Below are 122,761 nucleotides of genomic sequence, written 5' to 3' on the forward strand. Positions count from 1 at the left end.
AGAAATGACTTAGCAGTGAAAACAAGGAATAATTGCAATAGAGGTTGAAGCAAGTTGTCTTATAACGATTGGCAGTTTAAAAAAATCAAATGCTTTTATTGTCATCGAAATGGACACATAATGAGACAGTGCAAGGAAAGACTCAGGCAGACTTTCAAACAAAAGATAAAACCCAGTGAAATCTACAATGTAGAAAGAGCTCGAAGCAACAAATTCAGATTTTTATTCATTATTTAACTTGAAGGTTGCAATGATAGAACTAATATACGTAACTATGAAAGTAAATGGCAGACCTGTTAGAATGGAAATGGACACAGGAGCTTCCACTACAGTAATTGGCGAACATACCTTCAGATATCTGAATAATGGAGAACATCAATTAAATTTAAAAGAAACTGATGCCAAGTTAAAAACATACACTGGAGAGGACATCCAAGTCAAGGGCATTAGCAGAGTTACTGTCTATTACAGAAGCCAATCAGCAAAGCTATCAGTGTTGGTATTAAGAGGCAGAACATCAAGCCTACTGGGACAAAATTGGCTGAGGGAAATCAACCTTGACTGGCCACTGAGATTCCAAAAGGAAGCTGGAAGCGTTCCTGTTTTGGAAAAGGAGTGTGTAACAACTCAACAGCCTGAAGAAATGCAGGATGTCTTAAGTCAAAACATGGTAGCACAGCAAAGGAATTTGTAGAGACCATTCTTGATGACAGAGTTCAAGTCGAGGTGAGCAACCTCCAAAAGGAGAAAGAAAACCTGCTGAAAGACCTTCACACACTACAAGATTCCCTCAGGCCTAAGTTTGTACCTCTAGAAAAGTATGAAAAGAAACAGAAAGAATTCAGCACTCTCTGAATAAACTGAAGGATGAGTTGGCAGAGAAGAGACAACAATGCTCAATTTTTCAGGAGGCAGCAAACAAACTCAAAAAAGAGATGGAAGAGCTGAAGAATCAGCGAAATGAAACCAAATTGACTTTGGAGGTAAAAGTCACAGAATTTTCTAAGGAACAGACAGAAGATGAAATTTTGGGAGACTCAACCATTGAGTTCACTCAAGTCGAGCTTACATCTGAGAGTAGTCTGGCCAATATGGAAGTTGAAAAGAAGACCGAGATTAATGTCAGTGCTAGAAAGAGGAGGACACGTAGAAAGAAGACACAGGAACACAAATAAGATTTTAATCCTGGCAGCAATACTTTTGTACATAGACTTGGAAATCAAATTGCAAACACCAATGCGCTTAGTCATTTGCCTTTACAAGAAAATGATGAGCAAGTTCTTGTGGGAAACCTTGTTTTATTGTTAAATTCCTTAGATTCCTTGCTGGCATGTGCTAGACAGATCAGAGATTGCACAAGTCGGGACCCAGTCTAATCTAAAGTACGAGAACAAGTGCTACGTGGTTGGTCACAAGAGCCTGTATCTGATTAAATGAAACTGTACTTCAACAGAAGACATGAAATAACCAGCCAGGATGGTGTCTTATTGTGGGGAGCATGAGCGATTGTTCCTCCAGAGGGAAGAAAGTTATTGTTAATTGAACTACACAGCGCACATCCAGGAGTTTCCTGAATGCAGCTATCTATGTGGCTGGGATGGATGGAGAAATAGAAAGCTTAGTGAAGAATTGTGTGTAGTGTCAGTAATTGCAAAAGCTACCTTCAACAGCTCCGTTACACCCTTGGGAGTGGCCAAGACAGCCATGGGTACGATTACACATTGACTATGTGGGACCTCTTATGGGAACAATGTTTCTGCTCATTGTTGATGCCCACTCAAAATGGATGGACACATATGAGGTGAAGTCACCAACGTCTTCTGCCATAATCGAGAAACTAAGTCAAAGTTTTGCAATTAATGGACTACCAGAAGTGGTCGTATCTGATAACGGCGCAGCCTTTACAAGTGCTGAGTTTCGATGTTTAACAGCCTCAATGGTATCACTCACGTAAAAACTTCACTGTACCACCCTTCCACAAATGGACTGGCCAAAAGGGTACTTCAAACATTCAAGGCAGGCATGAAAAAGTTAACTGGAGATTCCTTAGCAACCAAGCTAGCATGCTTTCTTTATCATTATAGGGCCACCCCTCACACAACAACAGGTGTAACACCTGTGGAGTTATTGATGAAACGCTGTCTCAGAATGAAATCGAGCTTAATAATGCCAAATTTAGGGAGGAAGGTGGAAAGGAGTCAGCTAGGCCAGTAAACTAAACATAACTGGCATAGTCACGAGAGGAAATTTACTGTGGGAGAGACAGTATACATGAAGAACTTTGGAGAAGGACCAACGTGGTTACCGGGTAAAATAAGTGCAGTGACTGGACCTCCATCTTACCACATGAAGGTGGAAGGCCGAATCACACAGGGACTTGTTGGTCATCTAAGGAAGAGAGAAACAAATCACCAAGAAATGATTCCACCAGTGTTCACAACCAGGTCAATGTTTCCTGTTGAGCGAACTCAACCTAGTATAGATGTGTCTGAAGTGTCTGTTGTATCTGTAAGAGTTGAGGAAACAGATTTGCAGGTACCCGCCGAAGAACCTGATGTTCAGACAACTCCAGGGAAGGAGGTTCCTGACAAAGCATCTGAAGTTGTAGAGCTGAGACGTTCTACACGCCTAAGGGAAGCCCCCAGAAAGACTGAATTTGTAAATTACTTACCTGTGTAAATAACTTTCTGGTCTAAATTTTCCCTTAGGCGGGCGGGCGGAGCTGAAGCTATCGCGGGCGGCCGCAGACCTGATCACTGCCGGCGATCGGGGTCGTGCTGCCATTTTGCGCGTGCAGGCCAATTAAGGCCCGCCCAGCGCATTTCCCACTCCCGTGGAGAGCGGGAGTCTTAAAATTGCGGAGGGCGTGTACAAACCGATGGGCCCAATGGGGACCCAGCAGTCTGTATAACAAAAGGCCAGGCAGCCTCCTTTAGGCTGTTCACAATGGCCAGCTACAGATGGCACTGCAGGGGGTCTGCACAGCAGGCAGATGTAGAGGGAAGGCCAGAGGAGGAGGGCAGGCTGCAGGGTAAGCCAGCGGGGGGGCCAATGTGCCCCTCGCTTTTCTGATGACTGCCTTGTTGCCCTTGTTGAGGAGATGGCAGCACAGCGGTGGGCGCTGTTTCCCCAGGATGGGAGGAGGAGGGGCCCCCCACATGATGACGCATGCCTGGGAGGAGGTGGCGGAGGTGGTGAGCTCCTGGGGCGTGGTGCGCCGAACCTGGATCCAGTGTCGTAAGTGGTTCAACAATTTGTTGCGCTCTGGAAAGGTGAGTGCCATGCTGGCATTGGGCATTTAACCCAGCAGGTAGCCTTAGCCTTTGAGCCCCACCCCCATGTCTTAGTGCCGTGACTGCATTGAATCATGTTGAGCATTTGTCGCACGCTGGGTGGTCAAGCAGATGGTCACCATGCTTACATCAGCCTTAGTAGTTAATGAGGAGATGGGTTCTCCCCGCACCATGTGTTGGCCTTAGTCATACATGACTCGTCTGGGGGCAACTTGCAGGAGAGGCAGCTCGGCGCATACTCATAACTCCAACACATGTGTTATTCACGGTGATGAGATGGTGGAAGGGGAGCCTCAAGGTGTAGTGGCCAAGAGCCATCTGGTGCCCTCGGCGCCGCACCTAGTTGCGCCTCCTCGCCATGAGAGCTAAGATTGTGTGTTTTTGAAAGTGATGGACAAATGTGTCCATGGTGGCCCTGTGGGGGATGGGGTTGGGAGCAGCCGTATTATATTTTTGTGACTGATCACCAGTAATGTGGACAGGAGGCACTGGAGGCCTCAGATGGGCCACTGTGTTTGGGATGTGGCGTGTACGTGCAGAGAACATGATCGATCAGCCCCAATAAATGGTCTTCTCTGTTCTGCAGGAGAAAAATGCGCACAATCCACATGAACGTTCGCGCACGTTCAACAAGGTGGCCAGGCCCAGCTCATCATCTTGAGCCGTTTCGAACATCAGGCCCTGGAGTTAGAAACCTGCCATGCGCCCAGGTTGACAGGTGTCGGCGAGGCTGGGGTGCAGCGGCCAGGTGTTTGAGTCCACAGTCCCATCCACTCTGTCTCCCCACCATCCAAAGCACTGATGGCTGCTGCAGTTGTTAATGCAGCAACACTGCTTATTCACAGACTGATACAATCAGACGTGTGGGTCATACACAAAGGTCCTTCGGCCCTTCAAAGATGGGCATCTGTAGCACCTTCCAAAGTCATCTTATCCCATTTCTGACCACTATCCCCATGGCCATACATGCCATGGCATCACTACTGCACATCCAAATACTTATTACATCTTAGGAGGGTTCGTGCCTCCACCACCCTTTCAGGCAGTGCATCCCACATTACTCTGTCCAAAAGTTCCTCATCACCTCACCTGTAAACCTCATGCCCCTTACCTTAAATAAATGCCACCAGGTTAGTCATCCATCCACCAAGGGAAAATGTTGCCTTCTGTCCACCCGATCTATGCCCCTCAAAATGGTGTAAAGCTCAATAATGTGACCTGTCAATCTCCTGTGCTCCACGGCAAATTTCACCAGTGTTTGCTATGTTTCCTCATAACTCCAACACTCCAGGCCAGCATGCATCCTGGTCACGAACCCCTGCACTCTCCCCACTCCAATCACATCCCTCCCATGAAGCGCAGGTCACAACTGAACACAGAAGTGTAGCTGTGGCCTCGACAGCGTTTTCTGCACTTTCAACATGACCTCCCCGTTCCTACTTTCTATTCCTCGGCTAATAAAGGCAAGTCTGGCTTTTACCTTCTTAAACGCCTTATGTACCTGTCCTGCTACCTTAACGGGCCTGTCAACATGCCCAGCAAGGTCCCCCTAATTGTCCTTACTTTCCACAGTCCTACCATTTCTTGTGTATTCCCGTACCTTGTTTGTCCTGCCCAAGTGCATCACCTCACACTTATCCACATAACATTCCATGTGGCATTCCTTAGGCCATCTGACCAGCCCATCTGTATCTGCCTCTAATGTTTGGGCCTCCTCCTGACTATTTGCTACCCCACCAATGTTTGTCTCCTTAGATTCTTGAAGGTTGACCGTATTATGAGCCTGGGGGGAAAAGGATGAATTGTGTTACTGTGTGCACGCTAACTGATCTACTGTCCTTGTTGTTAATTTCAGCATCATCAGAGCACGGCCAGGAGGAGGAAGTGCAGATGCCCCCTCTCGCACCTGAGGGGCCTGAACTGTCACCTGTGTCACGCCATTTTAGCGAGGCAGGCACCAGCGCAGAGACTACCACATCGGTGGGAATTGTTACATCGGCTAGTGTCCCGGGGCACAGTGGAGAGGGCACTTCACAATCGCTGGAGGAGATGGCAGAGACAGAGAGTGCTGATGGCGCCAGCAGCTGGAGGACTGCAGGGGACCAGGCATGTGCTGAGTCGGGGTGTGATGATGTGCCTCTGGAGTCGTCCGCCATGCAGCAGCTGCAGGACAAGCGGCCGGGTGCGCGGGAGCATCTGAGAGTGTTGCATGAGAGCGTACTTCACCTGGTCTTCGTGGTGGAGGAATCCAGGTGGAGCATCAGTGATGGCATGAGCCTCATGTCAGAGCGTCAGGCTTCCTCCATGGAGAGATTGGCAACTCTCATGGAGAGGGGCTTCTAGCAGAATAACCAGCTTCTGCTGGGGATATGTTCTGACCTGCAAGCCCTCACAGTGCTAGTGGCCACAGCTGGTCATTGGCAATGTGGGAGATGGTCTGGGCACCAAGTGTCCCAGCTCGGTGCCCATTCATCTACGGTGAGCAGGGCACAGCAGCTGCCTGTCGTCTCTGCGGGCTCCCCTCAGGGCGCTCCGGATGAGGGCAGCAGCTCCTTTGCCCCTCTGCCAGTGACCATTGCATCCGTTGAGGCTGCAACAACTGGGGAGATGCCAGTTCTGGAACTGGCCACTCCCTCCCAGGCGGGGCCAGCACAGGCTCCATGGGCCAGAGGACAGCCGCCAAGGTCATCGAGACCATCAGGACAGCAGAGCCAGCAGGCTGTCTCAGATGCCACTCCGAGCGATGGGGTGGCACCAAGATGTAGCACCCGCAAACATAAGCATAAGGCACCTTAGGCACACCACGGGTTTCTCACTGGTGCTTTTGTGTTGGCCCGAGATTAGGGAATTTACATTTTTTAACTTTTTATGAATTCATTTTGTTGCACCATATGTTGGATGAAAATAAAATCCACATGTGTTACCATGGCTGAGGGTGGCTCCTTTGTGCTGCATTTATCTGTTTCACAGACATATCATGAGTGTTTGAGTGGACATTGATGTTTCTGTCGTAAACCCTTAGTTGCAGCTGATGAGGTGGAAGATGTGGCACCTAAGTGCCACGTGTGGAAGTGCCAGACAATGCTGGTACTGCTGATCCATTTGTGTGGAGCTAGTTGAAGGTTCGTTGGATTAAAGTCTCCCGGGTGTCCCTGCCTCCTTGGTGTAGTAGCAGGTCGGCGTGCTGCCCCTCATCATCGCCCTGTGCTTCCTCATCCTCTGAGCCACTGCTGGATTCATCATGTGCAGCAGCATCCACTGCGTCACCGTCTTCATTGTCCACTGCGTCCCCCCTTTCCAGCGCAAGATTGTGCAGAGCGCAGCATGCTACCACTATCACTGACACACGATCTGGGGGGCACTGGAGTGCGTCCCCTGAACGGTCCAGGCAATGGAAGCACATCTTGAGAAGACCGATGGCTCTCTCTACCACAGCCCTTGTGGAGATGTGGCTCCTATTGCATCGCTGCTCAGCTTCTGTTCTTGGATGGTGGAGAGGCGTCATGAGCCACCTTCTGAGGGGATAGCCCTTGTCACTCAGCAGCCATCCATCCAGCCGGGCTGGAGCACTGAAGACCCTCGGCACCTGGAAGTGTCTCAGGATGTAGACATCATGGGAGCTGCCTGGGTACCTTGCACAGACTTGTAAAATCAGCATCCTGTGATAACACACTATCTGCACGTTCTTGGAGTGGAAGCCCTTCCTGTTGATGAAGGCACCGGGCTCACCTGCTGGTGCCTTGATGGCCACATGTGTATAGTCTATAGCACCCTGGACACGGGGGAAGCCAGCAATGGCCGTGAAGCCTCTGGCTCGCTGTGTCTGGCTTGCCTGGTCTCAACGGAAGTGGATGAAGGTCAATGCATGTCTGAACAGAGCGTCTGTGGTTTGCTTGACACAAGTGTGGACAGCTGATTGGGAGACACTGCAAAGATCACCCACCGAGCCCTGGAAGGAGCCAGAGGCATAGAAGTTGAGGGCAGCTGTGACCTTCAGAGCCGCTGGCATGGGGTGTCCACCCACACAGTTAGGAGAGATCTCAGGGCCAATCATCTGACAGATGTAGTTGACTGTCTCCCTTGAGAGTTGGAGCTTCCTTCTGCACTGCACCTCACCCATATTGAGGTGGCTGCTTTGCCGCCTGTATACCCTGGCAGCAGGATAGTGGCATCTTCTGCAGCCCCTTCCGCCTTGGACTACCTCTTGGCCTTGCGCCCCTTGGTGCCTGCGCCTGACCTCCCAAAGGTGGCTCCCCTGGAGGCTGATTGTGCACTCCTGGACTCCTCCTTATTCTATCCCTCCCTTCCTCCTCAGAGGTGCTGCCTCCAGTGGAGATGTCAGAACCCATACCCAGGCTAAATGGAGGCCTCTGGAAAGCTGCAGGCCCGGTAAAGATTCCTGTCTGCAGACTGCTGACCTGAAGCTTCAAAATACAGAGAAAGCTGCTGGAATTCGTTCTGAACTGTTACAGATCACACAGGTAAGTTTAAAACACTTTCTGCAATAAATACTTCATAGAACAGATTGACAACCCCACTGAGCCCTCATATCCCGCCCGTGGATGAGTTTTGTTAAAAGGTCGCTGACCCGCCTGCCCATTGCGCCCAGGCGCCGAGCCGAAGATCACATAGGCACCTGAAAATTGGCGTCGATTGCCGGGTTAAAGACCTTAACTAGCCCTCTAATTAATGTCAGGCGCGCGTCGCGCTTCGTGCTTCATCGCCCGCCCGACCAACCAAACATCGCGATGGCGCGCGGTGACGTTGGGACACTCGCCCGGCATCACCGTGCGCCATTTTATGCTCTGAGGTGCGGGACCCACTCCCTGCACATCCCCCTGAAAATTCTGCCCTCTATTTTGTTAAAATTGTAATTGTAAAATATAAAATGTACTCCCGAGTAAAGGGGAGGGTGTGGTAATTCTGGTTTTATCTAATGTGTAATATCCCGTTAAGAAGGATGTTATAAAGGAAGATCACATGATCTTTTGTAACCAATAGAAGAGTAGCGCGGGCTACCTCTGTAGTCTGGAGTCTGTAGTGGTAGTCAGTGGTAAGGAGTTAGGGTTTGATGTGAAAGCACACATGAGTAGCGTAACCAGCTTATATTTCACCCCTCTCCTATTTTTACTTAGTTCTGTTGAAGGGTCATGAGGACTCGAAACGTCAACTTTGTTCTTCTCCGCCGATGCTGCCAGACCTGCTGAGTTTTTCCAGGTATTTCTGTTTTTGTTTTGGATTTCCAGCATCCGCAGTTTTTTGTTTTTATTTATGAGTAGCGTAATGTTTTCCACCTAAGAAGTGTCTGCTGATCACCTCTATCTATAGTATCAACTCTGCCATTCCTCAACACGCGTGCAACTGGGATTCACAAGTCCCAACAATGTTATAAAGGTGTTGCTTTTGAGGTGAGTTTTAAGTCTTATATAACAAATGCCTCATTAAACAACGTGTAACAGTCTGAAGCAAAAAAACAAGAATGTACAGACAATAAGAAAATCACTGAACAAAAATAAAAATACCTGGAAAAACTCAGCAGGTCTGACAGCATCTGCGGAGAGGAACACAGTTAACGTTTCGAGTCCGAATAACTCTGATGAAGCGTCACTCAGACTCGAAGCGTTAACTGTGTTCCTCTCCATAGATGCTGTCAGACCTGCTGAGTTTTTCCGGGTATTTTTGTTTTTGTTTTAGATTTCCAGCATCCGCAGTTTTTTGCTTTTATCTTAGAAGAAAATCACTGTGTTTGACACATCCAATTTGGTGGGGGTAGAGTGGAGATTAAAAAAAAAATGTATGAAGACAAAAATTTAGAAAACAGTTATCATGTGACCTGAGAGGGTAACAGCCTTGTAAATAATATGGGATAATAAATTTCTTCAAAATGAGTCAGAAATGCAGTAAAGGCTTTTATTCTGAATGGGTCAGTGTCAGACTGACCAGTGCACAGTTACCCACTGAGTTACTGGGAGAGTTTGGGCAGTCTGCCTATTTAAAATAAACTATCCAACTGGAGTGACATTACCATTGCACTCTCCAACACAGTACAGCACCACTTTAAAATGTCTATTCCAAAGTAAAAGTTGGGATGCAGCCTACTTCTGAATCATTACTTGTTCATGGGGGAGGATTTGGAGTTTGGAGGGCTTGTGTTCTATGTCACTCAGCTTCACCCAATACATTTGTCCATGCAGATGACAGCCAGACAAATCTCACATTGCCAGTTAAGCGTAATGCAGATAGCAGAAAGAATCATAGTCATACCGTTGTGCTGATGAAGAGAGAACAGACTTGCATTTACATAGAGACTTTCTGGCCCAAAGTGTATAACAGACTTTGCTTCTCAGCTGTAATCACTGCTGTCATACTTTCAACAGCCAATTTGCACAGAACAATTTCCCACAAATCACAATGATCAGTTAATCTTCTTCTGGTGCCGTTGGTCAGGGCCCGTGTTCTCCCTCCAAACAATGTCATGGGGTCTCTTAAATCCGTCTTAGTTGTCACCATAAGTCCTGCGTGCGCAGGTGCAGCCTATGTGCGTCAATGTGGTACAGAGGAATCTTCTAGTTACAGTAACTCCCAAAACACGTCCCATTCTCAGCATTGTTGAAGGCTGATTGATTCAGGAATTTACGGCATTCTGATCCACAATCTGAAATTGGCATCAGCTGTTTACAAATAATGTCCGTGATAAAGCGTTGAAACATCTGTAAAATACCAAACTTTGCCAACAGCCAAGGTCCACTTTTTTTTCCTAAAGGGAAAGGCAAAAAAAAACAACTTTGGGCTATCTGGATGTTTTAGTCTCTACAGTCTTGAATTAAGGATGGGAGGCCAACTTTTCAACTGCGTGCTGAAGCAGGAGAGGTTCACGGTGGAGGGGTGCATTCAGGAAGTCGCCCCCAATGTCTTTGTAGCGAGTGCCATTTTAAACCTCAACACAATAATTTTATATAAATTGAGTTATTGGGTGAAGGGCTCCTGTGCTTCCCATGTACAGCAATGTTGGAATTGTAATTGTGGAGATCGCCTCTGCTTGGTGTTTCTCGCAAAAAATTCTAGACTGATTTTGAAAAGAACTTTTTTATGATTTAGTGGCAATACTGAACAAAGGACATCTTCACAAATGCATTTATAATATTCTCATTGGTAGTAAGTGGAGAAGTGAAAATCTGGAAGGCTTGTCTTGCAAAAAAATAGAAGTGCAACTAATAATCATTTTGAATTTTATTGAACCCTATATTTGTATTTTATATAGTGCCTCAGAAATGTGATAAAACATCCCAAAGTGCTTCACAGAGCATCCTAAGGATAGGTTTTACGACGGTGGGAAACGAGTTCGCGATCACCTGCTCAGCCTGCTGATGACAGGCCGTGTTTCCTGCCATCAGATACAGGAACCTCATTGTAATACATCAGCGTATCATTATCAGGCCAGCCCACCGGAATCGTCCCCCACCGCTGGATCATCCATCCACCAGCCCTCCGACATGTTTCACAACAGCATATAAAAGGCGCGCAATTGGCAGCCTGCACTTTGAGGGGAACGCGAAGGTGAGTACACAGTAACATTGTGCAGCGCTCGCCAGGGTCCCCATGTTGAACTTTAAGCTTCAGGGGCGGAGGGGTTAAGGGAAGCCTTGCTGCTGAGACGGCTGGTGGCGGGGTGGTTAAGGGCAGCCCTGCCGTTAAATATAGCGCACAAACATTCGGGATGGGAGGCAGTGTGGGCAAGGGAAGTGGCCACGCATTCTGGAAACCTGTATAAAGTGACTATTCCTCTGCAACTAAGACAGATGAGGCACAGCCACATTGATATGATTGCAGTCGGGCTCCTAGCTTATCTACCCACTCAAGAACACAGAAGCATCAAAGTGCCACCAAATGGTCCAGAACTTGCCCACCTGCCCTGCCCTGCACCCCCACCCCCCACTCCCAGCCCCCCCAGCACAGACTGCAAACTCATGAGCATTTTAGCGGACTGCAAAACAGTTGGACACATTGTACGATCTCCTCGCTAAAGCTAACCACGTAGCTGTCGCTGCTGGAGGTGCTCACATCCCCGTGCACTGTCAGCATCCCAATTTGGTGCTGGTGGAGGGTGTGGGTGAGCGCTGTGATGGGACTTCAGGGAGGGTGCCTTCAGATTCCTCTTCAGAGGTTTTTTTCAGATCACGATTGGAGGCCCTGGGTTGTGGACTCTGTCGGCTGTTAGGCAGATGTGCCTGCGAAAGCAAGGGGAGATAATTAGTGCCTGGCAGCGGCCTGTGAAACAGGACACATTACTTACAGCATGGTTGTCTGATGTTCCACTGCTGGACCCTCACTTGGTAGAGCATCGCCGACCTCACCCTCCACACAGAATTGGTCCAGATCCTCGCCAGCCAGCTGGATGGCTCTGTTTTCAAAGTCTGTAAGGATCTTGATTCCGCCACCAGTCTGCGACCTCTCCCTCTTGTTGTGTGCTGTCTTGTCCTACATGCATAGAGATGGAGAGAGTGTAAGCAGGAGACATGCCAGGCCAGATGATAAGTATGCCTGGCCTGTGTGGGTGATGAGTGGTCCCATGGATGGGGCGAGGACAATGACGGTGAGTATGAGAGAGTGAATGGTGATGTCCCTTGAACTAGCAGTGAGTGAGGGCCCTGTGGGTATGTGAGTTGAGAGTGATGAGAAGAGTGACTTACCCTGGCAGAATGGATCATTCATCCTCTTGTGGCACTGGGTGGCTGTCCTCTTCTGAAGGGCATTGACCACGGCTGCCACCGCCTCCCAAGCCGTGTTAGTGCTGTTGCTGCCTGTCCTGCGGCCAGAGCAGGGGTAGAGGTCATCCCGGCAGGCCTCCACGGCATCCAAAAGGCGTTTGAGTGACACGTCACTGAGCCTGGGGGCCACAGTCCTTTTCGGTTTCAGGGCCGTATCTTCCGTGCAGCGGTGGTGGTCTGGAAGCACTGAGATGTGTACTTGTGGCTGCCGTGATGGCGGGCGGGTGAATGAGTGCCGGACAGCCATGGAAATGCGTGTTTCCCGGGCGTGCATAAATAATGTGGTGGGTTTGGGATGATACGGCGTGAAAACTCATCATTGTGGCCAGCGGATAAAGCCTTGTTTTACCCGCTCGCTACCGCACTTAGTGGGGGCAGAATTGTACGAGTCGGCGAGCGGGGGCAGGGCCCGCCTGCCGACGCGTAAGATGACGCACGGTGACGTCGCGGGGAACTCCCGACATCACCACGCCTGATTTAAATTTTCAGGAAGGCGGGGGCGCAGCAAAATCAGCTGCAAACCCGCTGACCTGTCAATGGCCAATTGAGGCCATTGACTGGGTCAATTAAGTAATTAAAGGACCTGCCCGTCCAACCTTAAGGTTGGTGGACAGGCCGGGAGCCCTGGCGGGCATTAAAAAAAGCATCAAACCTCATCCAGCGGCGGGATGAGGTTTCATGTAGGCTTTTAAAAATTTTAATAAAAATTTTGTAAAAATTATGGACATGTCCCAACACATGTGACATTGTCACGTGAGGGGACATTTAAGGGAAATTTTATTTTTCTATTTTTAATATTTTTTCACGTAGAGCCGATCCCCCTGAGGCTGCATTTAGTCTCAGGGAGATGAGTGCACTCTTTCATGCGCATGCGCGAAAGAGCACACTCTTGGCTCAGGGGATCCTCCACCCCCTCCACCCACACAGGGAGCACATAGCCCACGTAAAATGGCGGCGCACCTCCGAACGGGGGCGCCGATCGGAGGCCCATCTCCGCATGCCCGCACTTCAACATCCCCCCCCCCACCCGACAGGGGGAAAATCCTACCCCTAAACTGCTGAGAAACTTTCAGAGCTACCGTCATGTGGTCAGCGACAGCCATTTTATCGGCCCAGCCATTTGTGCATTTTAAAAGAAAAATAATAATTTTATAAAGCAGCCAGGGGGTCGCAATACTTTTCGGATTTCTTCCCCTAATTGGCGTTGGATTTTTGATCTAGGTTTTCACCTCTCCCAGGAGACTACATGACACCTAGCAGGAGACTCTTGATGTAATATATAAGGCATCAAAATTTATGGTATAGGCTGGATGGACCTAGTCTTATCCTGTCTGATGTTTTTTGCCAGCATGTATGTCCGTGTATTAATATCTTACACTATAAATGTGGTCTAACATGCAAATAACACATCACAACACAAGATATGTTGCTTGCTTACTCAGCTACATAGGCTCCAAGTTCTGAAATCCACTCCCTAAAATTCTGTCTCTCTGCCTCTCTCATCATCATAGATGCTCCTTACAGCCCACCTCTTCGGCCAAGCTTCTGGTCACCTATCTTAATATTTCCTTATGAGATTCAGTTTCAAATTTATTTGATTATGCTTCCCTGAAGCACCTTGGGATATTTTGCTATGTTAAGGGAGCTTTATAAACACAAGTTGCTTTTGTTGTTATCAGTTCATATATTTGTGTTTATGTGTCTGCATGCACGAACCTGAACTGAGTTACCAACGACCTGCTGACAAGTTATGATTGGCGAGCGTCTCTCCAGTTCTACAGAAGCGAATTGCCACATAGATGTGTTTTTCAAATTGAAGAAAGGTTTGCAGTAAATGTTCACAAGTGAGGAGAATGGTTCTCAAATGTTTGTTACATAAAAAAATAAAATCGCGTATTCATCCTTGCAGCGCAAATTGTTCCCTGTTTGATATGAACAATCTAGTCCATTTGCCACTTGCTACAAATGAAATCTGAGCGTGGTGAAAACAGGAGCATTGATACCAATGTCATAAGAAAATTTTCAAGTAAGCTTTATGAGCAGAATCAAAAAGTATATTGCACAATGGGGATCAAAGTTGCATAGGGTATGTGATCTGCTTCACTCCACCACAGACCAGGTTGTGGAACATTCCTTTAAAGGAAGAAGAAATAAAGTTAGCAACTGATGCTAAGTCTGAAAATAGCAAGCAAATTCCAACCTGTCATTTCCCTTCCTAACAGGTGTACCTGCACCACATGGACTGCAGCGGTTCAAGAAGGTGGCTTGCCACCACCTTTTCAAATAAATTTAGGGTTGGCAACAAATGCCGACCTTGTCAGCGACACTCACATCCCATGAAAGAATAAAAATATTAACCTCACTGACTTCATTCTGTGTCTACTTAACAGCAGTTAGAGTTTACGGCCTTAAAAGGACATGGAGTTATCTTAGCAGCAGAATACATGTTGTGCATTGCATGGTACAATGAAAGGAGATAAATCTATATAATACAATATATATATGAAAACCTTGCATGTAGCATACACTTTTACCTACCTTAACAACTTAATCATGATGTGTAAATAATCAGATTTCCAAAAACAGACTTCAGCCTATCCGCCTACTCACCTTGAGCTACACCAAGAGCAAACTGCTGATAATGTATTTAAAATGCACATGTTTTCTCTTACGTTGTAATTTGGCTTCACACATCTTTAATTGACAACACTTCTACATCACACATTTTAATTCATTAAAAATTCATATTTATCAAGCAGCGTCAAATCAGAACCCAGTGGCTAACAAATATAGACATTAAAAGCAAGCAAGCCAACAATGTGTAGAAATGAGGCAAAACCAAAATCTACCAATAAAACAAAGCAGCTCCTACTTTTTTCAGCAATTTGAATTAAAGTCCCAAAAGAGATTCATAACATTCAAAAACACAAATAAACTATAATTTCACAAGAACATGATAGAACCTATCTAAAAACATTGTCCTTTGCATCTTTGAATACTTTCATCAGCACTTTTGTATTTTGAGGCCAAAGGCTCTGTTCAAAGCTTGAAGGTTTGGTTTATATTCTTTCCATTATATTTTCAGTCAACTAAACGTGTGCCTCCCATTCCCAGAATGACATAGCTTGATGCTATGCAGTATAATGCTTGTTCAAGCATGATTCTTTCCATTCAATTTCTTTCTCAATATTTACCCACTCATTTTTTCCAAGTTAGTTCACATTTTCTTGGCTAAGCAATTAAAAAAAAGGCAGAAATTTCATTTAAGGGCTCTAAAATACGAGGGCCACTATCTTATCAGAAATGAATAGTCACTTGGTCGTACAGAACTTGCGTATTGCTGGAAAAAAGAGATTTTTTGTCAAAGCTTTTCGTCTTGCACTCATCGGACAATTCGCAAGATAATACCAATGTCAAGGGAAATAGCAAATTTGTGGTGTATGAGAAGAGATTGGCAGAGTGCAAATGGACTCTGATTGGTAGAGGTGATGCCATGGAGAATGCACTAGTTAATGGTTACTGACAGTTAACTGCCAAGCATTGTTTGAAATTTAAACCAGGCAGCTTGACTCTGATTAGTCAAGACATTACCCTGGGGACTGTACTAGCAAATGGCTGTCATTTATTTTGTTTAGTTGAAACAGGCACAATTGTATACATGTTCTTTCTGTCTGCATAGAACAGGGCCATGTGTATTAATATATGTAGCTTCCAGTACACGTAAATGCACCACACTATGAGCCCAACTAGCAACCTTAAATCAGTTGTTAGCGTAATTCTTAGCACCCTGAGGGTTATTTAGCAAATGTTGTCCAATCGCGGAATCACATCTCTTGTTGGACACTGTGCTTTGAGTTTTATAAGAACGAGCTGGTTGGGTATGGTCTGCACTTTGCCCATTGCAGACAGCGGAAGAGGCATGTTGGTTGAAACGATCCACCTGTCTTTGGGATGTTTGGCCTACATACCTAGCATCACACCGGCACTGAAATTCATATATCACGTTACTCATTTGTGTAATAGGCAGAACGCCTTTTTGGCTTGACGGCAGTGTCTTGTTAGTGGCGAATACCACTTGTGTTACTCCTGCATAGTGGCAGTGTGAAACAGCTAGTTTCACCTGTTGCTCAAATTTTTGAGATACCTTGCCTTTCCAGGGTAATCTGAGGTAGACTGGGCACTTTTCAGGGCCGAAAACGATAGCTTTGGGCCCATTCATGAGTTTGCGCGATATGCAGCGTGAAGTTATCTGATCAGGGTAGCCATTATCCTGCAGGGTGTCTTTGATGCACCCTACTTCAGCATCAAGCTTGCATTGTGAGCAAATGGCTCGGGCCCTTATAATCTTATAGCATGTGGAACTGTAAGAATCCCAACGTGTGTATTGACCAGTGAAAGTGAGCTTGTGATAGACTGTGGTTGAGAGTCCCCTGGCAGGTTTCTCAACTAGTATGTTAAGGAAAGAGAGTTCATTTGACTGCTCCATTTCAAAGATGAATTTGAGCACAGTATGGAGTCCATTAAAACATGCAAGGAAATTATTACATGCAGCTGCAGATTTAAACTGATATTAATACACAGGGCCCTGTTCTTTGCAGACAGAAAGAACAGGTACACATATAGCGTCTGTTTCTGCTAAACAAAATAAGTGACAGCCGTTCACTGGTTCATTTCCCAGGGCAATGTCTTGACTAATCAGATCAAGCAGCCTGGTTTAAATTTCAAACAATGCTTGACAGTTAACTGTCAATTACCATCAAGCGGTGCCATCTCCATGACAACGCCTCTACCAGCCAGAGTCCACTTGCCAACCAATCAGCACTCTCTTCTCATACAGTCTAAATTTGTTGTTTCCCCTGACATTGACATTTTCTTATGAATTGTCCTGACGAGTGCAAGATAAAAAGTTTAACAAAAAATACTCATTTTTTCAGTAATACGTAGAAGATATGCCTGGCAGTGACCTCAGGTGCTGACTCCATGAGGTTATGTGGGTTCTATGCGATGACATCTAATTTGTGTGGGACCACAAAGCCCCCATACCTCTATTGTTCCATTTCTATGCTAACCCTTTGCTGCTGGAGACACAGGTGCCCAATTGATATCAAGTGGTTGCTCATGCTCGTTTTAGGTAGAGACCTTCTTTGTTCCATTTCCCTTACCTGGGGGCTCAATAAAATCTTTGTTTCAAAAAATATTTGCCTCATCTTTAGAGCTGCAGACCATTTCCTTTGCCTGGACAATCTCTGGTGGGGTCGCTTACACATTCTGGAGACCACTTTGTCTCAATTTTAGTATGGCAGTATGTTGTCTATACTCAGGGACAATTGTCATATGTGCAAAGCCTGTGAGTGGGCTCTGTACATCTGTTTTCAATGGGCTTCTAATGAGGTGGCCCACACAACCCACTTATTCCCCACTTGGGAGTTCAAGTTCTCCCTTGTGCCTCATTGTGTTATGGGAATGATTAGAACAGACGCAAATGGTGAACAAACATATAAATTTGCTGCCAATTTTGTAAACATATTCTGCGGCCTTGGAAGTTGATGTTTCTTGCATTACCACACTCACTTTTTCAAAACATCTGCAAATCGTCTATTGCACTAACATGCTATTCGGTCATAATGTCCGAAAGCTTATAGTAAACAGTCATTTCATTCAACACTAGTTGTGTAATAGCATAAAAAGCTAATTTTTATTAAGCATACATCTGCTTATATATACACACATCATACATACAAAAGCAGTGATGTGCTGCTGAGGCTTTATAAGGCTCTGGTCAGACCACATTTAGAATATTGTGAGCAATTTTGGGCCCCGTATCTCAGGAAGGATGTGCTGGCCCTGGAGAGGGTCCAGAGGAGGTTCACGAGAACAATCCCAGGAATGAAAGGCTTAACATATGAGGATCGTTTGAGGACTCTGGGTCTATACTTGATGGAGTTTAGAAGGATGAGGGGGGATATGGCTGAAACTTACAGAATACTGAAAGGCCTGGATAGAGTGGACGTGGGGAAGATGTTTCCATTAGTAGGAGAGACTAGGACCCAAGGGCACAGCCTCAGAGTAAAGGGAAGACCTTTTAGAACAGAGATGAGGAGAAACTTCTTTAGCCAGAGAGTGGTGAATCTATGGAATTCATTGCCACAGAAGGCTGTGGAGGCCAGGTCATTGAGTGTATTTAAGACGGAGATAGATAGGTTCTTGATTGGTAAGGGGATCAAAGGTTACGGAGAGAAGGCGGGAGAATGGGGTTGAGAAACTTATCAGCCATGATTGAATGGCGGAGCAGACTCGATGGGCCGAATGGCCTAATTTCTGCTCCTATGTCTTATGGTCTTATGGTCTTATAATTATTGCATGATTTCTTTATCCATTGGTGCCAAAGCCTGACCACTGGGCGGAATTTTCCATGACCACTGCCGTCGGGTGTCATGGCGGACGTGAGCGGACAATATGGCAGGAAGGCCAGAAATCGGTTTCACGACGTGATGAAGCCAGTTTGCAATTGTCCACTCCGCCCTTCAATAGCGGGGCCGTGTATCCCGCTACCACATGCCGGGAACTTAATTTTAATACATCTGCTCGCCAGAATCATGCCCGCACTAATCATACTATTTTATTGCCCATGTCGGTGGGAAAGCACACCGGTGCAGAACACATCTTGACAAGTGTGACGTGCAGAAGTCAGGACTTACCACCAGAGTCTTGCTCACATCGCAGACAACCGGGGAGCAGAAGGTGCTGGAAACCTATAGCAACGGCACCCTGGAGGAACCAGGGGTGCACCAGATGCTGCTGGGTGAATTCTCATGGACACGCCTCTGCCACGAAGCAGCTCACAGAAGTTGGAAGGTCACCGTTGAGTGTCTACTTTGGGACATCAGTGTCTTGGCCATGGTCTGCTACGGGTGATCACCGAGGGGGGTGGAGAGGAAGGCATATGTTTGACTGGGACGAGAAGGTGTATCGGGGGAGGGGGAGGTTGTGGGGGGAATGATGGTGTTGGGGGGGTGGTGATATTGGGAGGGGGTAGGGAGTACAGGGGAGGAGGGTGTGACAGGAAGAATATGGCAACTAGGGAGGTAGGCATAAGGAGGGAGAAAGATGTAAGGGAAGGAGTTTGGAAGGGGGAAGAACTTCGGTGGGAGGAAGAAGTTCTGAGGAGGGAGGAGACCAGGGGGAGGAAGGAATCCAAAGGGGCAAAGGAGTCCAGACTGGGGAAGGAGTCCGCAGAGGGGAAGGAGTCCATGGGGAGGAAGGAGTCCGGGGGGAGGAAGGAGTAAGGGGGAGGAAGGATTAATGGGGGGACATACAGATGAAAGTGCAAGGGAGGGCTCTGTGGAGTCGATGACAGCCTCCTTGGGAGTGACATGAGGATGGGCGTGGTAGGGTGGAATGGTGAGAATGAGAGAGCGCAGAGTGAGCCAGTAGGGTGGGAGGGTGAGGGTGTGATGAGACTGATGAGATGAAAGGACGGCGAGGGTGGTTGGTAGGGACTCGGAGGCAGACGCTGTCCTTGGGGTTGAGAAGGAGCAGTCGGGGAGGTCATTGTGGATGGGGAGGGGATTCTCAGGAAGGTAGGGAACGTGCACGTTTACCTGGACATCCCCAAAAGTAAAGGGCTATGGCTGGTAGATGACAGTGGGGAGGTGGACGATGATGCTACGGGCGTCGACAGTGATGGGGGAAAGGACATAGGTGACTGAGGAGGGGAAAGGACAGGGGGGCTGAAGTCAAATTTTACCAGCACCCAGCTTCTAAAACTGAAAGTGAAAGGAGACAGGGTTTGGGTGGGAACAGGTGCTGCATGGGGGTGCGATCAGTGGGTGGGTGGAGATGCAGGTCAGCTCAGATGGACATATGAAAGTGAACTCCTGCAGGCAGGACTAAAAATGCTCAGGACATTGAGATAAGTGTGATGCGGGAAGGATCCGCATGCGTGGGAGAGAGCTTGCACGAGGCTCCGAAAGGCCCTGCCACACACACACTTCTCCCTTCAAAATCACTTGTCGGCTGGCTGAACTGCTCGTGACAGGAGTGATGCGGTGGGAGGACTTGCAAAGCTTATTCATGAAGCTGAAAGACACCATTACACAATGGGCCATAACCTCCGAGCTCCGTTGACAGAGGACGAGGTTGAGGGGGGATCACAGGCAAAGAGTATTCTGAGGTTCCTGAGTGGTCTGCGCGCATCTCCGTGTTCTGCTGGACCAGGGTCTCCATGGCATACGCCATCCTTCCCATGGAGACCTCCATGCGCGCACATGTGGGCAAAACTTCATCAGAGAGCAGGTGGATGCACTCCTCTGACTTCCATGTCACTCTGCTGAGGGCTTCCAACAGCTCTGCGTGATGTTCCCCCGCCTTCTGCTGACTCTCCACGATGAGTTGGAAGGCCAAATGCAGACGCTCGTCTTCCGAGTCGATCCTCACAGATGCCTCTTCCTCAGCAGTCCTCCAAGTGCCGGGGGCTTGGCTGAAGCTGCCTTCTCCTGCTGCGGACATATATCCGTGTGGTGACCACCAGAATGTGAACCCGAGCCTGCTAGGTCCCATCGAGGTGTGTGTCTCTGCGCTGGTGGGGGGTGGGGGTAAGCACTGTGGCGGGTCTTCCAGGCTGCTTATTTTCAGCTCTTCAATGGAGGAGATGTCTTCCTGGCTGGTGGTGAAGATATGGATGGAGCTGGGGGATTGGTTGGCTGAGGTTTCAGTCCCTTGGTAGAGTTCCCAGTGAACCAAAGTGGAGATAATTAGTGCATGGCAGCCAAGTCAAAAGCAGGAGAGAGAGCTCTCACATTTTCAATGAGAGAGGATTTATGGGGTGCAGGATCCTCACGTAGATGTTCGCTGATGACCTCACTGTCACCGCAGGCATGGTCCATGTCCTCACCAGTAAGCATGATGGCACAGTCCTCAAAGTGAGTGAGAGGCTGATGTGGGCCACTCTACTCAAGGTCTGGGACCTCTCCCTGCTGTTGTGAGCCAGCTTCTCCTGCATGAAAACAGATGGAGAGAGTGTGAGCAGGACACATGGCACTGCATGGAATGTTTGTGCGGTGACTGGAGCCATGGACGGGATGAGGACTTGAGCTCAAGATGATATGAGCCTGATGGAGATGTGAGGGTGTGTGTGAGAGTTAGTGGTGTTGTCCCTTGGGCTGTGAGATGTGTGGGATGTGTGGGAAATCTGGTGGTCCCTGTGGATGTGTGATGGGTTTGTGAGGGTGTGTGAGTTGAGAGTGATGAGAAGAGTAAGTTACCCTGGCAGAATGGATGGGACCATTCATCCCTTTTTGGCACTGAGTGGCTGTCCTCTTTTGCAGGGCATTGACACTGACCACCGCTGCCACCGCCTCCCATGCTGGATTGGTGACCTTGCTTGCTGGTCTTTGGCCAGAGCGGGCATAGAAAGCTTTGCAGCAGGCCTCCACTGCATCAGTAGGCACTCAAGGGAAGTGTCACTGGATCTGGGGGCAGCATGTTTTCCCCGCTTTGGCAGCCACGGCTTTGCAACAGTTTCCTATCCCCTGAAGAGTGCTAGCTCTTTGCAGGGGCCCGGTTTACTGACGGCCTGAGGTGACAGCGGGGCGGACGAATGAGAGGATGCCCCACCAGTGACCCGACGTGTTTCCCAGGAATGTACGATTAATGAGGCGGGATTGGGACGACAAGCTGCTGACATTATTTTCTTCCCTAAGGAGGTCAGTGAGCGCCGAGTTTCAAAGTATGAATGCAATGTGACAGCTTCTAGCATATCACATTTCCACAGCCCCAGGCAAAACCTGTACAAAGCTACTGCTGCTGAGGAAGTTGAGGGGGTTTACCATTGGAGCTCACAAATCCCTCGGTGTCTCATAATCAGAAGCAACTCCAGATTGGTGACAAGGTTTATTCCCAGCTGGAGTAATTACTATTGAAACTCCGCACCCTTTGTGCCTCACACTGCTGCCTGTGCCAGCTGTGATTGTGAAGCCTGCTGTGCCTCGTGATTCTCATTCTAACTTACCCTGAGTGTATTGCACGAGTAAAATCAAGAAACTTGGAGCTGCAGCCCCACTTTCTCTTATCACGATACTGTGTAAACGGGCTTAATCGGGACTTGGCGGGTGAATCGAGAGAAGAACCAGAAAGCACAAGGGGACCTGGGAAGGCTGATTTTGGAGGGGGACATCACCCCAGGTTTACTGCCAAAAAGAAGTCACTAGCCTCAATCGATGTCGCCAAAAATGGCATGTGGTTCCTGGACTAATTGTTGAATACTCTGTACGTATTGTGTACACAGCATGATTGTTTTTCCAGACGCAATTTTGTTCTAAGCTTTTGAAGAGGCTGGATTGTCCAATATGTGCAACTCATTAACCAGGCCATCCTGTATTACAGGGTTTGGCCATCCCATCATCTGCTCACGTATCTCCACTCACCCTCATCAACACCTACACTTGGGGGCCAAATCTTCTCACACGATAAATGTAACAACAACCAGCACTTATATAATGACTTTAATATTGCAAAAGGCCATTTTGAAAACAGAAAAAAATAGCACCAGCCAATTCCCCAGCAATGAAGTGCTCTTTCTGTCCACAAAAGTGAACAGAAAAATTATACTTTGCATTGAGTGCATTTTCTCATTTTTAAATTCAAACTAGCTGTGCTTACAAATGCTCAGTGTGGAGCATGTGATAGAAGAGCAAAGGACTGCAGATGCTGGAAATCTGACTTTTAAACAGAAAATGTCAAAAATACTCAGGCAGCATCTGTGGAGAAAGAGACAGAGGGTGGGATTTTCTGCCCCTGCTCAACCTCCTGGATCATCCGGCTGGTCCTGGTCCCGCCTGGGTCCTGCCCGGGATTTTCACAACCTCACAAAAGTGCTTCTCTCAGCCGCTGTGAAGCACTTTTCTAGCCAATATTGTTGTGCAGAGAATTCTGACGCACAATTTGCACTTGGCAAGATTCACAAACAGAAAGGACCAGATGCTGGGATTGGGGGAGAAATTGGATTTGGGTGCTACCAGGCCCCTTAAAGTTCCAAAGTGGAGTTTGCGGCACACGCACGCACTTCTGATGCAAAGTGTGCCACTAGTATGCAGAGTGAGTGAGTGAGTGTGAGAGTGAGTGAGCGAGTGAGTGAGCGAGCGTGAGTGGGCAAGGAAATCCTGAGCAGAGTTAATGTTTCAGGTCTATGATCTGCATTAGTTCTGATGAAGGATCGCTGACCTCTGTTCCCAGGCGTGCTGAGCATTTCCAACTCTTCCTATTTCTACTGGAGCAAAAATAACCCCTTTTGCCAGCCTTCAGAAAAAGCAATCAGACTCTAGTGAGCCTCTCATTCCCCTTCAGCATGAAGCACAGCAACAGCTGCCTGCGATCTGGTTTGAAACAACATTAACTATGAATTTTTTTAAATGCTAACGTATGAAGAAACATAAACAACTTGCTGAGTAAAGGAAGTCAATGTCAAAGCAATAAATTGATCATTTATAAAAATGAATAATTAATAAAAATGACCATTAAGAAATGTCAAAGCAGCAGAGCAAACTAATAAAACCTTTTTTTTCCCCTTTTTGCTTAAGGAGCAGAACTAGAAAGAGAGACAGACTAGGCCCCCAAGTCCTTGTCACCCAGGAAGAGGGAGGGGTCTGGGGTTGATCTAAGGAGTTGGGTTAAACAAACACCGACCTTGTGTTCACCTCTGGTGGTGCACAATCCGAGCTGATCTCAGCGGAGTTCATATGAAAGTGGGGATCGGAAGCGGGTTGCCTTTCAGCCTGGGTTTTCCTCCTCTCCTGGCCCAGTGTGTGGATAAGCTTTTGGGGAGGCAGGAGGGTGTGTTTGCGTGTGTGTGTGTGTGTGTGTCTGGCTAACACCCATTTTCACGGTGTTCTCTCTCTGTCTCACTCTCGCATTAACTCACTTTCAGACACACTCACACTCACTCACTCACACCCACTCTCACGCTCACTCTGCGTATTAACGGAAACATTGGGCAGAATTTAGCCCTTGATGGGCAGGCGGGCAGCCAAACTCCGCTGCCAAAACGGGCCCTGCCGCCATTTTGAGTGGGTGGGCCAATTAAGGCCCACCCAGCGGGCTGCCCGATGGGAAGCCCTATGCGCTTCCTGTGCGGGGGGAGGGAAGGATTCCCTGAAAGAGCGCTGCTCCCTGAGACTAAGTGCTGTCTCAGGGAGATTGGTGACAGTTTAAAAAACCTCAATAATAGAAAGATAAAAAAATTATTAACATGTCCCCCTCATGTGACAGTGTCACACGAGATGGGGCTTGTTAATAAATATGACATAAAGTTTAATAAAGATTTTTAAAACGGACATGAAACCTCATCCCGCTGGTGGATGACGTTTCATGTCTTTTCTAGTGCCCGCCGGGGCTCCTGGCCTGCCCGCCAACCTTAAGGTTGGATGGGCAGGGCCTTTAATTGGGTTAATTATCCTGTCAATGGCTCCAATTGGCCATTAACAGGTCAGCGGGCAGACAGCTGATTTCTTTGTCCGCCCGCCTTCCTGAATATTTAAATGGGGCAGGATGACATCGGGGGTTCCTCCTGACAGCATCCCGCGTCATTTTCCCGTCGGCGAGCGGGCCCCGCCCCCAACTCGCCGACAGGAAAGTTCTGGCCATTATGTTTGTGCCATTAACCCTTCACCAATATGGCACACTTTGCATCAGAAGTATGTGCGTGTGCTGCAAACTCCATTTTAGAACTTTAAGGGGCCTGGTAGCACCCAATAAACCAATTTCTCCCCCAATCCCAGCATCTGGTCCTTTCTGTTTGTGAATCTTGCCAAGTGCAAATTGGGTGTCAGAATTCCCTGCATAACAATATTGTCTACAAAAGTACTTCACAGTAGCTGAGATAAGCACTTTTGCGAGATTGTGAAAGGCTCTCTATAAATAATTTGGTAGGCAAAATGGAACCAGGACCACACCATCAACTCGAGGGAGGAGAGGTCAGCACCAACCCAGCCATAGATGGTGGGGTAGTTTATAGAATCCTTTACTGCTGAGCACTTCCTTGCACTATCATTTTGTCTCGCACAATTCAGATTGTTTCTTCTAGCCACCAGCTCAGGAATTCATAAAATAATCTGTATTCCTGTGACAAAACCCTTCAATATATTGAGTCAATCTTGGCAAAGTGACATAAATAAGTTTGTGTAAAGTAACTTGGAACAACACTGAAGCCATCAGTAATATTTCTGTTGAAGATTATTGTGCTTTCTCCTTTTACTGATGAGAGCAACTATCTTGGATAAAGTGTTACTCAGAAGTAAAAAGGGTCATCATGCGCTTGTCTAAAGTATAAAGATTCACAGCTTAACATTAAGTATTTGAAAGTGTAATATTTATAAATGATAATTTTAACTCATTTTATTACATCTAAAAACTGATCTCATCTACAGATGCAATATGATGTCAGACTAGAATCATGTCCATAATATGTCTAAAGACAACTGCATGTTGGAGTTCCAAATGGCTATTCTTTATATTTGTGTGAAACCAATCAAATTCTTCAGCCTGATTCTTGACCGGGGTGGGCTGGAAGGGCCAGGGTCACAGCAGCTTTGAAGGAGGAGAAGTCGGGACATCATCAGCTCAAGGGAGGACTCGGAGGAGAGGTTGGGAAGGGAGGGGAGGGGCCAGAGGCACATCATCATTGAAGGAAGGGAGGTTGGGAAACCAAAGGCCTTGTCAGGGTAAACTAAACAAAATGGCACTGGGCGCTTTCCCTGACATTGTGCTCAAACAGCCTCCAGCCAGGCCTGAAGAAGAGTGAAGAAAGCACGCCCAACAGAAACAGAACAGTGCACGATGTAAGCAAGAAAGGAGGGACTAGGGAGCCTGGCGCATCCTACTCAGCCAATGACTGTTGTTGAGAACAACAGCAATCATTGGCCGAGCAGGCTGTCAATTGGGGTGGTCTACATTCCAGATTGGCTGCTTTGGAAACTGCAGTGTCCAAAGTAGCCAATCTGGCACGTAGACCATCCCAAGTGACAGGCTACTCAGCCAATGAGCCCGGGCGAATCAGGCAAAATGGAGGGATCCAGGGAGGGGGTGGTGGAACTGAGCAGAGTTCCATTAGCATAAATGTGGAACCTGACCTTGTGTTTTCGGATGATGTTGCCGAGGGGTAGCATGTAGATGGGGCGTAGAAGAGAGACAATGAGAGATTCTTGGCAGGCTCCAGAGGTAATGCTGCAGGACTGGGGATAGAAGCCATTGTAAGTGATTCTCTGCCTATGATTCAACAGATAAGAATGGAATCAAGCATGGGCAGTTACATCCACTTGGTTAACAGAGGGGAGCTATTGGAGGAGCACAGTGTAGTCATCTCTGTGGAAGGCTGCAGATACATTGAGAAGGACAAGGAGGGATAGTTTAGTACAGTCATTATCACAAAGAATTTGATAATGGCTGTTTCAGTGCTATGCCAGGGTAGGAAACCTGTCATAGAGTCATAGAGTTATACAGCAGAGAAACAGGCCCTTTGGCCCATTGTGTGCATGCGGCCATCACCTGATTGGAGGGATTCAAACGTGGGATTGTAGGAAAGATGGGCACAAGTTTGAGAGCTGACAGTACATTCACCATAGGACGTTGGACAACCCTATTGTAGAACAAGATGTGACTTTAGGGACTCCACTGGTTTTTGGCATAATCTTTGAGCTGTGGGTTTTATCCTGGAACCAACACAATGCGATTCACTGCTAGATGACTATCTTGATTCCAGTGAAGGCAGTGGAGATGAAGCAAAATGAGACTTGGCATCTCCATACTCTGATTCTTGTGCCCTTTCATGTACAACCCAAAATAACAGTTAATTCAGTATTCAAAGGGTTTCTGTACTGTATTAATTAATAAAATCTCTTTTTAGCAAAACTCTAATACATTTTGAAAGATCTATTAAGAACATATTGAATTTTTCTTTGAAGTACAGCACTAATCAACAGTCAAATGGTACTTGGCTTAAAGCAAATATATACCCCAGTTAAAACCAGATGCTAATTATATATATTATTCAAAAACAGAAGAGCAGATGCAGATTCTGGACTGCAGAATTCTTACAGAAGGCCCAATTTTTGCTCCCCAGTTCCAATTCCCTGACTCCACAAACCAGACTCAGGAGAAAATGCTCTGAATGGTTGGGTTTTTGTGCTAGGGGTCAGGGGTTGGGGAGGTCAGGGGTTGGGGGGTGGGGGAGGTGGTGGTGGCGTGCAGTGCTTATTGGAGTTGGGCCCACTAGGCCCGCAAACAGTGTGGTGGCAGCCACAGAGGCTGTCAGGTGCCGAGGCCAGCCATTTAAAAGGCCCACCTCAGTGCTCTGGGACTTCATCCCAGGTGAAATAAAATAATAAAATAAAAAACAGCCCTCTAGCACTCATGCCTCAGCCCCTCATCACCCACCAAACACTGCCCATGTCCTATCCATGCCAACTCATGCCACCTCATCCACCCCCATGGCCCCATGCCAACCTATGCTCCTCAACCCACCCCATGGCCCCTCCTATCTCCATGCCAACTCATGCCAACCCATTCACCCACAGCTACCACCCTTTGCTCTTACACCCTCCATGCCAACTCACCTAGTATCCACCATCGGCAGACTTCAGGAGCCATGCTGAAATGAAATAAACTAAAGTTCTAATATCTATTATGGACTTCACTTTATTAAAAAAAAACTCATTGATAAAAGTCCATTAAATGCATTTAAATTCATTCAAGTACTTAATCCCAAAAAAAGCATTTCCTTCTAGTACTTAATCCCTTATAAAAACAAATATTTGTATTCATAGCCCCACATCAAAAACAGCTAATCCCTGTGTAACCACTTGGAGCTGTCAATCAAACTGTGAATATATGGACCCTCCCCCTCTCCCACAGTGATAATGATAGGTTGTGGAAGCAGTCAAGCAGAACTAATCCTATAGCATCCTCAGGCCTGTGTCAAGAAACATCTATTGAAATTGCAAGCACAAGTATTGTTTTTCAATTGAAAGTCGCAGTAGGCTGCTATGATTCAGAAATTTTAAGATAGTGGATTTAAATGACTTGACAGTTCCACAGAGCTTATCCTCCCTTTGCGTACATTAACGTCTACTGTTAACCATCTACTGGGCCTCTCCAAAAGAGCACCTGACCTCTCCAAAAAAAACTCCAGTGGGTTTAGAACTTTTCCTCAAATGTTTAAAGGCCACGAGTCATGTTTCAGAAAACTGGGCGACAAAAATTGCTTCTGAGTCAAGGCAGCTGCACTTTTAAATGTGCTGCTGCCTCTGTGAACAGCGGGTGTGTGAATTATCTCTTGCCCCGGTTTCCACCCCTTGTGGGTGCCAGGCTCAGCGGCAGAATGCCCAGAATCGGGACTCCATCACGATTTTGGCTATGTCGCAGAGCCCTTCTGACTGGTGAAAATTCGCGCCTGATTTTTGTCAATCAGGGATTTGGAGAAATTAAAACACAGCTTTTAACATTTTGGAATTTCCATTACATCTGGTTAAAGAAAAAAGTATTACTTATTTTCAGCTCTCCTCTCCCATTAAACAGAAGTAAAATGTTCAATCGCAATTGATGTAAGACCATAAGAAATAGGAGCAGGAGACGACCATTCAGCCCATCAAGCCTCAGCTTGAGCTCCACCATTCAATACGATTGTGGCTGATATTTGGCTTTAACTCCACTTTCCTGCCTGCTCCCCCATATCCCTTGATTCCCTTCGAGACCAGAAAATCACTCCATCTCAGCCTCAAATACGTTAAATGATGGCACATCCACACCTTCCCGGGTGGAGAATTCCAAAGATTCATAACCGTTCAAGTGAAGAAATTTCTCCTCATCTCAGTCCTGAATGATGGGCCCCTTATCCTGAAACAGAAACTAGTTCCCCTTGTTGGAGATTTCCCCAGCCAGTGTGGGAACAGTGGGCAGAATCATCCCAGATTTGCACTAAGTGCGGTAGCGGGTGTGAAAGAAGACATTTTACACACCGGCCGCATCGGTGGATTTTCGGGTCATATCACCCCCTTCCCGCCTCATAAATTACACAGTCACAGGAAACATGACAGACCTCTGGTGGCTGGCCTCCGATTTTGCCCACCTTGCTGCTTCCTCCTGCAGGGCGCCATATTTAAACTGCAGCCATGCGCACACTTCTCAATGCTCGCAGCCCAGGACTGCTCCGGTGAAGACATGGCGCCAAAATCCAAGAAGAGTGCAGCCACCCACCCACCGGCCCCGCCCCCCACCCCCAATTCAGTGACACATCCCTGGGACACCTTTTCGATGCCCTGGAGGCCTTCGCGATTTCCTCTAACCCCGCTCTGGCCTGCAGGAGGCCCATCAGTCTCACCACTCCAGCTTGGGAGGTGGTGGTAGAAGTGGTCAGTGCCAACACTGCACACAAGAGGTCGGCCATCCAGTGCAGAAAATGGATGAATGACCTCACCTGTGCCGCCAGGGTAAGTCAACCAGCTCATCACTCTCAACACACTCATAATCCCACCACGCATTCACTGGCATCTCACTCACTGCCAGCTCAAGGGACATCACCACCCACACACACCCTCACATCTCTATCTGGCCTAATTTCCTCTGTAGACTGCCTCCTCATCCCGTCCCTGGCTCCACCCCACACACACATGCCTACCGTCCCTCTCATTTGGCCTGGCATGCACCTTGCTCACACTCTCTCCGTCTGTCTTTATGCAGGACAAGGTCATACACAATCAATGGGAGAGGTCCCTGACCGGGGGTGAAGTGTCAGACATCAAGGTCCTCACCCTGTTCAAGAGTTGCATATTTGAGCTGGCCGGAGAGGACGTGGACCATTCCTGCTGCGATGGTGAGGTTGGCGGCAAGCATCAACATGATGATCCTGCACTGAATCATTCCTCTGTCAACGCTACTCTGAGTCCACTGTCCTGTGTGTAATGCCGCTGCCAAGCACTAATAATCTCCACTTTCTCCCCTAGGCACATCTGCCATGTCGCCCTCAGGCAACCTTGACCCCAACTCCAGCGCCAAGAGGACCTCAGATGAGGACCCTGAGGACAGCACCATTGAAGACCCATCACAGCGCCTACCCATACCCTCCACCAGCGCAGCGACATGCACCTTGTTGGGGCCTAGATGTAGAGTAGCCTCGGTATCGCAATCTGGTGAGCACAGCACACAATCTGCTCCACAGCTGGAGGAGGCAGGGATATCCGTGGTCGCCAGCACTAGGGAGATAGCTGGAGGCAAGAAATCTGCTGAGTCCGAGGCAGATGATGAGCCTCTGGACTTGGTCCTCAATCAGTTGGTGGAGCTGCAAAGACAATTACAGGAACATCAGGAAGGGATGTCTGGTACGCTGCTCAGATTGAATGGGATAATGGAAGAGTTTGTCCACCTTCAGTCTGAGGTGATAGCGCCAGCATGCCAACGCATCGAGGTCAACACTGGCAGAATGGCGGCTGCCATGGAAACCTTGGTCCAGGACATCGGCCCTGCACTGCTGCGCGGGCTGAACTCAATCGCTGATGCCATAGTTGGCCTCCAACAGTGTTGAGAGGGGTGCGGGGCAGCTCGATCTCACTCCAACTTCCCCTTCTCCTCAAAGAGTAAGCCAGGGGCCGTTGGTCACCCATAAAGAGGAGGACCAGCAGCTCGACATCCCAGGGCCATCCAGTCAGGTGATTCCGGAAATGTCCGGCTGATCCCAATCCCCTCTTCCTGTGATGCAATCATCTTCAGCTCCACAGGCCAAGGAGGGTGCACCTCACCCACAGCAGGACACAGAAAGCAGGCCAGGGCGCTTCTGGTCTCAGCTCCCCAGAGGACGCCTGCTAAGGTCATTACAGACAGGGTGTAGCAGTCAGCAGGCTGCCTCCAACTCCGCCGTAGATATCGGGAGAGCACCAAGACGTAGCGGCAGGGTCAGGAAGGTTAAGAAGATGTAGTTGCACAATGTGGGCACTGGTGTTAATCACCTGTACATAATGTTCATGATTGTAAATAAACTCCCAAGAATGACTCCTTGTTGTGATGAGCAGTGTTCGTGTCACTCAAGTGTGAAACCTTGGTTCCTGCACAAAATAAAGGCAAATATCTCAGTCCAGGGCCTCTTCCCTGCAGAGTGTGTAACCTTCAGACCAAAGTGCTGGTCCAGCTTCACCCTTGTTGGACACATCAGTGATGCCTGCACCTCGATGGTGCTTGCCATTGCTGCCAGAATGTCAGGGCAGTGGTCACAAAGCTCCATCATTCCTTCTGTTTGCCCCCAGCACCTTTGAGGTGGGGCTGGAGCCCCCATGTCTTCAGCATCTGTGACCAGTGATGGTGTGCTCCTGAAGGGTACAGATGCTGAAGGCTAACAAAGGATTAGCTGCACTTCACAGTTGTGCCTCCATGACATGACCCTGATCACAGAGCACAAATGAGCTGCCCTCAGCCAGAAAGAGTCAGATATTCATAGAGGCTATGTGAAGATCTATAGAGCGTCCTCGCTGTATACTGTCATCATCCTCCTGGAACTTTGTCACTATTGGGGCCTCCACTGTGTCTCCATGACATGAGCCTCAGCACCGAGGGTATGTGCACTGCCATCAGTCACGCAGGAGTCAAATGTTCACAGATGCAAGGTGAGGATATCAGCACTGTCCTCACTACGTCTCCTCATCATCCTCCATGAATCATGTAGCTATGAGGGCCTTCCGGGCATGCCTGCCTCGTCTGGCCAGTACGATGGCCTCATCGCCGGCATCCTCGCCTTCGAGGACATCATCATTGTTATTCCCTTCGACATCCTCCACATTGGAGGAGACGTGCAGCTCTGCCATCTCTCCCTCAGCCAGGTCCTCTCTCGGTTGCAGCGCTGGGTTGTGTTGCGCACAGCAAGCTACAATGATGCACGACACCCTCTGGGGACTGTATTGCGGTACTCCACCGAACCTGCCAAGGCACTGGAACCTCATTTTCAATGTGCCAATCGTTTGCTCCAGTAAAGTCCGGATCACGGCATGACCCTTGTTATACCGTCGCTCTGCTGCAGTCTGAGGCCACCGCACGGGTGTCATCAGCCACGTCCTCTGTGGGCTGCCCTTGTCCCCAGGGAGCCAACCCCACAGCCTCTGTGGACCCTGGAAGATGTCAGGGATCTGAGGCCTGCTGAAGATGTGGGAGTCGTAGACGCTCCCTGGGAATCGTGCGCAGACCTGCAGGATGCGTTTGTGGTGGTCACAGACCAGCTGAACATTCAGCGAGTGGAAGGCTTTGTGGTTGACTTAGTTCACTGTTTGTTGCCATGGAGATCTAAGCGCCATGTGAGTGCTGTCGATGGCGCCCTGCACCTGTGGAAAACCAGAGATCTGTGCAAATCCCTGTACTCTTGCTTTCTGGGCTGCCTGGTCCTGGGCGAGATGCACAAAGTTCTGTGCATTCATGAAGATGGTGTCCGTGACCTCTTGGATACACCTGTGGGTGGAGATTTGCATGATCCCGCACAGGTCACCTGTGGAGCCCTGAAAGGAGCCACTGGTGTAGAAATTCAGCGCCGCGGTCACTTTCATGGCCACTGGCAGTGGATGCCCTCCATATCCCTGTGACGCCAAATCCTGCAGCAGATGGCATATGTGACAACCAGTTCCCGTAGACATGCACAGTCTTCACCAACACTGGTTCTCAATCATCTGCTGGAATGACAAACACCATCTATAGGCCATGGGTCTAGCGAGGTGCGTACGAGTGACGGCTCTCTGTGGATCTTCAGCTGCGTGCGCAGCAGACCCTGCCACCCATTCGTCTTGAGGGTGGTGCTTCTCCCTTTGCCGAGCCAGGTGCCTCTGCCACTCTCTTCTTCCTCTTCTCTGCTCCCTGTAAGCCATGAAGCATACCGCTAAATCACCAGTCTCTATGATCTTGATGTTCTCTTCCTGCAGGATCAAAGAGAGAGGTGCGTGGGTTAACCTATATGTTCAAAGGACTTCTCTTGGCTAAGTCTCAAGACCACTTCATGCATGCCGGAGAGTGCTGGCCACCACTTGGATGGCCAGTCTGTGGTGCACTTCATGACTGCCCGGAACCCTACCCACCTCCGCCCCACTCCACCTGACCGATTGGCTGGAGCTTTGCCCATTAGACTGCAGGCTGTGCTCCCAGCTCAGGCACAGGCATTCTCCTAAACCATACTGCAAGGCTGCACTGTTAGCTTTAACCATAATGGATACTGGTTCAAATTGTAATAAAGACAATGCAAGGGGTTCTGAGCACCTCCACCAGTGACTGCACCATGGCCCCTTTCGCAAGGGGATTCTACAACCTGTCCAGTCGTCCAATTGCTCTGCTGCTCCCTGAAACACACGTTAATTTGCAGCCTGCGCCCGAGGGGTGAAAAGTTCTGGAGCATTTGGTGGCACTCTCATGCTTTTGCATTGCCTGAGTGGGTAGAAAAGCTTCAGAGGCCCGACTCCAAGCGTGTCAATGGGGGAGCTGCTGCTGAACAGTCTCAGCTGCAGAAGAATATTCACTTTTGACAAGTTTTTCTAAGTCCGTAGCCGCTTCCCTCACCCTCCAAACCCCCTCCCCCAACCCCCACCCCAGCATGTTCTTTTGTTCTGTCCGTGCTTCTTTGTTCCCCCCAACCCCCGGCCCCACCTGCACTGAAGCCCTTGCCCTGGCGCCGCACTGAAAACCAGCTGGGAAAATGTGACTTGCCTCTGCATTCCCCCCACCCCCCCACCCGAATGCATGGCGCCTCTTCCATGATGTCCTACAGGCGATCCTCGTGAGCGTTGCGCAAGGTTGTGTGCAATCACCTCCGAGTTCCCCTCGAAATTCAACTCACCAGGTGCACGCCTGTTAAAGGCAGTCGTGAATCACGCTGTTCTGAAGTCACGCCGATGTGGGCAGTAAAGTTGACATGGGGGGATGTCTCCGGCATGAGGGCACAATAATGAGATGCAAATGCATTAAACTTAGTCCCTAACATTGGACGGTGGGAAATGCAACCCACCGTTGACAGGCGGAGCAGACGATCGCAAGCTGGTTTCACAACAGAGTAAAACCGATTTTAGGCCTTCTCGCCATATTGTCCGCTCCTGCCCACCATGATGCCCACTACCAACGGGAGCAGAAAATTCTAGCCAATGTCTCAGTGTCCACCTGGCCAAGACCCTTCATAATCTTGAATGTTTCAACGAGATCGCTTCTCAATCTTCTAAACTCCACAGAATATAGGCCAAATTTAATCAGCTTCTCATCTTAGGGCAACTATTTCATCCCAGTGACCAATCTAGAACATCTTTCTTGCACTGCTTCCAATGTAAATATATCCTTCCTTAAATATGGAGACCAAAATTGCACACAGTATTTCAACTGTGGTCTCACCAAGCCCCATACAACTGTAGCAAGACTTCTGTATTCTTGTACTCCACTCCCCTTGCACTAAAGGCCTACATGCCATTTGCTTTCCTAATTGTTTATTGTATCTGCTTGCTAACTTTTTTACGTTCCTTAACAAAGTGTCTCTGAACAGTAACATTTATAAGTTTCACGCCTTTTAAAAAATATTCTGCTTTTCTATTCTTATGACCAAAGGGAAGAGTCTAACACTACCCCACATTATACTCCATCTGCCATATTGTTGACCACTCGTTTAACCTGTCTACATCACTTTGCAGCCGATAATGAGAGAATGGAAATGCAGATTATAAGATTCCACTCAATCGACTAAAACTACTCCAGCATTTGGATAAAAATAGTTGCGCTCTGAGTGAAATATAAACAATGTATTAGGCAATAAGCTCTTTCCATTGCTGTATTTGGTTACTGTACAAAATATTTTTAGTGGAGCAGCAAGAATGTTTTTCTATGAATCTTCTACCCACAAAGCGTTATAAAAAAAACACCTGTCATATCAGAAGTAACAGAATCTTTCACTGGCGTATAGCTATAATGTGTCTTAAAGGTGTCTTATAATGTCTCATAAATACCTCATTTTTAGGTTTTGATGTATAACAAACTCTAGGGATTAAAAAGAATCAAATTACAATAAGGAACCATATAACTATTTGAAATAGCACGTTTTATAATTATGGAGAGAGCACAGAATGAGATTAAACAGATAACTCTTTCAGAGACCTGGCACAGTGAAACCTCTTCTATGTTATAACATCCCATGATTATAGTAAAACGACATGAAAAGGAGTAGTATTTTATATTGTTCACAAAAAACAGAGGGAAATATTTTCCTCCATGTGCTACTTTGAACAAGAAAGGACTGGGCGTAAATAGGCTAGTGAGATCCATTGAAACGTCTCAGAGTTGTTTTTTCACCTAAAATGTCTAAATGGAAATTAACATAAAAGATTGGCAGTGAAAGAATTGCATTTCTTTATTGGAAGCCTCATCACTTTTTTTTTTGTAATGTTGACTGAGGAATTGGCCAGGACACTAGGGATAACTCCCCTGCAGTTCTTTGAAATAGCGCCATGGGATCTTTTACATCTCCCCAAGCAGCCAGAGGTGTTAATAGTGTGTTAATTATATTGTTAGTTGAAGAACATTGTTTAATGAAGTACTTGGAGCACATATAAATGTGGGATAGCTGGCACGCTGGAAGTGTGGAAGGAGAGCTGTAAAACTGAACAAAGTCAATAAATTCTCGCTATAAAGAAAAACTCCAGGTCTTGGTTTCAACTTCATCAAATGGCTTGGATCGTATTAACAAGATGGAGCAAAGGGAAGCAGAGTGCCAGCATCTCACACACACTGCTGACCACAATTCACATTGGTGCAGAGAGAAAATGATGAGGGGGGTCATTGCGGAGCATCCAGGGCTCTGGCAGAAAGCAGCAGGGAGACTGGCAAGAATGAGCACTAGACATTGTGAGTGCCAGGGCAGTTTCATTGTGCTCAAGCCTTGGAGCGCGATCTAAATCTTGTGGCTTAGAGGCGAAAGTGCTACCCGCTGAGCCACAGCTGACAGGCAGTAGACAACGGGCAGCACCAGCAGCCCCCTGACCCACCCCGCCTTTAGCAACCCACTCGGGGACCAGAAAATTGGCTGACCTCGCGTGACCTGATGATAGATTGGGGAATCATCTTCTTAAAACTTAAGGTTAAGTTTAATTAAGAGCTCGGGTGACCTGTCGCACTGCTATTAACTTTCAGAGGGGGCAGTTTTATGAATTTATGCCTTGTGAATATGGGCAGCATGTCCCATGGGATTTTCTCTCATTGGAGGGAATGTCTTTCAGGGACACTGACCTCCTTGGCTGAATTCCCAATGTGTGAATTCATAAATTTGCCACTTCAAAAGCTTAAATGTGAGCGTGTGCGCACTTGTATGAATATGAAACAAGGTGCTCAACACGTATGAATGCCTCTTGGTGGCCACTCTTCTAGATGCTGGAGATAGCATTAACATTACTATCATAGCCTTGGAGATCTGGGGCAGGAGTTTCAGGTTGGTGTGCGGGCACTCGTCCAACCCGCTCGGCCATAAAATAGCACACGGTAATGTCAGGCGGATGTCCCGTCGTCACCCCGCGTTCACGCGATATTTTGGTCGGCGGACATGCGCAAAAGTCGGAAGCATGCCCGCCAACAATTAAGAGGGCAATTAAGCCTATTAGCGTTGTGATTGTCCCCAGGTTTTTCGTGGCCCGTCGCAGTTGGTGGACGGGCAAATCGGCCAGGCGGCCTTTGCATTTCTCATGAAACCTCACCCAGGGGTGGGATGAGGTTTCCGTTGTTAAGTTAAAAAAATAAAAATCTATTTTTATAACATATGTGCTCAGGTGACTGTTTGTGATGCTTGGACATTTTTGTTCCGATTTTAAAATCTTTTTTTAATACTTTTGAAGTCTCCCGTTCCCTGAGGCAGCTCAGCGGAGCTTTCATTCCGCGCCCCCGCTTACATCAGAGCTCACCCTCCCCCCTCGCCTCCCCAGCCCTCCCCCTGCACCCCCCATCCCACCCACCCTGGCAGCGCTGAGCATTTCAGCGCGCGCTTCAGGCCAGCCAGGGTGAAATTGCGGTCAGGGGCCGATCGCGGTCAGCGGTCCGTTCCTCAGCCGCTCCCGCACCCACCGATCACGCCTGCCTGCCCGCCGACCTGAAAATTTGGCCCCTGGTCGCACAGAATAGGGGACTGGTACTGACATGACACAGTTTTCGACTTTGAAAGCCCAAGCTTGGCATTGCCTGTCACACATTCTGCTTTACCTTGTTGACGCTGCCTTCTCCTTCACTCTTATTAATCTTGTACTATAAATTTTGATCCTTCCCCCTTGTTTTCGGATTATAAAAATACGTTATTTGAAGGCATCTGTCAGCAACGTTACTAAATCAAATTGTTGCACATATAGTACAGATTGAATCAGACGTGCTCTTAAAATGGAGCCTTTCAACAAACAACCTTTCGAGCATTAAAAATGAAAAATCAGAGATATTCACCATATTGTGTTTCTCTCGCCCTTCTACTAACTTTAAACCAAACATCACTGCAGGTTTAAGCTGACAGCCTCCATAAAATTTTCATCAAGGAATGTGTTGAATGTGTTATGACGGCAATTATTTTGGATATGAAATTGAAAGACCAGCAATAATAAAAGATTGGCTCCACTACAAGGAAGGAAATGGTGCAACTGCTGTCTACTAATGAAAAGAATTTTTTTCTTGGGAGTGTTTCCATTTAATATTTGGAATGGTTAAATAGGCACAGGCTGCAGTTTAAAAAATACAAGGAGTCCAAGAAGTTGGCAAAATCTTCAGCGAGCTGTACCATTGGAACTGCACGACTGTTAAGATGCTTTGCAAATTAATCAATCATGAAAAAAAAAATGGATATCTGGAAATCGAAGTCTTTCTTTCTGTGAAAATAGGATATGTTTCTCAAAAAAGGAGATGTTTGTCAACACCCAAAATCTGCAAGATTGGATTAATTGGAGGTCTTAATGTGTTTTGCGAATTAAGGAGTTAATAAGCGTTTATTTTTTTAATTCGGTTTCATTACATCGTCACAAACTGTGATGTGTTAACTCAGGAACGGCAATTTTCACTTACTCTCAATACTCCTCTTCGTTCCTTTTCTTTCCCCAAATAATATGATTGGGCGGAATCAACACGGATTTGTAATAGAAAAATCATGTTTGACAAATCTGTTATAATTTTTGCAGTCGAGAGCCTAAGAAGTAGGTGGAGAAGTAGACCATACTTCTATTTGGAACAGGAGCGGCGGCATTGAAAAGCTTTATCTGGCTTTAAGAACTGGAAGATTTGACAAAAATCTATTGCGCAACAATTATATTTTTATCACACTAACATTTCCCTATCTTCTCCCTGGATCCGGCTCTCCATCTGCCCTGAATAATTTTTTTAAAAAAAGGCTCTTTCCTTTTTTAAAAAAAAAAATCATTCACTAACAGCAGCCACAGTGTGGCTGCCAAGCCAGTCCTGCCTGGCCTGCTTCCCTGCTGTGCCACCTCCATTCCCTCCCCCGCTCTCCCCACCAGCCACTAATTGGTTGGCAGACCCCCCCCCCCCCCCCCCACCCACCCCCGGTCCCTTCTATTTAGGCTTCAGCCTCGATGCAACTGTTGACCAATTCCCGGTACATGTCGGGAGGATTGGTTCACAACCTGGAAATTAACCCGCCCTCTGATTCACACCTCTTCAGCAAAAATCCAACCCAAAATATTTGTTCAGCATCTTCTGCCATTTCCTCGTTCCCCATGATAATTTCTCCTGCCTCTGCCTCTAGGGGACCAACTCACTTTAACCACTCTCCTCCCTCTTATATATGTGTGAAAGATCTTGAAATCTGGTTTGATATTCCTGGCTAGCTTACACTCATTCTATTTCTTACATGGCAGGTGGAATATAATGTGGAGAGGTGAGAAATTGTCCACCTTGGTAGGAAAATATGGGAAAAGGGTGAGTAGCTGGGAAATATTGGTTTTCAGAGGGAATTGAGTAAGCAAAGAAAGCCTGATCCCTGAGATGAGGGGATTGTCCAATGAGGAGAGATTGAATAGATAAAGCCTATATTTCCTAGAACCTGAAAGAATAAGAGGTGATCTCATTAAAATATATACAATTTTTTTTAAAGGGCTTGATAGGGTTGGTGTTGGAAAGATATTTTACTTGACAGGGGCATTTGAAACTAGGGGTCACAGTCTCAGAATAAGGGGTTAGCCACTTAGGACTTAGGTGGGGAGAAATTTTTTCATTCATAGTGTGTGACTCTTCAGAATTGTCTATCCCAGGGAGTTGTGGATGGTTAGTTGTTGAGTATATCAAAACAGAGATTAATAGGTTTTCAGGTACTAAGGGAATCAAGGATATGGGGATAGTGTGGGCAGGGGAATTTGAAGTAGAGAATCATCCATAATCATATGAATACAAGAACCCAAGGAATATGAGCAGGAGTAGACCACAGTGGAGGAGCAGGCTTAATGGGCCTCTACTTCTGCTCCCTTTCTTATGTTCTTATGTAGTAACAATGCAATAGTGGGTGCTAAATGTAGGCTGAGGGTGGTGTGTTGGGCATTATAAATAATTTTTAACCCTACATATGGCTGTGCTGTACCTGACCTACCAGTGCTTGAGGCTGACACGAAAGGCAGAATTTTCCCCGCTAGGCCTGAGGATCCTGTTGTCGGGCTCAAATAGGGGTCTGTGTAGAGAACAGGCCCTCACCTGTGAATTTCCTTGAATTGACCAGTGTTATGGCACAGACAATGGTAAATGCTGAGCTGCTCAAATCCCAAAGGGAAACTTGAAACAACTGCCACAACTGTTTTGCAATTTGCACATAAGTTTTGAGATGCGTGTCTTGAATTCAGTAGTAATAAGTCCACTGAGTCTTAGCGGGTTTTTACAAAGTTAAATTAAACATTTATTAATAAAAGAAAAAGATTTTAAGCATATTACTACTATGATAACTCCTAGCTCCCTTGATTAATCTAACTCCCAGTTATACCTCCGTTAAGGTAATGGTAAAAACACATAGATTTAAACAGACCCAGGCAAAGCACACACCCTGGACAGTTGAATACAAAGTGAGTTTTTCTCAGCTTCGGTTCCTTGCAGACAGCAGCTTGAGGCTTAGATGCTGGAAGCTTTTCACACTTGTGTTAGATCTTAAAATGCCTGCCCTTACACACAGCCTTCCCTCCTTTATACATATTTTCCCCTTTGAACACAAATTCCCATTGTTTCACTATGTCTTTGGACTTTACCTCTCTAATAATAAAAATCTATCATGGTACTAATTTTACCAGTAATTTTTGGGAAAAATAAGCACACTGGGCAGAATTTTGCCCTTGGCGGGGGCAGGCGGAGTGGTCAGGAAGCCGGCCGCCACCTGCGATCGGGAACGGACCACGATTTCACGCTGGTGGGCCGATTAAGGGAGGTCGGTGGGGCAGTCGGCCCCGCATTTCTCCGATGAGTGCATCGCAGCCCTCTTGGAGGAGGTGGCAGCCAGAAGCACACCCTTGCCTCCATAGACGGGAGGAGGAGGCCCCCGCATGTCACCAAGAAGGCCTGGGAGGAGGTGGCATCCAGGGTGATCAGCTACAACATGGTGAGGTGCACATGGGTGCAGTGCCGGAAGCGCTTCAACAATTTGCTGTGATCAGGAAGGGTGAGTACCGTGTTGGCATGGGTCAGTGTGCAGAATAGTTAAGGGCTGAACACCCCCCCCCCCACCCCCTGGAGCTGGCCAAGGGGGTGAGCCCTGGCTGCTTGCACCGAGTGCCTTGCGGCTCGAGGGCCACGAATCGGCTGAGCCCTGTGAGATGTTCCTCAGGTGGGGTTGGCCAGGCTGCAATGGCGATGCAGGTACAGAGTGGACCAATCAATGCTCCTCTGCCCTTTCAGGAGAAAACATCCCTTAAAAATATTGGGAGGTTTCGGACTGGCGGGAGACCCCCACAGCTCCTCATCCTCACCCAACATGAGCAGGAGGCCCTGGAGTGCGAGAGGTGGCATGCAGTTCGATCGGTGAAGCTGGGGTGCCAGATGAAGGTAAGAGTGCAGGGCACAGAGGTGAGAATGTTGGTTATTGTAACTATTCTAGTGTAGTCTCTATATGGATGTAAGCCTCGAACCTGGAGTCCCCATTGATAATCGGAAGACGAGGGCACCATGATGCAGATATCTGTTGTCTCACCAGGGTGCCTGGCATGCACTGTGACAGTGTCATGACTTTAACTAATGACATGTCCTTCGCTTTTTAGGCTGACCAGCAGGCGCTCACCATGGGGACCCTGAAGTGCCACCCCTGACCCCAGAGGACCACCATGCTCAGCACGCACCTGTGTCACACCCTCTCTATCAAGCAGGAACCAGCGCAGATACCAGCACCTCAGTGGGCATAAGATCGCCGCCTAGTATCTCGGTGCACATTGGTGAGGGCATTTCACATTCGCTTGAGGAGCAGGTAGAGGCAGAGAGTGCTCAGGGTGCCAGCAGTGGGGCGACTGCTGGGGACCAGAGCAATGCTCAGTCGATGGCTGATGATGGGCCTCTGGAGTCGTCCATTCAGCAGCAGATGCTGGAAGTCCCGCTGGGTGTGCGGGAGGAGGTACGTGAGGGAATGCATGCCATGGTCTCCATTTGGGAGGAGTCCCTGCAGAGCATGCCCACTGCGTTTACCCTCATGGCTGAGCGCAATGCCTCCTCCATGCAGAGAGTGGCGGCTCTCATGGAGAGGTACACAATCAGGGGTCCCTGGGGATGCACTTGGACTTGCAAGCCCACACACCGGCACTGACCTCAGGTGGTCACTGTCAGTGTGGGCGATGGATTGGGCACCCAGTATCCCAGCTCGGTGCCCGTCCATCAATGGTGAGCAGGGAGCTCCAATGTACGAGCTGCTTGTTGTCTCTGCGGGCTCCTCTCAGGGCACTCTGGAAGGTGGCAGCAGCTCCTCCACCCCTCTGCCAGTGACCGTGGCATCTAATGAGGCTGTGATGACTGGGGAGATGCCAGCCGTGGCACTGGCCGCTCCCTCCCAGGCGCAGCCTTCACAGGCTGTCTCCAATGCCTGTGCCAGCGATGGGGGAGCACCTCGCAGCTGCGAAAACATCTTCTTCCTCCACTGGGTCCCCCCTTGCCAGTGCCAGGTTGTGCAGAGCGCAGCATGCAACCAGTTTCAGTGCCTGGCATGCACTGTGACAGTGTCATGACTTTAACTAACGACATGTCCTTCGTCTTTTTAGGCTCACCAGCAGGCGCTCACCATGGGGACCCTGAAGGTCCTCCCCTAACCCAGGAGGACCACCATGCTCAGCACGCACCCGCTCTGGGGAGTATTGCAGTGCGCCCTCTGAACAGTCCAGGCATCAGAAACGCATCTCCCTATCACCGCCCTTGTGGAGGCGTGGCTCTTGTTGCACCGCTATTCTGCCTCTGTTCTTGGTTGGCGGAGAGGCGTCATGAGCTACCTTTTCAGGTGTTTTCCCTTGCCACCCGGCAGCCATCCATCCAGCCGGGCTGGAGCACTGAAGAGCCTCGGCACCTGAGAGTGTCTCAGGATGTAAGCATAATGGGAGCTGCCTGTGTACCTTGCACAGATTTGCAGAATCTGCATCCTGTGGTCACAAACTACCTGCATGTTCATGGAATGGAATCCATTCCTGTTGATGAAGGCACTGGGCTCATCCGCTGGTGCCTTGATGGCCACATGTGTACAGTCGATGGCACCCTGGACACGGGGGAACCCAGCAATTGCTGCAAAGCCTCTGGCTCACTCAGCCTGGCTGGCCTCGTCTGTATGATAATGAATGAAAGTCAATACCTGCCTGAACAGAGCTTCTGTCACCAGCCTGACACAACTGTGGACAACTGATTGGGAGACTCCACACAGATTCCTCACTGACCCCTGGAAAGAGCTGGAGGCATAGAAGTTGATGGCCACTGTGACCTTCAGAGCCACTGGCATGGAGTGTCCAGTCGGAGCTGATCTCAGGCCCAGTCATCTGACAAATGGAGGTCACTGTCTCTTTGGAGAGGCAGAGCTTCCTTCGACATTGCACCTCGGACATATTGAGGCAGCTGCATCGCCGCCTGTAAATCCTGGCAGTGAAATAGTGCTGTCTTCTGTGGCCCCTTCTGCCTTGGACTACCTGTTGGCCCTGCACCCCTTGTGCCTGCGCCTCTCCTCCCACAGGTCGCTCCCCTGGAAGCTGCATTGGGACACCTGGCTTCCTCTCCCTTCTGCCCTTCTCTTCCTCCTCAGAGGTAGTGCCACCAGCAGAGACCACAATCCCCATTAGCAAGGTTGCGGGAGGCTGTCTGAATACCTGGAAAGGTCCACATGGTCTGAATCTTCTGGGGGCCTGGAAGACACCAATGAGTCTTGAAATGTAGTCTAGAAATGCTCAGGATGCAGCTCTGAAGTGAGATGAAGCTGCCCAGTTCATATAAGCAACCAGCAACACACGATCTCCAAAACCCCTCACTACTCACATTGACAATGCTGCTGACCCTTCTTATCCCACCCGTGGATGAGCTTTTGCAAATTGTGGTCTGCCCGCCTGCCCGGGCGACGGCCAAAAATTTGCATGGGGTATGTAAACTCGGAGACAATTGGTGTGTCAAGGGCCTTAACTGGCCTCTTAATTAATGGCGGGCACGCCTTCAACTCCCTTACCCACCCACCAAGATAAACATTGCGAGAGTGCACGTTAAGGTCAGCACGCTCGGCCGACGTCAACACGCATTATGTCACACTCGAGCGAGTCGGGCGCGTGCCCGCCTGCCAAGCGAAAAATTCTGCCCGCTGTTTCTTAACTTCTTTTGGCTATGAGTAACATTTCATCCCCTCTTTTGAATTCAAGCTACTCTGGGTTATTTCAAAATGCAAATATTCCCTTTACACCTCACATTCTAAAACTTCACCCATATTTACCTATTTATCATTTCAAACCTAGCTTCCCTTCTTACATCAAAGCCCTCAGACCAGCTGTCTTTAATTCAGTTAAGTCCCAGACACAGAGACACACACACATACATTGACACAGACCCCACTATTACTCTACTTTACAACAAATTCCAATGACATTAAGAAAATTATTATATCTTCCTGACATCCCCCTCCTTATTAAAAAATGAACCGTCATAATTTAAAAAGACAGCTTCATTTTCTGAACCTATCTTACATTACCTCCTATACTTGTTACACTATTACATTACCAGATGCATACATTAACATAATATATATACAAATCCTTGGTGTCAACAGGAAGCATTCCAGTCCAGTGTCTAGGTTTTAAATGTCTAATTTCCCTTTAAGTTTCAAACTCTTGACAATGCATCTGCAGTCAGATTTTCTCATCCAGGCACATATATAATCTGTAGATTAAATGATTGCAGTAATAAACTCAATTTGAATAGCCTTGCATTTTTATCTCAAAATTTGTCCAGAAACTCTAAGGATTTTGGTCTGTATAAACAATTGTTTCTGACAAATTGTTCACAATGTAAATTTCAAAATGCTGCAATGCTAACACCAGACCCAAAGTTTCCTTTTCAATCATTGAATATCTTCTCTGTTGTGCATTCAGCTTTTGTGAAAAATGCCCTATTGGTTTTTCAGTTCCAGTTTCATCTTTTTGTAACAGTACAGCCCCAATGCCTATACTGCTTGTGTCAATGGCCAACTTAAATTGCTTGGCATAATTGGGTACTGCCAAAACTGGTGTCGTAATCAATACAGTTTTCAAATTGCTAAATGCCTCCTGACTCTCCTGTGTCCATTGAAACTTCTTGTTCTTTTTTAATAGTTAGGTCAATGGAGCAACCACTTGGCTAAAATTTGGTACAAATTTCTGATAAAACCCATTCATGCCCAGAAATCTCAAAACTTCTCATTTTGTAATAGGCACCGGGGAAATCCATGATAGCCTTGACTTTCACATCTCTCGGAGCCACCTTCCCTTGTCCAGTGGTATAGCCTAGATATGTAACGTGCACTTTTGCAAATTCACTTTTAGCCAAGCTCACCGCCAAATTAGCTTCTTGTAATCAATTAAATAATTCTTCCAGATGTTGTAAGTGCTCTTCCCACGTCTGACTGAAAACTATCATGTCGTCAATGTAAACAGCACAATTGCTCAGAACTGCAATTACTTTGTTTGTCATCTTTGAAATGTTGCAGGTGCATTTTTCATACCAAATGGCGTGCCTTTAAACTGATATAGTCCATCTGGCAACACAAAAGCTGATACCTCCGTTCATCTCTCCAATGACAGTACCTGCCAATATCTTCTTAGTAAGTCAATCTTTATGATAAACTTTGATTGTCCCACTTTCTCAATACAATCTTCCAACCTTGGTATAGGTTATGAATCCACTTTTGTCATCACATTCACCTTTCAATAGTCCACACACAGTCTTTGTGTTCCACCCAGTTTAGGTGTCAGCACAACAGGTGAACTCCAACCACTACAACCAGGCTCAATGATATCATTTTGCAGCATGAATTTTATTTCTTTCTGTACTCATGATAACTTTGCCAATTTAATTTATAAGGATGTTGCCTTATCGAAGATGAAACTTCTACATATACAACATGTATCGCTAAATTTATCCTCCCCAGCTTATTTCTACAAATAGCTTTATGTGACTGCAATAGCTTCTCCAAATCACTTTGACACTTGTCTGGAAGGTAGCTCAATATTACATTTAAATTTTCAAGTACCCCCTCATTATCCAATTTGATTAGAGAAAAATCAATTTCAGAATCCTGCATTTCTACGTCTTTCTCTTTATCTACCACCACTAACACTTCCATCTGGTCATCTTCCCTGTCAAAGTGCTTTTTAAACATATTTCCATGACACACCCTTGGCTTATTTATTCTATCTGGAGTATTTATTAAATAATTTACTTCACTCAGTTTCTTTTCAATCCTGTAAGGCCCACTAAACATTGCCATTAATGAGTCATTTTACTGTCGAGAGGCCATCTCCAGGCAGCTGTTCTGTTTTTCTCTCACCTCCAGAGACCTGGAGGCAAACTAAAAACTTCCAATTGGCCTCCAACAATAGCCCTGAATAGGCTATTGATTCATTGAATCAACTACTGGTTGCCTGTGGGTGGGTGGAACTGTTGGCCCTCATCTTGCCTTAGGGATAAGGGCCTGGGGTGGACTGGAGTTGGGGAACTGGCATGCAGGCCAAAGGCTTGAATTTTTACACCCATCTGCCTCTGTACCACACCCACCAGGGGCTAAAAATCCTCCCCTAAATTCCTGATATGTGAAAAATTCCATTCCTCAACACTAATCTCCCTCATCTTGATGAACTTAACAAAAAAAAAGAGGTTAAGGGAATGTTGTACGAATGCGTTCAACTAAAATGTGGTCATTTCTAGGATTAAAGCTTCTAATCAATGATGTATGAGAAAAATAGTCAAAAAAAGCTTTCAAACCTTGAGCTATTTGGTGCAATGACTATCAGAAGTTATTTAAAACTTTTTGACAAATAGTAGTGTGTGTTGTTTCAGTTTTGTTGTGGTGTGCATGCTCTGAGTTCTTAGACCTTCATTGTTTCCTGTGATTCCAAAAATGTTGAAGTAGTTTATAGGCGCTGCTGGTTGACCTATAACAGTTTATGGCATTTGTGTTCCTTGTTGATTCGTGAAACATTCCATTATAAAACTGACATCTGCCTTCAGTTATAAGTGTGACAGTCATGCTGAGATATGAGCTTGGGGCTGTTACGTTATTCCTGTACATTGGGTAGCTTAAAAAGATTTTCCTTGCAAAACACTGAAAAACAAAGTTCTAGCAATTATTGTGGTATGTGTGACGGCTGTATCATCCATGGTCAACAATAGGCACAGCAATTGATGTTGTAAATGAGCTACAGATGGAACAGGCTAACCTGATGAAGTTCATTAGATTATATGGTTTTAGTTCAGGAGTAAGTGATGGATTTTCACTGCAGTCTATTTTCTATTCAATTAATCTGCTACCATTTTTTTGCTGGTCATCTTTTACATTTGCTTGTCCCATTGTAGAATTAATTTACCAAATTTGCCTGCCAGAATGAGGAATTGGGATTTTTAATGGGCAAAATGTTCTGCATGACCAACTAGATTCTTTGCCCAAATTCTCAATATGCACTCTCAGGACTCAGGTACTGTCAAAAGGCAACATATGACATGAGCTGGAAATATGAACACTCAGCAAACTGGGCAATATCTGTGTGGAGAATGGGTTCCAATCCAAAGTCATTGATTATAAACACTAACCTACCTTCTTCTCTGCACAGATACTTCCTGACCCACTGAAAGTTTCCAGCAGTTTTGATATGTTTGTTACGAACCCTAAGAGTACAGTGTTTTTAGTACAATGTCTTTATTAGAATTCAATGTAACATGATTGTCCCCAGCCTGAGTCTCATGGCAGAGGTCACATGATTACAGCAAACCAGGTAGGACCTTTAGTACAGGATTGCATTTCAATCCCAAACACCCCTTATTCAAAATGAAAAAATATAAATTTCCAAGCACTATCATGTGTAACTGTGAGTAATCCAAGTTACCCACTATATACCCACTGCTCTCATGCATTAAGAAACTGTTCCTTATTCTTGTCAGTCTCTGCACATGCATTGCATATTCATTAAATTGTGCAGGTGTGCATGTTGTCATTGGCTGTTCATCTGGTTTAAAAAAGGTTTACCTGACAAATACCTGGAATGGGTGGGTTATCTGATGAGGAAAGGTAGGCAGACTAGGCTTGTATCTGCTGGAGTTTAGAAGAGTAAGAGGTGACTTGATTGAAACAAATAAGATCCTGAGGGGCCTTGACAGGGTGGATGTGGAAAGGATGTTTCTTCTTGTGGGAGAGTCTAGAACTAGGGGTCACTGTTTAAAAATAAGGGGTCACCCATTTAAAACAGAGGTGAGGTGAAATTTTTTTACTCAGAAGGTTGTGAATCTTTGGAACTCCCTTCCTGAAAAGATGATGGAAGCAGTGTCTTTGAATATTTTTAAGGCAGAGGTGGATAGATTCTTGGCAAGCATAGGTTATCAGCGGTAGGTGGGATGCAGATTTGAGGTCACCATCAGATCAGCCATGATCTTATTAAATGGTGGAGCAGGCTCGAGGGGCTGAATGACCTATTCCTGCCCCTTGTTCGTATGTTTGTCTGGGTGATGATCCCTCTCCAGGAGTGTCATTCCCGTGGTACTTGTTGTTGCCTTGGTAACATTTTGTTGTTGTTCCATTTCTGTTGTTGGGCATTGGTGGACCTCTGGCAGTGATAGTCGTTCTGTGCTCTGCGCAGCTGGTGAGATCCCATTTTCCTGATTGGCTGCCTGCAGTGAGGAACAGTGTTATAGAGTTGACTTTCCAGGCAACTTTTCTTAGTCAACACAGTTAACTTTATTTATAAGACAGCAGCAGCAGCTACAAGTGCGCATCAAACTCTATAACTAATGAAGAAGAACTCTCCCCTAGAGGTTCCCCCCTGCTGTAAAGCCATTGGTTTACACAAATCATGTGATCTTACTGCACAGGATTATTCTTAAAGCTACAGTCCAACGTTTCCCAAAACCATAATTACTACATTCCTCCCCCTTTAATATTTCTGTACATTTTATATTTACAAGGATATTTATCTCATGACATTACAATATTTACACAGGTCATGAAATTACAAGTTCAGTCTTTCAGGTGGTTTCCTGACCCATGTGGAATGTCGTAGCTCCACGACTTCAGGTTCTTTTGCAGGAACCGCATTCTCTGGAACCGCATTAACATCAGGTACCTCATTGGGCACAGGCAGTTCAGTGTCGTCCACTCTGACAGAGACATCGGGCATATCTGTCCTTGGTTGAGCAACTTCAACAGGAAACACAGGTTCAGCAATGGTTACAGGTGGAACATAACTTTGTTGGGGTATCGCCCTTCTTCTTAAATGATCCACATGCCCCAAATGCCAAAATGCCCCCTCTCACATCTGAGGGTCCTGAAGTCTCTGACCCACCAGCATCACACCACCTCTGCCAGGCAGGCACCAGTGCAGATAGTAGCATCTTGGTGGGAATTCGAACATTAGCTAGTGTCCTGGAACACAGCGGTGAGGGCACTTCACAGTCGCTTGAGGTGTGGGCGGAGACAGAGAGTGCCCACGGCGCCAGCAGTTGGAGGACTACAGGGGACCAGACACATGCTCAGTCGATGCTGATGATATGTCCCTGGAGTTGTCCATGAGGCAGCAAGTGCAGGAGATGCAGCCGGGTGTGCGGGAGCACCCGGGAGAGATACATGAGGCTATGCTTGGTTTGGTCTCCGTGGTGGAGGAGTCCACATGGACTGTCGCCAATGCAATGAGCCTAATGTCCGAGTGCTATGCTTCCTCCATGGAGAGAGTGGCAACTCTCGTGGAAAGGCTCCTCCAGGAGACCAATCAGGGTTTCCTGGGGATGCGCTCGGACCAGCAAGCCCTCATATCAGCATTGACCTCAGCTGGTCAGTGCCAATGTGGGAGATGGTCTGGGCACCAAGTGTCCCAGCTCGGTGCCCATCCATCCACGGTGAGCAGGGAGGTCCGAAACAACCTCACATCAGCGCAGCAGCTGCCTGTTGTCTCTCCGGGCTCCTCTCAGGGCGCTCCGGATGAGGGCGGCAGCTCCTCCGCCCCTCTGCCAGTGGCTGTTGCACCTGGTGAGGCTGCGATGACTGGGGAGATGCCAGCTGTGGAACTGGCAGCTCCCTCCTAGGTGGGGCCAGCACAGTCTCCACGGGCCAGAGGACGACTGCCAAGGTCATCGAGGCCAACAGGACAGCAGAGTCAGCAGAGTCTCAGATGCCAGTGCCAGCGAGGGGACAGCACCGAGACGTAGGACCCGAAAGCGTAAATTTAAGGCACCTTAGGCTCACCACGGGTTTCTCACTGGTGCTTTTTTGTTGCCCCACAATGAGGTCTTTATGAGTTGGTGTGATGTTTAACACCTTTGTCATTTTGTTTCATTAAGTTCAATTTGTTATAATATTAAATTCAGACATGTGACCATGGCTGAGGGTGACTCTTTTCCTCTGCAGTTGGATGGTTACCCATGATGTTATGATTGGGTTGTGTCACACTAAGCTTTATGACAAGGCCCTTAGTTAATGTTCCTACTCAGGCAGACTTAGCACTTAGGTATCGAATATGGAGCCTGCAGCACAGGGTTTTGTTGGAGGCCCATCTGTGGTGTTCTAGCTGAAGGTTCATTAGATTAAAGTCTCCCGGGTGTCTCTGCCTCCCTGGAGTATGCCCGGGTCAGCATCAACCCCCTCAGCATTTCCCTGTGCGTGCTCATCCTCAGACTCACTGCTTGACTCATCGTGTGCGGCTGCAGCAACTGCGTCTACATTTTCTTTGTCCAAGCGTTGCCCCTTTCCAGTGCAAGATTGTGGAGAGTGCAGCATGCAACCACTATCACCGACAAACGATCTCGGGGGTACTGGAGTGCGCCCCCTGAACGGTCCAGGCATCAAAAGCGCATCTTGAGAAGACCGATGGCTCTCTCCATCACAGCCCTTGTGGTGCCGTGGCTCCTATTATAACGCTGCTCAGCTTCTGTTCTTGGATGGCGGAGAGGCTTCATGAGCCACCTTCTGAGGGAATAGCCCTTGTCACCCAGCAGCCATCCATCCAGCCGGGCTGGAGCACTGAAGAACCCCAGCACCTGGGAGTGTCTGAGGATGTAGGCGTCGTGGGAGCTGCCTGGGTACCTTGCACAGACTTGTAGAATCAGCATCATGTGGTCACACACTATCTGCACGTTCATGGAGTGGAAGCCCTTCCTGTTGACGAAGGCACCCGGGCTTACCTGCTGGCGCCTTGATGGCCACATGTGTACAGTCTATAGCACCCTGGACACGGGAGAAGCCAGCAATGGCCGCGAAGCCTCTGGCTCGCTGTGTCTGGCTTGCCTGGTCCCAGCGGAAGTGAATGAAGGTCAATGCCCGTCTGAACAGTGCGTCTGTAACCTGCTTGACACAAGTGTGGACAGCTGATTGGGAGACACCGCAAAGATCACCCACCGAGCCCTGGAAGGAGCCAGAGGCATAGAAGTTGAGAGCAGCTGTGAGCTTCAGAGCCGCTGGCATTGGGTGTCCACCCACACAGTTAGCAGACATCTCAGGGCCTATCATCTGACAGATAGAATTGACTGTCTCCCTTGAGAGACAGAGCCTCCTTCGGCACTGCACCTCTGACATATTGAGGTAGCTGCTTCGCTGCCGGTAAACCCTGGCAGCAGGATAGTGGCATTTTCTGTGGCCCCTTCCACCTTGGACAACCTCTCGCCCCTTGTGGCTGCGCCTCTCCTCCCAAAGGTGGCTCCCATGGAGGCTGAATGTGCACTCCTGGCCTCCTCCCCCTTCTGGCCCTCCCTTCCTCCTCAGAGCAGGTGCCTCCAGTGGAGAGCACAGCTCCCATTCCCAGGCTAAGGGAAGACTTCCTGAAACTGCAGGACCCAAAAAGGATCTCCACTGTAGAGTGCTGACCTGAAGGTTGTGAGTCCTGTCCAAGCAGCTGGTATGAGTTTTGAAGTATTTCTGTTCACACAGGCAAGTATCAGTAACTTTCCAAATTAAATATCTGACTGAGCACATTCACAACCTCACTGACCCCTCTTATCCCACCCGTGGATGAGGTTTATACATATGTGTCCTACTTGCCTGCCCGTTGTGCCCGTGCGATGACCTGAAGATCGCACGGGCCCCGAAAAATTGCCATCAATTGGTGCCTCAAGGTCCTTAAATGGCCCGTTAATTAATGGTGGGCACGCATCGGAGATCGTGGCATGCCCGCCCACCGAAGTATCGCAATGGCGCACTGTGACATTGGGACGCTCGCCCGAGTCACCGTGCGTCATTTTACACATCAGCACGCAGGACCCGTCCCCGCACACCAATGGGAAAATTCTGCCCAGTGCTTCTAGTACAATGTCTTTATTAGAACTCATTGTAACATGGCTTCCCCAGCCTGTGCCTCATGGCAGAGGTCAAATGACTACAGTAAGCCAGGTCGGACCTTTAGTGCAGGATTGCATTTCAATCCCAAACAATAACTGTTCTTTAATGACTGGCGTGATCAGCAAAGATGTCTGCTTTTCAGCTATTAGAAAAATGGTACGATTAGAGTATTTCCTTGATTGATTGAAGTAGATTTGTTGAGGTAGATTTTTGTCTTTGCTTCCTGGGTGTTATGTATCACCTGGATGGAACAGAGAAAGGAAATTCAGGTGCGGAAAATCACATGCCCTTGACATGTATGATCTAAGTTAGACTTTGGTTGATACCCTCAGCCTTCAACCCTCAGTCTTGTCCCCAAAAACAGTTTGCATTTATATAGCGCCTTCAACATTAAACGTTCCAAGGCCTTCACAGTGTTGTAATCAAGCAAAAGTTTGACTGGTGATCCGAATGTTTGGTCAAAGAGGTAGGTTTTTAAAAAATGTCTTAAAGGAGGAAGGAGATGTAAGGAGGCAGAGAGGACCCAGATGGTCTAGGCAATTGAAATCACAGCTGCCAGTTGTGGGTTGGCGGGAGGTGGGGGGAGGGTGCAGGTCAATGGAAATCAGGGATGCGCAAGAAGCCAGAATGGGAGGAGCACAAAGATCTAGGGGATTCTCTATAGGAGATTCGCTGGCTGCAACTGGTCAGAAAGGAATGGAACCAGTTGTGGGCAGTCCCACAACATTAGAGAAAAAGGATATTGTGGTCAATTGAGTCAAGGGTTGCAGATGGGTCAAAAAGGATGAAGGGGGGATAGTGCACAGGGGACTATCAGCATTAACTATGCTATTTCACAGTTCTCCTTGTTCCATAACTAACTAGGTGGGAAAGACTCTATTGTGCTGTAGGGTAAAGAATATACTCCTCACAGCAATGATGAAAACTAATCCATGTCCCTTCAAAGGAATTCAGATTTCACAGTCTTCATTCCTCTTCCTGCAGAGAATCAGGTCCAGGGATGCACGTGCATCACACTGGGGATCTCAGTACAGCCTGTTCAGCATGTAGCCAGCTGCTGACCACATCATGTGTCCGTCTAGACCTTTTTTCCGGAAAAAAAATAATGGGAAATATGATTTTTTTCTCATTCAGGAAGAAAGTCAATGAATTTGACAGTAAAAATTGGTAAGAATTGATTTTAAAGATCACTTATGCACACAAAATCTTTCTAACATGGTAATTCCCCCAAAGTAATGATAACTGGGTAAATTAAACAAACCTGGATAACAAGTCAAAATGTGGTATGTAAAAGATGGTACCAAAGTATCAAACGACCATTGGTTGTTTATGGCAAACTAAGACACCAGTGAATTACACTTCAAACACACCAGCTCAAGCACTTCAAACAAATTAGTTTGGCCAGTAATGGATTAGCTAGTACTGTAATGGAGCAATTTTATTGAAAACATAAAGTCTTGTCATGTGTTCTTTATATAGGGGACAGGCTTCTAAAAGACTTAAGACACAAAAGGTACAGTATCTCTTTGAACATTCCATAGTATAATATTTCATAGTGTATCAATGCAATTATTTGACTTAAACAATATAATAAAAACAGAAAATGCTAGAAAAACTCAGCAGGTCTGACAGCATCTGGGAAGAGAGAAAAAGAGCTAATGTTTTGAGGGAGTATGACTCTTCCTTAGAGCTAACGAGAAGTAGAAAGGTGATGGAATTTATACTGTTTAAGGGGGTGGTGGAGCAGGTAAAGCAGGATAGAAGGTGAGTGATACATGGGGGCCAAGGAGAGATTGACAAAAATGTCCTGGGCACAACACAAAGGGAGTGTTAATGGTAGAGGTAAGGGCTGAAGAAAGTGCTGATAGTGGCATAAAGATAAGAAAGCAGAATGTGTGAACAGCAGAAGGGTCAGCACTTGTGATAGAACAACATAGACCAAGTGACAGGTGACCCTTTTGGGGGTGGGGTGGTGGGAGGGGGCAGTGGTTGGGGAAGAAAGGATAGAAAAGAAAAGAGATAATACAATGAATAAATGAATTAAAATAAAATAATTATTTGATAATTATATAACTTGCCCATTACAAAGCGATACATGGAAGAATGCATCTTGAAATTCATACAACCAGATTAGAGTGTTTGCAATTTTATTTTGGATTGTGCCCTATAGTATTTGTACAGTACCTTACACTGCATAATCAATTAGTCCCAATTAAGAAGCATTTGTGGTTATATATATTTTTATGCAGAGAGAAACCCTGAAAGATGGTCTACATTTTTAAAAGTCTACTGTTGGAAATATTTGATATGTTTTGAATATGGTGGGTCAGATGGTGGCAGAAAATGAGCACTATTAGGTTGGCCATCTGTTATACACAGCATTAGATACTTAATTCTGGCTTATATTTCACCCCTTTCCTATTTCTACTTCGTTCTGTTGAAGAGTCATGAGGACTCGAAACGTCAACTTTGCTCTTCTCCGCCGATGCTGCCAGACCTGCTGAGTTTTTCCAGGTATTTCTGTTTTTGCTTTAGATATTTAATTCCTTGACTGCAATAGAGCAGGATATCAGGTGCTGTGTATAATGGGCGGCTGATCTGAAACCACGTATTTCGCTCCACCACCCGAGGTGGATTTCTCACTCCTTTAACAAGCTTCTGTATTTTTCAGCTTGTTATTTATCTGTTTTATTTACTGTGGGCTTTAATTTTTAAGGTAATCAGTGTTTTAAGATTCACATATCCTACTTATTTTACCTTCATAGAACAGTGACTTTATTGGGTGTTCAAATAATTATTGCAAAACTAGGAGAAACAAGTTATGATTTCAACCAGTAGTCAAAAGTTCTTATGAGTTTATTTAATCCTACAGAATGGCAATCTAGATAGAGCCAGGAATTTTGGGATTGAGCAAAACATATGTTGCAAGTAACAATACATACATACAGGGCCCAATTTTAATTCAGTGCAAGTGAATGGGTTTTGGGTGAGTTAAAATTTTGCATATTGTATTTGCACATTACAAAATAATATCTCTCTCCCAACAGTAACAGGTCCTATTTTTAATGCTGCAAGCCTAAAGGATTCTGGTCCCTTACTTAAACGAGCACCACTCCATGTTTAAATGTTTTCTAATATGACACTACTGCTAATCACAATTTCTGACAACCGTGAAGAAATTACTTTTTGCGTCTCCGATGGTTCTGTACCATGGTAAAGTATCCAGTCTCTGCTCTGCTATTCTAACCATGGTGTTTATATGGCTTGTCCTGTGAAGTTTCTGGTTGAGATTAACCCATGATTTTACAATCTTAAGATGGTGGGAGACTTGGGGATGTTGATGCCATTGAGGGTTATAGAGAAATGGGAGTTTCCCTTGTTTGAGGTAGTCATTGCCTGGAATGAATGTTAGCTGCTACTTGTCAGCTCAAGCCTGGATGTTCCCCATATCCTGCCGTAAACTGGTATGGATTGCTCCATTATCAGACAAATTATAAATGGAGCTTAATATCGTGATTTTTAATGAACAGCCCACTCATAGCTTTATAATGGCGAGAAGGTCATTTACGAAGATGCCTTGGCTGAGATTGCTTTTCTGAGGAACTTCAGTAGTGATATCCTCAGGGTGTGATAACTGGCTTCCAACAGCCCGAACCATTTTGGTTTGTGTCAGCCTCTGGATAGTTTCCCTTTGACCTCAGTTTTGGCAGAACACATTGGTGTCATATTGTCAGGTGCTGTTTTGTTGCTGAGGACATCTGCTCCGATCTTTCTTTTGACATTCAGCTCTTTCATCCATGTCTGGATCAAGGCTGTTAGAAGCCCAATGGTTCTGACTTAAACAAAATTTAGCTTCATTAAGTAATTACCAATTAATGAATCCTTCCATCACTTCATCAATGATTGGACAGAGATGAGTGGGGTGTCAACTGGCCAGATTTAAATTTATCCTGCACTTTTTTGTGAATGGGACATACCTGGGAAGTCTTCCATGTTGTAATGATGATGCCACTATCATAACTTGGCTAGCAAGGCAGCACACTCTGATACACATGTTTTTAACACAACTACTAGGAATGTTGTCAGGGCTCAAAGTCTTTTCTGTGACCAGTGTACAGTAATTTCATGGGGTGTGGAGTGAATTAGCGGGATGCTGATGGGAACCTTCCTCTTCCATGAGAGTGGCCATTAAAAACAGTGCATTTTTTGACTCTATGCTCCCAGTGGGCAAGCTTTCCTGTTAGATCAATGCATTTGGAAAGCTTTTTAAAAGTTAGTATCTTACAGGGTATAGGAAGGACCAAGGGTTTAGAGAGTTTCACAATGACAACAGCAGTACAGAATGTATTTATTTGTGATGATCAAAAATAATACATGGTAGGAAGCATCCATTCTCCTCAGATAGTTTCATAAACAGAGATCTATTCCATATGATAATACTTTGCATTCATTATGACCTACAATATCCATTATTAATTTCTTTGAAAAAATATTGTTAAGCATAAATCCTCATTGGTCAGAATTCAAAGTCCAACAAAGGGGTAAGAAGGTACAATTGAAAACCTAGATTATACTCTTCCTTGTGACAAGCTTTACATCCTAATAGATATAAAGTTGCATCTACAATTGTGAGAATCTTCGTTAAAAAGCTATGCTTCATTTTATGAAATAATTTATGTACTTGGACCTTCATTTTGATGATGTGAGGGCAATTCTCCCATTATGATATTAGTGCATTTACATTTTTGCAGAAAAATCTCTTTCCAATATTTTAGTGGAAGCATTAGGATGTCATTTTGCACAGACTAATAATACTTAACAAATTAGTGATCAAAGGAATTTTGTGATCACACAGCATGATTTCATTCCAATGTTTGCCCTGTAGCAATAAATTTTAAACAGCAATTCTCACAAACCAAAACCTGATCTTTTATAAAACAAAGATAAAATAAGCATGTTAAAATATAAAATTCATTGTAACAGCAAATATTTAAGTTGATTTGGAAATGGCTACTTTAAGTGGATTAATAATGCACTGTGCGTTATGAGCAACAAAGTCATTTATGTGAAAGCCTTATGCTCGCTATTTTAATGATCACATTGATCAGTTATTGAGACAATTTTCATATCAACCTTTCGTTGCTAATACCACACAATGCAATTTCAATTCCCAAGTGTTTATTAGTATATACATCTTTCACCTTACATGACTGATAATATATTCCAGATGTAGCTAGTTGTAGGGTTGAAGAATGTTGTGATAAAATACGAAATACATCTATTTTTACAGTTGGAAGTGTGTCTGAAAAGTAGCAAACTTTGTGAAAAATAATTATAATTACATCAGATGGATATGACAAACAATAATAAGGTATAAATAAAATGGAGTATTTTCTTCATTGTTTTTCTTACAATAAATATATGGTATGAGTATGTACAATATAAACACAACAGGGTTGAAATTCCTCTTAGTATACTGAGAATGTGTTAAGTAAGAGTTAAGTCCTCTATTTGTTACCATGGATTCATAGGAGAACACAATCTTAGTCAATCAGGGTTATGAAAGAATGGACTACTGTTAATGCACAATGGAAAGGCCCATCAGAGGAAATTTGCAGTAATGATGCTGAGGCATTTGTGAATCATCTAAATAGGCACTTAAGGGGCTTAAATAGCACACAGTGGCAATCCAACTGTGCAGTACATGATTTGCAGCATTCATCCAGAGAAGATGAGGTCTTAAAGTCCTGTTCACTTAAGATGCCCTGGAGGTTATTACAGATTGTTAGAGGGTACAGCAAAGCACCATCTCCTGGCCAGAACAATAACTTACAAATAAACAGTGCATAGCAGGCATGGAAGGCAATCACACAGGGCTAGATTTTCACAGAATCAAGCCGACTCCGTAGACCATTGGAAATCGCATACAGGGCCCAGATGTGGACCTCCCACCCCCATTTTCAATGGATCCCATTTTTGCCGATAGGGGTAAGGGGGTGGGGCATGAATCACATAGGTGGGATACCCAAACTCAGCAGGGCCGTGTGAAATTAGCGCTGAGTTCAAACATATCCCGTTTTCCCTGTTCCAAGTGCCTTAATCCACAGTGTGAGAGTCACAAATTTATGGAGATGTAAACACTTTAAGGGTGGGTAGGGTCTATTTAAGTGTCATGGCCTGAAGTTATTAAAATCACCAGAGCTTTAAAAATAAAAAAAGATTGAAGCTGTCAGTTAATTAAAAAAAGCTTTGATTGACAGACTATCTGGTGTAGGTTAGAAAAAAAATACCATCTGCTCCTGCAGTTTCAATAATTGTTGATACTTGCTGAGAGCTATTATTACAGCTGAGGTCATTAAAAATGCTTGCTTATCTCAACCGGGGGACAGTTGCGGGGGAGGGGGAGTAGGGGGGGGGGGTGTTGGGCAGGAGAGAGGAGATGGAGGGAGGCACTGAGTTCACATATTGATTAACAGTTTAAAAGAGGCTATTAAAGGATTAGATGACTTGATGTGGTTAATGAATAGAAGTTGGTTTTTGTAACAGATTGAAAACTTGAGGCGATTTAAAATCTTTGAATGGGTTTTGTGAATGAGAGTTTTTTCCCCACATCAAGTGTGAGTGGGTGAGGGTTCTATTAGATTCTTAGAAGTTTAATTTTTATTCATCCACCACATGGTGGCTGAAGTCTCTGGATATGGGCTGGGTGGCTATGGAGGTGGCATGGGAGCAAGCAGTGACATGGAGGGTGGGTGGGAGCATGAGTTAGTATGGAGGGTGCATAGGGATATGAGTTGGCATGGGGGTATGAGTTGGCATGGGGGTATGAGTTGGCATGGAGTGGGCATGGGGAGTTTGAGGGATGAGGGCTGGAGAGCTTAACTGCTTCTAGAACAACTTGGATGAATTCCCAGAGAACCAAGGCGGGCCTTCTAACCAGCCTGCCTCGGCACTCGTCCACCCCCGTAGCTAACTACGATCTGCTTCTGGGTTGGTGGGTCCAACTATATCCCATCCTTGCCTCTCCAGTGAAAAAATTGCATGTAACTGGGCCCTTTAAACCAAGGTGGATCTGCTGAGTCGTCTGCCTTGGTAGTGAAGTTCTGGCCCACAGGGTCTATCGACCCCCAGCCCACCGCACATGGAAGGATAAATGCAAGATATGCAAACAACTCTTAATGTGAATTACCCAATTCAGGCTCAATGGATATGAAATGGCTTTGCAACTGTATGCTAAATTAGTTTTGCAAAGAGTACTGCAAACCAACATTTATCAATTAATGCCATGAAATTAGAAAGCTAATAAAACCAACAACCACTAGTATTACAACAGGCAATATGAAGGAAATGTTTGAAATTGCACCTCAGAAAAAAAATGATAATGACTAGAATTTGTTTTTGTGATTCTGGTTGAGGGATAAATCGAGGGTTATGGGGAAGATATTTGTGAGAACTCCCCTGCTCTTCTTCCCTAGGATCTTTTAGGTCCACCTGAGAGGGCAGACATTGGTTTAACATCTTATCTGAAAGATGGCAACTCCAACAGCGTAGCAATCCTCAAGCACAGCGCTAGAGTGTCAGAACAAAAACAAAAATACCTGGAAAAACTCAGCAGGTCTGGCAGCATCTGCGGAGAGGAACACAGTTAACGTTTCGAGTCCGAATGACCCTTCAACAGAACTAAGTAAAAATAGAAGAGAGGTGAAATATAAGCTGGTTTAAGGGGGGGTGGGACAAGTAGAGCTGGATAGAGGGCCAGTGATAGGTGGAGATAACCAAAAGATGTCACAGACAAAAGGACAAAGAGGTGTTGAAGGTGGTGATATTATCTAAGGAATGTGCTAATTAAGGGTAGAAAGCAGGACAAGCAAGGTACAGATAGCCCTAGTGGGGGTGGGGTGGGGGGAAGGAATCGAAAAAGGCTAAAAGGTAGAGATAAAACAATGGATGGAAATACATTTAAAAATAATGGAAATAGGTGGGAAAATAAAAATCTATATAAATTATTGGAAAAAAAGGGGTGGGGATCGGAAAGGGGGTGGGGATATATATTATTATATTTCACCTCTCTTCTATTTTCTATATATCTTCAACAGAACTAAGGTTCTGTTGAAGGGTCATTCAGACTCGAAACGTTAACTGTGCTCCTCTCCGCAGATGCTGCCAGACCTGCTGAGTTTTTCCAGGTATTTTTATTTTTGTTTTGGATTTCCAGCATCTGCAGTTTTTTGCTTTTATAGTAGAGTGTCAGCTTGGACAATGCGCTCAAGTTTCTGGAGCGGGACTGGAACCCATAGAGGCAAGAGCACCATATGCTGTGCCACAAATGAGAATGACTGATACCACTATGTACACTAAGAACTGACAGCACAAATACAGTTAGCTATGCCATCTAGGTAACAACCTGTATAATGCTATGTGCGGTATCCAGACTGTGGTGTAGTGCACCTTTTGATTACACAAGGACCTAGCATTCAATAAATACAGTGATTCTCCTTGCAAAAGAAAACAGGTCAATGAGTACCAGGGCCTGCAGATTGGTTACTCCACTTTAAGGAAACCATCATGGGGATTGCAGGCTGGAAGACCACTGATGATCTGAACAATGTACAAACTAAAGGAAGCAATTTCAGTTTATACAATTATGTTTGATAACTTAAACTCCAGCAATAAATTTGACATTTAGCTGTTAAAAACAATAGAAGTTCCACTGTGAAACATAGCACCTACTAACATTGCCCAATGGGGTGCTATGCAAGAATATAGGGTTTGAGATAAAGCTGAAAAATTAATTCTGTGAAGCACATTCCTTTGAAGTGTGGTATCCCACTGGGTGTTCAGGACTTGTGCATTTACCCTTATGTCACCACTTTACAGAGAAATACCAATCCCTAGAGGACAAACCTCTACAAACTTCCCTATTGAACTCTCCATCACCAACAAAACTAGGAACAGTGAACTTCAGCATGGGGCAGGGTTAATCATGAGTGTATGTTGATGGCTCCAAAAGCAAGGTTGTTTGTTACTGGGTGGAGGTCCAACAGGACAAATGGTACTACAGTGTTGCTTTGGGATTCTGATCTCATGGAGCTAGCTATGAAATAAAGGATGCTGCATGAGTAGGGATGTGTATCCTTGACTCTTGCCTCTTCGCAAAACACCATGGAAGCTGGTCAGGGTATAATTGGTAAGTCTACCCTGTGAAATGTAAAGAGTGCCATCAACAGCAAGCAACATTAATGGCATCTGCTGGGAAACCGCCAAGCACTGTAAGATCACCCCTCCATGAATGCTGTTGTTGAGATGTGTGTCCACAAGGTTGCCTTCAATACACTTACGGCCACAATCAGCACAACCATACTGAAGGGATTCTGAGATCTTGCACAAATTCAATGGTGTATTCTCACACAGACCCATGGATACCTTGAGGACTTGGTCCCCAAACAGTGACACACACCCAGTAGCACAGATTTAGATGGATGATTTTCAAGTTGTTGTTGGTCGTTTAGCATCATGTGCCCATAGACCAGTGGTGGAAATCCCTGAAAACATATAACAGGACATTGCTGGAACAAATGTAAGTCTTTGGGTCACTTTCGCAGAGGTAGCAGAAGATTTACTGTGAGGTCTCCTATGGGCAGTTATCCTTCCTTACTTCCATTAGGCCATGAGGCAGGTCACAGTGCACATGAAATACAAAATCGTAGCAAATTGGCACAGCATCATTTTGACATATGCATTGTAACATATTTAAACCAAAATATTTTAAGAATCGCAGCCAGCTTGGACAAGACTGACTTCAAACGAAGGCATCACGAGTACTCCCTAGATTGATTGCCTGTGATCACATTTTTACCTCTTTCTGCTTATTAGCCCAATATTATTGGATACAGGTGCACAAATGGAGATATGAGTATAACCGATAGAACCTTGTGGTAGGAGATGCCCCATGTTTGTTAAGAATAGGTTAGCTGCTGATGCTGCATCCTGCTGAATGCATTTACACGGTGAAACAGGCTACCTTGGACCTCTTTAATTCACTGGTGAACTGCAAAACTGGCTAATCTAGTGGGTAACTGAAAGAAATCTGTAATATAGACGATTAGGGCTGTGTAACTTTCATTGGTATTGAACTGTGGATCTTGTTCCATGATTGGAGGCCTAATTCTATGAGTTGGCACAGGCTATATAGTGTATCTGTTGAACTTAACCACTAGTAATCTTCAACAGGTGCAGGTAACTGGCTTGTTTGCAGTACTGACACTGCAATACAAAGTTGTGGTGCCCTGCACCCCATGCCCTCTAACCTCCAAGGGCATTCTCTCCTGATCGTCCTCCAACATGCCTATCAATGTCACACTGGATGCTGCATTGTGCACAGAAACACTCCTCCTTCACTAGTTCTTTATGATACCTCTTGCTCTGTATCCTGCTGAAAATCTACCGGCACTCTGCTGTTCTAACACCAGCTTTTACTGGGTATAATTAAAAGGTTGTGCACATGATGTCCAACCTGAACAAGCCCCTTTAATTATGCCTTAATGAGCCCTTGGAAGTGAAAGATTTTGAGCCCCAGATCTGTGCATTAACACATGACAACAAATCAGACATGAGTAAGAGGAAGAAGTGAATGGATGTTTTGTTAGCACTAAAGCATCAAATGGCTATGCATTAGCGCTCACATGGCAAAGGCACTATAATGCCCAGAGGAATTTTTGCCCCAATGTCTTGTTCTTCTCTGCTTATAACTTCATTATTCATTATAAACTACCATCCGAGGAGAAGTTTCGAAAACACTGTATTATCTTGATTGTCTCCTTTTTGTTTGGCACCTTCTTCTGAAGCTGCAAACAAAAGCATAAAAATATTTCAATGCTGAATTGCATAGATAAAAATAAATGAACACAAAGCTATCAAAGTTTCTTAAACACAATACCACATAACATGGAAGAGTACAGCCATGAGTTAATATGGAGTGCAGTTCACTGTAGGTATTCAGGCAGAAGGTAAAACGAAGGAGGGGCAATTTTGACATTAGAATAAATCAGCCAATATTGATCAGCTGTCCTTTATACATCTCGATTTTCATATCCATTAAATACATCATGAAAGATCTATAATCTGCACTACATATCATTTGCACTTTCAATATACCATTGATAGCAACCAGAGCAATTCTTTTCCGTAAGCACAAGAACTGTAAGAACGGATAAAAATTCGCCAACCTGAAACATGAACCCTGGTTTTCTCTTCACCGATTCTGCTAGACCTGCTGAGTATTTTCAGCATTTTCTGTTTTTATTCTTTTCCATTAATGATTGCTGCACTATAGTATCTTAAAATATCAAATATGGATTTGGGAATACTTAAGTCAAAGTTTCTTTATTTTCATTGGTATCTATCTGCAAGAGATAGTTTTCTCTAAGCTAAGGAACATTTAAGCATTCCATGGGGATAGAAATTAGCTGAAATTTTTAAATCTTTGATGCCTGCCTCTCTCATGAGGTGTCCACTTTGACCAAGGGGTTTGAGATGATTAAAAATATGCACGATGAATTTTGGCTGTGGGTGCAATGGCTTCATAGATTAGGTAGAGGCCAGCCTACTGCTAAAAGAATCTGCTTTGTACCCATTTCACATCCGACAAATGGGAGCACAGCACACCGGCTGCTATACCACGATATCTCCAGATACATATGAAATGTCAAATTTTTCATGTACAAAACTGCAGCACAATTTTCAAATTTATGCTTATAAGCCAAGACAATTACTAAATATGTTTAACTTACAGTTGCATCTACCATAGTGGGCAACACCAATGGATTTTCCCAATAAACACGTAGCACGTCTCAAGTGGCACACACTATGATAGGTAATACCATTGTTTCCACAAAGTGCTTGCTCAGATGACAACGGTTCTGGACATGGCATCACTCTACACATCACGCAGTGTGCACTGTGAGTTTGGTCTATTACGCACATGGAGGTACCAGGGCATAAAACCTGCGTGCAAGACTCTGGAAGACATATGTAATATGTGATGGTAAGTACTGCAAGCAAAAGACTAACAAAAATGCTACAATTCTGCTTCAATGAATTAGAACTTATAATGGATACAGCTCAGAATAAGGTGTATCTTGGTAAATTATAATTTGCATTGCTCACTGAATATCAATATTACCATAAAAGGCTGATAATGCCTTAAAGTGTTTTTTTTTTTCCAATTGTGTTAACAGTAGCATAAAAATAAGAATCTGAAAGCCAACTTCAGGGCTAGCAAGCTGGATCCTAATATATGGGAAAAAAAACCAACATCCTTGGACAGCCACAAATGGAGACATCTCTGTCATGAAGCGATTTTAACATTTGAAGACAACAGAGTCAAGTGCCTTCAGGACAAGAAAGTATGGCGCAAAACCAATGCCTCCATCTATCCCTCCAACATTGCAAATGCTGCATATGAAGTCAATTGGTTATGCAAATTGAAACTTGGCCTAACGTCACACATGAGCTGACACCAACCTAGGCTGTAAACTGATCTTTTTTCTTTTTTTTTTAAACTTGCAGAACACTTACTTATCTGTCGAAACGACAAGAGAATCCATAACAGTAACATCATAAAATGTATGTACTATTAACAAAAAGAATTGGCATCACTTCAGAATTCATTCTATATGGGAAAGGTCAGTTCACTTCTATGAATTTCTGATATAGATTATGACATGTTACAGCAACAGCTTTTCATTACATTAGCAGCTGGGGGAGAGATGTTAAAATGACAGTGACATAAATTTATGAACAATTTTTATTGTTTTGTATTTCATTCATTTTTAATTGATTTATTAACCAACTTACTAAAAATATGCTTTCCATTCGCAGTGCTATAGATAAACCGATCCAAATGTTACTCATCAATAAAGAACTCAGTCAATGATTTACTCTGCATTTGCAAAAGTTTCATATTACAATGACATTTATATTTATTTCGCTTTTACAGCAAAAAAACTGCTTTTTTTAATGCTTGACTGGCTAGTCTATTTCACTACAAATCTGTATCATAAACTAGACGACCCAGCCAACACCTGATAACTCAGCGTCATTTTTATGTTGCAAAATAGTATTATCTAGTCGCACAAATTAATTAACTTAAATAACTAATTATTAAGTTATTAATTAACTTAATAGGAAAATCATAAATTAGTGTAAAAAAAAATCAAGTTTAGGTTATCAAATTAAGTGACTTTCAGTTAATTGTTATTCTATTTATTACTAAAAATAATTCCATCACTCATTTGCAAAAAGTGGCAGCATGGTCGTAATGAAGTCGAGGGTACAAAAATCACATTAGATGCGCATGTTGCAGCGTGACCCCAAATCTCATACACCCAGCAATATTACTTTATTCAACTATTATGTCAGAAACCTGTGCATATGAGCACATTGTTTTTGAGCTGAATTGAACTGTAAACAAAAGTTTATATTACACTCGAAGCTCTGCTTGGAACCAAGTCATTTCTAAATTTCAGAATTTTCTGGATTATAGAATGACATTGGAATGCCTAACCAAAGTGCAAGAAGCAGAAAACACCATAGATATAAATATTTACCTGAAACATAGAACAATGATAAAACATTATAAAGTAGTAATAAAAATTGTTTTACTGATGCAAATAATGTATCTTCCGTGTTACTGCTCCCAAAGTACTACACTAAAATTATGCTATATGTTCTTGGGACTGCTCGAAAAATTTACAGACAACTTTTGTTTCCAAACAATATATTTTCAGACTGAAGAGATCACAGTGATATATATATTTGTACCACATTGCATTTTAAAATGCTCCTGTTTGACAGACCATCGGATGTCACCACTGCAAAAAGCATGTTATTTTTCAAATAATAAAACTATAACCATTTTATTGCCATTAATGAACAATATCCAGAGCCTTAAGTTAACAGTTCAGAAAAAGAATAAATACCCAGAATTTAGATGCACTGCAGGAATTCACCAAGGCTCCTTAGACAGCACCTTCCAAACCCACGATCACTATCATCTAGAAGGACAAGGGCAGCAGATAGGTGGGAACAGCATCACAAGTTCCCCTCCAAGTCACTCACCATCCTGACTTGAAAACATATTGCGGTTCCTTCATTGTTGCTGGGTCAAAATCCTGGAACTCCCTCCCTAACAGCACTATGGGTGTACCTACACCACATGGACTGCAGCGGTTCAAGAAGGCAGCTCACCACCACCTTCTTAAGGGCTACTAGGGCTGGGCAATAAATGCTGGCCCAGCCAGCGCAGCCCACGTCCCGTGAATTAATTTTAAAAACTGGTATTTTGATAGGAGTTATTTTTATCTGTAGATATATGCCCATAATATTAATGATTACAACAATTCATGTGTCTGTGTCTGATATGTTGTGTTGCTTGATAAGAGGTGATCTTCTGACAAAAAAATGTAGGGCTCTGTGTGCCAGCCTTATGCCCAGTTATTGCAAGGACATAAATCGAAAAAAAAAGATATCTCAGAGGACACAATCACTCTGCTGCTGCCACAGTTTTCCTCTTATCATTTGATACAGCTCTTTTCTTAAACAACATAGCAAAGCTTTCCTCTGTGCACTAAATGCAAAAAAAAAAATCATGTCATTATACCTAGATGATTAGGGATTACCATCAACAGAAACAGGGCAGGAGCTGAGGAAATGACCTAAAATAGTGAGAGAAAACAGCTAAAATTTGGAGAAAAAATGAAATAAAAACCTACTTTTGCATTCTCCTTGATACTGTACTTCTAACTCTGGCAGTCCTCTGCACTTTGCCAAAAGGAGACCACATTCATCTTTGTAGACTTTACCATCAGTTCCACACACAGGTACCTTCTTTGTAACATTTGAACAGTCAGGCGCACAGATGCACATTGGTTTATTTTGCTTATTCATTTTGCAAATCTTCCCAGGTCCACAGTCCACACCCTCACAAGTTTCTGAAGTGACAGACAAAAAAAAAAGTAATAATACGGGTGTGTCAACTTAACAATGGTGTAGAATATTGAACAGCAACACTGTGCCCATTTTCAACTACCTGTAATTTCATGAACAAAAATAGCCCAATGGTGTTTCTTCTTCCGGAGATCCAAGTTGATAAATATGGATTATATATTTTTTTCTTGCATAAAACTGGCCAATCATGATATTATTCTCAGCTTTCATAATGCATCCATATATCAGGTAGGTCTCATGCATGGTATTTTGAAAACATTGCCAGTTTTATCAGGTGATAGCGTCTGTGCATGAATGGCTGGTTGATTACCTGCACATGTATGCAATAGTTATGGGCCCCGGGGCAGTATGATATAATTGGTATAGTAAGACTGATCTTTTTATAGAACTGTTTTCAACAAGATATCTGAGAGGGCACAATCACTCTGCTGCTGCCACAGTTTTCTCTTCAGATTTCAGAAAAGCACAAAAATAAATGAAAGTTCTGCATTTTATTATGTAATCATGTATTTAATGGTATATACACTTAACGAAAGGTGACTGTTACCCCAGTCAGTATGATGCCATATAATTCTAATACCACAAGCCATTTTTGCACAATTGCTCACAAATTTATGTCTTGAAAAATTAATATAATTCAACATGTACATTCCTTTATAAGGAAGCAGCCTTAGCTTCATCACAAATGCACACTGTTGTTCGGAGTAACTTGTGTTGACATTGGCAGAACCTTTGGAAGCAATTATTGGTGAAATTGAAATAAAAGTGCTTATGCTACAACTGGACTTTGAAGCTGTGAATTCTGAAACAAAATATTACCTTGAAGTTACTGCCAATACTGGCAGCCTGAACATAATGACATAACTTTGTTCCCAGTGTAGCTCATTTTCCGATACAGTTTGTTCTGGCAATTGAGAACACTACAAATGTCACTCATTTTCTGTACTATAATACAGCAATAGCTGAAAGGATTTTATGTTTATTCCAATGCTCTCTTGGCTGGCCTCCCACATTCCACCCTCTGTAAACTTGAGCTCATCCAAATCTCTGCTGCCTTTATCCTAACTCATACAAACATTCACCATCATCCCTGTGCTCACTGACCTACACTGGTTCCTGGTTTGCTAAGATCCCAATTTAAAATTTCTCATCCTAGTGCTCAACTCCCTCTGTGGCCATGCCCCTCCCTATCTCTGCAAACTCCTCCAGCCCTACAAACACCCCCAAGATCACTGTGCTCCTCCAATTCTAGGCTCTTGAGCACCCCTAATTTTCATCACTCCACCATTGCCAGTCATGTCTTCAATTACCTGGGACCTAGATTCTGGAATTCCCTCCCTAAACCTTTCCTCCTTTAAGTCACTCCTTAAAAACTACTTGTTTGACCAAGCTTTTGGTCACTTTTCCTAATATCTCTTTATGTCGCTCCTTGTCAAATTTTGCCTGTTAATTTTACTCATTCATGTCTGCATTTATTCCTAATTGCCTTGCTCAGAGGGCACTTAAGAGTCAACCACATTGCTGTGGGTCTGGAGGCACATGTAGGCCAGGCCAGGTAAGGGCAGCAGATCTCCTTCCCTATAGGGCATTAGTGAACCAGATGGGTTTTTATGGTTTCGTGGTCATCAGACTTTTAATTTCAGATTTTTATTGAATTCAAATTTCATCATCTGAGTGGGCATTTCACCCAGGTCCCCACAGGATTACCTGGGTCTTCTGGAATACTAGTCCAGTGACAATACCACTATGCCACGGCCTCCCCCAGTGCATCTGTGAAGAACTTTGGATTGCTTTTCCTATGTTAAAAGTCCTACATAAGTGTGAGTTGTTGTTTAAGATATGTAATGCACTACCAAAGCTAAAATGCACTTTGACAGAAGTGAATGTGCCACTGCACTCAGCAATCAGAAAAACACATGGGAGCCACTATTCAACAAAGGTGGGTGCAACTCACGAAAGTTTTCAGTATGACCTATCTATTCACATCAATTAATATAATTAATAATAAATCACCATACTGATCCAACTCTTTACAAAAATATGCATCAGGAAGTTATCACCGCATCTTAAATAATAAGGCGAAAATGTTTGTAAGATACTGCTATTGAAACTGTAGCAGGTGTCGTTTGTATTAAAACAACAGAGCGAGAAATGAATCAAGGACTATAACTATTTGCTCAGTCCAAAACTGGAGGGAGTTTGGGGCTTATACCTGATGCCAGCTACAAATGGATAGAGGCATGAATGGGACTGCTCATGTTCAAGGAGAGCATTTTCAAAATGCAGCATCTGAAAATCAAACTTTTGCTGTCAGGGTTTCAGAAATAAAAAAATTAAAAGAAAAAAAAAATCAGAGGCACCCACCTCCTGAACTAGACTGTTCAAAACCAGATGGGTGACCATCGTACAAAGAGCTGAGCATTATAAATGGGTTCGTTTAACAAAGATGACTCAAAGAGATGTTCTGGGCTGGTATTAATATACACCTGAAGAATTTGTAAGTAATCAATATGGGGTATTCATGAACTTACTGAGGAAATTAACTATATTATACAGTAGAGCAAGCCTTTTGGTTGTAATTTGCTTGGAATTTCAAAAAGAAATCTATAAAACTTAATGTTTGGTTCTTTGAAGAAAATTAAAGTTCATAGAATTAATTAGTTGAACTGAAAGCTGATTTGACAATAGAAAACATGGTGATGCATGGAAAAAGATCTGTATGTGGGTCATTAACTGGTAAAGTTTCAGGGGAACTCATGAAGGTATAATCATTACTGATTCACTGGAAGTATCTAATCATCGTGAAGCTATTCTTTAAAAGAGTAATTAATCACCTGGTATGGAGCCCAAGGTCATTGAACTATAAATTAACAGTACACTTTTTGGGCAGTCTAGAGCCGAAATGTTTTCACAGCGCAAAATACTCATTAGACTTGAGTACAGATGGGACAGAGGATTAACATGGCCCTGATTCTCTGATCTGCACTTGTTGCCAGTGATGGTCCAAGATAGGAGGGGAACCTTTGCAATTTCAGCTCTGCTACCTTCAAAGAGCATTGATGCATTGACTGGGATTCAGAGATAAGTAAGGAGGATAATTCAAAAAGTCAGAAGTTTTGAGGAAAGACTTTTAAGATAGTTATCTTTGTTGTCAAGTTTGATGGAACATTTTAAAAATGCCGAGTCATGAGCTTTAAGCAAGAGTAAGCAAGCTGTAAATAAGGATTATCAGCAGCGAATGAAAAGATACGAGTACAAAATTAGCATTTTCAACATAAAAATGATTTCCCCTTCCACCAGCATATGGAGCTAATATACTGATCAGATCTCTTTTTAAAAAAAAACGAGATATATACTTGTTTAAGGACAAGACTAAAGCTTTTATAAGAAAATAAGAGATCACTAAATGGTCTATGAATCCTAATGGTTCCTGAGCAGCTGGGACTGCAGAACTGTAATATTATGGAAAACAATCTATTGAAGATGAGTTATGCAGGTTGTAAGGTAGTGAGCTACTCTCGAAATCTGCACAAGTACCTCTAGAGGAATTCAAAACCTTGGGAGAACCTTCCCTTTGGAGATCAAATACGTTCAGTGAACTACATGATAGGGAAAATTGTATAGAATTTACAAGAAAAGGTTTTGAGGGGGGCCCAAAATAATCTTTTTTTCCATCTGTGTTTCCTTATTTGTTATGCATACTTGGAATTTATCTGAGGAGTAACAGATTTTATTCTGTTTCCAGCAGTATTGTGGTACAGGGGATCTAATTTCTCATCTTTTATAATACATCAAAGTAACCAATAAAGATTACATATCCCTGAAAAACCTAAGGTATAGGAACATCACTTGTGTCAAGATTCCTACAGTAAATGTGAACCTAGGGTATTACTGCTTCTTTGAAGACATTGGGTTGTAATTGTATAAACCATTTTGCGTCGTCTTATATTAAGCCAGTGGTTCTCATTATTTGAAACAACAGTAAATTGCGAAAGCTTCAGATGTCTTTCATATTCTATTCTTCTTTTCATTGGCTAAGGCAACCCACTTCTTCCATTACTTTTTACAGCCAGCAGATTGTGTTCTGGGCTGCTTACGTAATGAAGGGCCCTTTATATGTAGCTAGGCCATTAGCCTGACCAGTTGGGATCAGCTAGATTTGATGTGGTTGGGGACAGTGTGGGGGGTGGGGTGGGGGGAAAGGTCACAACTCCACTCCCAAGTACTGTACTGGGTGTTAGGTCAGTAATCACAGGTCGGATCACTAGTATGGTACTTGTTGGGGGTAAATGAGGGCCTTTCATGTTACTACAATATAACTTATGTTATGATATAGTGTACTTGCCTACTCCTTTGGGTAAGTGTTATTTAAGCTCACAGAGAGTTTATTAAACTTTGCCTTTGAAATTAATTGTTAAAAATGTGTGGGAAAATTCTCTGGTGGCCTAGTGGTTTGATGCTGGTACTTTTAAAAGGATGAAATCTTCTCAATAAAACCCCTATTACTATATTTTACAAGAACCATATGACAATAGCAGTGTGCACAGAACTTAACTCACTACAGATGCAGCCTCCAAGCAACCCTTAGATCAAACAACTTGCCCTGGAGTTCTGATCAAACAGTATTTGGTTCTAATATTTACTCAACTTCACTGCGCTTTAAGAAAAACAACTTCACTAAAGTAAAAATATTGTAACTCCTGATGACATACCCATTGAGGCAAATACACCATTTGCACACCTCACTATAAAAACAAACTATAGTCTCATTTTGTCAGCAGGCAGTTCTTGAAGTGATAAAAATAGTAAATGGTTAGTGATGTGCCAAGGTAAGCAGTGTGCTGATGAAGTTATTTGCAAAGAATTTTGTAAAGGATGGGAAATGCCCTCAGTATCCTAAGGCAAATTTCTAGGAAAATAAAGTTTACACAGAGAAAATTGTAGAAATGAGGGATCTGTCAAGGTTTCAGGAGATTCTGGCCCCTGCAGCGCAATACAGAGATGAGGCAATTTCATCTGTGGAATCTGTGAATCGGCTCCAAGGGCAGCATTTTTATGATTAATATTCCACCCAAAAATGATTCCAAAAGGACAAAATAAATTAGTGCTACATTAGAAGACAAAAATGAAGACTTTTGATAGATGATTTATTGTCATGAAACGTGATATACTACTGTACCATGTTTTAAAATTTGGCAAAAAAAAATTCTTACTCCTGCCGCTTTATCTCATGTTATTACACCCAGTTCTACTTAAGTAATACACTGGAATGAAAGTGTCTTTTTAACTTTTAGAATGCTGATAACATTGTAAATGTATCTTATAGTTTGGCTATTCGCAGAAGCTTCTCCCAAATCTCATGCCACTAACTCAAAAACATGTATTCTTATGTATACTTTTCTTCATTAAATAGTGATTCAGACCCAGGCAAGAACTTGGAACTAGACTCCAATACCTTCTGAGACAATTTTCTACACTTGCTGTCAATTAGAGGAAAACCATTTTCAAAATCAAATTAGCTGCTAGTATAACTTGGTTATTTTAATAAAATAATATTTATCTGCATGTTTGTCTCTCAAGTTGGAGGCCTGCTCTTCACCACATTTTTTTAAAGTGCGTCCTTGTGGTTCTTCGCATTTTTTGATGGTTGATGGAGAGCACACCTGCCCTTTTTTGGAGGAGAACATAATAGTGTGATGCTAATTTAGAAAATAGGTCCTCAAATGTATTTTCAACCTTTTGTAACTGTTAATACTGGTTAGGCCAAGTATCCAGCAGTCTCTTATGGGAGTAAGGACCCTGTTTTTTATCTGGCAATTGGAGTCAACATAAGAAATCACACCCTTGAATAGCCTGAGAAGGCAGCAGTATTTAAGCAAAAAGACATTTCCAGCCAAAGGCTGCCCGCAACACCATGCTGTGGCAGATCTCTGAGGCTTTCTGCATCTAAATTTCAGCCCCAGGCATGGGTCACCCTCTATAACTGACCTCAAGTCAGCAAGGGTGCCCAGAACCAGATGTACCTCCAAGGTTTCCTCTAAGGTGCATGCATACACAGTCACTCGGAAGGTACTGTACAAGCAGCTCACAAGTTAACCAACTTAAAAGGTAACGTGCATGCATGGCTGTGAAAAAAAAAGTGTACAGGCCACACACAACAAAAGGAAATTAGAGGGAATGTCGTATGTCTCCATGGCCAATGGCCATTGCAGTCAGGTACGTCCCAATAAACATGGGTGGGATTAAGGTGCCATTATAAATTGATAGTCATATTAGGTTTTAATATCAATACATTTCTAGATATTGTACCCCAACATGCTATTACAGCTGTCCCTGATCTATCACAGGTGCTACTACTCATCCTTGTTTTCAAATCCCTCCATGGCATCACCTTTCCTACATCTCATTTCCTATGGCCCTGCAACCCTTCAAGGTATCTGGAGTTGTCCAATTCTGGCCTCTTGTGCATCCCTGTTTATAATTACTCCTCCATTGGTGGCTTTGCCTGCAGTTGTCTTGGCCCCAGGCTCTGGAATAACCTTCCTACACCACTCCACCTCGCTACCTCCCACTCCTCCGTTAAGACACTCCTTAAAATCTACAGATTTGATCAAGCTTTTGGTCATCTGACCCAATATCTCCTAATGTGGCTTGGTGTCATGCTTTGTTTTATAATGCTCCTGTGCAGCACCTTGGGCTGTTTTATTGTATCTATATATCACCTTTAATGTAAGTTGTTGTTGTTATTCTATACTTACTGTGGCATGGGTAGCAATTGATTCCGCCAAGAATTATAAGTTTTAAAATGTCACTCTCTGGTATATCCTGACTTGTCCATGCAGCTTGAGCACTTCCACTACTGCAACACTCCTCTCGATCAATCCGGGTCATGGATAAAGCCTGGCATTTGCCACTTTTTCCTTGCTGTAGCCAACACACCCCAGCTGAAGGAATCATAAATGGAGAGGATATGGATAAGCAACATCAAAAACATCTGCTTTCACTGATGCTTTTTTTTTTACATATAATTATATTTCTTACAATTTGTAAAATTGCATCGTGCCTCTGCCATTACATTGAAGCTCTCTCCTCCTTAATTAACAATTCTAAAAATCAACAACAGCAGTTATGAATCTGCACCACAACACTTCTTTACATTGCATACTGGAGCACCAATGTGCTGTGCTGCTGTGTAGCCTGTTTACAGAAATATTTTAGTGATAGAAAATATTACAAGTCCTTTTTCATTCTGTAATATTTCAAGTTGAGTAGCATATTATGAATATGTAATTAATCATGATAGAAAAATTGAGCTTCTACATTTTTCAAAGTTTTTGAATTTTTATGTATTCATTCATGGGATCTCAGCATCGCTGAAAAGGTCAGCATTTATTGTTCATTCCTAATTCCCCTGAGAAGCTGGTGGTGCAGCTGCCTTTTTGAACCATGGCAGTCCATCTAGTGTATGCACACCCACAGTGCTGTTGGGAAGGGAGTTCCAAGATTTTCACCCAGTGACATTGAAGTCATAACAAAATGGTTCCAGGTCAGAATGGTTTGTGACTTGGAGGGGAGCTTGCAGATGGCGGTGTTCCCATACACCTGCTGCCATTGTGCTTCTAGGTGGTAGTGGTTGCGGGTTTGGAAAGTCGAAGGAGCCTTGGCGAGTTGCTGCAGTGCATCTTGTAAATAATACACACTCCAGTCACTGTGCATTAATGGGGGAGGGAGTAAGTATTTAAAGTGGTGGACAGGGTGCCGATCAAGCGGGTTGCTTTGTCCTAGATGGTTTTGAATTTCGTGAATGTTGTTGGTGCTGGACTTATTCAGGCAAATGGAGAGTATTCCATCACACTCCTGACTTGTGCCTTGTAGATAGTGAACAGGCTTTGGGGAGTCAGTAGATAAGCTACTTGACACAGAGTTCCCAGGCTCTGAACTGCTTTTATAGCTACAGTATTTATATGGCTGGTCCAGTTCAGTTTCCAGGTTGTTGATGGTGGTGGACTTGGTGATGCTGTTGAATGTCAATAGGAGATGGTTAGATTCTTCCTCTTTTGAAGGTGGTCATTGCCTGGCATTTGTGTGGTGTAAATGTTACTTTCCACCTATCAACCCAAGTCCAAATGTTGTCCAGGTCTTGTTGCATGTGGGCATGGACTGCTTCAATATCTGAGGTGTTGCGAGTGGTACTGAACATGTTTGTCCATGTTTGGACCAAGGCTGCAATGAGGTCTGGAGCTGACTGACCCTGGCAGAATCTGCTGCTGCTGCTGAAGTGTAACTCATCTCTTAATGTGTAAAAATTGCAGCAAATAAGTGACCCAGCACTTCTAATCTTCTTAATTTGTGATTTTCTGAGACAATGAAACCATTATTAGCACAATTCCTGAATGCACAACAATCTTCTGAAGAAAAATGCAGATTGTACATGACTGTAGTAAGAGAGCTTTTGATAAAGGTTCTCAGCTGGATTTCATTAAAAAAAGGTGACTGATACAGGGAAAGCATTACAGTTTGATATGTTTTTTTTTAAATACCAACTTAAGATTTAAATGCATCTTTAACTCCTTTACCTATGAAATTCATTCTTGCTCCCAAACTAAACAGAAAATTATCTCTCTTTGAAAATATTCCTATTATATATGTCACTAGCTTACTCCTAAAAAGAATGTATTTTATTCATCTCCCTTAAATAAAATTCTATAACTGAATAGGTCACACTTTTCAAACCATATGTATTGTAAGGTGCTGTGCCTTTACTTCAATTTTTAAATATATTTTAGTTAAAATGCAGAAAATGTTTTCTCTCACCAAGATTGCAAATGGAAGTTGAGAAATGATATGGCTATGGAATAGTAGCAAATGTCTGGATTCAGAAATGAATGAAATAAAAATACCTTTAATGGCTGGGACCACATTCTCAGAGCAATTAACTTTTGTGGATTAATGGATAGAGGCAGGGATGACTTTATTGAACCATTATATTGGGAAGGTGTGTCTATCACTGAGATGACACTTGTTACCTGAATCATTATACTGGGAAGGCTTGATTGCCCCATGGATAGTAACTTCAGGACCATTAACAAGTGGTTTGCTGGCATAGGACTCTTTCACTAAAAAAAATGTATTAAGACCCATAGGCATTTTCTGAGCCGTCAGTTTCCTACTTTGCCATAACAAATGAGTTAATGGGGTGTTGTGAGCATTCACCTGCCACATAACCAACTATCAGAGACTGTTGCTCAAAAATTACTAGAAACAACAACTGGATTTCAGATGTTTCTTTTGTTTTGCAACAGTTTATAGTATGTTGTCTAAGTTTGGTAATGGTATCTTCCAGTACATTTCTGCTTCTCTGTATTATTCCAACTTTAAATAAATGTTACCAAGTAGTTTTAGTCTATATGCACTTGTTTGGAAATAGATTATTTTTCACCTTTGGAAAAAATGGAGAATGCAGAGGCATACCGTGTATCCCTTAATAATGTACAATGATTGTGACTTATATGTTAAAACTGGACATGCCAGCTCATACGCACCATGATTAAAAAAGCAGGGTTTTTAGTGTAAAAGAGAATTGGGCTGCTTATGAAAAGTGCTACCCAGCCATGAACACAGATAAAAAAAAGTGTTGGAAGAAAGAATAACCAGTGAAATCCCCTTCATCAGCTGCACATGGATGAAAATCAGTGAAGGTGATAAATGCAAATAATGTTCTAACTGCACTGATGAAAACATTCTGTTTAGGCAAATACTTCCATGGAGAACGGAAAGCTATCCTGTCCCCTTCAACTCGATCTCTAAATCAAATATGAACTTAGAATCCTACAACATGAGATGGAAGAGAGGTCAGCTGCAGAAAACAGCCTTTCATTGACACAGATTATTTATTGGGTGCTGCATTAATTCATTTTTTGAACAGCTAGGAGCTACTATAAGCACTGCAAATTCCTCCCAGTCTCCTACTTCCTTCTAACATTCTAAGACCTGATAGTCATTTTAACTAACTTTGCAAGGGTTGCAAAAGACTGAGTTCTGATCCCACGCCTGGTCCTTAACTAAAAAATAGAACCTATTCTTGTAGCCGGTGACTTGACACTGAATGAATCAGAAAGGACACAGTGCTTCAAAGTGAAGCTTCAACACTTGAAGATTCTTTAGAAAATTGCACTGATGGCATTGTAAAGTAATTGGTACTGCAATTGCCCCAACTGTTACTTTAAAGATCACAGGGTTGGTAACAAATTATTTGCATTTTCTTTGAATTGGTTCATGGATTTTTTGATGTGGCTCTTCTAGTGACTGTGTCAAAAAATATCAAATATTTAAATAGTACATTTTTATTTGCTAGAAAAAAATAATATGTGAAACAAAACACACAGGAGATTTAACTTTATTTCATTTTTTCATTTCTTTTTTCTATAAAAAAAACTAAGAAAAATGGCACGTTACAACTTCAACATGATTGCAATTCCAAACACTTTACCTACTGATCATCTCATCCAATTTTGGTCAAATACTCCTACCCATTGCTCATTGGTCAGTGTAGGATGATGTCGCTTCAGCCTATACATTATTACTTCCAGCTGATACTGAGTCATTGAACTACAGAACATTCCCTTCAAAAGTGAATGCATTTGAATTAAACATAGTGGTGCTCAACATCACTGAACGCCACTGCGACAAAGGTGATTAGAAATAAAACTCTCTCGGCCTTTCAGTGTCAGCAGTTATTCTGAAACAAATGCTTCCAACTTCTAAGATTATGCAGTTTTTTACTTTAATATGTTGAAGGTAGGACCTGTGCTCAATTTGTAATACCAATACCTACACTGAGAACAGTGTGAAGAGCCTGGACCCAGTTATACTGCCCCAATAATACTGCTCCCTGGCCAGGTTCTGTGCAGGAGCATTTAAGCATATACACTAAATTCTGTTCATTGACTGTGACATTTTTGTCTAATCAATCGGCAGCGAACCATGACTGCAACGTAGCCACAAAATGCACTGCAGTAACTCGACAAGGCTTCTTCGGCAGCACTTTCCAAACTCTACTGCCTTAGAAGAGCAAAGTGGGGAGCTGCTTGGGAACATGACCGTCTGCAAGTTCCCCTCCAAGTCACACATCATAACTTGGGAAAAAAAAATCCGTTACTTCATTGTCGCCGGGTCAAAATCCTGGAACTCCCTGCCTAACAGCACAGTGGGGGTACCTTCACCACATGGACTGCAGCAATTCAAGATGGTGGACACCCATCACCTTCCCAAGGGCAATAAATGCAGACCTTACCAGCGACATCCACAACCAATGAACAAGGTGACCAACCATCCCTTCTTTTATGCGGTCGTCCTGTTTCTGAGTCCTGGGTTGCATTCTGCCGGGACGCTGTTTGTCCTGTAATTTGGACCTTTAAATTTCTCCCATGCGCAGTACCTGCTTCCCCCCCACCCACCCCCCTTTTGTGCTGTAAAATACCAAGCTGGACACCCCTCCAACCCCGTTCTTACAGCTCTGGCAGCACACGCCCCACCACCCCCCCACCCCGCACATCGCAGGCTGTCCCTTAATTTTCTGCGCAAGAGTTGGTCGCCCATGAATGAACATAAGTAAGTCAGTGTCAAATTTAAACATATTCAATTTCCTCCTTTTTAGACTGTACCAAAAAGCAAACGCCAAAAAAAAAACTTAAAAAAAAATTCTTTCAGGGGATGTGGGCAGTTCTGCCAAGGCCAGCATTTATCGACCATCCCTAATCACCCTGAGCGGTGGTAGCCACCGCCTTGAACCGCTGCAGTCCATGTGGTGTAGGTACACCCACAGTGCTGTTGGAGGGGGAGTTCCAATATTTTGATCCAAGGATGTGGATGAACGGCGATATCGTTCCAAGTCAGGATGGCGAGCTTGGAGGGAAGTTTGCAGGTGATGCTGTCCCCCATGTGTCTGCTGCCCTTACTATTTCAGGTGCACTTGTAAATACATTTGTGAGGTGACCATTTCTCTTAGCACAGCCATGTTTTTATCCTCCCTGCTATTGAAATCGCCCAGAGTATTGGCATTTAGAACTGGTGCTTCTAAATGCACAACTCCGTAGGAGTGGAATTGTAGAGCACAAAAGATTAAATTGTACGTTCCATCTGTGGGAGGATGATCCACAAAATGTTTTACATCGGGGGTAGTGGGTACAATCAAAGAATGCTTTTGTGCGTTTGCGGGAAATGCTCGCTTTGCATTCGGTGCTGCCAACTTGCATTTTGAGGATTTTTCTGGTGGAATAATTGTAGGAGGGGATTCACGTTGCGCTTGGTGTCACTGACTTGCTTTTCCACCTCCGGGCAATGCCGCCCCTCATTCACACCAAAACCCCTGACTCTATCTGGTCCCAGCGTCAGACCCCCTAAACCAGCTAAAAATACGTGCATCCTTGCTGAAATCAAACGGACGGGATTGACGCAGCCGGAAACTTTAGTGTGAAACCGAGTCCAAGGAGTCCAAATGTGTTGTAAAACCGCATCTTATTTCATACCCCATTGCCTCGACACCCAGTTTGCGGAGAGTGTCGGACTCAACTTATGTCCTTTCCTCTCCGTGTGTTTATTTAATTAAAAAAAACACAAATGTGTATCCTTTAAAATTACTAGGAAATTTCAGTTACTCCGCTTTCCTGATAGCGGTTTCTCCTCTCTAGGGGAGGAATACCCCTGAGTGTCTAATTCCTATTTCCTGCCTTCTTCGCCTAAGGCTGCTTATTGAGGTCCCGGAGACTCGTGACCCGAAGAGTCAGCAGTCGGAGGCTGTACGCTTGCTGTGACCCGCCCTGTCTGTACGGCACCTTTCATGTCACGTCAACATTGTTAACAGAGCTTGGAGGGTGCCTAGGGTTCACACAGACTGTCACCCACCCCCCAGCCACAAGCCTTTACCATCTCTTCCAGTACAAGCCCCTGTATTTTCTCAAATATTACTGGCTCCTTTTTAAGAGTCAGTCGCTGCGTTTTAAAGAGACGAATGTGAAGAGGTGTGAGAAACCTGCAGGTCTGTCCCAGTTCTGTCCTTTGATTTTACTTTTGCCATCTAACTCTCAGCTTTCACTATCTTCAGTAGCACAAAGCTTTATTTCGCCCAGAAATAAACTCGCTTTTAAAAAGAAAATATATTATATATCCCCGTATCCTTGTAAAATCTCTCCCGGTTCTTCCAAGGATTCCTATCACTTTTACACCCTGGGCTTCATCTGCACTTTCATCCAACCTCATAACAGAGGAAACAAAACCAGCTCGCTCGCCTGGTTCCATTAAATCATCACTTCCTAAACCATTAATCAATAGCCTTCAACCCCCCACCGTCACCACCCCCTCCAAAAACACACATAACAACGGTCTGGACTTTCCTCAGACGCCCATCAACGTGCACTTTCCTCCATGAGTTGGGTAATGTACGAAGTTTTTTTTTGTTCTTTTTAACAGTTCTATAACCCTGCTTTAGCGTTTGATTGATGAGTATTATTGGGGATTAAAAAAACAATACTACCAATATGATAAGTTTTAAAACTCAGATACTGAAGCAGTCCATGTCCAAATGCAGCAAGACCTGGACAATATCCAGGCTTGGGCTGACAAGTGGCAAGAAACATTCACGCCACACAAGTGCCAGACAATGACCATCTCCAACAAGAGAGAATCTAACCATCGTCCCTTAACATTCAATGGCATTACCATCGTTGAATCCACCACTATCAACATCCTGTGGGTCACCATCGACCAGAAACTGAACTGGACTAGCCATATAAATACTGTGGCTACCAAGAGCAGGTCAGAGGCTAGGAATCCTGCAATGAGTAACTCACCTCCTGACTCCCCAAAGCCTGTCCGCAATCTACAAGGCACAAGCCAGGAGTGTGATGAAATACTCTCCACTTGCCTGGATGAGTGCAGCTCCCACAACACTCATGAAACTTGACACCATCCAGGACAAAGCAGCCGCTAGATTGGCATCCCATCCGCAAACATTCACTCCCTCCACCACCGACACACAGCAGCAAAGTGTGTACCATCTACAAGATGTACTACAGAAACTCACCAAGGCTCCTTTGACAGCACCTTCCAAACCCACGATCATCTAGAAGGACAAGGGCAGCAGATAGATGGGAACACAACCACCTGGAAGTTCCCCTCCAAGTCACTCACCATCCTGACTTGGAAATATATCATCGTTCCTTCACTGTCACTGGGTCAAAGTCCTGGAACTCCCTCCCTAACAACACGGTGGGTGTATTTGCAGCACAGGGGCTGCAGCGGTTCAAGAAGGTGGCTCACCTCCACCTTCTCAAGGGCAATTAGGGATGGGCAATAAATGCTGGCCCAGCCAGCGACGCCCACATCCTGTAAGTGAATTTTTAAAAATCACCCTAGAAATACACAGCAGATCAGACAGCATCTGAAAATGGGGCAGGTTTAACCGAGGCGGGGTTGCTTAATGAGCATGGAGAGAGCCCATCATAACATTTCCCCTTAGATGCTGCACAGCCTGCTGGCCTTTTGTGGGTTCCATGTAACAATTTATTATTCATTTCATTGAAAAATGTTTTTACACTTGTGCAGCTGCTGGTTAATGTAGATTTAATCACTCCGTAGCACAAGTTGTCACTGGACGCTTTGAAATACACCGTGAACTTATTTTAACCCGTCAACTTGATCGAACTTTTGTTAACAATTTTGCACTTTCTGTTGCATCTGACATTATCATTGCCCATGTCACCTACCGCCCACCGCGACCCCAACTCTATTTCCAACAAGCTTTGCCTATTTCGGAAAGCGATAAGTTAACTTTGCGCGACCGTTTAAGAATTAAAACGTGTTTATATGATCAACCTGCAGTTGAACGAGCTCTGAAGGAAACGATTTATTGAAGTAAACAATTTCGCTTCTTACCATAAGAGGGATTGCCGCCGATGAAATGACACAGGATTGCAAATATGAATGGTGTGGTGAACACGTTCTTAGTTAACAAACGCATGGTGACAGAGAGAGCGAAAAAGCAAAACAAAAAAAAATCAAATCGCAAGCCTGGAACTTTTTTGTACAGGATTGGATCTCACTTCACACAATGAATGTGGGCTGCGATTTCACAACTGGTCCTTAAATAATTCGACTTGGTGGGCGGATAGAGCAGACGCGTCTTCGGGTAGGCGGGTTAACAGCAGCCAGTGAGGTGAGAGGCAAAGCAATGTTTTTTTTCCCCCTCTGTCTGTAAACTTTCATCTTATCTCAAACCGCGCCCAGCAACTGATCCTGCCTTGGATTTCAACCAAAACAAGCCTAGTCTCCTGCCAGCATCCAAGTAACGAGGCCACTTTTACTATGCTCTGACTATTAGTCATTATTCCCTATAAATCAAACTCCGAGGGACAAATGTTGACTGCTACTCACTCATGCCTGCCCCTATTATTTTCGGAGGCTTATACATGATTTCCCGATTCTCTCTTGGGCTGTTTTTGAGGAATCTACAAAAGCACATTTCGCTCTTCGTGTGGCTCTGTATAGTGAGAGGATGTCTTTAAAATTTACGTATTGACATTTCAAGCAGCGGACAAGGTTAGGAGCCCCGATAATAAGTTGCAGATCTTGCGCTCAGACAGGAAGCTCCGACTGTTTTGGCTTCATGGTTAACTGTGACAAGGATTCTGTAGGTTACGGGGATGAGGCAGGGGAGTGGGGCTAGGTAGAATGCTCTTTCGGAGAGCCAGTGCAGACTCGATAGGCCGAATGGCCCCCTGTAAAGATTCTTTGACTCTGTAGAATTTAATCTTACAGTTGCTTTAACGTGGTTCCCCAGCTTTGCTCCCCTCCCGGCAAATTTTCAGATGCAGTCCCACCCAAATAAGTAATTGAGATTCTCAGCCGCTGACTGCGTTCAGATAAAGTACCTATAGTAATCTAACTGATAACTTATATTCCACATTTGTCCAAGGTCATGATAAAAACAAATCAGAACTTAACTTTTTTTTTAGCTTCTAAACAAAGTTGGAAAGATTACATGCCAGTTATCTGCTGGAACAATGAAAAAAAAACATTGAAAACCACGGAATATATCAATCAGCTGCGTTGTATTAATCTCGAGGGAAATTGTAAAAATAGCAAACTGCCTTAAATTTACTTGTTGCAGTTACTGTATCTGGATAATGAGGTCAGACCTCCGAAATGATTACTGTCGTGCTGAATGCACTGCTAGTCATCTTGGACCAGGAATGTCCGAATTCACACAGTAAAAAGCTTTAAAATAGGTCAAAAATTGAGCGTCCTTAGCTACCATCCCGGGAACAGTCCAGGCGATATATGGATACTTCAAATACACGTGTTTTCAAACATATGTAGTTAATGTAAATGTCGAAGATTAACCATAAAATAGTCTAGGAAGAACACGGCCGCGCACACATCTGCAAAGGTTTATAGTCATAAGTGTTCAATTTTAGAATCTTTATAACGTAGTCAACTGTATCTCCGTGTACTTATTTAAGAACAATGCTCATAAATGCATATATTTTACCAGTTCTTCCTAAATTTAATGGCACTTCAACTGTATGAATTTGGAACAGTTCTAAGCAATCCCAATACAAAAAAAGCAAAAGTTATTTCTCTGCAATGCCCGTTATTCATGCCTTTCACGGCGTTGTGTTAACAGGCAAATTCACGGTTAGTGAATATGTTGTATATTCATCATACTTCACAACCTGATATCTTATGAACATCTCTTTACCTAATGAATACTCTACCAAGCCCCTACTTATCCTTACCATATACAATGAGCTTCCCTCATTAACTTGGTATTATGGACCCTCCTCATTAAACTGATATTCTGGCAATTGCTTGCACCCAGTTGAATCATCTGAACACCATCTGTAAAATTGGATTTTCAGTGAGTCGCCGCTGCGTCATGATATTTTGGACTAATTTTTTTCCATAGATCAGTGGCAATATCAGAAAAGAAAAAAACAGCCCCAGGAGTTATAAAAATATCCATGTAATATTATACAGAGAAAATATTGTGAATGAATCAGAAATAATCATTCAATATGGGCATTCAGATCACTAACTGCGTGGACTTCAACAGTTCACAACTTCATCTGAACCTTGCCATTAAATTTCTGTGTTGGAGCTCATTTGGTTTCCTCTGGCTATTTCACTTATATAATTCATGCACAATTGCTATAACTTTGTGGGGTCAGTAAATGGACATGGTTACTGTGTAACAGACAGTGTATGTTGGCACTCAGTCATTTTTCTCATTATGTAACTTGTGTCAATAAAGATGTTAAGTAAATTTGTTGGAACAGATGCTGTTTGTGAAAGAAAATTGAACAAAACAAGTTCATTCTTAGAATGGTCAGTGAGGCACAAAATTCTCCCGGAATCATTCGCAGCTTTACATTGTAAGCAACTGTGTACACCAGAGAAGGTCTGCTATTCAACCTGTTATTTTAGGTTAAGGTCAAGTTTATGCAGTTTGTTCTGAAACAAATTACCACATATGAAAGCAATTACAGGAGAAGGAAAATGAATTGGCAAGTATTCTGTTTCCAATGGTAGTGTTATGTTTTTAATACCAAACTTCTAAAGAACTGCCATCAACTCAGTCTGGGGCCTATGTTTCTAAAGCTGGCCCATCTTAATTAAGACCATCTTTCAGATGTCTGCAAAACTATGGTGAAAAGCACTGGGTGGGATAAAACAAAATAGCAAAAGGACTATAGTCACAAACCTTTACCAGTCTAACTCTCAAGTATGATGCCGCTTTAAATCATGCTGGGCTGACTCGCAAGGAGTCTTTTGAAATAAAGTATAAATTGATAAAGGGGAAAAAAATAATTCCTGCAAAATGCTGTTTACAATTCACAAGATGAATCACAATTTTGAAAAAGGTGAAAAAGAATATTGCAAACGTTACACCCTTGTTTAAAAAGGGTTGTAAGGTTAAATCCAGCAAATACAGGCCGTTCACTTTAACTTCGGTGGTGGGAGAGCTTTTAGAAATGATAATCTGGGAAAAAAAAGTGAGTTAATTAAGGAAATCCATCATGGATTTGTTAAGGGGAACTTGATTAAATTTTTTGATGAGGTAATAGGGAGGGTTGATGAGGGTAATGCAGTTGATGAGGTAGATTTCCAAAGGGTATTTCATAAAGTGTCACATAATGGACTTGCCAGAAAAGTTAAAGCCCATGGAATAAAAGGGAAAGCGGCAGCATGGATACTAAGTTGACTGACGGTCAGGGAAGAGAGGAGTGATGAACGGTTTTTCAGACTGAAGGAAGGTATGCAGTGGGGATCCCCAAGGGTCCCCTGTTTCGCTTGATATATATTAATGACCCAGATGAGGGTGGACAGGGCACAATTTCAAAATTTTTGGAATACACTAAACTTGGAAGTATTGTGAACTGTATTGAGGAGGATAGTGATAGGCTTCAAGAGGTCATAGACTGGTGGAATGGATGGATACATTGCAGAAAAAAATTAATGCAGAGAAATGTGAAGTTATACATTTTGGGGGGAAGGACAAGGTGAGGCAATATAAAATCAAGGGTACAATTCTACAGGCAGGCAGATGGCGTGGTGGGGCAGAAACCGAGAGACCTGGGGGTATTTGTGCGCAAATTATTGAATGTGGCAGGGCAGGTTGAGAAAGTAGTTAAAAAGGCATTGTTCTTATCTGTCTGATGAAAAGTCATTGACCTGCAACATTAATTCTGTTTCTCTCTCCACAGATGCAGCCTGACCTGTCAAGCATTTACAGCATTTTCTCTTGTTTCAGATTTCCAGCATCTGCAGTATTTTGCTTTCGTATTTAGTTAAAAAGGCAAATGGGATCCTGGACTTTATAAATATTGGCATACAATACAAAAGCAAAGAAGTTGTGATGTACCTTCACAAAACAATGGTTCAGCCTCAAGTGGAGATTGTGTCCAATGCTGGGCAACACACTTTAGAAAGCATGTGAAGGCTTTAGAGCGGATGCAGAAAATATTTATGAGAATGGTTCCAAGGATGAGGGACTTCAGTTATGTGGATAGATTGCAGAAGTCGAAATTCTTCTCCTTATAAAATAGAAGGTTGAGAGATTTGAAAGAAGTGCTCAAAATGATGATGGGCCTTGACAGAGTAGATAGAGAGAAACTATTCCTGTTAGCCGAGGACATTGATTTAAGGTGACTGGCAAAAGAACCAATGGCGGCATGAGAAAACCCTTTTTTTAAACACAGTGAGTGGTTAGGATCTGGAATGCACTGCAACGTGGTGGAGACACATTCATTTGTGGCTTTCAAAAGAGAATTGGATAAGCTCCTGAGGAGAAAGAATTTGAAAGACTAGGGGGACCGGGCATGGGACTAACTGAGTTGCTCTTCCAGAGAACTGACACGGATGTGACAAGCCAAATGGCCACCTTCTGTGGTGTAATCATTCTATGATTCAACATAAAGGCTGAAACAAAAGGATCCAGAAAGACAGCAGCAGAATCCAAGACAGACTTAAAATCTTGTAACTAAGGGACAGCTTTTATATAATGCTTTTCATTTCATCAGGATATCCCAAAGCAGTTCAAAGCTAATTACTTTTGAAGTGTATAGATATTTATGTTGTTACATAGGGAGAAAACCACAGGTAATTGTGCACAGTAGGGTGGCACAAACAATAACCAACCAGTGAATTGGGTTTTTGGTGTTGTTTGACGAATGTGTTGTCCAACTGTTTATCTGACATTCACAGGAACATAGGAAATATCTGAACATCGCTCCATCATCTGAGTGCCTGCTCCATTGTTCCCCTCTAATCAAAATGTTTCATGGTAGCAAATCATACGGGGCTTTTTACTGCCTGACAGAAATTTATTTTCAGCCGATCCTTTTGAAATAATCTTTTTTTTCCTTCATTCATGGGATCTAAGCATTGCTGGCAAGACCACCATTTGTTACCCATTCCTAATTGCCCTTGAAAAGGTAGTTGTGAGCCTCCTTGAAGCACAGGAGTCCATTTGGTGCAGGTACACTCACAGTGTTGTTAGAAAGGGAGTTCCAGAAGTCTGACCCATGACAGAGAAGGAACAGCAATATGGTTTGGTCCACTCCATGTGATATCAAGAAATAGCTGAAGGCTCTGGATACAGCGAATGCTATGGGCCCTGACAACATCCTGGCTGCAGTACCGAAGACTTGTGCTCCAGAACTAACCACCAAGCTGTTCCAGGTGCAGCTACAATACTGGCAGCCGCCCAGCAATGCAGTTACTCAGCAATGACCTGCTCATTGATGCTTAGTTTGGGTTCCGCCAGAACCGGTCATTACAACCTTGGTCCAAACATGAACAAAAGGTGAGTTGACAGTGACTGCTCTTCACATAAAAGCAGCATTTGACCGAATGCAGCATCAAGGAGCCCTAGCAAAATTGAGGTCATTGGGAATTGGGGTGGGGGAGGAGGTGATGAACTATGATGTACTCTTCACTTGTTGGTGTCATACCAAGCGTAAAGATGGTTGTGGTCGTTGGAGGCCAATCATCTCAGCCCCAAGGGGGACATTACTGGAGGGGTTTCTCACAGTAGTCTCCTAGGCCCAACCATCTTGATGAGCCAGATGGGCTTTACAATAATCCAGTAGTTTCGTGGTCAGTATTAGTGAATGTAAATTCCCATCTGCCGTGGTGGGATATGAACTCAAAGCACCCACTCGTTAGTCCGGGTCTCTAGATTATTAGCACTGTAATATAATCAGTATGCTATTATACCCTTAATATTTCCAAAACAGTGATTTTTTTTATTGAGTCTGAACAAGTTCCTATTTTCTATCTAAACAGAATCAACCAAATGAAACAATGTGACGGCAAAATACAGGAATCATTTGAAGAACTGTTCAGTCTTCACAGGTACCTGTACCACAGCTTTTGGTTGTAGGAAAAGACTTGATAATTTAACTGCCTCATTTCTCCTTTCCCACTAAGCATATTGCAATATGTTATGCTGACCACATTGTGGGATTAAGAACATTCTTAACTGCCCTCAGTAATGCTGGTAATTGAAACAGTATCAGCAAAAAACTTTTAGCAATTATCACAGCACATTAATTTGCCCTGATGCATAAATCAGCATTAAAAAAAAAAAGTGCATAACATTGCAGCACACTGATGAATCTACACTACACCATAGGGTGTATTTCACTGTGATGTGAGTTCCTTATCTTGATTATATTGATGAGGGGAGGAAGAAAAGAAACAAAACACAACCAGGAGGAGCAGAAGAGAGGACCCGGAGACAGGCAGCAGCATCTAAAAGAGTGACAGACAGGAGGACTGGATACAGGCAGCAGCATCTGAAAGAGTGAGAGACAGGAGGACTGGATACAGGCAGCAGCATCTAAAAGAGTGAGAGACAGGAGGACTGGATACAGGCAGCAGCATCTGAAAGAGTGAGAGACAGGAGGACTGGATACAGGCAGCAGCATCTGAAAGAGTGAGAGACAGGAGGACTGGATACAGGCAGCAGCATCTGAAAGAGTGAGAAACAGGAGGACTGGATACAGGCGGCAGCATCTAAAAGAGTGGGAGAGAGGAGGGCCAGAGACAGGCTGCAGCATCTAACAGAGTGGGAGAGAGGAGGGCCGGAGACAGGCAGCAGCATCTAAAAGAGCGGAAGAGAGGAGGACTCGGAGACAGGCAGCAGCATCTAAAAGAGTGGGAGAGAGAAGGACCCGGAGACAGGCAGCAACATCTAAAAGAGTGGGAGAGAGGAGGACCCGGAGACAGGCAAGAGCATCTAAAAGAGCGGGAGAGTGGAAGACCTGGAGACAGGCAGCGTCACCTAAAAGACTCCCAGAGGCAGACAGCAGCATCTAAAGGAGCCATCCAGTCCGGTCTGTGGCTCCGGAGCAGACCAGCCGAGTTCTGAGAGAGAGAAAAAAAAAATCAAAGTGTGACATCACAGGAAAACAAGTAGTTGATTGGTTGGTGGGTATTTTTCTCATTGATCTTTCAAAACTTGGGTAATTTTAGTAATTGTAAGGTTTTTTTAGTAGTAGTGAGGCTTACTAAAGTAATAAAGCTTATTAGATTGGCTGGTGAGTATTTTGTTTTCATCTTAAGTAGAGAATTTTAATCAGAGGGAGTAGAACATTTATTGAAATAATAAGAATATAACCACAGGCAGGACGAGAGATATTAATTAAAATTTAACCAATAAAATAAAATTAATTAAACGTTATAAAGATGGTAGGGCAGATGATGTGTGCAGAATGCGGGAGATTGTGGGCACCTGTGTGATCCAAGGCAAACATATCTGCAGTAAGTGCCTGTGGCTGAAGGAACTTTGGCTCAGAGCTAATGAGCTGGAGCTGAGTTGCAGACACTACGACACATCAGGGAAAGGGAAAGTTACCTGGACAGTTTGTTCCTTAGGATAGGGTCGTATGATTTGGTCCATGGTCAGGGACAGGAGGTTGTGCCTTAGGATAGGGTCGTATGATTTGGTCCATGGTCAGGGACAGGAGGTTGTGCCTGTGACTGAGGCAGGTATGGGGATCGAGAAGGGAGGGCCCTCAGCCTTTGCAATTTTTCAACAGGTTTGAGGTTTTTCTAGCTTGTTCAGATGAAAGCAGGAGCTGCAGGGTGGATGAGCAAACTGATCATGGCACCGTGGTGTAGGAAACCATTGTTACGACTGGTCCCCGGGCGAGGTTTCCCCAATTTGTTATGATCCCAGACGAGATACCCCAAATTGTCATGCTCCCGGGTGAGGAGGAATGAACTGGCTCCCCTTCTTTATGCAATCCCCTTGGCTGACCACAACAGGGTTAATTTAAAAAGGATCCCTTCCCTTGTGGATATATTTTCCCAGTCCAAATGTATTTATGTTTTAAAAGGAGCCAATTTAACAAGGCTTCCTTGAGTTAAAGAAAGAGTGAGCTTATTTGTTACTATAATGCAAATGCAACACACATACACACAGATTAGAAATGAGAAGTGAGTCCAGAAGTAAAAGTTAAAAAGATATACGAATCAGCCTTTGGCTGGTCCATGAGGAGTAAATGATGAAACATTACGGCCTTTAAGTTGGGTGATTCCGGTAGAGCTGACTTTGGGCAGTTAAGCAGTTGGTTTGGAGATTCTTGGTTCTGCAGGTTAGCTGAAAGCAGTTGTCCTGTTTCCTTTTCGATTGTGGTTTTGTTGACTTGTGACTTGCCTCCAGCAATCAGAGAGAGACTTTTTACCTGCAAGTGCAGGGATGCCTAGTTGATGTTCTTCAGCTGTGACCTTCACAGCACACACTGAACACCAAAATTAGCACACAGAGAGACCAGGATTGCAATAGGCTTTTAACCCTTTTCTTGTACATTCCTACAAGGGAATAAAGAACCATGTCTTTCGTCCTGATCTGCTTTCTTTTCAATTCACATCATATCCACAGTCTGGAATTTAACTCACAGGAGATGGTTTCTGCTAAAATGGTAACCAGCCTTCATTATCTCTACAACCACAGGAGATTACAGTTCAGTTTTTGCATTGCCTCTTTTCCTTTGAAGTAGGCCTTGACACCTTTTTAGGTGTGACACTGCATTTCCTGAACTCGTTGGTTAAGTGTAATCCACATAGGAATTTTCCAGCAAGTGGTCACTTTACAATCTTTGCTTGTATGTCCTTTAAAAAAAAACACGTCTTACTTAAAAGTTCAATATGTCCGTAAGTAGTTCCGGGGCTATGATCCGTGGTCATGACACCATTCAAGCAGGGTGAGGGGGAATTTATAGGAATGTAGTTGTAGTTGGGCACAGTATAGTCAGGGAGGGGGGTTGACACAGTTCTATGCAGTCGAGAGTCTGAGTCTAAAGAGCTGCCTTAGGCTGGAGAGGAGCTTGCAGTGGAAGGGGGGGATCCAGTTTTCATGGTCCACGTAGGCACCAGTGACATAGGTAAGACTAGGAAAGAGGTTCTGCTTAGAGAGTATGAGCAGCTAGGGGCTAAATTAAAAAGCAGAACCTCAAAGGTAATAATCTCTGGATCACATGAGCCATGAGCAAATTGGCATAGGGTAAATAAGATTAGACAGTTAAACACATGGCTCAAAGATTGATGTGGGAGAAATGGGTTTCGATTAATGGAGCACTGGCATCAGTACTAGGGAAAGTGAGAGCTGTACCATTGGAATGGTCTTCACCTGAACTGTGCTGGGACCTAGTCATATAACTAGGGTGGTAGAGAAGGTTTTAAACTAAAAAGTGGGGGTGGCAGGTCAAGTGAGGGAAGCAAAAGAAACAGGATAAGGCAAGAGAGCAAGATAGCAACAAGGATAATCAGAGTGTAGCCGGAAGGGAAAGAGTGTACAAAATAAGAGTACGCCAGAAGATAAGGCTAGAGGTTGTGAAAAAAAATAAAAAGAAAGAATTAGAGGCACTCTATCTGAATGTGCACAGCATTCACAACAAGGTAGATGAATTGACAGCACAAACAGAAGTAAACAGGTATGATCTAATTGTCATTACAGCGCTGTGGCTGCCGGGTAACCAAAGATGGGAACTGAATGTTCAAGGGTATTCAACATTTAGATAGCATAGGAAAAAAGGAAAAGGAGGTGGAGAAGCACTGTTAATGAAGGATAAGATCAGTACATTAGTGAGAAAGGATCTTAGATCAAAAGATCAAAATGTAGAATCGGTTTGGGTGGAGCTAAGAAATAGCAAGAGGCAGCAAACATTGGTAGTAGTTTACAGGCCACCAAACAGTAGTGGGTTAGCTTGTTCATAAGCCACTGAAAGCTAAAGTGCAGGTGCAGCAAACAATTAGGAAGGCAAATGGTATGTTGGCCTTTATTGCAAGAGGATTTAAGTACAGGAGTAAAGAAGTTTTGCTGCAATTGTATAGAGCCTTGGTGAGAATGCATCTGCAATATTGTGTACAGTTTTGGTCACCTTACCTAAGAAAGGATATACTTGCCATGGGATGGCAGGGTTGTCCTATTAGAAGCGATTGAGGAGAATGGGCCAGTATTCTGTAGAGTTTAGAAGAATGAGAAGTGATTTCATTGAAGCATACAAAACTCTTACCGAGTTTAACAGGGTAGACACAAGAAGTGTTTCCCCTGGCAGCGGGGTAGGTGGGGTGGTCTAGAACCAGGGGACACAGTCTTAGTATAAGAGGTAGGCTGTTTAGGATTGAGTTGAGGAGGAATTTCTTCACTCAGAGGGTGGTGAATCTTTGGAATTCTCTAACCCAAAGAGCTGTGGATGCTCAGTCATTGAGTATGTTTAAGACAGAGATCAACATATTTCTAGATATTAAAGGGATCTGGGGATAGTGCGGGAAAATGGTGTTAGGATAGAAGATCAGCCATGATCTAGTTGAAGGGCAGAGCAGGCTCGAGGGGCTGAATGGCCTACTCCGGCTCCTATTTTCTACGTTCACTTGAGACACCCCTGTACATTCTCAGCTGATTAAAGATGTTTGGCTGGGAAATTGGGTATTGCTTGGAGGAATCTAAGGGGAAGGAACAAAACTACTACAAAACAAACTTTATAGGAGTATAGAAGTATGTCTAGAAAAAGATGAACAAGCAGACATTGTGGCCCATGAGTTCCGATCTTCAGAGGATTGTAACAGGAGGTATCTCAAAAGATGTGCTGGGGAACCCCCCGGAGGTCCCCACGCAAGGACTGCATAGCAATTGCCTGGGAAGTTTAAACTTCCGATTGGCAATTACCCTGCACTAGGAACCATCCGATACTCCGATTTAAATTGGGGTGTTCAGATGGTTCTGACTGACTTTTATAGAAGTTACCCAGGAAAAGTTAGAAGAATTAAAATCACTCCTAACTCCTGGGTAACTACTGTACTGACCTCCCGAATACCCCTGCCCCCCACTATCCTCCATGGGAACGGCCCCGCCGACTTCCCCTGACTGTGGTTGCCACTCCTCGAAAGTTCTGGCCCTATAGGTTTGGCTGCAGTTGTCATAAATTCTTGTAAGCTTGCATATTACATACACAATAAAAGAATCTGATGGGTCAGCCACAGTTCATTTGTATTACATTTGAAAGTGTAATTTATCTGGGCGATGTAGAATAATAGAATTAATTATCAGGAATAACCTTTAGGATTAGCTCTACAATAATAATGTTACATTGTTACAACCATGTGAGGAGGGGTGAAATGACTCCCCTATTCACCCACTTCAAGTTTGACAGTAACAGGGAGTTTGTGAATTCAGAGAGGATGTGCTTTTCCAATTCCATAAGAGTCCCACTATTTACGCATTTAGGTTCTAAAGAATTATTCAGACAGCTTTCCTTAGGTTAAACAAAGAACAAGATAAGTTTAATGAAACTACCTCCCAAACTAAAAAAAAATTCTAGGCAAATCGCAACCACCATTCATACACCACACACATTCGTCTGGGCTCACACACACACCAGTACCGATGGCAGAATAAGAGGATTGGCTTATCGGATTTTTGCTGTTCGTGAAAACTAAAACAGAGGAGTATACGATTAGCTGTTCCTTGGCTGGTCTCAGTGCGGTGATTCCATGTTGTGGCTGTTTTGTTCAGTTGTCTTCCCAGCTGAAGTTGTATGGAGCAGATTTCCATGTTTTATTCCCAAAAGGTCTCAGTTCACAGTAGATTTTTCTTCTCAGGGTGGTTGCTTTGAAAATCCGGGCACCAGTTCCAACAGTGTTAGGTAGACAGGGCACACAGCTTCATACACCCTGTGTTCAGTACAGCATTGTCTTTTGTTCTCTCTCTCCTACTTGGTAAGGAGTCCTTAAAAGTACATTTCTGGCTCTAAATTCCAGAAAAACTCTATTAGTTCATGTCTGCTATAGTTATTGTTTCAGAACAGGTAATTGCATTTTGACATCTCATCTCAGAAACATTTGAAAAGTCTCAGGATGGTGTGACGCCAACAGAGGATGGAGTCTTTCATGCTCCCTAGGGGGTTGAGTGTCTGTTTCTTTCATCCCACTTGGTGGAATGTGAAATTGTGTGCATTGTGGCAGTCTGAGCAGTTTTGTCATGGCCCCTTAGAGGGTTCCAGTTTTTTTTAATTGTATCTTTAGAAAGCACATCCTCATAACTTTACAAATATAATGCCACCAAACTAGGGGCAGCAGTGGGTTTGGAGAAAACAGTCAAGACGAATTCGAAAAGGGAAGATGCTCGCTGACTAACCTTCTCAAATTCTTAAGGAATTGACAATTTAACTGGACTGTAAGAACCCTATGACATGGTATATCTGGACTTCCAAAGACTTTCAATAAAGTTTTGCGTGATAAACTATTAGTTTTCAAAGATGCTACCAGACCTGTTGAGTATTTCCACTATTCTCTGTTTTTAGTTAACTAAAAGTTGTAGGGATTCAGGTTAAATCTGGGAATGACCAAGAAATTAGCTGAAGGGTAGAAAACAGTAGGTACTTCCCAATGTAGCTTTGTCAGATTTGGGGAATGTATCGATTGGGGTGACCCAGCACTCATTGTTGGAATGATTATAGTTTCAGATTTACATCAATGACAAGGATTCAGAAACAAATTGGTTGAACTTACCAGTGTTACTGTGCTATGAGTGGTAGTGAAATTGGAGAATGATTACAGAATAAGTTGGACAAAGTATGGACAATGTTGGGAGTACAAGGCAGATGAAATAAGTGAAAACAATGGATGAGCTATGTACTCTGTAAATTGTGCTGAAATAGCTAAGGATGAAGTTGAAAGAGATTGATGAACCTTTGTAGATCAACACTCAATGTGTCCAACCAATGTAAAGAACAATCAATAAAGCCAATAGGATGTTGAACCTCTGAGCTAAAACAGTAAAACAGAAATCAGAGGAAGCTGCAATGAAAGCCTGCAGGGTTCTAATCAGCCTATATCTTGAATACTGTGTCAGTTCTGGTTGCCAAGAAATAAGGGAGACATACAGGTCTTGGAAGTAGTACAGAAAAGAGCTATACTGCTGATCCTTAGTGTAAAGGAGTTAGGAAGACTGCAGAAATTTGGACTATTAAGCCCGGAAAGGAAGCATTTAATAGGTGCTGTTAAAGACATATGCAAGATTGTAAATGGTATCAAAAAGGTAAATTAAATTGCGGGAGTACAGCAAGGAGACATGGATTCAAATTAGCCAGAGGAAAGTTTAGGACTTAGTAAGTTCTTTACATAGGAAATGAACTTTAAGATAGGCTAATGGAGGAAAAAAACCTGAACTCATTATAGAAACAACTAAATGATATAAAAGGGGCCTGTAGGGTTCTTCTGGATGGATGAAGTAAGGTGGACTGAATGGCTCTTCTCATCTGAGATTTGTAGGTCAAAGCTATGAAGTTAGTGGTTAACACATGTGGGTCATAAAGCTCATTCATTGACTGTGAAACTGTTGAAACATGATTATCATAGCTGAACAATGACTGCTTTGCTGGATTTCATGAATAGCGGGTTTCAGAGGGCAGCTCAGAGGGAGCCACTATTGTGTCTGTAGATTCTTCATGTCACATGAGCAAAATATTCTTTTAGTGTTAAGGAATTACCAATTCTGTAAAGATAACCTTATCAATAAATTTAACAGCTTTATCACCAACAAGGAAATTAGAGAGGGGAGACCTCTATTCTGTCTTTCTGGGCTTTATTCAAACACAAACACCAGAGATAAAAGTACAGCAAATTGTGAAAGCTAGAGATCTGAAATAAAACAGAAAATGGGTAGGAGAAGGTGAAGATCCTCTGAACTTTATAAAAAAAATAAAAACAAAAAGCTACTGCGGATGCTGGAAATCCAAAACAAAAACAGAATTACCTGGAAAAACTCAGCAGGTCTGGCAGCATCGGTGGAGAAGAAAAGAGTTGACGTTTCGAGTCCAACATGACCCTTCAACAGAACTGAAGTATAATTAGGAGAGGGGTGAAATATAAGCTGGTTTAAGGTGGGGCCAGCTTATATTTCACCCCTCTCCTAATTATACTTCAGTTCTGTTGAAGGGTCATGTTGGACTCGAAACGTCAACTCTTTTCTTCTCCACCGATGCTGCCAGACCTGCTGAGTTTTTCCAGGTAATTCTGTTTTCATTTTTTATCCTCTGAACTTTGGTGGAGTGGCAATCAGAGTCATATTACCACTCCGCTCCTAATTTGTTACCTTTAAACTTTTTTGATCCTGTCTTGCCTGACCTTTCGACACCGGCCGGGTGAGAACTGTATACGGCAGCCCGTTCCTGAAGCCTTCAGTCGAACGCTGCTGCATTAGAGGGAAGGAGACCATGCCCCCTTTTTTACGGCACTAGTTGCTGTATATCAGGTGAGTTTAAAGGTGCAGCTAGGTTTAAAGGTCTTTGAGAAGCCAGGGAGAAGGTAAGTGGGTAGGATTTGGGTAGGGGTGGGTGGGTTATGTCGGACCTTGGGGTTGGGGCGGGGGTGGGAGAAATGGGGGCGGTTGGGCCGGGCCTTGGCGGGGCATGGGGCTCAGGTTGGGCCTTTGCAGGGGTTAGGGGTGAGAGTTGGGCCTTGGGGGAGGGGGCGCGGTTGGGGATGAGAGTCGGGAGTGGATCCCTTGGGGTTTGGGAGTCCCCGTGAGATGGTAGTCAGTAGGTTGGGGGTATCCCCTGAGGGTTCAGAGGAGTCCCGTGGGGGTTTGGTGTGGGTCTCTACAGTAGTTAGCCGGAAGTTAGAAGTGGTTTTAATTCTTCTAACTTTTTCTGGATAACTATTGATGTCAAACAGTCAGAACCATCCAAAGTTTTCGATTTAAATTGCATTTTCGGATGGTTCCCAGTGCAGGGCAATTGCCCATGGGAAATTTGCGCTTCTCAGGCAATTGTTGTGCCAACTTTACCTGGGAACTTCTGGGAGGGCCAAGGGGGGGAAGCAGGGGGTTCCTCAGCGCATCTTTGGGGTACCCCACTTACACAGCCCTGGAGCTCGGAGGTTACAGCCCCACGTGTCCTTAGAGCAATTTTTCCATTAAAGGCCGAAACTTGGGAGGGCAGCCTGAGGGTGCTCTTCTCCTGAATTCTAAACCATTTTGCCAATCTCCCTATGAGTCAGCAACAAAGCGGGAAGTGCATGCATGAGCTGGCCATAATACTTTGGCCAGAACATGTGTTTGTCACATCATATGTAAAAGCTTGCTGTTATTTACATCACAGGAGTTATTTTTATTTTAAAGAGTGTATTGTACTCTTAATGCAACGTTGCTCAATTCAAGTTATCTGACATTTGAATTTCAGAAATACTAAATTCTCTCAGGATTGGAAAATTTGAAAAGAGGAAAACCTAAGAACAATTCAGGAAAAAAGGATTACAAATGCTCAGAAGCCACAGTAATTGGATATTCAATAATACACTAACTGCATTTACAAGGAGAAACCTACAATTAAATAGCTCTTGAAAAGCTGAAGAGAGGTAAAAAGTGCTCGGTGTATACAAAGTTTGAGATATTTGAATCTACTGGACCACCCAGCTACAATAAGAACCATTTTTGTATAACACTGCTTGACCCACAGAGAAAAACAGATAAAGCTAAGAAATTGTTACATGATAGATAGTGAATAATTTTCTAGACTTATAACCAATAAAATTACTTTAAATTAAATAGATTGGAAAATAATAAACACTATTTTACGTTATATGAATCATCTCTTCTGAAAAAGTTAAAAACTACAGCCTACTATTGAAAGTTCAACCATTTCAGAATGATCCAGTAATTCAAATTAAGCAATGTCAGTGACACATGGCCTTTGGAATTTAGCTGTGGAACAAACTGAAAGGTCAGGTAATTTGAATTAAGCAATTTTGCCTTAAGCATACACTTTCTAAAATAAAGCCAACTTCTACGAAGTAAATAACAAGCAATGTTTTCATATATTTTACCATTTAACACACAAACATACGTACAATGTTATTAAATTTTGGACTAAAACCAGGCAGTGCTGGACATACTCAGCAGGTCTGGCAACATCTGTGGAGAGAGAGAGAGAGAGAAAGAGAGAGTTAACGTTTCAAGTCAATTATGACTGAACTGAAGATCTCCAGTTCAGAAGAAATCATATTCGACATGACCTGCTGAGTATTTCCAGCAGTTTCTGTTTATAGTTCAGATTTCCAGCATCTGCAGTATTTTGCTACTAAATTTTCAGCTTTGAATTTGAACTATTAAACTTCAATAGTTTAATGTTTGTTTCAAATTGTTTAAAAGATACGCATGAAAGGACCTCATTACTAAAATTGTAAAGTTCAGCCAAGCTTTAAAAAAATAATGTTACTTTTATAAAGTCTCCAAGACAAAACAAAAACAAATTACTAACAGTGAATCAACTTCCTTCAGCTTGCACACCCCCAGTGGACCCAACCTTCTTGCATTGCAAAGCATCTTAATCTCCCCGCTGCTCTTAAGACAACAAAAGGTTTTTGTTTCTTGCACTTCTACAAAACTTCAGCTTTGTCTGCCTAACCAGAATATATCAACTCTTAAGTTTTGATGATTCTATCCTCAAGCTCTTCATATATTAGCTTACTGGTTTCACTATTTCCTTTCACCTCAAATGAAATCACCACATTGCCTCAAACTGCATGGAATTTGCAGGAGAGAATTAGGCTGTTTGGTTTAGCAGTTCCATGATTATACTCCACACAAGCCTCCTCCCACGCTATTAATTCTTCCCACCATGCCCCAATTTCCCTCTATGCCCTTCTCCCTCATGTATGCATCCCACTTCCCATTAAATCTGTCAACAAATTAACTACTCTGGGTGGTAGTAGAGTCCACATTCTCTTCACACTCCTTGTAGAGAAGTTTCTCCTAAACACTTTATCTGGTTTGTTACCAGATACATTAGATTCATGCCCCCTTCCTATGGGAACTGTATACCTATATTATTTTTTTAAATTCTTTTTATTTCACCAGGTCAAGACACTAGCAGCAAAAGGAGTTTTACTATTCACTTTGCAATATCAAAATCACTATTTGTAAACCACCTTGAAACACTGAATACTAGGTATCAAAATGGAAAAGTGCATCATTTGCCAGCAATTACATCACACGCTTTAATGAACAGAGAGAAAAAAAAATGGATAATCAATTGGATAATATGACATGGTTAAAAATTCAATTCTAGGTAAATTAACTGATTCAAAAACTGAATCAAATCCCCAAATATTTCAACCAAATAAAACCTGTATTACAAAAGCAAAATACTGCAAAAGTGGGAAACCTGAAATAAAACACAGAAAATGCCAGAAATACATTGCAGATAGCATCTGCGTAGAGAGAAACATGGCTAACGTTTCAGATCAATGACCTTATATCAGAATGGGAAAAAAGTTAGAGGTGTAAAAGGTTTTAAGCAAGCACAGAGGCAGGGAAAGGAGGAATGGGTTGAAAGAGCAAAAGGGAAGATCTGTGATAGGGTGGAATGCAGGGGAGATGACAAAAAGGGTGATGGTGCAAAGCAAAATGGGGTGTTAGCCCATAGGAAGGAACCAATAAAGAAGTGTAAATGGAGATAGCAGAATCATTACTGACAGCTATTGTTCAAAAAAGTGGGAGCAGTGGTTATGACCTGAAATTGCTGAACTAAATGTTCTGGAATGTCCTGGAAGGCTGTAAAAATGAGGTACTGCTCCTCAAGCCTGCAGACATAACATATGAATTAGGGGCAGGAGTAGGCTACTCGTCCCCTCGAGCCTACTCCGTTATTCAATCAACTCCAGGTTCCCATCTACGCCTGATAACCATTCACTCCCTGGCTTATCAAGGATCTATCCACCTCAGCCTTAGAAGTATTCAAAGACTCTGCTTCTACCACCTTTTGAGGAAGAGAGTTCCAAAGACTCACAATCCTCTGAGAGAAAAAAATTGTCCTCATCTCTGTCCTGAATGGGCAACCCCTTATTTTTAAACAGTATTCCTTAGTACTAGATTCTCCCACAAGAGAAAACATCTTATCCACATAGATCTGGTCAAGATCCCTCAGGATCTTATATGTTTCAATCAATTCGCCTCTTACTCTTCTAAACTCCAGTGGATACAAGCCTAGCCTGTCCAACTGTTCCTCATAAGACAACATGCTGAATCCAGGTATTAGTTTTGTAAACCTTCTTTGAACAGGGTGTGGACATCATTGACTAGGCCAGCATTTATTGCCCATCCCTAATTGCATTTAAGAATCGACCACATTGCTGTGGGTCTGGAGTCACATGTAGGCCAGACCAGGTAAGAACAGCAGATTTCCTTCCCTACAGGACATGAATGAATCAGATGGGTTTTTATGACAATTGGCAATAGTTTCATGGTCATCATCAGACTTTTTAATTTCAGATTTTTATTGAATTCAGATTTCACTATCTGCCATGGTGGGATTTGAACCCTGATCCCCAGAGCATTACCTTGGGTCTCTAGAATACCAATCCAGTAACAATACCACTATGCCACCACCTCCCCTCAGATTGATTTACATCCTTCTTTAAATAAGGAGACCAATAGCTTCCATTGGGCTTCATTAGAACAGTGCAGTAGACCAAGGACAGAGAAGCCAGAATTGGGGGGGGTGGAGCGAAAATGACAAGTGATCGGATGCGCAGGGTCATACTTAAGGACTGAATGGAGGTGAACACCTCCCCAATATACAGGAAACTGCATCATGAGCACCAAGATCTGTATTAATTTGTTTAAATTACAATCATCAAGTCAGTAAAAAGAAAAGTTAATTCAAGGAAATCAATCTGTTATATCTCTTGGTAACCTACAGCTTTCATCACCTTAAGTTTGTTTCTCATTATAAAAGTAAAATACTACGGATGCTAGAAATCTGAAATAAAAACAGAAAATGCTGGAAATATGTAGCAGGTCTGGCAGCATCTGTGGAGAGAGAAACGGAGTTAACGTTTCGAGCCCGTATGATTCTTCTTGAGAAGGGTTCCGAAGAAGAGTCATATGAACTCGAAACGTTAACTCTGTTTCTCTCTCCACAGATGCTGCCAGACTTGCTAAGGTTTTCCAGCATTTTCTGTTTTTATTTCTTTCTCCTTAGTTTGTTGTAAAATTTTCAAGGTTATCCTTATTTTATTCAAACATCCATCATCAACAGGAGCGTCTTAAATATGTTATATAGTTTGATCAAAGTGAAGGTGTAGGAATACTCTTTGACTACACACAGGTCGGACTGCCATCAGCTCTCCATAACTTATTTAATCTTGGGAGAAACACATTTTTTCAACCTGAAACATTACTGCTGAAAGGTGTTGGGCATAGTTCGGTAGGTCTTTTTAAGGTATTCATAGTTTTTGGTAGTTAAACAGAAAGTGTTTATTAATGACTAGAAACTATATACATAAGTACAGTAAAGATCCAAGCTAGGAGCTTCCTCCATGCTCGCTTCTACCTGCTTGCTGTGTCCAACACTATACTGACCTCTCGGTGCAGGTCATGTGTTCTCTTACATCACTGTGTGGGCAGTACTGTACTCAGTCCTACATTAACCCTTTATGTGCCAGACCCTTATACTACACTTCCGGCCAAGTCTTTATCCAATGCATTTACAAGTTATCCCAGTTTACCCTATGCATTGCATCATTACTATTACCCCATCTCCCTTCTCAGGTCCATGAGTTCATAGGTTCAGGCAGTCTGGAGGTCTTCCATGTCTTGCTCTCACTACTGTCAGAGGAGTGATAGGCTCTGTTGCTGCAGATAAACTTGGTTGAATTGGAGGTTGTTCTGATATCTGCGTGTCTTTTCATCCTCTTTTTCCATTCCTTGCCATTGATTTGCTCTTTGTTGATTCCCCACCAACTGTAGTGATAGATGGTTGTTGGTTTATCCCACTCTTTACGGGGTGGACACATACTGGACTCGTCTCTGTAGTGTTTTATTCTCTTCTTCCTTTGTGTGGCTTGCCATGACGGCTCTTCCTATTGTGGGGGTGTGACCTGGTAGTAAACTCACCTTTGCGTTTGGCTGTATGGTGTGCTACTCAGATGGCTGTTACTCAGTTCCAGCATCGTTTGCAGCACTGTCATGCTGGCTGTGTGATTACAGCATCTGCTCTGTGGTCTTAGGGTTTATCTCTCCAACTGGCGTTGGAGCAGGAGGTTGAGGATCTTTTCGTTGCTGTTTCCTCTCTTGATTTTCATCTACTCAAGGTGTCATCTGAGTGGTTGGCTGGTCTGGCCAATGAGGGGCTTCTGGCACCTATAACGAAAGCGGACAAACCTGCACTGCAAAGAGAGAAGTCAATTCAGAGCTGAAGTCCCAGTCGAGAGAATCTTTCTTGTTGGAGCTCTCTGGAACTTGCAGTTCTGTATAATTTACGACAATGGTTGCCTTGACATCTTTTACCATTTTGAGGAGATTCAGGGCTACACAGGCATCTCTGCTCAAGAGAGAAAAAGACTATTTACAGATGATGTACATCAGCTTGAAGATTTGTTTGCCACCAAACCTTAAAGGTTGCAGAACTATGCCTTAGGTTAGAAGTCAGATTCCTCCGTGCCCATAAAGTATTGTGTCTGTTATTCATAGCTAGAGGTCTTTGCCCAATAGGATTGTAACAGTGGCCCCCGTGTCCAACTTAAAGTTTGTGAGATGGCCATTAACAGAGGTGTCCACATTCCAGAATGAAAATCCAGGATCTTTGACCTCACCCAAGAAGCAAGGTTGTGTATCCTCTTGGGATCTTCTGTGCGTTTTTACATTTGCATAGCCACCTGAAGCGTCCTAATCAGTTACATTGAAAGCACCAGGCTGAAATTGCCAGACATTGATCACACCTGTTGGGGTGCCTTGCTCCACAGTGCTGGCATGTTCGCTCTACTGGTCGATTAGGGTATTACTTCCCTTGACAAAACAAAAACAGAATTACCTGGAAAAACTCAGCAAGTCTGGCAGCATCGGCGGAGAAGAAATCAGTCAACGTTTCGAGCCTCCATGGCCCTTCGGCAGAACTGCAGCATAGTTTCAACAAGGGAGAAATATAAATTGGGATCTTTACTGTGCTTATGTATATAGTTTCTAGTCATTAATAAACACTTTCTGTTTAACTACCAAAAACTATGAATACCTTAAAAAGACCTACCAAACTATGCCCAACACCTTTAAACCAATTTATATTTCTCCCTTGTTGAAACTATGCTGCAGTTCTGCCGAAGGGCCATGGAGGCTCGAAACGTTGACTGATTTCTTCTCCGCCGATGCTGCCAGACTTGCTGAGTTTTTCCAGGTAATTCTGTTTTTGTTTTGTTTTGGATTTCCAGCATCCGCAGTAGCTTTTAGCGTTTTGTTATTACTTCCCTTGGCCTGCAGTGTCCCTCTTTCTGTGCCCTTGACTAAGTGGAAAGTGGGATTTACTTTGTACCATGGTTTGCCAACTCCCCTTAATACGTATCTCTGCTGCAAACAGATTTCAGATTGCCTGGCAATCTGGATGGCTTTCTCAAGGGTTAGTTTTCCTTCGCTTGAAGCATGTATGGAGTGTGTCATCCGCCACTCCTACAACTATTCCATCCCTGATTAGTTCAGATTTCAGGCCATCATAATCACAGCCTTGAGACATTCTGTATAGCTCATTAATGAAGGAGTCGACAGGTTCTTCTGGCTGCTGGACACGCTTATTAAATTGGCCTACCAAATAAAGCAGTGTGTTATCTTGTATCTAAGGAATCTCTCTGGAGTGCCCAATTTAGCGATTGATCTGGTCTTTACATAAGTCCAAATTGTTCTGGATTTCTGACCAATGTCTAAAATTTTTAAAATGCATGTTCAGCTGTAAGAGGTTTTCGAAAATGGAAGATGGCACTGCCGTATGCTTCTTCACCAAGGGTTTTCCCTCACTTGCCGGTATTGGCGGGCTCCTGCAGTAATGGTGTTCACAATCTCAGCATTTAAATTTTTTCAACAAAGGCTGCCTGGATCGATTGGTTAGAATCTTCCCCGCTTCAGCGCAATGTTCTCGGGCCTTGGAAGCATCGAATCCTGGCTTTTGCTGGGTTTTTAAAGGTGCCTATTCAGTCGTGTTTAATTTTTAATTAATTATTATGTTTTGCTTTGTTCAGAGTGAGCTTGGCTGCCATGTGTTCAGGCACTGACTTGGTAATCGGGTTTCTTGCACTGTGATTTAAACGGCAATTTCTGACTTCTGCAGCATTTAACCTTTTTCAGGATTTGCGTTGTCCAGGAATTAAAATTTTTTAGCTCATCCCTGCTAGGCCTGCTGACTCTGCATACTGAGCATTGAACCTGGATTTCCACGGGATTCAAAGGAGTCTTCTCCTGCAGTGAGTAATTTAATTTCTGCCTTTCTTTGGAGCTTTTCTATGGTGATTTCCTTCTGCTCCTTCAGCTTTTCTTCTGGTCAGAATGCTTCTTTGATTTTCCTTCACTTTCCCAGGAATTTAATTTTCTTCTGCCGTCTCTGCGAGGTTTTGAGTTGTTCCATTCGCTCCTACAACGTTGTAAGGTATTGTTCGTAGTTTGGTAGGTCTTATTAATGTATTCGTAGTCTTAGGTAGTTCAACAGTAAGTATTTATTAACTACTAGAAACTATATATATAGGTACAATCAAGGTTCAAGATAAGAGCTGACTCCATCCTTGCTTCTACACATGGCTCTGCCCAGCACTCCACTGACCCACCAAGTGCGAGTCATGTGCTCTCTTACATCACTGTGTGGGCGGTACTGTACTCAGCCCCACGTTAACCCTTTATGTGCCAGACCCTTATACGATAGTTACAACTGTATTTTTCTCTCTCCTGACTTGCTAAATGTTTCCAGTATTTTGCTTTTATTTCAAATTAATTTTTTTTTTAAATTGTTAACTTTTTCTTGAAATTATTTGCCTATATATAATACAGGGAGCAATTTGAACAAAAGGTGTTCTCACAGAATTTCCTTTCTAATGAAGTGAATGTCAAACTTGTTTATTGTAAACCACATATGAACGTCTATTTGAATTTTCCAGGTTTCAGATTGAATCAACATTGAAAAAGGACTCGAAACGTCAACTCTTTTCTTCTCCACCGATGCTGCCAGACCTGCTGAGTTTTTCCAGGTAATTCTGTTTTTGTTTTGAAAAATACAGTTTCTGACTGAGTGAAAACTGCCTTCAAATGCAAGTTTTTTTGCAGCCAAATAAAGCAGAGATGTGTGAAGGGGGATATGCTTACATCGTTGACAAAAACAGGATATACGTTGGTTTGATGTTCGCTCTAAATGTTACCCACGGAGTAAACTTTATAATCTGAAGTGCCCAATAGCACACCAAAAGAGATAACTTGTTTCCTATGCAACATGGTCACTATCAGCTCTCAGTATTCAGTTCAGTATTACAATGTGGTACACCCAAGCATTTATTGCAAGCATAATACTAAACCCTGAAAGCTCACATTTATTGTAAAGGACTGCCTTGAAGTGAGTAAAAGCTTGTGGGCTTCAGAGTGCCACTCACGAAACAGAACAATGCAAAATTCTGATCAACAATGAAACTGATAATCTACTGAGGAAAAGTCTTTGGCAGCACTGACATGATAAACACCTCCCCAGGAAAAGCTGGCCGTATAAACGCATGAGAGTGAAAAAGTTAGGAGTGTGTTATATTCAACCCTAAATAGAGGTATTTATCGGATCACAATACTCCTTATAAAGAAAGGCTCCCCCCTTTACACCCTTTCACAATCACAGGACGTAAATGCTTTACAGTCAATTAAATACTTTTGAAGTGTAGGCACTGTCATAATGTAGGTAACATGGCAGCCAATTTGCACATAGCAAGCTCACACCATCAGCAATATGATAACTGATAATCTGTTTTTGTGATGTTGATTTAGAAATAAATATCGACCAGGAATAATTTGCCTACTCTTTTACGAAATAGTGCCACAGGATCTGAAAGAATTTTGGTTTAATTAGAAAGACGGCACCTACAAAAATGCATCACTCCACACTCAACTGCAATGTCAGCTTTGATTTTTGCCCGCAGGTCTTGGAGTGGTATTTAATACTGGCGATGGGGCTTTTGACTGCTGGCTGGAGAGCTGGCGAGAACCCTATGTTGCTTCCTTTTGGGAAGGCCCATCAAATTATGTGCCCATCATGCACCAAAGTAGACAGCAGCAGGCCTATCCTGTGATCAAGGAGGTGGAAATCCCAACCCCAAGAGCTGCCATCCAATCAGAGGCCAGCAGCTGTACATTGCTGTCAGCACCACTGTGGAGTGGTTGGTGGTGGCTGTGGTAATGCACCTGCCAGAGGCTCAGGATTGCTGAAGGACCCAGGCTACAGGTGAGTGAGGGCAGGTTGGAGGTCTCGCTTCTCGGCCTTTTGGCTAAGATCAAGTGTTGCAGGGGCGACACCATGGTCCTGCCAAGGCAAGGTCGGGATGGAAGGGCTATAACCAATCGCAATCCAAATCCATACCGTGGGTTACCTATCACCGTCCGAGTCACGGTGAACCACAGCGAAGGAGGATCACCTATGGATCGGGGCTTCTTCACCAGGAGGATCCTGTTGAAGGCGTGCGGCTTCCAAGCTCCGGAGATCTTCACCCTGCATGACTCCCGCAAAGGTGGTTATTTTGACGTGACGTTCAAGCGGGTGGCAGACTGCGTCCGGCTCCTGAGGGTGTTCGAGGAGAAGAGAGACCTGCCGGAGATGAAGATCCTGACGGCGGAGCCGCACTTTTCTCTGCCGTTGCAACGGGAACGTGTGGTGATGGTGCATGTGTACAACCCCTTCGTCCCTGTTGCCGACGTGGTCACCTTCCTCACCAGGTACTTCGATAAGGTGGGGAGCGGCACCGAGATTCGAGACAACTTGGGGATCTGGACAGGCAAACGCCTGTTTAAGGTCACGCTAAAGACCGACGGTAAGGGAGCCATTTTCCACCCTCCTTCCAGTTTCGCTATCGGGGGAAACCGTGGCTACCTGGTCTACGCTGGGCAACCCAAGCATTGTCGCTCATGCGGCAAGGCTGGTCATGTGGCGGCCAACTGCAGCGCCTCCCTCTGCAAGATCTGCAAACAGGAAGGGCACCAGACAAAAGACTGCAAACAGGCCAAGTGCTGCAACCTGTGTGGCGAGGCAGGTCACCTCTACAGGACCTGCCCCAAACGCTGCCGTACTTACGCACAGGCAGCCAAAGCCGACCAGGGGGAAGCAGAAGAAATGTTTCGTGTCACTCCAACCACCAAGGCCCCCAGGGAGCTCAACGGGACAAAGGAGGACACAGAGAGAGACAAGGTGGAGAAAGAGATTGAGGCAACAGAGAGCCAATCAACAGCACTAACCCCTGAACCTCCCAGTCCTCAGGACAGCGAATCAATGGAGGAGGAGGCAGCAGTGGAAAAGCAGCAGGGGGAGTGGCGGACGGTGAAGAACAAGAAAAGTAAGAGGGAGCGAAGAAGAAGCAAAGGCGTTTCCCAGAGAAGCGGCAAGAGGCGTCTCCCATCCGACACGGATGACAAGGGCAGCAGCTCTTCGGATGATGAAGTGCCAGAGCGGCACCGACAGAAGAGGCGGCAAAGCTCCAGGGCGTTGGAGGACGAGACACCCGAGCTCCAGAAAATTGGAGACAACAAGGAGACCAGCGCACCCCAACTTTGCCTGCAACCTGAGGAGGCCAGTGCACCACAGCCCCTGGAATCTGGGAGCAGTGAGGCAATCATCGCACCCCAGCTCCAGGAAGCCGGGAACAGCAACACCCCAGAGGGGGTGAGTTTTGGAGAAGCTTCTCCAGCAAAGGTCATCTCAAAACCCGCTCTCTACGTGAACCTCCAGATGCCACCGGAGCAGAACACGGCCAAGGAGATCTACCTCAGCCCATCCAAAGTGAAGGAATTTGAGCTCACTACGGGTATGAAGGAGCAGACTAAAGGTCTGGGACTCTCAGAGACAGTGGGTTTGGTAGGAGAATAAATGCTTTAAAATGGGTTTAAAGATTGTATCCATAAATGTGCGTAGCATTAAATCTACTACGCGATGTGTTGCGACCTTGGACTACCTAGCCAAGGTCAAAGCTGACCTGTTGTTTCTGCAGGAGTGTGCGATACCGCACCTCAGCTCCTACAGGCAATGGTCACGATGGTGGTCCCACGGGCCATCGATCTGGTCGGGCGGAAACGACTCTCGTTCCTCCGGCCTGGGTATTCTGCTGCGGGGAGGCAACTTCACCGTCTCCGAGGTCAAGGAGGTGGTGGGCGGGCGACTCCTCGTAGCAGACGTAATGTACAAGAACGCTCCACTCCGGTTAATTAACGTGTATGGCCCGGCACAAGGGGCTGAGCGGCTGGAGGTTTTTCAGCAGCTCCCACTGCTGCTGACGACCTCCAGGCCGGTCATTCTGGGCGGGGACTTCAACTGCATCATCGATGCGGCTGGACGATCCGGCAGGGCCGGCAGCAGATTGGACGCTACGTCCAGATCCCTGATGGAAACAGTTAAGGATGCCAAGCTGCACGACGTCTTCAGCAACCCTGCAGACGGAGCGCAGCGTAGATACACCTGGTCGCGGCCAGACGGGTCCATTCGTTCCAGGATAGACTTCCTGTTTGTGTCCCGTGCATTCACAGTCAGATCCACCGAGGTCAAGCCGGTGTTCTTCTCTGACCACTGCCTCCTACTGGCGGACTGCCACTTGGAGAAGGACCTGAGGGTGGGCAGGGGGGCATGGAAGCTAAATGTGCAACTGCTGACCCCAGAGAACATTGAGGAGCTCAAGAGGGATTACAAAGGTTGGAGAACCGTGAAACCCCTCTTTGAGTCCCTGACACACTGGTGGGAAGTGATCAAGGGAAGCATCAAGAGGTTTTTCATCCGCAAAGGCACCCAGAAAGCTAGAAAGGAACAGAGGGAAATGTCCCGACTCCAGAAAAAGATGCAGAATCTGCTCCGGCTGCAGTCGATGGGGGTCGATGTCAAGGAGGAGCTCCAAGAGGTGAAGGGCCAGCAAGCCTCGCACTTTGCCTCGGAGGCCTCCAAGATCATCTTCCGTTCCAGGGTCCGCTCCGTGGAGCAGGATGAGACGTGCTCACGTTTCTTCTTCCGAAAGGTACACAGAGAGCGCTCTGTGATCAGCAGCCTGAAGGAAGAAGACGGCTCAGTAAAGTCATCACGGTCCGACATTCTGAGGATCAGCAAATCCTTTTATGCCGGACTGTATGACGTGAAGCCCACGGACAGCACGGCCTCCCAGTCCTTCCTGTCCTCTATCACGGAGGTCTTAGACCACAGTACGCGGGAGAGCCTAGACAAACCGCTAACTCCTGACGAACTGACTAAGGCCCTCGAGTCCTTCGAGAAGAGTAAAACCCCCGGAAGCGACGGCTTGCCGGCGGAGTTGTATTCGGCTCTGTGGGACTTGATCGGCCCAGACCTGCTAGGGGTGTACGAGAGTATGCTCCTGGCCGGTAGTATGTCAGAATCCATGAGGAAAGGCATCATCACCCTCATCTACAAGCACAAGGGGGAAAGGGAGGAAATTAGAAATTGGCGACCCATTTCACTGTTGAATATGGACTATAAGATTCTGTCCAAGGTCATCGCCAATCGGGTCAAATCCGCTCTGGAATTGGTGATTCACCCTGACCAGACCTGCTCTGTGCCAGGCAGGAAGATCTCTGACAGCCTGGCGCTGCTCAGGGATACGATTGCCTATGTACAGGACAGGGGTGTGGATACCTGCCTCATCAGCTTGGATCAGGAGAAGGCCTTTGACAGAATATCGCACACCTACATGGGGGATGTGCTCTCCAAAATGGGGTTTGGGGAGGGAATTCGAAATTGGATCCAACTGCTCTACACTAACATCAGTAGCGCAGTCTCAATCAATGGGTGGGAAACAGATAGCTTTCCGATTAAATCTGGAGTCAGGCAGGGCTGTCCTCTCTCGCCTGTCCTTTTCGTGTGCTGCATAGAACCCTTTGCCGAGTCCATCAGGAAGGATCCGGGCATAAGAGGAGTGACGATCCCAGGCAGTGGAGGCACTCAGGTAAAAGCCTCCCTGTACATGGACGACGTCGCCGTCTTCTGCTCGGATCCGCTGTCGGTGCGCAGACTGATGCACATCTGCGACCAGTTCGAACTGGCCTCGGGAGCCAAGGTAAATCGTGGGAAGAGCGAGGCCATGTTCTTTGGGAACTGGGCTGACCGATCCTTTGTCCCCTTCACTGTCAGGGCTGACGGCCTGAAGGTGCTGGGGATATGGTTCGGAGGGACCGGGGCATGCGTTAGAAACTGGAAGGAGCGAGTGGCTATGGTGAAAAGGAAACTGGGCATGTGGGAGCGACGCTCCCTCTCCATTGCGGGTAAGAACCTGGTCATCAGGTGTGAGGTACTCTCGCTGTTGCTGTACGTGGCACAGGTCTGGCCCATTCCAGACTCCTGCGCGATGGCGATCACTCGAGCCATCTTCCGCTTTATCTGGAGGTCGAAAATGGATCGTGTCCGCAGGGACGCGATGTACAAGCCTCTAGATAAAGGGGGAAAAAACGTGCCCAACATCGCCCTCATACTGATGGCCACCTTTGTGTGTGGCTGCATCAAGCGGTGCGTAGACCCTCAGTACGCAAACACCAAGTGTCACTACGTGCTGAGGTTCTACCTGTCCCCGGTGTTGCGAAGGATGGGTCTGGCCACGCTGCCGCGGAACGCTCCAAGTAGTTGGACCGTGCCGTACCACCTGTCCCTGGTGGAAAAATTTATGCAGAAAAACACCTTTGACCACAAGTCCATCAGGCAGTGGTCAGCACGTAACGTCCTAGAGGCCCTGAGGGATAAGGAGAGGGTGGACCCTGTGGGATGGTTCCCCGAGCAGACTGTCAAAGTCATTTGGCAGAATGCCTCATCGCCAGAACTTTCCAACAAGCACCAAGACGTAGCTTGGCTGGTGGTGAGAAAGGCCCTCCCCGTCAGATCCTTCCTACACGCCAGGAAGCTCACCCCCTCTGCACGTTGCCCTCGAGGTGGCTGCGGTGGGGAAGAGACCGTTGTTCACCTCCTTGTGGATTGTGCCTTTGCAAAGAAAGTCTGGAGAGAGATGCAGTGGTTGCTGTCGAGGTTCATCCCGAGCAGTTCTGTGACACAGGACTCTGTGCTCTACGGGCTGTTCCCAGGGACACACACCGAGACAAACATCAACTGCAGCTGGAGGATCATCAACTCGGTGAACGAGGCGCTTTGGTCTGCCCGAAACTTGTTGGTCTTCCAGCGCAAAGAGTTGTCCCCGACCGATTGTTGCGGACTGGCACAATCCAAAGTCCAGGACTACGTGCTGAGGGACGCACTAAAGCTTGGGGCAGCTGCCGCAAAGGCGCAATGGGGAAGGGTCGCTGTCTAAGACCTTTCTACCACAGCGCACCGAGAGACTGGGAACTGTTTAGAGCCCCTCGGGCTGTACAGATCAAAATGAAAGAGGTTGGAGGTCTCGCTTCTCGGCCTTTTGGCTAAGATCAAGTGTTGCAGGGGCGACACCATGGTCCTGCCAAGGCAAGGTCGGGATGGAAGGGCTATAACCAATCGCAATCCAAATCCATACCGTGGGTTACCTATCACCGTCCGAGTCACGGTGAACCACAGCGAAGGAGGATCACCTATGGATCGGGGCTTCTTCACCAGGAGGATCCTGTTGAAGGCGTGCGGCTTCCAAGCTCCGGAGATCTTCACCCTGCATGACTCCCGCAAAGGTGGTTATTTTGACGTGACGTTCAAGCGGGTGGCAGACTGCGTCCGGCTCCTGAGGGTGTTCGAGGAGAAGAGAGACCTGCCGGAGATGAAGATCCTGACGGCGGAGCCGCACTTTTCTCTGCCGTTGCAACGGGAACGTGTGGTGATGGTGCATGTGTACAACCCCTTCGTCCCTGTTGCCGACGTGGTCACCTTCCTCACCAGGTACTTCGATAAGGTGGGGAGCGGCACCGAGATTCGAGACGACTTGGGGATCTGGACAGGCAAACGCCTGTTTAAGGTCACGCTAAAGACCGACGGTAAGGGAGCCATTTTCCACCCTCCTTCCAGTTTCGCTATCGGGGGAAACCGTGGCTACCTGGTCTACGCTGGGCAACCCAAGCATTGTCGCTCATGCGGCAAGGCTGGTCATGTGGCGGCCAACTGCAGCGCCTCCCTCTGCAAGATCTGCAAACAGGAAGGGCACCAGACAAAAGACTGCAAACAGGCCAAGTGCTGCAACCTGTGTGGCGAGGCAGGTCACCTCTACAGGACCTGCCCCAAACGCTGCCGTACTTACGCACAGGCAGCCAAAGCCGACCAGGGGGAAGCAGAAGAAATGTTTCGTGTCACTCCAACCACCAAGGCCCCCAGGGAGCTCAACGGGACAAAGGAGGACACAGAGAGAGACAAGGTGGAGAAAGAGATTGAGGCAACAGAGAGCCAATCAGCAGCACTACCCCCTGTACCTCCCAGTCCTCAGGACAGCGAATCAATGGAGGAGGAGGCAGCAGTGGAAAAGCAGCAGGGGGAGTGGCGGACGGTGAAGAACAAGAAAAGTAAGAAGGAGCGAAGAAGAAGCAAAGGCATTTCCCAGAGAAACGGCAAGAGGCGTCTCCCATCCGACACGGATGACAGGGGCAGCAGCTCTTCGGACGATGAAGTGCCAGGGCGGCACCGACAGAAGAGGCGGCAAAGCTCCAGGGCGTTGGAGGACGAGACACCCGAGCTCCAGAAAATTGGAGACAACAAGGAGACCAGCGCACCCCAACTTTGCCTGCAACCTGAGGAGGCCAGTGCACCACAGCCCCTGGAATCTGGGAGCAGTGAGGCAATCATCGCTCGCCAGCTCCAGGAAGCCGGAAACAGCAACACCCCAGAGGGGGTGAGTTTTGGAGAAGCTTCTCCAGCAAAGGTCATCTCAAAACCCACTCTCTACGTGAACCTCCAGATGCCACTGGAGCAGAACACGGCCAAGGAGATCTACCTCAGCCCATCCAAAGTGAAGGAATTTGAGCTCACTACGGGTATGAAGGAGCAGACTAAAGGTCTGGGACTCTCAGAGACAGTGGGTTTGGTAGGAGAATAAATGCTTTAAAATGGGTTTAAAGATTGTATCCATAAATGTGCGTAGCATTAAATCTACTATGCGATGTGTTGCGACCTTGGACTACCTAGCCAAGGTCAAAGCTGACCTGTTGTTTCTGCAGGAGTGTGCGATACCGCACCTCAGCTCCTACAGGCAATGGTCACGATGGTGGTCCCACGGGCCATCGATCTGGTCGGGCGGAAACGACTCTCGTTCCTCCGGCCTGGGTATTCTGCTGCGGGGAGGCAACTTCACCGTCTCCAAGGTCAAGGAGGTGGTGGGCGGGCGACTCCTCGTAGCAGACGTAATGTACAAGAACGCTCCACTCCGGTTAATTAACGTGTATGGCCCGGCACAAGGGGCTGAGCGGCTGGAGGTTTTTCAGCAGCTCCCACTGCTGCTGGCGACCTCCAGGCCGGTCATTCTGGGCGGGGACTTCAACTGCATCATCGATGCGGCTGGACGATCCGGCAGGGCCGGCAGCAGATTGGACGCTACGTCCAGATCCCTGATGGAAACAGTTAAGGATGCCAAGCTGCACGACGTCTTCAGCAACCCTGCAGACGGAGCGCAGCGTAGATACACCTGGTCGCGGCCAGACGGGTCCATTCATTCCAGGATAGACTTCCTGTTTGTGTCCCGTGCATTCACAGTCAGATCCACCGAGGTCAAGCCGGTGTTCTTCTCTGACCACTGCCTCCTTCTGGCGGACTGCCACTTGGAGAAGGACCTGAGGGTGGGCAGGGGGGCATGGAAGCTAAATGTGCAACTGCTGACCCCAGAGAACATTGAGGAGCTCAAGAGGGATTACAAAGGTTGGAGAACCGTGAAACCCCTCTTTGAGTCCCTGACACACTGGTGGGAAGCGATCAAGGGAAGCATCAAGAGGTTTTTCATCCTCAAAGGCACCCAGAAAGCTAGAAAGGAACAGAGGGAAATGTCCCGACTCCAGAAAAAGATGCAGAACCTGCTCCGGCTGCAGTCGATGGGGGTCGATGTCAAGGAGGAGCTCCAAGAGGTGAAGGGCCAGCAAGCCTCGCACTTTGCCTCGGAGGCCTCCAAGATCATCTTCCGTTCCAGAGTCCGCTCCGTGGAGCAGGATGAGACGTGCTCACGTTTCTTCTTCCAAAAGGTACACAGAGAGCGCTCTGTGATCAGCAGCCTGAAGGAAGAAGACGGCTCAGTAAAGTCATCACGGTCCGACATTCTGAGGATCAGCAAATCCTTTTATGCCGGATTGTATGACGTGAAGCCCACGGACAGCACGGCCTCCCAGTCCTTCCTGTCCTCTAACACGGAGGTCTTAGACCACAGTACGCGGGAGAGCCTGGACAAACCGCTAACTCCTGATGAACTGACTAAGGCCCTCGAGTCCTTCGAGAAGAGTAAAACCCCCGGAAGCGACGGCTTGCCGGCGGAGTTGTATTCGGCTCTGTGGGACTTGATCGGCCCAGACCTGCTAGGAGTGTACGAGAGTATGCTCCTGGCCGGTAGTATGTCAGAATCCATGAGGAAAGGCATCATCACCCTCATCTACAAGCACAAGGGGGAAAGGGAGGAAATTAGAAATTGGCGACCCATTTCACTGTTGAATGTGGACTATAAGATTCTGTCCAAGGTCATCGCCAATCGGGTCAAATCCGCTCTGGAATTGGTGATTCACCCTGACCAGACCTGCTCTGTGCCAGGCAGGAAGATCTCTGACAGCCTGGTGCTGCTCAGGGATACGATTGCCTATGTACAGGACAGGGGTGTGGATACCTGCCTCATCAGCTTGGATCAGGAGAAGGCCTTTGACAGAATATCGCACACCTACATGGGGGATGTGCTCTCCAAAATGGGGTTTGGGGAGGGAATTCGAAATTGGATCCAACTGCTCTACACTAACATCAGTAGCGCAGTCTCAATCAATGGGTGGGAAACAGATAGCTTTCCGATTAAATCTGGAGTCAGGCAGGGCTGTCCTCTCTCGCCTGTCCTTTTCGTGTGCTGCATAGAACCCTTTGCCGAGTCCATCAGGAAGGATCCGGGCATAAGAGGAGTGACGATCCCAGGCAGTGGAGGCACTCAGGTAAAAGCCTCCCTGTACATGGACGACGTCGCCGTCTTCTGCTCGGATCCGCTGTCGGTGCGCAGACTGATGCACATCTGCGACCAGTTCGAACTGGCCTCGGGAGCCAAGGTAAATCGTGGGAAGAGCGAGGCCATGTTCTTTGGGAACTGGGCTGACCGATCCTTTGTCCCCTTCACTGTCAGGGCTGACGGCCTGAAGGTGCTGGGGATATGGTTCGGAGGGACCGGGGCATGCGTTAGAAACTGGAAGGAGCGAGTGGCTATGGTGAAAAGGAAACTGGGCATGTGGGAGCGACGCTCCCTCTCCATTGCGGGAAAGAACCTGGTCATCAGGTGTGAGGTACTCTCGCTGTTGCTGTATGTGGCACAGGTCTGGCCCATTCCAGACTCCTGCGCGATGGCGATCACTCGAGCCATCTTCCGCTTTATCTGGAGGTCGAAAATGGATCGTGTCCGCAGGGACGCGATGTACAAGCCTCTAGATAAAGGGGGAAAAAACATGCCCAACATCGCCCTCATACTGATGGCCACCTTTGTGTGTGGCTGCATCAAGCGGTGCGTAGACCCTCAGTACACAAACACCAAGTGTCACTACGTGCTGAGGTTCTACCTGTCCCCGGTGTTGCGAAGGATGGGTCTGGCCACGCTGCCGCGGAACGCTCCAAGTAGTTGGACCGTGCCGTACCACCTGTCCCTGGTGGAAAAATTTATGCAGAAAAACACCTTTGACCACAAGTCCATCAGGCAGTGGTCAGCACGTAACGTCCTAGAGGCCCTGAGGGAAAAGGAGAGGGTGGACCCTGTGGGATGGTTCCTCGAGCAGACTGTCAAAGTCATTTGGCAGAATGCCTCATCGCCAGAACTTTCCAACAAGCACCAAGACGTAGCTTGGCTGGTGGTGAGAAAGGCCCTCCCCGTCAGATCCTTCCTACACGCCAGGAGGCTCACCCCCTCTGCACGTTGCCCTCGAGGTGGCTGTGGTGGGGAAGAGACCGTTGTTCACCTCCTTGTGGATTGTGCCTTTGCAAAGAAAGTCTGGAGAGAGATGCAGTGGTTGCTGTCGAGGTTCATCCCGAGCAGTTCTGTGACACAGGACTCTGTGCTCTACGGGCTGTTCCCAGGGACACACACCGAGACAAACATCAACTGCAGCTGGAGGATCATCAACTCGGTGAAAGACGCGCTTTGGTCTGCCCGAAACTTGTTGGTCTTCCAGCACAAAGAGTTGTCCCCGACCGATTGTTGCGGACTGGCACAATCCAAAGTCCAGGACTACGTGCTGAGGGACGCACTAAAGCTTGGGGCAGCTGCCGCAAAGGCGCAATGGGGAAGGGTCGCTGTCTAAGACCTTTCTACCACAGCGCACCGAGAGACTGGGAACTGTTTAGAGCCCCTCGGGCTGTACAGATCAAAATGAAAGGCTGTAAATGATTGTAATATTGTTTGTACTGATGCACCTGGTGATACATTTTGTAAAAGTTTAACCTGGATTGTACCCTTGTAATGTTGTTTTTGAAATGGTTTGGAATGTGATTGAAGATATTTTATGAATAAAGTATATTTTTACAAAAAAAAAGGTTGGAGGTCATGGGGTTGTCGGGGAGCGAGGGCCAGCAGCAAGGCAGGGCGGCTCTCAGTGGAACCCCCTTCCCGATGTCAGATTGCTCAATCGGGTACTGACTGCCTGATGAGGGACAGTCCCTGGGAGCCCGCAAGCAAACCTGACGGTTTGGTTTTTTGGTAAGACCCCGCCTGCCGCTGGTTGAATACCAATGGTAGCAGGATGGCCTCAATTGGCAGTGGGCACGAATGCCGTACATGAGCCTTCCAGCCATGGAATTGGTGCAGAGGTGGAAAGGTGGCAGGGTTCCCATGCACCACTCTCCCGCCTGGTTAAATGCGGTTAATTAAATAATTTATTAAATGCCTCCAAACTCACCTTGAGGGAGAGTAATTAAATTCCACCCCTAGAGACTTGAACCTACAGCCTTCTGACTCAGAGACAAAAGTTCTACCAACTGAACCACATGACCTGCTATATTGAAAATATTTGTATATTTTTGATTGGATGATTAATTTGAATGAGTATATATTACGGTTTTTAGTTATTGCAAATGCTTTATGCAGTCACTTTGCCATTGTGATGCCATGCTTGTGGAATTATTTTTGATTCAACTGATAAGCTCGCTCACAGATATGTTATTCTATGTGCTTAAAGCACCCTCTATGGGTAGGTTAATAAATGCAATTACAGAAACTTCTTTTTACACCAAATAAATACAGCCAAAATACATTTCAGCAACAATTTACCTGCTGTATTTATGGGAATTATTTATCTTTTATCTTGTTACCTTGTGTAAATTGTCAATGCTCTAATTTATTTCAATGTCTGCGATAGTCTAAATATTCAGCTATTCTAACAATAGATTTCAAATTTGAAATAAAATTATTTAATGGAAAAACGACATCCCTGTTAATCTAAGGCTAACAGCAATTTAAAACAATCTCTGTTGTAACATGTCTTTAAGGAATAGCAGTATGACATCACTAGAAGGGCATGTAAGGGCATTTAGTGTCATGCAAATTCACTTTTGCTTTTGAGCAGAGCACACACGCAGAGCACACACACACACACACACACACACAGCTCTGCTGCTGATGCCTTCAAGCTTTCTACCCTTGTATGATTGTTCCCATGCGCCTAGTCTAAACAAATGAACCCACAATGTGGTTACACATTTCCTTATGATCGATTGGTACTTATATCATTATAACACCATAACATGGTGCTCAGTGGTGGTCAAACAATCTGGCAGCAAGATTAAGACAGATACGAAGGACATGGTGAATAGCCTTAGCTCGTGCTACATGGCATGAGATGACCCTCAACGCTCTGGTCAGACTGCAAAGGAGTCGCAGCGTCAGAGTGTGTTGAAATCGCAGCATGGCGATTGCACAGAAAAGCTTTGAAGACACAGTGCAGAGACAGTGCTCAACTAAAGAACTGATAAGCAGGCGGATCCTTTGTGGTGAGATTGCAGCACATAGCCTATCACAAAACAAAAACAGAATTACCTGGAAAAATTCAGCAGGTCTGGCAGCATCGGTGGAGAAGAAATCAGTTAACGTTTCGAGTCTTCATGACCCTTCGGCAGAACTGAGTATAGTTAGGAGAAAGGTGAAATATAAGCTGGTCTAAGGTGGGGGGGCAGGGGGAGAGAGAAGTTGAGGGTGTGGTGATTGTGGAGATAAGCAAGCAGTGATAGGCAGAGACAAAAGGATCAAAGAGGTGTTGAAGGTGGTGATATTGTCTAAGAAAAGTGCTAATTAAGAATGGAAGACAGGATACTCAAGGTACAGCTCTAGTGGGGGTGGGGTGGAAAGACTAACAAAGTTTTAGTTTTAGATTTAAAAATAATGGAAATAGGTGGGGGAAAAAAGGGAGAAAAAAAAAAAAATTCCATTATTTTTAAATCTAAAACTAAAACTTTGTTAGTCTTTCCACCCCACCCCAACTAGAGCTGTACCTTGAGTATCCTGTCTTCCATTCTTAATTAGCACTTTTCTTAGACAATATCACCACCTTCAACACCTCTTTGATCCTTTTGTCTCTGCCTATCACTGCTTGCTTATCTCCACAATCACCACACCCTCAACTTCTCTCTCCCCCCGCCCCCCCACCTTAGACCAGCTTATATTTCACCTTTCTCCTAACTATACTCAGTTCTGCCGAAGGGTCATGAAGACTCGAAACGTTAACTGATTTCTTCTCCACCGATGCTGCCAGACCTGCTGAGTTTTTCCAGGTAATTCTGTTTTTGTTTTGGATTTCCAGCATCCGCAGTAGCTTTTAGCTTTTTGTTTTTAGCACATATCCTATCAGTGTTTATAGCGAGGCAGTGGTGTAATGGTATTGTCACCAGACTATTACTCCAGATACTCAGGGTAATGCTCTGGGGATAAAAACAAAAAACTACTGCGGATGCTGGAAATCCAAAACAAAAACAGAATTACCTGGAAAAACTCAGCAGGTCTGGCAGCATCGGTGGATAAGAAAAGAGTCGACGTTTCGAGTCCACATGACCCTTCTCATGTGGACTCAAAACGTCGACTCTTTTCTTCTCCACCGATGCTGCCAGACCTGCTGAGTTTTTCCAGGTAATTCTGTTTTTGTAATGCTCTGGGGACCTGGGTTCAAATCCTGTCACGGCAAATGGTGAATTTGAATTCAATTTAAAAAGGAAATCTGGAATTAAAAGTCTAATGATGACCATGAAGCCATGTTGATTGTGTGGTTCACTAATGCCCTTTAGGGAAGGAAATCTGCTGTCCTTACCTGGTCTGGCCTGCATGTGACTCCAGACCCACAGCAATGTGGTTGGCTTTTCGAAATGGCCTAGCAAGCCAAGTCAGTTCTCAGGGGCTATTAGGGATGGGCAATAAATGCTGGCCCAGCTAGTGATGCCCACATCCTGTGAATAAATGAAAAAAAAAAGTTGTGAGTGGAACAGCATATTGGGAGGGCCAAAAAGGGGATTGCTCAGTTGGGAAAGACAAGTGACCAGGGTGTGGGCTGGATTGATAGTGAGTGAGGGAGAGTCCAGCAAAAAAAGACCCTCAGAAAAATCAGGCCAGAGAAGATTAAGATTATAACGGTTGGAGCTTTGGAAAAGCATGCAAAAGCAGCTACAGTGATCTACATCCCAGGTACTACAGAGGAAGGTCAAAGGGATATTGTCAGAATGTCCGCAAAATTCCCCCAGTTTGAATTGGGATGCAGCTGACCTACTATCTGAATTCAAAGTTTTTGAACAGTGTACAGAGCTATGGTTGCTTGATTCAGGTGTGTCTGAAACAGACAAGCAAGCAATAAAAATTTGCCTATCAATTGGAAATGAAGGTCTACACAGTCTGAACACATCGCGATTAACAGCAGAAGAGCTGAAGGATCCCCAAAAGATATGGCCCTGAATTTTGCCCTCGGGGTGTGCCCTAAGTTGGCGCAGCTGGAAGCAGATGTAAAACTCGCTCCCAGCTGAGTTCATGCTGTGGACGCAATCTTACGCTGGGTGGCCAATTAAGGCCCCCCCAGCGTGAAACGCGACAGCCGGATGAACATGAAAAACGGAAGAGGCAGCTCCCTGAAGGCTGCCAGGAATTGTGGGAGAGGCTGAGGGGGCTGTCTAGAAGCTTTTCAAGAAGCGTCCTGGTGTGCAGTCGTGGTCTCTGGTGGTCATGGATGGCGGGAGGGCAAGTTGGGTGGGGCATTCTGCCCCCCGTTTCTCAGATGAGTGCCTGGGAGTTCTGGTCGAGGAGGTCAGCGCCAGGTGACATATCTTAATACCCAGGGACGGCAAGAGGAGGCCACCCCACCTGACCAAGAAGGCCTGGACAGAGGTCGCCGCCTAGGTCAGTGGGCACAACGTGGTGTGCCGCACATGGATTCAGTGCCGCAAAAGGTTCAACGATCTGCTGCAGTCAACAAGGGTAAGTGCAGAAATGGCATGGACCTGCGCAGAGAACTTTAGTCGGGTGCCCATTGCTCGGAACATTCAGGGGTCTAAGAGTGTGTATGTCGACTGGCACTGAAGCCTCTGCCAAGGCTGGGATGTCAGCACAACTGGCCTCAGTGCACTGCAGGGTGAGATATGCGATAGTGACACGGCCTGCCGAATGCCCAGGTGGGAGGGCAGGTGGGAACCAGGAAAGGACCTTCAGAGAGACGGAGCAATGATGAGGCTATTTTTCCCTGTCAGGAGAAGAGGATACATAATGCTGTGGAGCACCGCAGAACGGGTGGAGGAGTGCCCACTCTGTGTTTCCTCACAAAGCACGAGAGCAATGCACTGGAGCTGGGAATTCACCGGCCAGTTTGCTCCTCCGGTTGCAGTGAGGCGGGGGTCTCGGATGAAGGCAAGAGTGCAGGTGATAGATGCATGTGTGGTGGGTACTGGAAGCATAATGGGCTCCTCTCATCAGAAACTGAACTGTCGTAGCCAGAGAGCCCATTGAAGCTCCAATGCAATGGCGCCATGCAACAGCTCTCCACTGTCTTCTTAGCCCGCCTAGCATGCATAGTGACCTTGATGATTGAATGTACCGATCTTTTGCCTTCCTCCCGCAGATGCGCCCTCCATAGGAGCCGCTGGTGACCTTGAGGACCTCCCATTGAGCTCCGAGGAAAGCAGCATACCTACACCAGTGTCACACTGTCTCTCTGAACCAGGCACCAGCGCAGATACTCACATGTTGCTGGGAATTAGGTATTCGGCTCCGTGGGTAATGCATAGCGGTCAGGGCACATCACACTCACATGAGGAGCTGGCAGAGGCAGAGAAGTCCCAGGGGGCCGACAGTGGGAGCACAGCTGGAGACCAAGGCCATGCTACGTCCGAGGCGATGATGAGCCTCTGGAGTTGTACATCAGGCGGCAGATGCTGGGTGTCCAACGGGATATGCAGGAAGAACTGATGAAGATCCATGAGGGTCTACGTGCCATGGTCTCCATCATGGAGGAGTCCATGCGGTGCGTTGACCCTTAACACCAAGCGGCACAACCTCCTCTATTGAAAGAGTGGTGACTCTCATGGAGAGGCAGCTTCAGGAGCAGACTCAGGGGTTCCCTGGGGTTGTACTTGTGCCTGCAAGCCCTCACACAGACAGTGACCACAGAAGGTCACCTAGTCTCTCTGCTAGGTCCCCATCCATCAATGGTGAGCAGGGAGGTGCAAACGCACCTCACGCTGGCAGCAAGCTGTTGGCTTATGGGCCTCTCTCAGGACATTCTGGATGAGGGCACCAGCTCCTCGCCCCTCTGCCAGTGGCCGCTGCATCTGATGATGCCGTGACGACTGAGGAGTGCCCAGCTATGGGGCTAGATGCACCCTCCAGACGACGCTTACTCAGGCTCTGTCAGCCAAAGGATGACCGCCAAGGTCACCGGGGCCACCAGGCCAGCAGGCTGCCTCCAACACCACTGTCAGCGAGGGGGGAGGGGTCCTCAAGATGCAGCATCTGCAGACGTAAGTTGAAGGTACCTTGAGCACCGCAGGGGCGTGTTATGGGTGACATTTTTTGCGTTAATTATTTTGAAGTTTGTGTTAGGGATGGACACTTTGTTTGTTCTTTGTATGTTTATGTGAAGTAACATAAGGATTTATTTGACTTAAAAGGGCTGAGTTGGCTGGATGGTATCAATAGGTGCCAGATGCAGCACAGGCTTGTAAAAGTATGGCATTGTGTGGGGCTGGTGCACTGAGTTGGGTTCTCATTTATTGATTGTTAACAAAGGAGACAATGCCATTGGCTTGAAGAGGCATCGATGCCTTGGATATGTAGCAGAAGGTTCACTGGATCACAGCATCCCTGGTGTCCCTGCCTCCATGAGGGTTCCTGTCGTCTGCCTCAAGGTCCTCACCCTGCGTCTCCTCAGGCTCTTCCTCTGAGCCATCACTGGAGTCATCCTCTGTGGCCTGTGGAGCTGCCTCACTTTCCTCAGCCTCCAGCGGGTTCCCTCTTGCCAGAGCCAGGTTGTGCAGAGTGCAACATGCAACGACTATGAGGGAGACACGCTCTGGAAGATACTGCAATGCTCCCCC

The 122,761-nt window shown here is 45.1% G+C and overlaps 1 protein-coding gene across 2 annotated transcripts; it reads right to left on the minus strand.

The window, feature by feature from the left end:
* Nucleotides 1-60,295: 60,295 nt before the first annotated feature.
* On the minus strand, nt 60,296-119,630 carry LOC144673584 (follistatin-like). 2 transcript variants are annotated; one of them, XM_078535337.1, is made up of 5 exons: nt 119,500-119,630; nt 73,814-73,999; nt 66,821-67,039; nt 63,839-64,066; nt 60,296-62,893 (listed from the first exon to the last, which is right to left on the minus strand). In XM_078535337.1, the coding sequence occupies exons 1-5, from the start codon at nt 119,513-119,515 to the stop codon at nt 62,817-62,819; spliced, it is 726 nt and encodes a 241-aa protein (XP_078391463.1). In that variant the 5' UTR covers nt 119,516-119,630; the 3' UTR covers nt 60,296-62,816. The 2 variants fall into 2 exon arrangements, with proteins under 2 accessions (XP_078391463.1, XP_078391462.1); XM_078535336.1 differs by lacking the exon at nt 119,500-119,630 and adding an exon at nt 81,987-82,178.
* Nucleotides 119,631-122,761: the final 3,131 nt, after the last annotated feature.

This window comes from Cetorhinus maximus, unplaced genomic scaffold (assembly GCF_964194155.1).
Source record: "Cetorhinus maximus unplaced genomic scaffold, sCetMax3.hap1.1 HAP1_SCAFFOLD_390, whole genome shotgun sequence".
NCBI lineage: Eukaryota > Metazoa > Chordata > Chondrichthyes > Lamniformes > Cetorhinidae > Cetorhinus > Cetorhinus maximus.

Coding starts and splice junctions, on each gene's coding strand:
- LOC144673584 (XM_078535336.1), bottom strand. CDS start 82,071: ATGCGTTTGTTAACTAAGAACGTGTTCACCACACCATTCATATTTGCA. Junction 67,040..73,813: donor CAATTGCTACCCATGCCACA/GTAAGTATAGAA, acceptor CTGTCACTTCAG/AAACTTGTGAGGGTGTGGAC. Junction 64,067..66,820: donor GTATCAAGGAGAATGCAAAA/GTAGGTTTTTAT, acceptor TATGTCTTCCAG/AGTCTTGCACGCAGGTTTTA.